Here is a 144,179-nt window from a genome sequence, read left to right as displayed (position 1 = left end):
TAAAGTATATACGTTGTATATATATATATATGTTGTATATGTTGTAAGTTATATATATATAGGTTATATATATAGGTATGGGGTGCATATATAGGTTATATATATATATACATATATATATATATATATATATATATATATATATATATATATATATATATGTATGTATATATATATATATATATATATATATATATATATATATATATATATATATATATATATATACATATACATACATACATACATACATACATACATACATACATACATACATACATACATACATACATACATACATACAATCAGTATTCGAACAAAAAATTCGAGATTTCTTTGCTTCGGATGTCGGACGAAATTCGGTTGTCGAACCTCACGTGCTGGTGCCTCCTGCGACGGGACCACGCCCCCCTGTCAGTGGGATCACCGTCACCTGCCACGGGTTCATGGACAGCGCTATATCAGCGCCGCCAGCGCAGACCCGAGTGCCAGTCTGTCCCTTGATGCTGCTTCGCTCATCAATCCCAGAGAGAACTGACTCGTTTGACTACTCGAAACCCTCGCAGAATCGTTGTCCTCTCCAGCCCGATCGCCGCTCCAGCGCCAGCTGTTCCCATCATCCCCTTCAAATAAAGTCTGTCGTTACGCACTTGGCTGTACTGTCCGATCCTTAACACTCGCGAGATGAGCCGACAGGACCCGCATGCCGACGAACTCCGTTCGTTATTACGTTCTCGTTACTCTGAGGATTGCATCAACTCTAATCATGCCTCCAAACGAAGCATATGGGAGCAGTAAAGCCATCCTAAAACACAAAGATGTTCAAAGCAATGCGACAGTGAGCGCCCGGCGCGCTGCGGTTGCGCGATCGGACCAAATTAAGCTCCCTGCACACTGAGGTCCACTTAAATTTTGGAAAGTCCATTAGGACTTTAAAAATATTTTTTAAATTTTAGCGACCGCTCTGTCACAATATATATATATATATATATATATATATATATATATATATATATATATATATATATATATATATATATATATATATATATATATATATATATATATATATATATATATATATATATATAAATAAATCTGATGGGGTCTCGGGTGTGCCGTAGCCTATCCCAGCAGTCATCGGGCAGTAGGCGGGTGACACCCTGAACTGGTTGCCAGCCAATGGCAGGGCACACAATGACGAACAACCATCTGCACTCGCACTCACACAGGGGCAATTTGGAGTGAATTCTGTGCCGTGCTGTAAATTACACAAAGACATTACCTGCTTGTTCCATTTATTGTGCTACCACTGAAAGCACATAGTGGGTTGGTGTCTTTCATTGTCGTTGGTTTGGTAAGACACCAATGTTTTTCAAAATTAATTGTAATCTCACCTACCTTCAAACCGGATTTGATTGAAGTTGGGAAATTGTGTAAAATGTAAATAAAACCAAAATACAATGATTTGAAAATCCTTTTCAACCTATATTCAATTGAATACACTATAAAGACAACATATTTGATGCTCAAACTCATCAACTTTATTTTATTTTTCAAATAATAATTAACTTGGAATTTCTTTGCTGCAACACGTGCAGTAGAAGTATGGAAAGGGCATGTTTACCACTTCGTTACATCACCTTACCTTTTAATAACACTCAATAAACGTTTTGGAAGAGAGAAGACTAATTCTCTTAGCTTCTCATGTGGAATTCTTTCCAATTCTTGCTTGATGAACCGCTTCAGTTGTTCAACAGTCCGGGGTCTTCCCTGTTGTATTTTACACTTTATAATGCGCCACACATTTTCAATGGGAGACAGGTCTGGACTGCAAGCGGGCCAGGGGAGAACCTGGACTCTTTTACTTCAAAGCTACGCTGTTGTAACACGTGCAGAATGTGGCTTGGCATTATCTTGCTGAAATAAGCAGCGACGTCCATGAAAAAGATGTCGCTTGGATTGCAGCATATGTTGCTCCAAAATTTGTGTGTACTTTTCAGCATTCATGTTGCCATCACAGAAATGTAAGTCACCCATGCCATGGGAACGAATGCACCCCCATACCATCACATATGCTGGCTTTTGAACTTTGCGTTGATAACAGTCCAGATGGTCCGCTTCCTCTTTGGTCCGGAGGACACGACGTCCAGTGTTTCCCAAAACAATTTGAAAAGTGGACTCATCAGACCACAAAACACTTTTCCATTGTGCATCAGTCCATTTTACATGAGCTTGGGCCCAGAGAACCCGGCGGCGTTTTTGGATGTTGTTTATAAACGGCTTTTGCTTTGCATGGAAGAGAGGGGTCGAAGGTCATGGTCAGTCAGTCTTGGTTTCCGGCCGTGGCGCTTACGTGCAGTGATTTCACCATATTCTCTGAACCTTTTGATATTATCGACCGTAGATGTTGAAATCCCTAAATTCCTTGCAATTTTGCTTTGAGAAATGTTGTTCTTAAACTGTACAACTATTTTCTCACGCAGTTGTGGACAAAGTGGTGAACCTCGCCCCGTCCTTGCTTGTGAATGACTGAGCATGTTTGGGGAGGCTGCTTTTACACCCAATCATGGTACCCACCTCTTCCCAATTAGCCTGATCACATGTGGGATGTTCCAAATATGTGTTTGATGAGCTTTTCTCAGCTTCTCAGTATTTTTTGCCACCTTTCCCAACTTCTACCTGACGTGTTGCACCCATGAAATTCTACATTAATTATTATTTGGCAAAAAACAACAATTAAGTTTATCAGTTTGAACATTAAATATGTTGTCTTTGTAGTGTATTCAATTGAATATGGGTTGAGAAGGATTTTCAAATCGTTGTATTTTGTTTTTATTTACGTTTTACACAATTTCCCAACTTCAACCAAATCCGGTTTGTATTTGCAATCCCTATATCATAAACAAAATAGTTGCGAAAACAGAGAACTTTGACGGGCTTGTAACAAAGAACACTCGTCAAATTCATTCACTTTGTGGGTATGAAAGGGGTCCATTTACATGCCCTGTTCTTAACTTTTGGTCACTCAAACAACAATAGGCAACAATGTGAGCAATGTATTATCACACATTGCCAAGGCATTCTGACAAATAAGATTATCACTCAAAATTACAATTTCATTGTTAGGCGCGTTGCGACGTCTCTAATCACGAGAGTCATTGTCGTTCAGAGAGCCTGACAGAATTTATATTGCATCAACACTCACATTGGGTCTTTGTGGTACTTTGTTTTAATAAAAAAAACTGAGTAGGTTATGTTAAAAAAAACTAATGAATGTATGCTTACGATAGATAGTAGGTTATGTTAAAAAAAACTAATGAATGTATGCTTGAATTACTTTTGGCGTTAAAATATAGACAGCTTCTTCCCCCAGGCTGTCGCTCTGATGAACTCACACCACTCTTAGAGTCTCAGAGACATTGCTGTGCAATAACATCCTGCTCTCGACGCTTCCTCTTTTAATTGTCTATAGTATTTGTACCATGTGTCCTCTCTGCATCCATTGCAGCCTGGTCATCCTGGAAGAGGGATCCTCCCATCTGTGGTCTCTTCTCAAAGTTTCTCATTTCCCCTCGTAGGAGTTTTGAGTTTTTCCTTGCCCTCCTAGGTGTTTAAGATCAGGGGATGTTTGAGAATAATTGTCAATTCTTGCACATGTTGCCCTGAATGTTGTTAGCTACCTAAATGTTGTACAGAGAACGAGATGTACCGGAGTCAAATTCCTTGTTTGGCATGCTCAAACTTGGCCAATAAAAATTTATTTGATTTGATTTGATTTGAAAATATGGTTGGCTAAATTTATTTCACACTTGGTCTTTAACCCTTCAGATTACTTGTGACTACCAGCAGAAAAAGTGCACAAAATGGACAGATAGATATTTTTAAAAGATTAATGTATAATTTCGATTGAGTTTATTGATGTATTACAAAAAACAAAGTGTCTCACTCAAACATAAGACATTAGAAAACCCATATTAACTGTAGTGTTGTTTGCAATAATTACTTACATTTATATTATTATTATTATTTTAGATATTTATATTACATTTTCATATACGGTAATCCCTCGCCACTTCGCGCTTCACCTATTGCAGCCTTAGTTCATCGTCACTTGGAGCACAGGGCTTTGTCTGCCCATATGACATGCCGCGCTGATTGGCTTATAGCTGTGAGCAGTTCTCACCACGCTTTATCTCAGCCTCCCGCAGTCACATTACGGATCCACTACCTTCGCGTCAGCAGAATCAGCAGCATCTCTGATTTGCGCTTCATTTTGTCATGAACGAGGGAGGACAACCAAATGCAACTTAGGCTCATTATTTGGGGAAAGGTTAAACGAGACAAAGAGGGTTGGAATGCCTGCAGAGCAGGATGACGTTGCAAGCTGACAAGCCAGTCAGCGAGTGCGCGTCGTGCGTCATCGTAGCAGACAGGCATAGCAAGCTCGTGGTTGGGGACAGACAGAAGGTCGTGCCAAACAGAGTCAAGGGCAGATCATAAAAACATGCTTTCGCTAAACAGCGAATCAGGAAAAAGGCATCGCGCGACACAGCGGATCAGGCAAATGAGAACCAGGCGGCATAGCGGACATGTATCAGACGAACCACCGCAGATTGACGGGTTTACAGGGTTTAAATAAACGCCCTAATCACCTGGTACCAAGTGCACATGTGGCAGCGATCAGTACTGATTAGCGCATTGGATATGTGTGCCCCCGCGGACCAGTGTGAGGGCACATCAGCCAGCCAGCACGGCGAGAGCAGAGCGGAGTCGTGACAACATTTACGGTAGTTTTCTTGGTGACTTTGAGAGTTTTAGTGAAGACCTAAAGAATGTTTCTAAAAGTCGGTTTAACTTTGAAATGTTTAAAAATACAATAAAGTGTTTAAACAAAATGTTTAAAAATACAATTATAAAGGTCTTGTGCGGATATCGTAAAAATCTTGAGTCCACATCATGGATTTTCACTTATCGCTGGGAACCAATTATTAACAATAAATGAGGGATCACTGTACTGAGAATGTCTGGAGAAACTAGAATCACATCAGGTGGAGCTTGCGGTGGGAAACCCCCATGGCAGAGGAGGAGGAGGGTCCAGGCATCAATTCGACGGGGATGACAAAGGAATTTCTTTAATGGCAATGCAACGGAAGATCATCAAAACACGGAACAATTATCCTCATCTGGGAAACTTATGGCTCACGAAGGGAAGACACGACCACTCCTAAATTATCATTGCAGCAGGGCCTTGCTGACCAGCCTCACACACAATCATCTCTATGGCTGCCAGCAACAAAGAACACACATAAACATCAAGGCCCGCCCTTTTGATGAACTATACGGCATAGTGTGGGTCAGGAAAATGTTTGTTACTCTGCTTGCTACATTTGCGGTTAGGGACAGTTGTGACCCGGAGCTGTGTCAAGTGACATGGTGGTTAGGATGGTACAAGCTGGTGTGTGAATGTGTATTGGATTTGGCCCAGATGAATTGGCTCAGATGCAATTCCAAATTTCACCAGAAGATGGTGACAAAACTTGATGTGAGAGACCTATTAGGGGCCGATTAGGGGTTACTTAGAAGTTAGTTCCTCAAAATTAACTATTGTTAAACTGGTAGAGGGAGGGTGACTGGTTGATCTAGTCAACCTCTATTGCAGTTCCAAATTTCACCAGAAGATGGTGCCAAAGTTAGATTGACTTGACATAGGGGTTACCTGACAGGAAACTAGTAGATCAAAAAGTTAAATTGTTAGTGACTATAGAAACACGACCTGTTCTGAATTACGCATAACACACAATTTTGGATTATTTTATATTATTTTGTTTTGCTATAATATACTTTGAAACTTCTTCAGTATTTTAATCTGCTAACTAGGAGAACCTATGATCATAATTACGATTATGTGCTAAGGTGACTATTGTGAACACATGGTTTATTGTTGCAATGTTTAATCGATATCAAACATGTATTTAACATTTATGTCCCATTTACACATGAATGTATAAATGTGAGCAAAGACAGAGAGGAGGCAAGGGTTAATAGTGATACTTTGTGGTGGAAGACTGCAATCCCACGCATGAGCCTTTCCCGGAGGTTACCTCATCCGGTCAAGGATGGGGCTGCAGTCTATTTTAGAATGAGTCATGGAAAAAAAGACAGGTATAGGACCTAGTGGAAAAACTGGTACGTGACTAAGCTGGCGTACGTAGAGCCTAAAAAGGTTCGTTCCGAACGAGAACAGGGCTCTCCCCGTCATGGCTTTGCCCCTGTGGGTTGCCCGTGGGACAAGAACACCGATGAGACGAAGATAGATTTTTTGTTCTTTTTTAGATTAGACCAAAATCTACTAAAATGAATCTCTAGTGTCTTCGAATTGGACTTTGTCAAATTTTAAGCTTAGGGATAGTCGAGGACCAAGGACCTCGGTGCAGCAGAAAGGGAGATGCCATTTTTAGGAAGGAGTCCTCTCCCTCCTTAAGGCCGACTTATCTTTTTAAACAAAATTCAGACTTTTGGACTCGACTTTTCCACCAAACAGCATTTGATACCTCTTGCCTCCTACCCTTTTTTACTATTTGAGAGTTTTAACAATCGAGAGAACTTCGAGTCTGAATACTCTTTGCTCTATTGAGATTGGTGAGTGGAATTATTGTCGTTTGTTCGAACAATCGAGAATTGTAATTATTTTGCTTGTTTATTCATTAAATTTCTTCAGTTATTATTTTGTATTAACTATGTTGAGCATGGTTTTATATGCAATAATTAGAACCTTAGCCCAGTGGCCTAGTGGTAGAGTGTCCACCCTGAGACTGGAAGGTTGTGGGTTCAAACCCCGGCCGGGTCATACCAAAGACTATAAAAATGGGACCTATTGTCTCCCTGTTTGGCACTCAGCATCAAGGGTTGGAATTGGGGGGTTAGATCACCAAATGATTCGTGAGCGCGGCACCGCTGCTGCTCACTGCTCCCCTCTCCCCCAGGGGATGTATCAAAATCACACGGGGATGGGTTAAATGCAGAGGACAAATTTCACCACACCCAGATGTGTGTGTGATGATCATTGGGACTTTAACTTTAAATCTCTTTTGTTTCTCTATCATCATACTGTAAACCGTTCAGTTCTTTTTAAAGTGAGGACAGCTTTTATCCTTGACATCAGGAAGTGTCAGATCTGGTTCGAAATAGTTAACTTAAGACTCAGCTAGTGCGGGAGCGCGTTAGTGTAGATAAACGAATCCCCGCGGTCTTCACAAAGACAGCTAAATATATCCGAGATTTTACAAGTGCAACAAATAGCCGCCAGAAGAAAAAGGGCGCAGTCATTCTGACGCTGTGTCTCAACAGTTACTTTACACGAGCGTCGCTTGACTCTAGAGGGATTGGCGTCCTGAAAAGATTAAATTGATTCCTTCAGAATTAATTTCTTAGAGGCGGTTAGCAACTCGGACGAATATTTTCCGGCTTATTTAACTCTCATCTCCCCATGAGAGCTGCGTTAGAGCAGCGGGGCCAAAGGAGAGTTTTAACCCTTTAAACGGAGAGCCGGTCGCTTACATAAGATGAGTGCGGATTTGACAGCTGCCATACAAATAAATATTTTGTTGTGTCACTGACGCGATAGACGAGTGCGTGTTGATTCCTGCACCCACTCAACGAGCACCTTGGAACTCCATAAAGGTACAAGACTATTTAGAGTGGATTATTTCAGTTGGTGACCCTAATGTGGGGGGGAGAAGAATGGTATTAACATGTCGTTTGCGATCACAAAGGTCGGTTGAGACGCAATCTTCTGAGTCACTGGAGACGCATTGATTGTTCTCTTCACTTTCCATGCCAGGGACGGCTATAATAAGGTAAGCAGAAGCCCATGAAGTTCTACAAATTGTCCATACTTATTTAAGGTGTGATTTGAGGTAGATCAATTGATGTTAGGAGGTTCTGGGTTTGCCTTGCTGCCGTTCACTCGGACGCAGGAGAACATTGTGACGTTTCGCTACACATGAGGGAGTTTTGGGGCCCTCTAAAACCGATTCCTCACTGGATCTGACTCAGCCCTCTGTAAAATTGGTTGACTATGACTAATGTAGAGAAGTTCACAGACATTTTGTCTCAAATCTTGGGTAATCTGAAGGAGAAATATAGAAAAACTACAAGGAACACTTGCAGAAAGAATGGGTTGAGTTGCAAGAAAGAAACAGTAACAAAAAAAGGAGGTAACATGTAAGCAGATAAGTGATGAATTGCGTCATGAAAAGAAGGCAATATGGAAACAGGTAGAGAACATGAGAATAACGATGAAAGAGGGAACTTGGCGAGAGAAAAGAGTAGCAAAGAAACAGGTTGAAAAATCTGAACAAGCCAGACGTTATATGCACACAAACTTAGCAAAAATCCAGGTGGGGCGGAACTCTGTCACCAGTATGAGTATCGCTGTAAATGCAAGAATGCGGGTAAGTGAAAAAACATCATTGTATCCAACTTTGCCAGTTGACAACAAATTAACAGACATTCCTCTCCCTTTGTCTTCTCAGAGGCACCTGATATGACAGCACCAATGATACAAGTTGTGGGACAACTGCACACTGACAATCAGAAAACAACCAACATGGACCAGACAGTAGGGTGCAAACTCATTCATCCCTGCACAACTTGCACAGAGGTAGGTGGTGTGGGGATGAGGCCCTTTCCAACACAACAGAAGTCCACTCCAGGATTCAACAATACAAAAATTGACCAAAAATGGCAGACGAGTGAAAAAGTGTGCGAATGTAACCCATGAGTATAAAGTAAGTTATAAAAAACAGTTTTACAAATGTCTCTGCATAAATTGGTCAGGAGACCTTTGGGGTTCGGGACTCACCATCAATGGTGGACATATGACCTAAATTTCTCATTTTCCCCTGGCAGGGTTTTATTGAGTTTTTCCTTGCCCTTTTGGGAGCTTATGATCAGGGGATGCTTTGAGAATAATTGTCAATTTTTGGCTATGTGAAGCCCTTTGAGACTCTTTGTGATTTAGGGCTATACAAATAAACTTGACTTGACTTGACTTGACGAAATTGAATAAATTCTCATGTTTTGCAGGTCAATCCAACATGGTAGTTCGTAATGACCCCTGTGCTCTGGCAGTATAAGAGCTGGATGGGCAACGTGCAACAACGCCCCGCCCAACCAGGCATGTATCCCCTTGGGGTGGGGTACGGACAATAGGGCTGTCGACGAAAGGCCGAGGAGGTGGAACTGGCAGAACCCCTGCTTATAATTACGGAGGATGGACCCGTGTGCGATTATTCTGGACACTGAGGCAACACATACAATTAACTTCCCATTGCTGTCTTTGTCGTTGACGACAAACACAGTGACCCACATGGACTTCTCTGGGTGCCTCACCATACTGCCATGAATAAAACCGCTTCAAGTCGAGCTGCTGGAACAGATGTTACCACGCTAGTTTGTCCACACAAAACAAACAACAACTGCAAAGAGTGGAGTTGTCCCCTTCTTTCTGATCTAGAAGCCCTGGGTCCAGATGCTCCAACCTTTCACTCCACCTCTCGACCCACTCCACTGCATCCTGATAGAAATCATGATGACAAGTACAAAGGAGTATTTGATGACATTGAAGGTGATTTGTGGACTCCCCAGTGCTCAGCCATTTATATTGGAAAGCAAGGCCTCACTGCTAACGCAGCCTGATTTGCACGCAGCTTCAATGGTATAAAATGAAAAAAGAAGTTTAGGTGTCTCACATTTCATTAGCCTGATGCCCTGGTCAAAAGACCATGTCTTTGAGGCCAATGGTCGCTGAATTACAGGGGAGACTAGACACATTGGTGGAGTGGTGGGAGGCTGGTGTACCGTATTTTTCGGACTATAAGTCGCGTTTTTTTTCATAGTTTGGGTGGGGGGGCGACTTATACTGAGGAGCGAATTATATGTGAATTTTTTCACAAATTTTCAAAATTTAAAAAAAAAAAAAAAAAGTGAAACCGCAATAAACGAACCGCGATGTAGCAAGGGATTACTGTAATTTGAATTTCAAGTGACGCTAGCGACGCGGCGGTTGTTTACATAAAGGACAAAGATTCGATCACAGGATGACACAGATGACGAAGGGCCCCACGTACTACCGGCATCATTAGCGGCTTTGTTTGTAAGTGACACGGAGGACGAAGAGTTTGAAGGATTTGATGATTTGGAGTGACACAGAAGGTTTGAAAAACTATTATGGCTTTTATGCACGCCCGGTCCTACTCTACGGAGCTCTCTTTCACCTCCGTGGATGGAAGATGGGGGTCGGCGCTCGGCCGGGTGGCTGCCAGGGGACGGTGGATGGGGCTCGGACATGGCTTTTACGCACGCCCGGTCCTATTCGATGGAGCTCTCTTCTACCTCCGTAGCTGGAAGTGCCACCTTCGGGGATGGAAGTCCACGCCGCCACACGCCTGGAAGTCGACGGCGGTGCTTGGGGCCGTGTGGCGGTGAACTATTTATGTTATAGTTATTTGATATATTTTATTTCGTGTAGCATCTTGTATGTTTTTATGGTTACAGTTCAGTAGTTGTTGGCTCGTTGAACTCTTGTTTTGTTAAATAAAGAGCCGTTTGCCAAACCCACGTCTTTCCTTGTACTTTGTTAACGCTACAATATAGTTATATTCTAGATCTGTGGAATAACGACGAGGCTGACGTCAGGGTGCACGCGCGGCATTGTTGACAAAGGACGAGGAAATTGATCGATGGATTTAATAATTTGGAGTGACACGTGGTTTGATTATATTGTTGTTTATGTGATAGTTATTATATATATACTTTATTATTGCTTATAAAATGGTTATTTGATATATAATTTATATATCGTTATATGGGCCTGTGGAATATTTTGAGAATTTTAAAGCTGCTGCCCCCGCGACCCGACCCCGGATAAGCGGAAGAAGATGGATGGATGGATGGATGGATGGATGGAATATTTTGAAGTGCAAGCGTCGTCAGCGGCGCGCACCCGGCTGGCATTGTTGACATAAAGGACGATCGATGGATTTAATGAATTGGAGTGACACAGATGGTTTTATAAACGTGTTATTCATGTAATAGTTGTTTGAATAACTCTGAATGTTACGTCAGGCCCGTTCTCAGCTCTTTGTTTGTGTTTATGTCACGTTAGCAATACCTATCGTTTAGCCTGTTGTTGTTCGGCCCCCCGATCAAAATTTAGAACCAAGTTCAGCCCGCCAGTCAAAAAGTTTGCCCACCCCTGGTTTAGGCTGTTGTTGCTCGTTCATGTCTGTTCTTGGTGTTGAATTTTGTCGAATAAATTTCCCCCGAAATGCGATTTATACTGCGGAGCGACTTATATATATTTTTTATCACGTTATTGTGCATTTTATGGCTAATGCGACCTATATTCCGGAGCGACTTTTAGTCCGAAAAATACGGTAGTTGAACCATCAATCTCACCTTTCTACACACATTTGCTACCAGTATTAAAAACTTACAAAAATCTATTACAGAATTGTGCATGACTTACGCACGATCGACGCAATCACCACCGCTACCTGCCTGTCGGTGCCTAACCCACACAGATTGCTGTCTTCCTTACATCCAAGTTATGAATGCTTTATTAGTGATTGATTTGGCAAAACAAATTTTGTCCACCACTGGCCAAGGAGTATCAATAATATCTTGCTTTCACACACAAATACACATTGCAATACACATATTTGCCACAAGGGATCAATCACAGCCCTGGACTTTTCAATAGATCCTGAAAACACATTTGGCTGACCTCAATATACATTGCTAACGTGGTGCAGTGTGTGGAAATAGATTCTGTTGGCCGGAGAGACTTCTGACATTGTCTCACCTTCTCGCGGCTGTCACACACCTTGATTCACCTTACAATGATATCTTTTCATATTGACGTGTCAATCATCGGTCGCAAATGGCATTCTTATCAAAAAATAAGATGTACAATGACAGGTGCTAATGTACACTCGCGTGCCACTCGACGCCATTGATTCCAAACAACCATCAAATAACTGCTACCGCCCCGATCCTGTTGGCCGGACAGACTTCTGACATTGTTTCACCTTCTCGCGGCCGTCTCACACACCTTGATTCATCTGACGATGATACCTTTCCAGCTTGACGTGTCAATCATCGGTCGCAAAAGGCATTCCTATAAAGAAATAAGATGTACAATGACAGATGCTAAAGTACACTAGCGTGTCACTCGACACCATTGATTCCAAACACTTGTCAAATAAGTGCTACCACACCGACCTCACCACGTGCCCCCTGAATCAGGCTCGTAATGCTGTCAGGACAGCCACATGCCACAACCAGGATCGGCTCACTGTAGCCATGCCACTGACCCAGTCAGCATCGCCCGGAGTGTACCTCTCGCACCTTGGCACGTGACCATAGCCCTTTTCCGGTGTGGGTACCAGATCTCCTCGGGTGGTCAGATCGGCTTGTGGACCTTCGACTGTTGATGACATCATGCTACGGCAAATCCAATTGGACAAACTATACTAAACCCATTAAAATAAAGTCAGGATGCGCTCATGTTTTCTGTATACTCGCCATTCACATAAAAATACAGAGAATAACATTACTATAATAACCATCCATCCATTTTCAACACCGCTTATCCTGTTTTGGGTCTCGGTGTACTATAATTTCGACAGCAATATTTATTGATAACTGTAATGTAATATTGTGTCCCAATAAATAAGAGTCTGAATGTGTTTTGGTTTTCTTTATTAGCATGTTCTCATTCAATTCACATTGAGGCTTGAACATAATTGTACATTTGTAATAGAGATTCACCACTGACTGTACTGTAATAATGAGGTAAAACATTTACTTGCTAATAGTTGAAACACATAGTGGAAATATAAATTTATTTTTATCTCAAGTTATTTGAGTGGGGCAGCACAGTGGAGGCACTGGTTAGCACGTCCGCCTCACAGCTCAGAGCATGCGGGTTTGATTCCACCGGCTCCCTGTGTGGAGTTTGCATGTTCTCCTAATGCCTGCGTAGGTTTTCTCTGGGCACTCCGGTTTCCTCCCACATCCCAAAAACACATATGGGAGACTGATTGAGGACTCCAAATTGACCGTGGGTGCGTCTCTGTGTGCCCTGCGATTGGCTGGCAACCAGTTCAGAGTGTACCCCGCCTGCTGCCCGATCACTGCTGGGAGAGGCTCCAGCTTGCCCGTGGGGATGGATGGATGGATGGATGGATGGATGGATGGATGGATGGATGGATGGATGGATGGATGGATGGATGGATGGATGGATGGATGGATGGATGGATGGATGGATGGATGGATGGATGGATGGATGGATGGATGGATGGATGGATGGATTTAATATTGGCCTCAGGTTACAGAAATAAACACTTCACATGGATCAATGGTTGTTTCAAACAAACCATCACAATTTCTGTACATTATGTATACAACTTATAGAATCGTTTTGGGTTTAATATTTCATACTTGATGGATTTGATTTTGTCATCTATTTTAGGTCTATGTGTGGACCTATAATAGATGTCTATTTTACATTATTCTATAGACCTTAAATAGATGTCTAAATTAGGTCTATGTGCAGACCTAAAATAGACGTCTAAATTAGGTCTACACATAGACGTCTATCAGGTTACAGAAATAACCTCAGTTATTGGGCCTCAGTACCTCCCTCTGCAACTGGCTACTGGACTTCCTCTGTCAGAGGCCTCAGGTGGTGCGTGTTGGCGACAAAATCTCCGCCAGCATCACGCTGAGCATGGGGGCCCCCCAGGGCTGCGTGCTCAGTCCATTGCTCTTCACCCTGCTGACGCATGACTGCTCTGCGACCTACAGCGACAACCGCATAGTGAAGTTTGCTGACGACACGACTCTGGTGGGTCTCATCACGAAGGGCGACGAGACTCGGTACAGGTCGGAAGTTGACCTTCTGACCACGTGGTGCAGGGACAACAACCTCCTGCTGAACGTAAATAAGACCAAGGAAATCATTGTTGACTTCCGGAAGGGTCACACAACACACCTGCCGCTGATCATCGACGGTGCTGTGGTGGAGAGGGTGAGCTGCACCAAGTTCCTGGGGGTGCACATCAGTGAGGACCTCTCCTGGTCCGCAAACACCTCGTCACTGGCAAAGAAAGCTCAGCGCCGCCTGTACTTCCTGCGGAAGCTCAGGCGTGCATGTGCTCCTCAGGCAGTCCTGTCTACATTCTACCGTGGCACCATTGAGAGTGTCCTCACCAGTTGCATCGCTGTCTGGGGTGGTAACTGCACTGAACAGAACTTGAAGGCCCTGCAGCGCATAGTGAATACGGCTAGTAAGATTATTGGTGCTTCGCTCCCCTCCCTGAAGGACATTTACACCTCCCATCTCGCCCGCAAGGCAACCTCGATTGCCAGTGAATGTGAGTCACCCGGCTCACTCTTTGTTTGACCTTCTGCCCTCTGGGAAGAGGTACAGGAGCCTGCGCTCCCGCACCACCAGACTCGCCAACAGCTTCTTTCTCCAGGCTGTTAGGGCCCTGAACTCGCTACCCCCTTCTGCGTAGCGTGCGGCACTGTTGCGCTATTTTCGGGAATGTCTGCTGTAAGCGCACTTGCTCCTTTTTTTTCCTGCTCCTCTTATTTATTTATTTATTGTTGTGTTATTTATTCATTATTTATTCAGCACGCTTTTGTTGTACTTGTTTACTTGTTTGTCTGTTGTGAGCCATGTCTTGTCACCATGGGATAGGGGGGAACGAAATTTCAGTTTCTTTGTGTGTCTTTGGCATGTGGAGAAATTGACAATAAAGCTGACTTTCACTTTGACTTTGAAAAACCAGACTTAACCCAGATCAATGGTCGTTTAAAACAAAGCAATGCAACCTCTGTTCATTAGTTATACAACCTACAGCTCTATGGTTTAATATTTCATATTTAATTAATTTAAATTTATCATCTATTTTCATTCTATACGATACCTAATTTAGACGTCTATTCTAGGTCTACACATAGACCTAATTTAAACGTGCATATTAGGTCTATAGAATAGCCTAAAATAAATGGTGACAGAAATAACCACTTCACATGTACGGATCAATATGGTTGTTAAAAACAAAGCCAAACAACTTCTGTACATTATTTATACAACTTACAGCTGGTTGAGACTTTAAAATTTCGATATATGATCATATTTGATGCAGTAGTACGACAACAGCCGCCTTATTTTCGACAGCATTTTGGCGCTACTTTCGTCACATCATTTGCCTACTCATTTGCTTAATTAGCAAACGTTTTAGCCAGTATGGCAAAAGTTTTAGAGAAAAAAGACAAGGATCGTGCCAGGGAAATAGACAAGTCGAACGGGATCAAGAACTGCTTCAGATGGGCATAGCTCCAGAGCAGCGTCATCTTACAACTCGGAACACAAAGACGCTCTTAAAGCAATGCGACAGTGAGCGCCCCGCGCGCTGCGGTTGCGCGATCGGACTAAATTAAGCTCCCTGGGCACTGAGGTCCACTTAAATTTTGGAAAGTACATCAGGACTTTAAAAATATTTTCTAAATTTCAGCGACGGCTCTGTCACAATAATGCGAGCAGCGCGGTGCAGTTGAGCGGTCGGCGACGCGCTATGTTTGCGCGTTCCGTGGTGCGCTGCAGTTGCGCGATCGGACAAAATTAAGCTCCCTGCGCACTTAGGTCCACTTGAATTTTGGAAAGTACATCAGGAGTTTAAAAATATTTTCTAAATTTCAGCGACGGCTCTGTCACAATAATGTAACCAGCGCGGTACAGTTGCGCGGTCGGCGACGTCCATTCGTTGCTGTGCATACAGCGATGAACGAATGAAGTCTCCACCTGCAGGTGTCTAAAAGGACTTACTTGTCTCCCGTGTGGTTCTTGCAAAATAAGTTGGAGTGAGCACAACTCTAACATTTTGGTGCCAAAACCCGGGATCCCTCATACCCGCTATCTGGCTGACGAAGAAGGACGTGCTGCATTGTCGACAAGCCAGCGTCCATTCGGAGGACCTGGAAAAGAAAGTCCTGGGAAGGAAATTCTTCGCTGGGCCAGCATATTAGGTCTGCCTTCGTCTGACAGAGGTGGATTGACGGGATCCGGCAGTGCAACGAACCAGGTGAAGAGTAAGTAAAAGCCCTAAAGTTGTGTGATTGTGTTGTTGTGAAACGCGTAAAAAGCCAAAGGTGCACGAGATATACTGCTTTGATTTGTCCGAGCTATGAAATATACGGCTAAGGTGCACGAGATATACGGCTTTGGTTTGTCCGAGCTATGAGATATACGGCTTTGGTTTGTCCGAGCGATGAGAAAAGTAAAAAAGCGCTGGAGTTTGTGTGGTTGAGAGTGTGACTGGTAGGATAAATTGACTACAAAGCAGTTCTAGCATTGATCCACGGCAATAACACAGGCTAGTAATTTGTTGAAAGGTCAATTTCAATTTCAAAGGAAAAAAAGAAAAAAAAAAAACGACAAAATTTTGGGGAAAAACTAAAACTACTTAAATTAAGATGGGAAATAAAAATGGTAAATCTCTACCTCTTGACGGAGATGAGAAGTACATGGCGAGTAGATTTCTTAATTGTATGCAATACATGCCGAAGTGGAAGAAAAAGTATGGCGTTGAAGGGAAGTTGAAAGTTGAAGTGTGGAAGATAGTGGTTGATGTTTTGGAAGAGAGTGTGGATAGGAAGACAAAGGGACTGAAAAAAGAAAAGAAAAGAGAGAGAATTGAATTGTGCTAGACCAAACCTGGGCAAATTACGGCCCGCGGGCCACATCCGGCCCTTTGTGCGTCCCTGTCCGGCCCGCATGAGGCCAATTGTAATTAAAAAAATAAATAAATATGTGAGCTGTGCGTGAAGGTGAACAGTGCGAAGTAATGCTGCCCGAGAAGCGTGTGCTGACCCTCAGAAAAGAAAAGTTGACAAGGAGCACCGTGTTTTCAACAAGACATGGACTGCCAAGTATTTCTTTACAGAAATGAAAGGTAAAGCAATGTGCCTGATTTGTGGTTACACAGGTCGCTGCGTTCAAAGAATATAATTTGAGTCGCCACTACACGACCAAGCATGAGAAAAAATACATCTGTCTGATAAACAGGGCACATCAGAGGCTGATGCATTGCTAGCAAAACTGCAAGCCCAACAAGGACTTTTTATCAAACTTCACACCCAGAGATGGAGCGGCTTTGTCATTTGAGGAAAAGTTAAAGAGGTTAAGAATAAATTGTACTGATTAATAATTGTTTTTTTATTTGACCTTTACACCACAATTTCACATAGCTTAATATAAATATGAACAGAATAATTGTATTCTTCTAATTACCAGTACCAACTATTTAAAATAAATAATTTAGTGCATTTTACAATGGAAGAAAATTGAGCAGGTTTAAGTTATCGTAGGTGTGGCCCTCTGACACAACTCAGGTTTTTCATGTGGCCCCTTGTAAAAATTAATTGCCCACCCCTGTGCTAGACTGTGGTTGAAAGCTTCACAAGAGAGAAGAGAACAAATCCAAAAGACAAAAGATAGAAAGTTGAAAAGTGATGAGGCTGCGACTATGTTTGTCAGGCCGGAAGACAATGAGGCCACAGTGCGCAGGCGCACTGTCCCGGCCACGGCTCCAGCCGCAACTCAAGCAGAGGAGCAAGAGGGGCTTTCCGCTTGTATGCAAGACTTGTATAAAACAACTATGCAGTGGGCCAGACATGCTAAAAAAGTGATCCAAAAAGGCAAAAGTTCTGATGTATTTCATCTAGGTGATGATGGTAATGATCTAGATGAAGATACAACGGTCTTCTTCCAAAGTTCCCAAAGGGGCAGAAGAAGAGTTAGAGACCAACAACAGGCTGCCATTCAATTCAAACTCGACATCAAATTTGGACTGTTGGAACTGTGGGAAACAGGGACACTTGGCAAGAGTGTGTCGTCGTGTAAAACAAAACCAATCAAAGGGTGGAGGAAGAGGCAGAGGAAAAGTCACATTTTCAGCATGACAAGCTTCCCCCCCTTTGACCCCTCATGCTAATACAGAAAAAGAAAGAATAGATGCCCATATCACAGCAAAACATGTCATTGTCAGATTATTAGAACATTTTTGGGGATTATTGGAGCTCCTGTCCATACAGGGAGTATGACAGTGCTGTTTGTATGCCCAATGACAAATGACCAGAAAGTTCAAATTTGCAAATTAAGTGGTAAAAATATGCAACTTGCTTCTAGAAGATAAATTAAAAAAAAATAGAATGTGCTGTCCTTGTGTGCGACCAACTCATGATCGACCGCAGGAAATGGCCAGCCTGTGACGAATCATTGGTGCTGGGACCTACCTCTCGCACGCGAGAGCTGTGCATGTGTTTGCGTATGTGTTAAAATGATGAAAAGTGGCTAAACCTTTAATGTAAAGAAATTTGCTAGACTGTTGTCTATTCAATTTGCACCGCAGAACAGAAACAATTTTGAAAGATAAAAATCAAAGGAAAAGAGAGAAATCTGTTTGCGAGCAGAAATTGATCCACACTAGTGCATGTTAAGTGTCGAGCCCTCATTAGAAATTCGGAAAAAAAAAAAAAAAACGACAGAACATGCTTTCAGGAATTGGAAGAAGCAAAATTGTGAATTTAAGACATTGCAATGCTACATTTAATAGGAATAATCGATTGGTTGTGTTATAAGATTATACAAAATTCTAAATGCAAGCTAAATCTGAGAGATTGAGTTCTTCAAATTTAAAAACAAAGAAAAAATTCTGATTAATTTGACAGTAGTTTTTTGTGTTGAGTTTTTTTTGGATTGATAATTAACTAGAGAAAAAAATGGAGAACCAGTAATACATGCAGAAGATGTGTGAACCGGAAAATTTAGAAGCATTTTGGAAATAAAGTCAAATGATGATAGAATCATATGTAGTAAAGAACACCCAAAAAGTTTGTCAAGGTATGACACTGCTGTTTGTATGCCCAATGACAAATGACCAGAAAATTAAAATTTGCAAATTAAGTGGTAAAAATATGCAACTTGCCTCTAGAAGATAATTAAAAAAAATTAGAATGTTCTGTCCTTGTGTGCGTGGAAGGGACCAACTCATGATCGACCGCAGGAAATGGCCAGCCTGTGACGAATCAGCATTGCCAAGCCTCAGAAGGAGGGAGTGAGTAGGACAGATAGTGGAAGATAGTAATAATACAACACTTTACGACATTAATTTTTGGTGTTATACTGTGGTAAATTTTTTGTTCTGGTATAATGCAATGTATATCTCACTAGTAAGCCTAAGTGTGACCGGGTCATGTTTCGGGTCATGTTTCGGGTCAGGTTCGTGCGGGATTGTTTGGGCCTTGGTACATGAACGTAGACTAATTGGCACGAGACACATGTGGTTTCCATTAACAACTGACAAGATATGCACCGTGTAGAGTTGGGGAGGCTGACTGTGGGGTCATAGACTGTCCAGCAGCCCCGTGTGCGCGCACCCAAGTGAGGAAAGAAGTGCTGACTCGTAAATAATGAGGAGATTTTGGGAGTAATCTGTTGGTCCTTTCTTTAAGACCCTTTAAATGGTTTTCTGGTGTAGATAGGTTAGCAACACGAGAGATTTAGAGGTTCAAAAGAAAGACAGTTAAAAGAAAACAACATTTTTGATTTGGACAATTGCCGGCTAACAGGATAAGAACTAAGAAGTGGGATCCAATTTGATTGGGGAGATTGAGAATTCACAGCACCATATTCCAAGTCACATTTCTGAGCAAGCATGACTCAGTTAATAACATTTAAGAGGTCAGGATATATATCAGGGCTAGATGTGGAACGCAGACCTCGATGAGTTAATTTTCAATAATGATACTGAGGACAACGTACTGTCCCAATAAATTGGAACTATAGATAAAATGTAGCTCAAAAATAGGATGAGTTGCAGGATTTACAATATAAAAACGAGACCGCTGTTATTAGGAGAATTTGAAGTTTGGCAAACAAACGTTACCAGCAAATTGATGGCAGCAGCTACATTTGGAGAAAGTCTTACTAGTTTGATGTCCCAACCTGTCATTCTCAGTGTCAGGGTCCCTGAAACTCGATCCGAGACTTCGCCTGCAGCCGTGAACAACTACAAAATGGTGCCTGGCTCTGAAGCACCTTTGACCTTTGGCGAAGGACAAGAAAAGACTGCTGTTGTACTTGGAGGGGGACAAGTACACTCTGGAAGAATTACAACATCCTCGGGGACGGAAAAGACAGTGAAAAGCAGAGGAACTCACAATGATGAAAATGAACTCATTTGAACAATGGACTCATTCAAGAGTGATGGATGAGTTTGCTCTGAAGAACTTGAGAGGGTGAAGTGCGGCAAAAAAAAAAAAGGACTTGGAGCGAAGTAAGTGAAGCGTGTGATTTGGCACGCCTTGCTACGGCGTTACCAAACTTGGTGGAGCTTAGTTCAAAGTGGAATGGAGGTTCATTGTGCACTGAGTTTGACAGAACTGAGGAGATTTGATAAAAAATTGAATAATACGTAGAGCTACAGATAAAAGCATAATAATCAGAGATTGAACGGATTTGGATAAAACAAATAGGCTAAAACGGTAGGAAACAAGAGCAAGATCTGAGATTTTGGCTCGTCAGGCTTAAGAAGTAGAGGTCGAGTTATTTAAATTTTAGAACTGAACATTTGGACTAAAGTGAATTCAGTCAGGAGGAAGCTAGGTTGCTCAATGTACCTACTCAATACAATAGTAAGGTTTCTTTGTACCACAGTGGAGGTTGGATGGTCAGGAAGTTAGGTACGTTAAATTTTTGACTTTCACACAATAATGCATAGGAGTCGCACAAGGCGACAGTTAACAAGACAATGACTGAAATAGGGGCCACTTACGACTGCACCTGTTGGGTTGACAACATTTATCTGAAATCAATCTCGGAGACGGTAGGTCTTTCTTGGCTTGGCGTTTTCTCCTGCGCAGAAGGGCGCATCCCAGACACACGCAGCAAGTGTGACTGAGACTCGCGCTTTGCTCTGAGTTTTAGCCGTGCTTTTATTGAGAGAGAAACAAAGGGGCAAGTGTACATGGTCGAGTAGGTTTCCAGACAAGAAAAACATTCCATAGCTATATCCCATTACCACAGAACACAGGGGGTACTCTTATGGACGGGGCAGTATGGACGTCTCATGACCATTAGTTCAACAAAGACGTTGTCTTTAGTGCCTCTGGGAATATTGCTGTGCCGTACTCATGACCTTTGTCTGCTTCAGCCGTCCCATGACAATCACATGATCTGCACATGTCTAGCTAACTGTGGGGCTTATTGTATAGCGCGGCTAATGACTGCCATATGCCCCCAAGTCATTTTCACGAGGCCAGATACTGCGGAGAATCTTGCACACAAAAGTAGTTACATAGAATCCAATGATAAAAAGTATATAATTTCCAACAGCACCGACATGGAAAAGTAGAAGCAAGAGAGCAGAGTATGGGATTGTATGCTAAAAAGTCTGCTATACAGTTACCAATAGGAGATTCTATCAAAAGAGGCTACATGAGAGATGAATTAGAATCCCTTTGTCTGTGTGTTGTGTGTTCTGTGTTCGTGCGTAATCTTTGTAAAGCTGTTGTCGTTCGTGTGAACTTTGTATGCCGTTTTGTGTATGTGTGCGTGCAAGTGTGTATGTGTGTGTGTGTGTGTGTGTGTGTGTGTATGTGCACACCCTGTGTGGGTGCGGGCGTGTGAGGAGAAAGAAGGCATGGATAAGAGACTCTCTTTTAAAACAGGAGGCAATAAATGGGAAAGCCCTTGTCATGAGTAGTCTTTGGTTAGAGGGAATCATTAGGAAATGCTCAAACTCTTTCCGCAAACACTCCTATCTGCCAGTTAAATGGGCACTACAATTGACTACAAGAGTTGCAAAGAACAGATGAAGAACAGTCCTTGGCAGATTATAAGATCAGGACGCTCAAACTGTGTCAAAGACAAATTTACTGCCGCCTGATCTTTCCTCCTCACAGGTCGACAACCCCATCAATCCAGGAAACTGGGTCTACATCAAGGTCATCAAAAGAAAGAACTGGGCCAGCCCACGTTGGGAGGGACCATTCCAAGTCTTACTGACTATCCCCACCGCAGTGAAGATCGTTGAACGGCCCAGCTGGATTCACCTCAGCCACTGCGAGTTGCAGAGAGTGCTGGACCCCTAATTCGGAGTGGTGGGGAAGGCTGACTACAAAGGGGCCTCATCGTTTAGGGCGCGGTGTCTCAATGTTGGTGAAGCAAACAACGATCCCCACTCCGCTAGGTGAGGGGATGTCCCGGTGTCTCTGCCATCCTAGTAGCAACGGGGCTCCATATGCCAGATGGATCCTCTGCTGCGTTGTGGTTGGAGCGTGCTATGGTCTCTGGACTCATCTGAACAGACCAAATGACAATGTTGACCGTGGAAAACGATGGTCACATGATGAGAACTTTGAGGACTGGTCCTGGGACCCCAGAAACCCATACGAAACCAACACTTGGTACCAGTATGTGAAGGTCACTGTGAGAGCTCACACACAGGAGGGACGTTATGTGTGTTCGAAACTCCCCTCTTCCTCCACACAAGGTCACTTGGAGGCCAGAGCAATGAATGTCACTGAAGCGAAATGTATGGCATCCATGGGAGGAGTTGGATATCAACCGAGCTGTCACAATCAGTGATGCCGACCCATCCCACTCTGGACTTGCAGACGGCGCCTATCATGAGGTCTTCTGGGCAAATCTCAATGTGACTGTTAGAGGATGAACAATACCACAAGTGGCCTACACAGAGAGACCAGCTGGAGTGAATTACACGTTACATCCAAGGTAACGAGACCCACAAATGCATTAACGACGACTGCTCTCCAGGAGGAAACTGGATGGGAGCTTTGGACATCACCGCTGTGTGCCAGGATGAGAGAGAGCCGTTTTCAAGGCATGAGGGCTCTCCTACCAACATGGCTGCACCATCGGACAGGACCTACTTCATTCAGAACGGATCGTGGTTTTGTGGTCACAAGAGTTGTCCGATGCTGCCTGCCAACTGGACACGAGCGTGTGCACCAGTGTGAGTGACGGACCACACCTACAGACTAGAACATCATCAGCTGACGATAGAAAAAGTACATATACAACTTCTTAGACATGACAGATGTGATAATGAAACGTGGATTGCGTAGATGCTGTTGTGCTGAGCATGTTTTACAGAAACCTGTTGATTTGACCATCGAAAATGCTTCGCAAGTGATGGATACAATGATGTACTGTTTCTGTGTTTTTCTTTTTCTTTTTTATTGATGGCATTCTGGTCACCTAAGGCAGAGGGACCGTGTGAGACTTTTCCTGCTAATAATATCTGGCCAGCAGGTTTTTCACTTACACAATAAGTTTGATCTGGGTTATTGAGGGAAAACCTCATCTTCACTGGAAATTGTTGCTATCATTGTTTGTTGTTGTTGTTGTTTTTTTTTTTTTACTATTCTTCTTTCTTTGTTATATTTTCTAGCTTGCCTTTGTTGTTTGGGGTGGCATAATCATATGATAAAACAGGAGGGAGATGTCAGGGTTTTCCAGATTATCTTTATCGTATGATTATGTTGGAATGCAACCTGTAATAAATAACTTAGCTTGTCCCATCCTACACAAAGTCATGAAACAAAAACACCCCTTGCTATGTTTTGGCTAGAGGTCAAGGGCTTTCTCTATTCAGTCCACTCTTACCCCCACTCTGTTTTTCTTAATAAATATGCTCTTGCAGGAGGGAGAGTCAGACTTCATTCGTTCATCGCTGTATGCACAGCAACGAATGGACTCTCCACCTGCAGGGGTCTAAAAGGACTTACTTGTCTCCCGTGTGGTTCTTGCAAAATAAGTTGGAGTGAGCACAACTCTAACAGGTTGGCTCCGACGGTGGGGGAAGATGCTGGTCCGACCTGGCAGACCCAAACGCTCTCTGAGGGTCTGCCGGGAACGTCCGGCAGAATCCCCTGTCAGGAAGAGCTTCAACTCCCACCTCCGGCAGAGCTTTTCCCACGTCCCGGGGGAGGCGGGGGACATTGAGTCCGAGTGGACCATGTTCCGTGCCTCCATTGTTGAGGCGGCCGACTGGAGCTGTGGCTGTAAGGTCGTTGGTGCCTGTCGTGGCGGCAATCACCGAACCCGCTGGTGGACACCGATGTAAGGGATGCCGTCAAGCTGAAGAAGGAGTCCTATCGGACCGTTTTGGCCTGCGGGACTACGGAGGCAGCTGACAGGTACCGGATGGCCAAGCGGAACGCGGCTTCGGCGGTTGCTGAGGCAAAAACCCGGGCGTGGGAGGAGTTTTGTTAGGCCATGAAGAATGACTTCCGGACGGCTTTGAGGAAATTCTGGTCCACCATCCGGCGTCTCAGGAAGGGGAAACAGTGCTACGTCAACTCTGTTTACAGTGGGGATGGCGTGCTGCTGACCTCGACTCGGGACGTCGTGAGTCGGTGGGGAGAATACTTCGAAGACCTCCTTGATTCCACATACATGCCTTCCATTGTGGAAGCAGGGCCTGGGGACTCTGAGGCGGACGCTCCAATCTCTGGGGTCGAAGTCACTGAGGTAGTTAAAAAACTCCTCGGTGGATGAGATCTGCCCGGAGTTCTTAAGGGCTCTGGATGTTGTGGGGCTGTCATGGCTGACATGCCTCTACAACATTGCGTGGACATTGGGGACAGTACCTCTGGATTAGCAGACTGGGGTGGTGGTTCCCCTCTTTAAGAAGTGGGACCGGAGGGTGTGTTCCAATTACAGGGGAATCACACTCCTCAGCCTCCCTGGTAAGGTCTATTCAGGGGTGCTGGAGAGGAGAGTCCGTCGGGAGGTCGAACCTCGGATTCAGGAGGAGCAATGTGGCTTTCGTCCTGGCCGTGGAACAGTGGACCAGCTCTACACCCTCGGCAGGATCCATGGGAGTTCGCCCAAGCAGTCCACATGTGTTGTGTGGACTTGGAGAAGGCGTTCGACCGTGTCCCTCGGGAGTTTCTGTGGAGAGTGATTTCGGGAGTACGGGGTGCCGAGCCAACTGAAAAGGGTGGTTTGGTCCCTGTATCACCGATGCCAGAGTTTGGTCCGCATTTCCGGCAGTAAGTCGGATTTGTCCCAGTGAGGGTTGGACTCCGCCAAGACTGCCCTTTGTCACCGATTCTGTTCATATTTTTTATGGACAGAATTTCTAGGCGCAGCCGAGGCGTTGACGGGGTCCGGTTTGGGGACCTCAGCATTGCGTCTCTGCTTTTTGGCTTCTTCAGGCCGTGATCTCCAGCTCTCACTGGAACGGTCCGCAGCCGAGTGGGAAGCGGTCGAGATGAGGGTCAGCACCTCCAAATCTGAGTCCGTGGTCCTCGATCGGAAAAGGGTGGAATGCCCTCTCCGGATCGGGGATGAGATCCTATCCCAAGTAGAGGAGTTCAAGTATCTTGGAGTCTTGTTCACAGTGAGGGCAGGATGGAGCGCGAGATCGACAGGCGGATCGGTGCAGCGTCGGCAGTAATGCGGACCCTGTACCGGTCCGTCGTGGTTAAGAGAGAGCTGAGCCAAAAGGCAAAGCTCTCGATTTACCGGTCGATTTACGCTCCTACCTTCACCTATGGTTCCGAACTATGGGTCGTGACCGAAAGAACGAGATCTCGGATACAAGCGGCCGAAATGAGTTTTCTCCACAGGATGTCCGGGCTCTCCCTTAGAGATAGGGTGAGAAGCTCGGTCATCCGGGAGAGACTCGGAGTAGAGTCGCTGCTCCTCCACGTTGAGAGGACCCAGATGAGGTGGCTCGGGCATCTCATCAGGATGCCTCCTGGGCCCCTCCCTGAGGAGGTGTTCTGGGCATGTCCCACCGGTAGGAGACCCCGGAGATGACCCAGGACGCGCTGGAGAGACTATGTCTCTCAGCTGGTCTGGGAACGCCTTGGGATCCTCCAGGATGAGCTGGATGAAGTGGCTGGGGAGAGGGAAGTCTGGGAGTCCCTCCTGAAGCTGCTGCCCCCGTGACTCGACCCCGGATAAGTGGAAGAAGATGGATGGATATATTTTTTATATTTTTCAAAATAAATTCTTACTCATTTTTGCGGGCTCGACTGGGACAACATATCATGTGACCAGGACGAGCGTCTTGACCAGAATGATTTGATCGTCGATAAATAAAAAATGTTTTGTTTTTTTTCCTGTGCGGCTTGGCGGCCCAGTACCAAGTGACCCACGAACCAGTACCGGTCTATGGACCGGGGGTTGGGTACCCCTGCTTTATATGACAAGATGTACAGTGATCCCTCGCTACTTTGCATTTTGTTTATCACGGCTTGACTGCATCGCAGATTTTTTCTAGCGAAAGGCATGAAAGTTGCCCGTACGCCACAGAAGGCAGGGAGTGCCCACACAATTAAAAATCTAGGTCTCTGATCATCCATCTCACCATTCAATATCGCTCCTGACTTGGGAATCTCGCGAGCTGATTGGCGTAGACGCCACCCCCACCTTCGCTCTTTTCACTTGAGTGCTTGCGCCCTTGAAAATGGCTCCTAAACGTCCTTCATCCTCGAAATCCTCCGGCGAGCCAAAGAAAAAGAGAAAAATGATGACGATAAAAAAAAGTCAATTTATTGGACATGCTTAAGGCGGGCCATAGCTATGCCTCTGTTGCGCGCCATTACGATTTGAACAAATCGACAGTCCGCTATATAAAAAAGGAGCAAAAGAAAATTTGCAAAACTGCCTCGATGTCGTTCGCCGAGGACAGGAAGCGAGTTGTGACATCACAATAAGCAAATTGTGAAAATGGAGAGTGCCTTATCAATGTGGATATGAGACTGTCAGGAAAAGAAGGTTAGTCTCTATACCAATATGATTCGGACCAAAGCCAAAGCCCTGTATGATAACCTCGTTACCGAAGGAGAATTGAGCGAAGATGATGATGATGACAACGACGAAGATGAAACTCAGCCTAGCACCAATGCCTCGAGTGATCCTACCCCACAAGAAAAATGTCGTTTTGTTGCCAGCAAGGGCTGGTTTGAAAAATTCAAGAGGAGATTCAGACTTTGCAGCGCTCCTCTGTATGGGGAGGCTTCCCGGGCAGACCACCAGGCAGCTCTTCATTATGTCAAGGAAGAGTTTCCAAAGATAATTGATGAGGTTGGTTATCTCCCGGAGCAGGTATTAAACATGGATGAGACTGGCCTCTTCTGGAAGAGGATGCCGTCTCGAACGTTCCTTAATAAGGACGAATTGAAGAGGCCAGGGTTCAAGCCCCACAAAGACCGGGTGACTCATCATGTGTGGGAATGATGCGGGCTTTATGCTGAAGCCCGGCTTAATCTACAAGTCCCTAAATTCTCGGGCTTTGGAAAACAAAAACAAAGCCTTGCTGCCCGTCTACTGGATGCACAACAAAAAGGCATGGATAACAAAAGCCCTCACACTCGACTGGTTCATGAACTGCTTTATCCCGCAGGTGAAGCTGTACCTCGCTGAAAAAGGGCTGCCCTTTTAGGCTGTCCTCTTCATGGACTGTGCAGGAGGACATGCATTATTATTATCATTATCACGGGATCTAAGTGGAGTTCCTGCCCCCCAACACCACTTCCCTTATACAACCCATGGATCAGGGGGTCATTCGAGCCTTCAAGGCCCTCTACACGAGGTCCACGATGGAGGGCCTCATCTCCTTCATCGACGAGAACAACGTGGCCTTCAGCCTGAAGAACTGTTGGCGCGAATACAACATTGCAACATGCCTGGTCAACATTCAGAAGGCTCTTAATGAGATGAGAGAGCAGACTGATTGCAAGTTGGAGGAAATTGTGGCCAGAAAATGTCACCCATGACTATGAGGGATTTACGCCTGACGAAGTTCACCACTCCGCCGTAGATAATACTGTGAGGGTGGCTCGGTTGGTAGCCATTGAAGGGTTCTCGGACATGACAACGGAAAACGTGCCCACACTGATCGACTGCCACTTGAAGCCCCTAACTGACGAGGAACTCATCGAAATGACAAGATCAATGAGTAAGGAAGAGGAGGAGGAGGTAGCTGGGGACAGTGACGACAACGAAGCTGAAGAATGTGGCCTCACCTTGGCAAACCTGCAAGAGCTCTGCGATATAGCACAGACTCTGCAACAAAGGGCCCAAGAAATCGATGACAACATGGTCATAGCTGTAGAATTTAGCAACCGTATTGACGGTGTAATGGAGTTGTACAAGAAGATCTTTGCTCTAAAGAAAAAAACAACACTTACAACTCCCCATCACAATGTTCCTTTTACCCCGAAAACGTTGTGCCGCTACGCCATCACCTACAGCTCCAACCGAAGCTTCTTGCGACGATCCACCTGACGATGAGACATCATCTGAGCAGTAAAGCTCTCACTAACTTTAAAAGTTGTCATAATAAAAGTTCTAAAGAGATATTTACCACATGTTCACTTGTTTTAAAAAGTTGTTATAATAAGAGTTGTAAAAATATATTTGCAGTGCTGTACTGTTATAATAGAAGTTTCTATAATAAATAAAAGTTCTAAAAAGGTATTTACCGCATGTTCACTTGTTTTAAAAACGTTGTTATAATAAGAGTTCTAAAAACATATTTGCAGTGTTGTACTGTTATAAAATAAGTTGTTATAATAAAACTTCTGAAAACATATTTACAGTATTGTACCTTGTTATAAAAATTGTTATAATAATAAGAGTCCTAAAATCGTACCTACATAGCGCATAGCGCTGCCATGATAACTTGTTTAACCAAGGTTAACAGCAACATCACACCTACGTTGCACCCACCCACACACGAATATTTATATTTTCAATATTCATACAATATTTTCTGTATGTTATTACACTATTAATATATTATTTACATGTTTGAAACAATTATTTAATGTTCTAGTATTAAAATATGCACTTAAAAGGTTTCATATACATTTATTGACACGAAAAATGTACAGATGAGAGGGTGACCCTACTTCGCGGATTTCACTTATTGTGGGGGTTTTTTGGAACCAATTATCCGCCATAAACGAGGGATGACTGTATATGTATTTTATCTTATGTGTTATGTGTTGGTGTCCCTCAAAATAACAGACGTAGGCATATTGTGTAACAAGGTCACCAAATGGCCCAATGTCTTTGTTTCAGTATCTTTTTATTCATTTCCGTATTTTATTATTGTTTATATTTGTGTGCATCGTGCAATAAACCTATATAGACAGCAAGTAGTCAAATACACATTCTTGACACGTAAAGGGAAATGTGCTTTCGGGAGTTTGCAAACATATTTTTTAAGGTTGTGTTAAACTTATAATCATATTAATATCTAGTATTGGAGTGCTCGTGTGGATTGGTGGGGGGTGAAGAATGTGCAGGCAAACTGCATGAACTTGTTTTCTTCGAAGTGTTGTGGAATAGGCCCGGATAGGGAGTACCGGACGAGAACACCTCAAGGTCGGTGAGGAACGAGAACAACAGCACGTCTATGTGGCCGGGCTTCGAGGGGAAAACCCAACCGCCTGACCTCAGCAGCACCTGGACGGGGAGGAGATGGCCATCGACCAATCATCTCACAATATTTTGCATGCTTTAATATTCATATTGTGAATAATTTGACTTCGGTACATCTCTGTTCAACATTTAGGTGACTAACAACACTCAGGACATGTGCGAAAATTGACAAATATTCTCAAACATCCCCTGATCTTAAACTCCCAAGAGGGCAAGGAAAAACTCAAAACTCCTGCTAGGGGAAATGAGAAACCTTGAGAAGAGACCACAGATGGGAGGATCCCTCTTCCAGGATGACCAGGCTGCAATGGATGCAGAGTGGACCCATAGTGCACATAATATAGACAATTCAAAGATAAAGCGTTGAGAGCAGGATGTTATTGCACAGCAATGTCTCTGAGACTCTAAGAGTGGTGTGAGTTCATCAGAGCGACAGCCTGGGGGAAGAAGCTGTCTCTGTGTCTACACGTTTTGCGTACAGTGCTCTGTAATGCCGTCTGGAGAGGAGTAGTTCAAACAGACTGCAACCTGGGTGAGAAGGGTCTGCAGAGATGTTACTTGCTTTTTTCCTGGTCCTGGACAGGTACAAGTCCTGGATAGATGGGAGGTTGGTTCCGATTATCTTTTCTGCAGTCCTGATTGTCCGTTGCAGTCTGTGCTTGTCTTGTTTGGTGGCCGATCCAAACCAGACAGCGATGGAGGTGCAGAGGATAGACTGGATGATGGCAGTATAGAAGGTCTTCAGCAGCTCCTGTGGCAGGTTGAACTTCCAGAGCTGTCTTAGAAAGTACAGCCTCTGCTGGGCCTTCTTCCGGACAGAGTCTATGTAGCTGGTCTATTTCAGGTCCTGAGAGATTGTGGATCCCAGGAACTTGAAGGTGTCTGTGGAGAGAATAGTATTACTGTGGATAGTGAGGGGTGAAAGTGGTGAAGGGTCTCGCCTGAAGACCACTGTCATCTCCACAGTCTTGAGCGGGTCCAGCTCCAGGTGGTTTTGGCTGCACCAGTGGACCAGCCGCTCCACCTCCTGTCTGCACGCAGTCTCGTCACCGTCCCGGATCAGTCCCATGATATTAGTGTCGTCCGCATACTTCAGTAGCTTCACAGAAGAGTCCCCGAGGAGCAATCATTAGTGTAGAGAGAGAAGAGCAGTGGGGAGAGGACGCACCCCTAGGGGGCGCCAGTATCTGGCTGTCGGATGTGATGGTCCCCAGCCTCACACGCTGTCTCCTGTTGGTCAGGAAGCTGGTGATCCACTGACAGGTGGAGGCAGGCACCGCAAGCTGGATGAGCTTCTGGTGGAGGATGTCAGGAGCAATGGTGTTGAACGCCGAGCTGAAGTCCACAAACAGGATCCTGGCGTACGTTCCTGGGGTGTCCAGGTGGTGCAGGATGTAGTGCATCCCATGTTGACCGCATCGTCCACCGACCTGTTTGCCCAGTAGGCAAACTGCAGGGGGTCGAGCAGGGGGCCCGTGATGTCCTTCAGGTGGTTCAACACTAACCTCTCGAAAGATTTCATGACCACAGATGTCAGGGCGACAGGTCTATAGTCATTCAAACCTGTGATGGTGGGCTTCTTGGCCACCGGTACGATGATGGAGCTCTTGAAGCACGAGGGCACCTCACACAGCTCCAGAGAACGGTTGAAGATCCATGCCAGTTGTTCAGCACAGACTTTTAAGCAGGAAGGGGACACGCCGTCTGGGCCTGGTGCCTTCCTGACCTTTTGTCTCTGGAACATTTGACACACCTCCTCCTCGCAGATCTGAAGTGCATGCGCGGCTTCTGTAAGAGAGAGAGTAGGTGATAACGATGATGGAGGTGTGGACAGAGGGGTTGTGGGGGGAGGTGTGTATGTTGATTGTGCTGCAGGAGGTCCTGTTGTGTGGGTGGACTGTTCAAACCTGCAGTAAAACCTGTTTAGCTGGTTTGCAAACCTTGGGTTCTCCACAGAAACGTTGGTTTCTTGAAGCCCGTGATGCTCTGCAGACCTTTCCACACTGTTGAGGGATCAGGATTGGCAGAGAGGTGTCTCTCCAGGCTCTCCCCGTAACACCTCTTGGATTTCCTGATCTCTCGATTCAGTGTGTTCCTGGTCTGCTTGAACAGGTCCCGGTCACCACTCCTTGGCTTTACGCAGCATCCTGAGATTTGGTGTAAACCAAGGTTTGTCGTTGTTGTACGTGCAGAAGGTCTTAGTCTGCACACACAAATCCTCACAAAAACTGATGTATGATGTGACAGTATCGGTGAGTTCATGCAAGTCTGAAGTTGCAGCTTCAAAAACTCCCCAATCCGTGCAGTCAAAGCAGGGTTGGAGGTCCTGCTTTGACTCCACTGTCCATTTCCACACAGTCCTCACCATAGGCTTAGAAGTTTTTAATTTCTGCCTGTAGGCTGGGATTAGATGAACTAGACAGTGGTCCGAGACTCCTAAAGCTGCATATACTGTCACATTATTTCCGTTCATGTCTCATTCAGTGATGCAACTTCCCGTTCAAGAACGAGTTAGGAGGACGGCTGTCGCTGATGGCGTAATGGTACACTCGCCTGTCTTGTGTGCAGGTACCCTAAATTCGATTCTCGCACATGACGGTGTGTAGGTGTGACTGGGAGAAAAAACAAAACAAAAACCGAGTCAGTGACACGATTTCCCGTTCACGAACGAGTCAGTGATGCAATTTCCTGTTCACCGAGTGCCTTGCTCTTTCCCGTTCAACAACGTATCATTGTGTAAGGAGGCGGGGGCGAACGATTCCGTGAATGATTCTTTTGAGTGAACTGATTCTAAAGATTCAGTTCACGTAAAAGAACTGGAATGCACATCACTATCACAGTTAGGAGGGCGCGGATTCGATTCCACCTCCGGCCCTCCCTGTGTGGAACTTGCATGTTCTTCCCGTGCCCGCGTTTTCTCCGGGCACTCCGGTTTCCTCCCACATCCCAAAAACATGCTAGGTCGGCCGATTGAGGACTCCAAATTGCGCCTAGGTGTGAGTGCGAGTGTGGATGATTCTTCGTCTCTGTGTGCCCTGCGACTGGCTCGCAACCGGTTCAGGGTGTCCCCCGCCTACTGCCTGATGACCGCTGGGATAGGCTCCAGCACGCCCGCGACACCCTCGGGGACGAAACGGTACAGAAAATGGATGTGTGAAACTTTTATTTTTTCAAGTATGAGTTTTGTTTTTTTAAGAACAAAACGTTCGACCCCAATCTATCACCATACATTTTGGCGAGTTTGGCGAGCTTTTCAATAACAATCACATTTTGTGAAAGCATAAAAGACTTAATTGAGCGCCAAATCCTTTCAATTTTTCTGGTAGGTGTTTGATAGTTTCAATCAGTTAATTGATTCAATCAATTTCATAATTCAGGTAACGTAAGCTGACGCCAAATCGCCAAATTCATTCATCTTTTCTGGTAGCTGTTTGATATCTTCAATTAGTTAATTAATCCGATCCATTTCATGACACTGTTCTTGTCTGTATTACGCATATATACAAAAGCGCATTCGGAATCTAATTCAATGGGTTTTAGTGTAGTTTGTCCAATTGGAGTTGCCGTTATTGACGTCATCAAAATGCTCCAGATCCGGCACCAACATCGGATAAAGAGTACGAGTGCGGACATACAATGTTCTCTTCTGATCTGACCCGACAGGCGTTTGATGGAGGAACTGAAGGTTGTTATTTGTTATTTGATTTTTTTTCCCTTTAACAAAGCCTCCCAGTCAGTCAGACAATTTAAGACAATTTCTTCGGTTATACGCTCAGCAATAGTTGCAGTATCTACTGTTTCAGCCTTTTAGTAGTTTCACTAATTTTGTACCTCTTGTACAGGAAATAGGAAGACGCTGTGTCCATTTCACGGCTGTAAACGCGTCTACACGGATGAGAGCGCTTTGGAGAGTCATGTTAGGGACCATGCAATCCCAGCGCAGTCTCTCCCTGGTAAGTGATTCCAATGACGGTAAAGTGGTCAGCATGAAACTTTAAATTAAATTGCATATATTGTCTATCATTGACATCTGGATTTCTTTTTAATAATTCAATGCGGCCACCCGCCGATTTGTAGATTTCGCACTAGTGTCGGGCAAGTTACATCCAAAATGTATTATTACCTATTACTAGTAGTGATGCCTGTGGGGCGTGTTTGGAGAGGCAGAGTGCACTCCGTTCCCATTCATTTTCGAATGCAGCCAGCACTGACGCACTGTGTTTCCAGTTGGCTTTTTATTGATGTAAACGCATTTACAGGCTGCGCTATACACGGACTGGTTTTTGGTGCACTCTGAATTTTGGAATGGAAAAATCAAGCAACGCACTGAATTTCTGAACGGTCACACTTGAACAAGTGCACGCCCTGTGTGAACTTCCGGACGCCCTCGTTCTGATTGTTCTAACAGGCACAGTCTGAAAGTTAAAAACAGCTTCCAGAATTGGCCATTGAATGCAGAGGAATCTCCACCTTGTGTTGTCCAAACTGTAGCGATATCCGGGCTGACTCACAAAGGAGGGGGCAACGAACAGTCTGAGTCAATCTTGATGATGTATGTATACAAATACACATGTCGAGTCTGAAAAAACGATAGTGTCCATCATAAGCCCCTATAGTAATTCTGGTGACAAGACTCCCAATAAGTCAATGTAAAAGTAGTATCAAACTTTTCAAAGTGAAGTTTCATATAATTGCTCCAAAATCAAATTTCCTTGTATCAATATTCTTAAACACTTAATTTGGTTTTATTTTATTTGTTCCCACTAAGTCTTTTTTGTGTTGTGTCTGTATCCCCTACAGGAAAAACTTTTCACTGCTCCAATGCTGGCTGCAGCTGCTCCTTTCCAAACATGCAGAAATTGATGGAACATATGAGACGGCATCATAAACCGAACATATTTTTCTTGTAAGTTTTTCTCCTTTGAAACTCCTTGGTTTATATTTGTTGCCAGCAAAGATTAAAGCACGTGAAGTATGAGTGTTGACAGGTCATTGCAAAACATGGGTGTTGTAACACCCCTGCCTGCATGTGTATGTTATGTGGTACATGACGTGAAAATTTTATTTCTCTTTGGGGCTTAAAAGATGTTTTGTACATGGTATATAATTTAAAACTACTTACATGGAGAGATGGAGTTTTATTCCCCCACCCCCGAGTTTCCGTCCCTGACCCACGTGGGCTGGGCCGGGCCTGTTCCTCGTGGGTGAGAGCCAAGCAGCATTGAGAACATAATTTCCACATCACACGTAGGCACGGAGAAGAAAAAAATAAAAACACACACGGCCACAGCGTGGTAATATTAAAACAATGAAAAACCTGTCATAGTGGTCTGCGGGACCAAAAGGTATACGCCTCTGTTTTCTTTCTTTATTTGGTTGAATGTCAGGTGTGCGGCACTAGTGTGTGACGTGGTACTGGTCAGTCCGTTCTTGATGGCATTTGGCTGACTCGGACCAACTAAATGAGGCTAAAAGAGGAACAAACACTCAGAGACGCTGAGCCTCTTCTTCCAGTTTTCCTGCTATGTCAACATAATTTCACTTGGCATATGTATTTACAAACCAGATTCGGTTGAAGTTGGGAAATTGTGTAAAATGTAAATAAAAACAAAATACAATGATTTAAAATCTTTTTCAACCTATATTCAATTGAATACACTACAAAGACAACATATTTAATGCTCAAACGCATAAACTTAATTTTATTTTTCAAATAATAATTAACTTAGAATTTCATGGCTGCAACACGTGCAGTAGAAGTATGGAAAGGGCATGTTTACCACTTTGTTACATCACCTTTCCTTTTAATAACACTCAGACGTTTTGGAAGAGAGGAGACTAATTCTCTTAGCTTCTCATGTGGAATTCTTTCCCATTCTTGTTTGATGAACTGCTTCAGTTGTTCAACAGTCCGGGGTCTTCATTGTCGTATTTTATGCTTCATAATACGCCACACATTTTCAATGGGAGACAGGTCTGGACTGCAAGCGGGCCAAGGAAGAACCTGGACTCTTTTACTTCAAAGTCACGCTGTTGTAACACGTGCAGAATGTGGCTTGGCATTATCTTGTTGAAATAAGCAGTGGCGTCCATAACGTCGCTTGGATGGCAGCAGATGTTGCTCCAAAATCTGTATGTACTTTTCAGCATTTATGTTGCCTTCACAGAAATGTAAGTCACCCGTGCCATGGGAATTAATATACCCCCATACCATCACAGATGCTGGCTTTTGAACTTTGCGTTGATAACAGTCCGGATGGTCCACTTCCTCTTTGGTCCGGAGGACACGATGTCCAGTGTTTCCAGAAACAATTTGAAAAGTGGACTCATCAGACCACAAAACACTTTTCCATTGTGCATCAGTCCATTTTACATGAGCTCAGGCCCAGAGAACCCGGCGGCGTTTTTGGATGTTGTTCATAAACGTCTTTTGCTTTGCATGGAAGAGAGGGATCGAAGATCATGGTCAGTCAGTCTTGGTTTCCGGCCGTGGCGCTAACGTGCAGTGATTTCACCAGATTCGCTGAACCTTTCGATGATATTATGGACCGTAGATGTTGAAATCCCTAAATTCCTTATAATTTTGCTTTGAGAAATGTTGTTCTTAAACTGTTGAACTATTTTCTCACGCAGTTGTGGACAAAGTGGTGAACCTCACCCCATCCTTGCTTGTGAATGAGCATGTTTGGGGAGGCTCCTTTTATACCTAGTCATGGTACCCACCTCTTCTCAATTACCGTAATTTCCGGACTATAAGCCGCGACTTTTTTCCAAAATTTTGGACCCTGCGGCTTATAGTCAGGTGCGGCTTATATAAAAAAAATCGTGATTTTTGTGATGACTTGATCACTTTTACTCTTAACACTATTATATACAATAAAAGCTACAAAACAAACTGACAAATAACTCGTTTTCAAATCAGACGAGTAAAAACTGGTCAAATATTAAAAAAAAAAAGATATTATTAAAAGTGAAGAAAATTTGCAATTCTAGTAATGACATGAATTTGATGCACAATTTGTCTTCGCGGGCCACATAGAATGATGTAGCGGGCCGTATCTGGCCCCCGGGCCTTGAGTTTGACACCTGTGCTCTAAACCCTTTCTCTTACTCTGCCATGTCACTCAGAGATTACACAAAGCAGTGGCGCTGTTTGGACCATCTGCATTGTATTAAAACCCAATCAATCAGCATTTAAATTCAATTCTTCTGACATTTTGCAAGTTGTAATGAATGTGAACTTTTAATGCATTTTATTCAGAAGGTTACTTTGAACCTTAAACGGCGGCGCGGCGTACTTATGGATTTTTACGGCCTCCGGCCTCCAGGGGGCGCTCTAGCAGGAAGCAAGAGCGAGGCAGACGAAGAAGAGATAATGCGCCGAAGAAGACGTGCTAGTTTGTGTTCTGATCGTCTCGCGCTCACACAAAGACAGGAAGCTTTTATACACAAACCGTCATTATGGGGGACAAAAGAAATGCATATGATGCCGCTTTTAAGCTATACGTGTCGTTCGCTACTTTAATGTAATTTAGCGCTTCGTGCATGAATAAGATTAGCATGAACAGACCCTCTTCACACTCGAAGAAATGCATAAAAGCGACGACGAAAGACAGACTGAGAAAGTGTGAGGCGAATGATATCTAACGCTATTCCAATCGGACACTAAGGAGGAAGACTTCGATGGTTTCAGTGCACAGGAGAAAGATGAAGACGGCTCTTTTTTTACTTTTACTGGTATGTTTTTTTTTTAACCAGCCCTGTTAGTGCTGTGCTACCGTGTTGCTGCTGTGTTACCGCCGCGTCTCAGTGACTTTGCTGTGTTACTTCCGTGTTGCTGCGGTATTACTGCCGCGTCACAGGGAGTGTTTGGAAAGAAATGTTAAGGTATGTTATTAAAACTTTAAAAAAACTTTCTGTGTCCGGTCTTTCTTTGCTAATAACTCGCGTGCACACTTCCGCGTTGCTGCGGTACTACTGCTGCGTCACAGGCAATGTTTAGAAAGACATGTTCAAGTATGTTATTAAAACGTTAAAAAGGCTTTCTATGTACTGTCTTTCTTTGTAAAAAAATCGTGTGCACGTGCGGCTTATAGTCCGGTGCGGCATATTTAAGAAAAAAACTGAAATATCCCTGAATTTTAGCTGGTGCGGCTTATAATCCGGTGCGGTTTATAGTCCGGCAGTTACGGTAGTTTGATCACGTGGGATGTTGCAAATAGGTGTTTGATGAGGTTTTCTCAGCTTTCCCAACTTCTACTGGACGTGTTGCATCCATGAAATTCTACGTTAATTATTATAGTTTATCAGTTTGAACATTAAATATGTAGTCTTTGTAGTGTATTCAATTGAATATGGGTTGAGAAGGATTTTCAAATCGTTGTATTTTGTTTTTATTTACATTTTACACAATTTCCCAACTTCAACCGAATCCGGTATGTAAATCAAAAAGTAATTTTGATTCTTTGTCCGTAGGTGTGAAAATTGCCGTACAAAGTTGCGATCATACCGCGGCCTCCTGACTCACCTTCACACCTGTTCCAAAGTTCCACGAGGGAAAACAAAGTCAACAGAACAGATGCCCCTCAACCAGCTGGTGTGAAAAACCCAAACGCAACTCCTTTGTCTACTGATCTGAACCTGCCTCAGATGGATGTGTTCACCCCACACCTATAGATCCCTAAACCAGACAGTTCTTAAGTATACCTCTTCCCCATCACGTATGTTGATGCATTAAAGCAATGTACAAGTATAATAATAAAGAAAGAAAAACATATACAAGTTGCATTTTTGGGAGAACTGTATTTGACAAAATCCAACACCATGAACAGGCTAAACAGTATGGTATGCTAACGTTACATGAACACAAACAAGGAACTGAGAACGTGCCCGACGTAACATTCACAATTATTCAAATAACTATAACATAAATAACATGTTTTGCCAAACCATCTGTGTCACTCCAAATCATTAAATCCATCAATCTTTTTCCTTTGTGTAAACAATGCCGCTGCTGCATGCGGCGCTGGCGTCGGCCACGTCAGTTGCGGTTCTTGTTATTCCACAGGCCAATATAACTATATACAAACTATATATCAAACAACTATAACATAACAATTTTATTGAACAATCTGTGTCACTCCAAATCATTAAATCCATCGAAATCTTCGTCCTCTGTGTCTGCTGACTCCAGAAGTACATGTGGCGCTGACGTCGACTCGCCGTCAGTTGTGGTTCCAATTATTCTACAGGCCTATATAACTACAGTCGTATGTAAAAGTTTGGGCACCCCTAATCATTTTTATGATTTTCCCTTATAAATCATTGGTTGTTCGGATTAGCAATTTCAGTTAAATATATCATATAGCAGACAGTGATATTTGAGAAGTGAAATGAAGTTTATAGGATTTACAGAAAGTGTGCAATCGTTATTTGAACAAAAGTAGGCAGTTGCATAAATTTGGGCACCCCAACAGAAAAAATGGCATCAATAAGTAGATTCTCCTTTTGCAGAAATAACAGCCTCTAAACACTTTCTACACCTTCCAATGACAGTCTGGATTCTGGTTGAAGGTATTTTTGACCATTCTTGACAAAATATTGCTAGTTCAGTCAGGTTTGATGGTTTCCGAGCATGGACAGCCCACTTTAAAGCACACCACAGATTTTCAATATTATTTAGGTCTGGAGACTGAGATGGCAATTCCTGAACGTTGCACTTGTTCCTCTGGATGAGTGCCTTAGTAGAATTTGAGCACTGTTTGGGGTCGGGGTCTTGTTGAGGTAGCCAGCCCCTCCGGAACTTCAACTTTGTCACTGATTCTTGAACATTGTTTGCAAGAATTTGCTGAATCCATGTGACCTTCAACTTTAACAAGATTGCTAGTACCTGCACTGGTCACACAGCCCCACAGCATGATGGAACCACCACCAAATTTGACAGTGGTAGTAAGTGTTTGTCATGGAAAGTTGTGTTCTTCTTCCTCCATACATACTGCCCCTTGTTATGTCCAAATAACTAAATTTTAGATTCATTAGTCAACAATCACCTTATTCCAAAATGAAGTCGGCTTGTCCAAATGTGCTTTAGCATACCTCAAGCGACTCTGTTTGTGGCATGTGCGCAGAAAAGGCTTCTGCCGCATTATTCTCCCATACAGCATCTCCTTGTACAAAGTGCACTGAATAGTTCAACTATGCACAGTGGCACGGCTTTTGCTTTGCATGGTAGAGTTTTAACCCACACTTACTGATGTAGTGATGAACTGTACTTACTGACAGTGGTTTTCTGAAGTTTTCCTGAGCCCATTTGGTGATATCCTTTACACACATGTTGGTTTTTAAGGCAGTGCCGTCTGAGGGATCGAAGGACATGGTCATTCATTCTTGGTTTCCGGCCGTGGCGCTTACGTGAAGTGACGTTACCAAAGTACCAGGCAAGTCGTGGGTTTTGATAACCGGCTCTATTTCACAAAATAAGAGGTCAACGCAAGAACCAACAACAATCGTCTCCTCCCCCTGCTGCTTTTATGGCCTCCCTAGGCAATCGGAAACTACTGAACTGTACCGATGTACAAGTTGCTACACTGAATAAACTATATATCAAATAACTAAGATAAATAAGAAGTTTATCGAACCATCCGTGTCACTACAAATCATTAAATCCATCAAAATCTTAGTCCTCTGTCAATCTCTGTCCTCTGTGTTATAAACAACTTTGCTGACTCTGGAAGTCAGTGAATGGATTCAGACTCATTGTCAGTTGTGGTTCCAATTATTCCACAGGCCAAGTGCGACCTCATGCAGTTTAGAGTAGAAATAAAATGTGACGTGATCAACTATACTAGTAAGTAATGTGTTAATGATCAAGTAATAATGTGTTAATAAGTCACTCCTGATAAGTCGCACCGCCGTCCAAACTATGAAAAAAACTGCAATTTATAGTCCGGAAAATACAGTAATAAATCCGCACGTCAGGAGCAAGCAGTGCCAGACTGGAAACTCGTGGTTAGAAACAATACATTTTGTTTTGTACTATAACAAATGGTTATTTTTGCATTAACATACCTCTGTGGTATGTATGACATCAGCACATTTTTTAAAAGCGCAGGCTGCATTTAGCCATATGGAAATCAGCACAAGAACACTTTGGTGTAAACATTTTAATTTTAGAGCTATGACTACTGAAGGAATGGGGTCAAAATACAAAAAGTCCTGCCTAGCTACAAAAACAGATATGCTCAAACCTCATTGAATAAAGTACATAAGCAGACAAGTACGTATATTCACATATTAAATAAATAAAACATTTTAAGCATATAATTATACCTACACACCAAATCAATAAAGAAGACATAACTAGACATTTTTGATAAGTGGTGATGAGAAAGCTTTTTATAACTTTATGATCTGATATATATATATATATATATATATATTTCTGAGCACTTTGAAATAACAAATGTCTTTTGATGTATTGCCTAAATAGCTTAAAGAACTGTGTAATGCATGCCTGATGTTTTTCTCTAAATCATGGACACGACCAGAGTCGTCTTGACCATTCACTACTTGATTGTATCTTAGTTTTGACTAATGCTAGACGCCAGTTTTTGATTACTACTGAACGCTCTGCACAGAGGGAAATATTTTGCCTAAAAAAGAAAGAATGAGCTACAACAGTGTATGTCCAAGATTGGAGAAGAATGTTCACAGGTCACGTGGAGATAAAACCAGCAGGTGCCAGAGCGAGCCAGCCAAGGACTCGGCCAAAGATGATCGCCAAGGCCGAAAGACGGGATGGAAGACAACAGCCCCCACACACACCGAATCGCCCATAACCAGCACCCACTCCCATGGCGAACTTGCCCCACCCCAAAGACTCATCACCCATCAATCTTGGCCCACAATGTGCACCTTAATATAAGCTGATCAAAGAACCTTGAACATTGCCTTTTCTGAATGGAGACTTTCCGCTCTTGAAGGGCCCAGCGCTGTATTGTACTTTCCTGAAAACAGAGCTTTTTGAACAAGAATTGTGATTGAACTCAACCAACCTGTGTAAGTCTAATTTCTGCTTCAGTGTCTTAGCATTTTCCTAAATCTGAAGAAATCAAACGAGCACGCACTGAGTAAATTGGATAACAGGTGATTGGCAATGGCTTTTGCCGTGAGGCGCAGATAACGCGCTCCCTAAATTGTGGACAAAATCCAACACTACCATTTTTTAATAAGCTTCATAATTCTGTCAGAATTCCCTTGTTTGTCACGGGAGATGCATTCCAGAATAACCAGAACAGGAAAAAAATATATATATACGTACATATATATTTTTTTTAATCGACGATCAATTCATTCTGGTCAAGACGCTCGTACCAGTCACGTGACATGTTTTCCGAGTCGAGCCCGCAAAGCTAGCAAAAATGAGTAAGAATTTATTTTGAACAACATAAAAAATTTGGCAATTCTCTCCCAATTACAACCGTCGCTGTGTCCCTTGACACAAGACGCTTGTCTCGGTCACGTGACATGTCACCCCAGTCGAGCTCGTGAGGCAAGCAAAAATGAGCAAGAAACAGAGAAGTTTGGAAAGCTTCTTCGGAAAGGGAAAAAAAGCCGAATGAGGAGACTGAAGAAGAGGCTACCACTTCTAAGAAAAGGAAAGCTGCATGTAAAAGAACATTTCTGGAGTCCTACTTAAAATATGGATTTATCACCACAGGTGACTGACACGCCAAGCGCACTCGGCGGCAACAGGTTAGCTAACGAGGCAATGAAGCCTCCAAAACTGCTTCGGCACATGGAGACCAAGCATCCTGCACTAAAAGACAAACCTTAACCATTTCTCGTGTCATTATCTCCGATTGCGCCTGGATGGGACCGGCTCGTTTCTGAGAAACAAGCTCGGTGCTCCAATAATTCAACGTAATGGTGAGTTTTATTTTTGTGGTTTATATTTGTTTTTATGCCAGTCGTATCATTTTATTTCATCGTATTTATATATTTATTATACATGTATTTATTATTTATATACATTGATTATTTATTTATTTATATAAAGGCTGGTCCGCAAAAATATTTCTGACGCGTGACCGGTCCGTGGCGCAAAAAAGGTTGGGAACCACTGATTTACGCCTATGCCTCTGTTGTCTTAGGACCAAAATTATGTATGCCAAGCTCTACAAAAAAATGATATGTGTAACAACTAAAGATCTACAAAAGAGTCTTCGGAGCAAAAACCAACAGGAAGGTTTTGACTTTAGTAAAAGCTGTTGTAACATTACCCATATTATCCTATCTGTCAAAATTGCACCCATTTGATGACAGTCGAGGCTTGAAGACATCTACAAACGTGTGTTTCATCAGTGGTAGCACCACCTACTGGCTACAGGAAATAAACATTTTATTATTTGATGTTTTTCTGTGAGCAGATTAACCTGATCTACTGCATATTTGCTCGGAAGAATGTTTAGGCCTTTATGATGCTAAAGCACGAATGCTGTGAGTTGCCGTGGCAACACAGAGTTCCTCTAAGAAAACAACTCTAGGTTTGAGGGTCTAAACGTGGAAAAAAAAATGCTTGGCAAAATCATCAATATTACATTAGTTCTTTGTGTAAATTTTTTAAAAAAATATGGCGCAGTTTTGCCCCCTACAATTTTTCCAGTTGTATTTTTCGTCTTGCTTTATAAAAATGTTATGGGATATATAACAGCCCTGACCGCCTGCCTCTTAGACTTTTTGTAGGTGAACAAAAAGTCTCTGGGCTAAATTTACTTTAAAATTTGGGGTAGCTTTGATTTTAAAAGCACACAATAACCACTTGATCCGATCTTCTCAAAATTTCGCACATTTGATGATGCCAGTCTTGGCCAGAAGACATCTACAAATTTGCCACCTACTGGCTACCGGAAATAAACATTTTATTCTTTAATGTTGTTTCCTAGAACATTGGTTCTCTAATGGGGGTATGTGGAGGTACTCCAGGGAGTATGTGAGATTTAAAAAAAAATATACCGGTATAAAAAAAAAAAACAGCAAGCCTGATTGTCTTGAGAATTAGTTATAAAAAGTTTGATAAAATACAAATGTATGTTTTATATTCAGTATTCAATTTTAATCCTTAAAAAATGGACTCTCCACAAACCAATAGCAGTTACCTGCGGTTGCCTTGACGACACACTGTAACAAGGAGATGTGGCTAAAGTGTAGCAGCGATGCTGTTGTTGAAAACACGCAGAAACAAGTAAAAAAGAAGACAAAACCAGAGCCGACAAAGTACCGACAGTACATGGAAGACTATTGTTTGATGGGATTTACGTCCACAAGTTGTAACCCACCCAAAGCGCTGTGCTTTTTTTGCGGGGAGAAATTAGCCAACGCTAGCAGGAAGCCGGCATCTCACCACAAAACACGGATGCCATGTAGGTAAGCCACCGGAGTTCTTTAGGAGGAAATTTTCTGACTTCAAGTCATCGCAAGACACAATGCGAAGAGCCTCCACTACATCAGCCAAAGCCCTGGAGGCTTCTTATGCGGTTTCTTTGCTCGTAGCTAAAGCCAAAAAAACGTTCACCATAGCTGAAGAGCTGCTGCTCCCTGCCGCTGTTGTATTGGCTGAAACTATGCTAGACAAAAAAATCTGCGGATACATTAAACACTTTGTCTAATGACAGTTTGTCGCAGAATAGACAAAATGGGTGCAGACATTGTCGAACAAGTTGTGGGAAAACTTGGAGACTCTTTTTCACTCCAGCTGGATGAATCCACAGATGTCAGTGGGAATGCACACATTATTGCTTTTGTGAGATACATTGAGACTGACGACATTTGTGAACACATACTTTTCTGCAAAAGTCTGGAGGGGAGAACAACTGGAGAGGACAGTTTTAATGTCGTTAACGCATTTTTCTCTGAAAATGGTATCAGCTGGAAATCCTGCAGCAGCGTGTGTACAGTTGCGGCTGCATCAATGAAGGGCAGTGCGAAAGGGCTCATTGAGCGGATTAAAAAGGAAAATCCCGACATTAAGTGGACTCACTGTGTGATTCACAAGGAAGCGTCCAAGAAAATGAGCCCTGTGTTGCATGATGTTTTGAACGACAGCATCAAAGTGATCAACTTCATCAAGTCAAGGCCACTTAATGCACGTTTGTTCCGCTGCCTCTGTGAAAATGTGGGAGCTGAACACACGCAACTCCTCCCTCATACAGAAGTGCGGTGGCTCTCTCGAGGGAAGATACTCAACAGGCTGTTGGAGTTACGAGCTGAAGTGCACACCTTTCTGACAGAGCACGGCTCTCCCCATGCCACCTTGTTCGAGAGCACGGACTGGCTTGCAAAGCTTTGCTATCTGGCGGATATATTCAGCAAACTGAACGAACGGAATGTGTCTCTGCAGGGCAAAGACATCAGCATCCTGAACCTGTATGACAAGGTGGGTGGTTTCCTGAAGAAAGCAGAGCTGCGGAAAAGGGCATGTGGTCAGGAGAATTTCACCTGCTTTCCTCAGGTGGATGCTTTTCTCTCCAATGAAGATATGGAGACAGCTCCAGTGAAGTTAGTCATAGTGGGACATTTGGCTAACTTGATAAAGGGCTTTCATTGCTACTTTGCTGACATGGAGGATAAATCTGCACAGCTGAATTGGGTGAGAAACCCATTTCTTTTGTCTGAAGCAAAGAGAACCAAGCTTCCTGTCACTCACCAGGAAAAACTGATGGAAGTGGCATCTGACTAGATGAAGTTTGGTGCATCCACTCTCACACAGTTTTGGGTGTGTGTGAGGCAGAAGCACCCCGAACTGGGACAGAAAGCTTTGGAGCAGTTGCTGCCCTTTGCCTCCACATATTTATGTGAGACCTTCTCTGCAATGACTGTGATCAAAACAAAGCAAAGAAACAGACTGAGCCTGGAGAAGAACTTGATCACAGCAGTTGCCTCCCTGCCACCAAGGATGACAAAGATCCTCAGTGAGGTACAAGCCCATGTTTCTCACTAAAATGTAGTATGAGTGCAAAAGACTCGTTCAAGTTTCAAGACTGTTCAATGCTTGTTCAATGCTTGTCAAATCAAAATCAAATGTTCAACGCAACAATTCAATTTTAAGAGAAAATAAAGTTTCATTTTTTTTATCCCAAAAGAGATAAAGTTGATTATGTTTTATGAGCAAATCTTTATTTATTAAGTTATCAATTTATTTTGTAAACAAGATATTATTTATTTATAATTAAGTTAATTTATTTTGTGAACACATTTTTAGTTATGTATATTTTTATTTCCTTGCAAGAAATTATTACAAGAAACATTAATATAAATTAGCAGTGTTCTGCATACAGTATTTGAGTTTTGAAAGGGTTTATGCCTTCTTGGTGGTCACTGTTTACTGTTTATCTTTTTTGTTTCTATATGCATTGTTTGAAACATAAATGTGTCTGTCAGGTACATTGCTACAAGTTGTTAAACTTTAATAAATCAAACACTGATGGCACAATCCTGTACCTCTTTCTTTTCGACCAGAAATGTGTTGCGCTGGTCAGGGGTACATGGCTGAAAAAATATTTCAAAGGGGGTACATCACTGAAAAAAATTGAGAACCATTGTCCTAGAAGGTCGAGCAGTTCTACCTCATATTCGCTCTTAGGTGTTTAGGACTTCCATGATGCTTAAAACACCAAGTTTGCTAGTTTTCATGAAATACGGTTCCTGTGGCAATGCAGAGTTCCCCAAGAAAACAAGTTGAAATCTAAATGTGCTCAACGGTGTAAACGTGCACAAAAACTCATGAAACTTTACACACACAAAAAATGAAAAATCATCGATTTATTCATTTAGTTTATGATTTTCTAATAATAGCTCAGTAGCGTCTTTTACAAAATTTTAAATAACCAACTCCAGTTCTAAATTTTACTTAGAATTATAAAAAATTGGTGGTCTGTGTAAAAGAGGAAAAGCTTTGCTATGCCGTTTGCTATACATAACAAAACCTACCGTTTTGTAATTTCTTTCAAATTTCCATCATGTTGGACTTTTATAGAGGTCACGTGTGAAATAAGCCCTCCTAGAGCTTCATCAGTGTTGTCGTAGGAACACGCTGTTTGATGGTCTTAACATTTATGAAAACATGACACTTAGCACACTCATCACACCTGGTGTAATAATCATTACATTGATTGACTGTTATTGCACCTTAAAAAAATTGATTAGTTGCACCTTCTACAAATTCTGAACAAAACAGCCCCTGATGAACATTTCACCAACATTTACCCAAAATTGGAGACATACAGCACAAGAGCTACAAAAAAGTCTCTGGAGCTCTTCTTTAAATTTAACAGATGGTCGGCCATTTTCTACTTCCTGTGAGAATTTGCCTCTCGTTTGGCTTGTTTTTGAGTTAATTGTTTTATCAAAGTTGCTTTTAATCTGATGTACTTCCATTTTCCAAAAAACATCCAATTCCAGTGTGCCCCAACGATGCCACTTCATAGCTGCTCGCTGCTCTAGTTTTAATTCATTTAATTAAAATTTGATTTAAATTATTTGTTAATTTTCTGATTGATCTTTTGTACAGCACTTTGTTACACCAGTCATAAGTGCTTTATAAAGAACATTATTTGTGTTTGCTGTTTTCTGTTGTGACCAAGAGGCGGCTCGGTGGGGCACTGGGTAGCACGTCCGCCTCACAGTTAGGAGGGTGCAGGTTCGATTCCACCTCCGGCCCTCCCTGTGTGGAGTTTGCATGTTCTCCCCGGGCCCGCGTGGATTTTCTCCGGGTACTCCGGTTTCCTCCCACATCCCAAAAACATGCTTGATAGGCCGATTGAAGACTCCAAATTGTCCCTAGGTGTGAGTGCGAGTGCAAATGGTTGTTTGGCTCTGTGTGCCCTGCGATTGGCTGGCAACCGGTTTGGGGTGTCCCCCGCCTACTGCCCGATGACGGCTGGGACCCGCGACCCCCGTGGGGACTAAGCGGTTCAGAAAATGGATGGATGGATGTTGTGACCAAGACACATATATTTTGTCATTTTAGTATGGTACTGTTCAAAGTAAAAATCAATAAGCGTTACCCTTTTGTCTCAGACGTTGAGTCTGATATATACTGCATTAAATTTATTAATGTTGCATTGTATCACAATGTATGTATTAAGATACATTATTAGCTCTGTGACAAATCTTAATAGATTTCATTTCACCGCTAAAAACATATGACCAGGGCTGTGGACTCGGACTCTCGGACTCGGTCATTTTTGCCGGACTCGGACTCGGTGCTGATTTTGACAGAGTCCACCGAGTCCGACAATAAAAAAAAATACGTTCAATTTTATTTTCATCATGCTGCTGAGAATGCGCGTAGGAATACTGTCCACAGCCCTGCTTACGATCAATGCGGCCACGTTGAGTTGCACTTAGGCTAATGTTTACATTATGTATCAATGTCAAGGACGATTATGTCACCCAGCTTATATCATTGATGTGTTTCGATAGATGTGGGGTCGTCACTAATTATTTGTGTTTAGATAAATGTCTGAGCTATAATGGTGTAATTAATGATTAAAAAATATTATCTTACATGTCCTGTGTTTCAGAATGGTTATTTAATTGGGCGAGAGTGTGTGTTTTCAAGCGTTTTGCCTTATGCCAATGGCACTCAGGGCTAAGGGTGGGCTTCAATGACTATTTTTGTAAAGCCATGCATTTAATACCATGTCAAATAATATATTAGAGTGTAGGTTATGTTCCAATGTATCCACTTCTATCGGTTAAATTGTCAACCGTACATTTATGACTACGCCATGAGTGATCTACGTTATGAACTAGCACAACTCCGGTAGGGCAGGGAAAATGTTTTCGATCCGACGTCCGATTGGAACGTCGCCTCACTTTTACGTCCGCGGTCTCAGGAAGGGATCCTATATAAGCCGAACCAGCCAGTGTGAAAGCAGTTGCGTTTGTTCTGGTACATTTTGATCTAAATTAGCCTTGAATAAAGACGAAGCAGTCACATGAATTAACAGAAAAAATGGACAGCCGGACTCGGTGGTCAAGAGGCCAGACTCGGACTCGGTGCAAAAATCCGACCGAGTTCACAGCCCTGCATATGGCCATTATCGATGACCGTGGCTCAGGCAGTAGAGCGGGTCGATTAGTAACCGGAGGGGTTGGCAGTTTGACCCTAGCTTTGTCACAGTCACATGTCGTTGTGTCCTTGGGCAAGACACTTCACACACCTTGCCTCCAGGTCATCATTGTAAATGAGAAAATGTTCTCAATTGACCTATCTGGTAAAACATTGAATTAAATTAAAATTATCCTTGGAAATCAGGGCACCTCCATCTCATGCCAAATTATGCATAACTTCTTGGGGGTCAAATTGTTTTCCATGATCATATTTGGCAGATTGCTGGAGCCTTTGCCACATTAAGTCAAAAGACAGACTGCACTTGATGTCTAAACTTGAATAGTAAAAACACCAAAAGGGACAGAACTAACTTTTATTCGATATTATGTGCTTGAGAAGCAGTTGACGACTGTCACAGATTTGTTGAGTTTCATATGCATGTACTGAATGTGATTGGACAATAAGTCTTATACAATAATAATTAGAAGCAGGAAAAAAACAATATTACATACCATACCCATTTGACCATTATCGTGTTAGACATCACATGCAACATGAAGTGTGTTAAAAATTGTGGCTCAAGTATTGAGGAATTATGTATGTAAAGAAAGATATGGGTGGGGGGGGGGCAACTGACCAACCTGTAATAACCTTTTGAGAATTGGTTCAATCAACTGCACTTGGTGTTATCTTCTTACAAACCTGAAAATTTGACCTGAAAAGACTAAATTTTAAAGCACAGAATAGGCTATAAACAGGGACAAGTGCATACAAAAAAAGATGGACAAGCAGTCAGTACCCCAGATGAGTCGTGGTTGTTGTTTGTTGTCGTACAACTGACTCTTATTTTTAATAAAATCTTTTGTAATCAATTGCGTACGTCTTTCCTGCTGGAAGCTTCCGGAAGAATAAACTGTTTCCTCTGCTCATGTTTCCCTGGAGTAACAAACAAACAAACAAACAAACAAACAAACAAACAAACAAACAAACAAACAAACAAACAGAACATTTTAACTGTGGCTGAACTTTAGGAAACACATTACAATTTAAAAAAAAAACATTTGCATTGCCAATAGCGAAGCCTGGCTAATTTGAATACACGCCTAAATTAATACATGGATTTCTCTGTGGTGTGTTCATATTGGTTTCTGTCTCTATGGCTAAAATCCCAACGTGTATGTTTACATAAGGAGTCTTGCATTAGTAAAATGTAATTTAAACATGTGTCTTCTAATTTTGTCTTTGAGTGCTATTCAAGACAAGGATAAAACTGAGGATGGTTAATTTTTCACTAAGTACCCCAATTTTGTATTTTATTAATCATGAAAATGAAGCAAGTTAGCTATTTCTATTTTATGCATTCATTTTGGAGAAATACTGAAACAATTAAAGCCTTTAAAAACGCCCACTTTTAATGACGAATAGGGCCACACAACCCTCCGCTCCATGTCTTGGCTGATGATGTCACAGAAGGAAGAAATCACAATTTATCACATTGGAAATCATTTTAAGACCATCACTTAATATGTACAAAAACAGCTATTAATTGGCACCAATATTTACATGGCCAGTTCTTATTATGACTGCTTCAACATATCACAAGGATTAACCTCTCCGTGGGTGATTTTTTTTTTAGAAATGACCAGCCTCTCTGCAACTGAAGTGCCCTGTCGTTCAAAGACCACTCACACAGTCGGAAAACTCATTCATTGCACCCAAAAGTGTTAAGTTTGTTTGCTTATCTGTTGTGTTTGCGGCATAGATGGGAGTGCACACAGATGATGTGAGTGGTAAGGGATCTGGGCGTGGTTTTTGGCGGTTGTCGCAGTTGCAAAATGTGGAGGGAAGAACTCCATAGTTGTGTTCTATTTTTGGCAATTAACAAAAAGTAATGACAACTGTGTGGGTACATTGTAGGGAGTAAGTGGAAACAAAAAATACAATGCATAATAATTGAATGTGGAAATTAAGGCTAAAAAGTAAAAAGTGCTAATTGAGGAAAGTCACACACTTGCATTTGTTACATCAGCAAAGATTTGTAAGGAAATCACTATTACTATCATTATTATTATTGCGGCCTGGAGGGTGTGGGGTGTGAAGTTTCTCATTTGCATGTAAAGAGACTGAACAAAGTAGCTTGCTCTGAGCTGCACCTCAGAACAAGTATAACAGAGGGACCTGTGATGCTATCAGAACGAGGAATTCAGACAAAATCATTGCTGTTCCACTTTATATAAACCACAACTGAATGAGTAAAACTTAAAACGGAAGAATTTATAAACGTGATACGTAACCTTTAAATAACAAGCTGGAAATTTAGCCGTCACATTTTCCCCTGCATTGTTTTTTCTCCGTACTCTAAATCTCATGTCTAGAAGAAATCTGAGGCTGCTGTTCTGAAAATGAACTACCAAAGCTTTTTATGAATACATTAATAAAGATCCATTTGTGGAACGCTGAGATGAATGCAGTGTTGTCTTTAATTACATTCAATAACACACCACACCACACCACACCACACCACACCACACCACACCACGCACGCACGCACGCACGCACGCACGCACGCACGCACGCACGCACGCACGCACGCACACACACTTCACACAATAATCACACACACAAGAATCACATTCACACACCCAAAGACTCACCCATGTACACTGCACACACCTGCTCTCATATCCTTACGACCAAACATGTGCCTATACCCTTTTGCCAGTTTGCCTTTATGTCCCAATGAGCCACAGTGCCTGTTACTTTTTTACCAATAATTCAGTAAAGCAATCAAAACTGAACCACGTCTTCCCTCCTGTGTTCTGACCGAAACCCGGGGGCGAAAAGAGCATAACCATCCGTTTCATCATTTGTTTCAGGTGTAATCATTATCTGTATAAAAATTTAATTTGGTGTTCCAAAAGTATTTCTTCAAACTTGAGTCTTGAAAGAGAGGGGGTCGTCTTATATTCGGGCCAATACAGTAATTAGAACTGCAACTGACGATGAGTGATGTAAGCGACCTAGAATGGGAAGCACCACATCTACTTCCGGAGTTAGCGGAGTTGTTTAAAAGTGACACAGTGGATGAAGAATTCATTGGATTTAGTGATTTAGAGCAGTGGTTCTTAACCCGGGGTGCTCGCACCCTCTAGGGGTGCGAGAATGCTTCCTAGGGGGTGCGAGGATACCCTGGGGGAAATTTGCAATTTTTCGGAGATAATGGTCGGGTAACCGAAAAAAGTGAAAGATTGTGGAAATCAAGAAGTCATTGTGTTAATTGGCATTAGGGATAATGCTAATTAAGCCTTATAGCTGTAAAGTAAACCGATTATTATAATAATTATTTAATATATATAATATATAATAATTTTTATTTATTATTATTTGTATTTTATGTAGTTTTAATCTATTTTTGTAAGTAATAAAGTTAAATACTGTTAAACAAATAACAATACACAATAAAAACTTGGGAAGCTAACATGATTTTGACAGGTATGCTTCAGAACACAGTTACTCAGAAAACATTGATCACAACGTGTCTAGTACGTGTCACTCATTGCATAAGCCTGCTTCGGCTTCACACCGTTAGTTTCTCTTCAGTCATCAGCCGAGGTAGACCTAAGAAGGTATGTATGTGTACTGTCTCGTGCTGTATATTTAGTAGTAATACTACTTTCATCACTTCTGGAAGGGGGTGCGAGAACTGGTTGGTGAATTGAATGGGGTGCGAACAAGGAAAAAGGTTAAGAACCACTGATTTAGAGTGACACGGATGGTTTGGTAAACTTGTTAGCATGTTATTAGCATGCTATGGTTATTTGAATAACTCTTAATATGTTATGTTAACATACCAGGCACGTTCTCAGCTCGTTGTTTGTGTGTCATGTAACGTAAGCACACTGTACAATTATTTAGCCTGTTGCTGCCTCTATTCTATTTTTATTTTAAATTGCCTTTCAAGATGACATGTCGGTTTTTGGTGTTGGATTTTATCAAATACATTTTCCTCCAAAACGCGGTTAGTGCGACTTACCGTATTTTCTGGACTATAAATCGCTCCGGAGTACAAGCCGCAACAGCCATAAAATGCATAATAAAAAAGAAAAAAAACACAAGTCGCACCGGAGTGCAAGTCGCATATTTGGAAGAACTTAATTTGAGAAAATCCAACACCAAGAACAGACATGAACAGGCAACAGGATAAACGATACGGTATGTTGACATTACATAAACACAAACAAGCAGCTGAGAACGTGCCTGACGTAACATTAACAGTTATTCAAATAACTATAACATAAATAGTATGTTTATCAAACCATCCGTGTCACACAGTGTTTGTTGGCTCACTCTAACATAAATAAATAATTGTATCGAACCATCCGTGTCACTCCGAATCATTAAATCCATCGAAATCTTCGTCCTCTGTGTCAATCTCTGTCCTCAGTGTTATGAACAACTCCTGACTCCGGAAGTCAGTGAATGGATTCTGAGTCATTGTCAGTTGCGGTTCCAATTATTCCACAGGCCTAGTGCGACCTCATGTGGTCTAAAGTGGAAATAACATGTGAAGTGATCAACTATATATAATGTATTAATGATCAAGTAATAATGTTTTAATAATTTCACATATAAGTCGCTCCTGATTATAAGTCGTACCCCTGGCCAAACTTTGGAAAAAACTGCGACTTATAGTCTGGAAAAATCTGGTATATATACGTATGTCTGTTCCTTCTTCATTATGTATTTTATGGCTGGTGCAATTTGTATTCCAGAGCGAGTTATAGTCCGGAAAATACGGTAATTATTTTAATTAGAAATGTTTATGTCAATGTCGGATTTGTTTGAAGGTGGTTGTGCCGGCGTCTTATTAATGGAATGCTAAGTATGAAAAATCAGGACCAGCTTGCTTGACTGTTTTTTTCGAGTGCAGACTGGCTTGACTGCAGTGATGTTTTGGGGGGAGGGGTGGTAGAGCAGGTGCTGTCAGTCTTAAGACTTGATAGGTAGCACAACACAGTAGATTCAGGTTTAGAGACAAGAAAAGAGCTGACCTCTCTGCTTAGATGTTTCCAGCAGTGCACCCATGTCGGATATACTGATGCATAGGGGGGAAGTCCTCCAGTGAGCCTGGGACGATCAGGGAATACAGTGTGTGACAATAACAATAAAAAGGCTGAAAAAGTAAATCCTTCCAGCTAACTCACCCGCAGTTATTGACAGCCATGAGGTTGGACACCAAAACAAAAGGGTATGTGAGCATGCTGGCAAGGAACTGTAAAAAGAAACAAAAAAGCATTATGATGAATGAGTAAATTTAACAAAAATTTTAAACAGCAACTTGAATAAATATAATATGGGTACTATAAGGGAGGGCATACCCCTGTCACGGCCTGAGAGCAGTTCTTAATTTCTCCAGTGTGGCTCATCTTGAGACAGTAAGAGTGAGAGAAACAAAGTTCAAACTTTAAAACCTAGCCAGAATTCCAGTAGAAACGAGACAAAACAGAGCCAAAAGAAAATGTATTTTTGTTTGGTGACAAGCCACCAGAAAGAGTGTGAAAAAAAAAACGTGCATATATACGTGTATATATATATATATATATATACATATACCGAATCATCAATAGCATATGTGTTGATGAAGTGTGCCAGCAGGTTACAAATCCACAGAGCGAAGACATCTCCAAGAAGACGAGGGATCAAGCCACTATGAGAAAAAGTAAAGGTATGAGGTTGTAATTACAAACTGTGACCGAGAGCTGTCTGCATCAGACATGCATAATCATCCCCGTATACATAATACATATATCCGAGTCGAGATCCCACATTCAATGTCCAAGGAATAAATATTAAATGAATAAATCCGCGTCCACGATCAACGGGTGTCTAAGGAATAAATAAAGTCCTCGTTGAACGTATATGTCATCTACACTTGTGAGAGAGAGTGCATCATCGGTGTCAATTGACGAACCTTTCTTCAATATTGAACCTTTTGTCAATATTGACGCCGCAAAATTGAGAGGATCACTCAGATTTGTTAGAATCAAGTAGAGTAGCTGAAGAAATGGGGTCGAAAAACAAAAAGTCCTGCCTAGCTACAAAAACAGATATGTATGCTCACACCTCATTGAACAAAGTACATAAACAGACAAGTATATTTACATATTAAATCAATAAAAGAAACGTTTTAAGCATATAATTATACCTACACACTGAAACAATAAAGAAGACATAACTAGACATTTTTGATATGTGGTAATGACAAATGTTTTTAAAACTTCATGATCTAATATGTATTTCTGTGCATTTTGAAATAAATGTTTTTTGGTATATTGCCTGAATACCTTAATAACCCTTAATGAACTGTTTAATGCATGCCTGATGTTTCTCTAAATCACGGACACTGCCAGAAGCGTCTAAGAATGTTCAGTACTCTATTATGTCTTATGTTTTGATTAATGCTTGATGTGACGTCGTATGTCACCTAATGCTAGACGCCAGTTTTGGATTATTACAGAATGTTCTGGACAGAGGGAAATGTTTTGCCTAACAATGAAAATATATGGTTGGAAGCATGATTAAACTAAGAATGTGACGAAGAAAGTAAGTACATGGAGTGTCAAAAGAACAAACAAACAAATGCATGGTAAGTGAAAAGTGGTAAATGGTAAGAATTTTGCATGGTCAGGGAACATTAACATTAACAAAACATCACACAATTCCGTACAAAATGACAAAATTAGAAGGATGATGAATGGCCGATGTGCGACACTGGGTGAAGTGGATGTATGTGCAAGAATGGAGAATAATGTTTACAGAAAGTACACTTGGAAATAAAACCAGCAGAGGTGCCAGAGGGAGAGCAGCAGGAGGAAAACAGTCAAGAACCCGGCCAAAGGTGATCGCCAAGGCCGAAAGACGGGATGGAAAACAACATCCCCCACCAAGTCAAACCCACACCCACACACACACCGAATCGCCCATAATCAGCACCCACCCCCACGGAACACTCCAAATTGTCCCTAGTTGTGCGAGTGCGAATGGTTGTTCATCTGTGTGCCCTGCGATTGGCTGGCAACCAGTTCAGGGTGTCCTCTGCAAACTGCCCGATGACTGCTGGGATAGGCTCCAGCACGACCTCGTGGGGACAAGCGGTATAGAAGATGGATGGATGGATGGATGGACCACATAGTAAATTTCATTCATAAAAAAAGAGCAGCGATGGCGCTGTCACAATAGCGCTGCAGCCGCTGAAAACCTCCCCTTAATTCCCTCCTCATTGAAAATGCACAAAGTCCGACCGATGAAGCCGAAAAAAAAGTCAAGCCGAATGCGTGAAGGTGCATTCGGGCAACGCGCTGCACACGGAGTTCCACTCAAATTTTGGATCAAAATGACGAAAAATCAGCCTCTCCAGCCTAGAGGTCAGCTCCAATTTTGGAATATTTTCTATTTGTGTCAGCGACAGCGCTGTTACAATGATGTGTCCGAAGCGCTGCGGTTGCGCGGTTGGACGGAGATGAGGAAAAACCAGCCTCTCCAGCCTGGAGGTCAACTCAAATTTTGGAATATTTTCTATTTGTGTCATCAACGGCGGTGTTACAATAATTTGTCCGGCGCACTGCGGTTGCGTGGTAGGACCAAAACGACGACAAACCAGTATCCGACTTGCAGGTGGGCGGCTCAGAGTATAAGGCTAGAAATCCTGGAGGTGGTGGTGAGACCAATTTCACAGAGAAGGCTCCACAGCTGTGTCTCGATCTTTCATTAAATAGTTAAACTGAGAAGGCAGCCTCCTGGATATGAGCATAGCAAGCATTAAAGATAAAGAACTGAGACAAAATATAACAAATTGGGAGACCAAATATTGACCAAACTTCACATTATTTCCTTTCCCCAGCAAGACCTCAATAAGGGAGCTTCGGAGGTATAATATAACTACATATATAGTGTTGAAGCACCATCTATAATCTCTGAGTCTTGCCATGTGCAGAAGTTTGCGAACAACACTGCGATGGTTGGTTGTATCAGGGATGGATGGGAGGAATAGTAGGAAGCTGGTCCAGCGCTTCACCAGTTGGTGTGACTCTAACCACTACCATTTGTAGTGTTTTTTAGCCGAGGTAGCGTTATCCTTTTTTTTTTTTTTTTTTTGTGCTTTAAACGAAGTAGCATTTACTTGGGCTGCAAACTTTTGGATGGTTAAAAGATATAAACGGTAGAAGACTTGCCCATACAACCATACATGACACGTAATAAAATAAACCCCCTCACAATATATGAACGTCTTGTAAACAGGCACTGCAGTCAAGCTACAAAGTAAGCTAATGCTAGCGCTAGCGTTAGCGAGACGGTAACAAATGTATTCAACATATTTAGGGTGACAGGACATGTTTGCATATTCTCCCCATGGCCGCGTGGGTTTTCTCCGGGAACTCCGGTTTCCTCACACAAAAACATGCTTGGTAGGCACTTTGAGCACTCCACATTGCTCCTAGGTGTGAGTGTGAATGCGGAAGCTTGTCCGTTTCTCTGTGCCCTGCTGGCAACCGGTTCAGTGTCCCCCGCCTACTGCCCGATGACTGCTGGGATAGGCTCCAGCACACCCGCAAGCCCCGTGGGGACAAGCGGAATAGAAAATGGATGGATGGATGGAGTTTGAAAGACGGTTAAATTTTGAAATATACTGAACCTACTGAACCTGTATGCCAAGGCCCCATTTCCTGTCTAACACGTATAATTTCTTTAGCTTCATGAAAATACACATGCACCGTCTGGAAAAAATAGTAACCTTGCAGAAGGCTTGTGGTCTCCAGAGACGCGCCACATACATTACATTGACACGTCGACTCCCAATGCTTTCTCTCCCTTGCCTCTCTCCCTCCCTGTGTGGTGAATACTTTTTGGATTCATTGAATTTGGCATTTTGGCTCTTCCTCAGGATACTCAAGCTATTTGTGAAACTCATAGTCTAAAATAGCATTTTCATCATGAGAGTTGATTTGAATCTACTTTGTATGAATGTAAAAAATAAACATACGCAAAGAAGCCCAGCATGCCTTCTTCTCTGTAGATGGTGATAATGGAATCAAAGACTCCGCTGAAAGAGATGAATATTATTCAGAAAATAATCATGTCACTATAGTTTCTCAAGTTACAGTAGTGTTCATAATAATAGTGCTCTCTGACTAAAAAGATTATCCATCTTTTGAGTACAATTTTTAGTTACGTAGGAAAAAAGGTCCAAGGAGATTCTCACAAATCCAGTACGACCAAGCATTCATGATTCAGGGGTGCTGGAGAGGAGGGTCCGTCGGGAACTAAAATGTTAAATTCAGGAGGAGCAATGTGGATTTCATCCTGGCCGTGGACCGGTGGACCAGCTCTACAACCTCAGCAGGGTCAATTCAATAAAACAGCTATCAACTACCAAATAAAACTACCATTCAAAATATCTGGTAGTAAGGCCTGTATTTTTGTTCCAAATTTCCTTTTGGGTGCTTGAAATTATGGCATGAATGTAACAGGCAGAATGGCACAGTCGGGTTTGCTTCCTGCCTTTTTATTTTTTAAAAATCGAAATTATATTGTGTGAAATTACATTGTTCTATTGATATTGACCAGGCGTCTTTTGCGATATACAGTAATCCCTCGCTACATTGCGGTTCATTTATCGCGGCTTCAGTCCATCGCTGAATTTTCATTTCCCCCCCCAAAAAAACCTCAAAAATTCAAAAAATAAATAAATTGTGGAATTATGATACGAAAGTTGCCCACACGCCAGGAGAAGGCAGGGAGTGCCCACACAATTGCAGTACAAAAAAGTTATAAAAAAAGTTGTTAGAATAATAAGAGTTCTAAAAACATATTTTCAGTGTTGTACCTTGTTATAATTTTTTTTTATAATAATAAAAGAGTTCTAAAAACATATTTACAGTATGAACACTTGTACGTTGTTATAAAAAAGTTATAATAATAAAAGAGTTCTAAAAACATTCACAGTATGTATACTTTAGCTACATCTACATGTTACACACACGCACGCACACGTATCATGTTTATTAATATTTAGATTATTTCTATGTGTTAATACAGTATTTACATGTTTGCAACTATTATTTAATGTTGTAATGATGACATATGCACTTATGTGGTTTAATATACACTTATTGACACACAAAAATGTATGTATGTTAAAGAGGGTGACACTACTTTGCGGATTTTCACATATTGCAGGTGGTCTTGGAACCAATTATCCGCGATAAACGAAGTATTACTGCATATTGATATTAGATCATTGCCCAACCCTACTTTAACATCCCATTTTCCTCAGGCTTTAAAGGTGAAAAGCATGTTCAGCAGGTGCTGGCTTCATCCTTAAATAGGGGACACCTGATTCACACCTTTTTTCCCACAAAATTGACCAACTTACTGTCTGAATGCCACATTACTGTTATTGTGAACACCCCAGTTTCTACTTATTTATTTATTTATTTATTTTCACTAATAGCTCACTTTCACCCCCTTAAGTGTGCATAGCATGATTGCTTGGTCTCGTTGGATTTGTACCTACTGGTACCGTTTCCCCTGTAACAATAAAGAAATAGTCAAAACCTGGACTAATCCTTTTAGTTACACATCACTACTATTCTGAACACTATAGTAGTTTGGAGAACATTTTTACCTGTACTTTGCTTCTCTTCCAATAAACTGCACCATACATCGTAATGTAATCACTGAAAGACAAGTCACAGAAAATGAATCACATTAGAATCAACTATCTTGAAACCAACATGTTCAAAAAAATCATGTTGAGATGAATGGCACAAAGTGTTAAACGTAAATGTCAAAAGTAAAATTTTTCTTTGTAATTATACTTTCTATGTGTTGTGATGGTGTTTGGGCTCCTAACTGCCTGTAGGTGTGTGTGAGTGCGAATTGTTGTCTATGAGTGAAAATAGAAATAGAAAATAGATGTATGTATGTTTTGTTCTCTAGCTTGTCACAGGGTTGGATGTTGTCTGGTGTCTTTCAGTATATAGGCTCATTACTCAATCACGCCGTCTAGCATGTCTCTTGCCTATTTGTCAGGCACTCTATAGCCCAGTCCGTTGTTGTCACTTAGTACCGTTAACTGCCTGTTGGGGGATTTTGATTTGAACTTTTGCAGATTTGTAGCATAAAGACTTTCAGTCTGTGTCCTGTCTGGTTCTGGGTTAAGCTTCTGCTTCTCATACCACGTCATATGTCTGTAGATAGGCATTCTGATTCAACTGCATTCACATAGTAATAAGAATTAGCCTTCCATTTACACAAATATTAGGGCATTACCATTTTGTACTGTTCCATTTTATACATGACCATACCCAGAAATAGGAAGGCCCGAAAGTACCATATTTTCCGGAGTATAAGTCACACCGGAGTATAAGTCGCACCAGCCATAAAATGCACAATAAAGGAAAAAAAAAACACATGTCACACCCAAGTATAGGTCGCATTTTGGGGGAATTTTATTTGACAAACTCCAACACCAAGAACAAACATTAATAGGCAACAGGCTGAGCGGGACGGTATGCTAACGTTACATAAACACATAAAAGAGGAACTGAGAACGTGCCTGACGTAACATATTAAGAGTTATTCAATTATCTATAACATAAGTTTATCGAACCATCTGTGTCACTCCAAATCATTAAATCCATCGAAATCTTCGTCCTCTGTGTCACTTATAACCAACTCTGCTGACTCCGGAAGTAAATGCGGCGCTGACGTCAGACTTGTTGTCAGTTGCAGTTTCAATTATTCCACAGGCCTATATAACTATTTATAAACTACCGTATTTTTCGGACTATAAATTGCGTTTTTTTTTCATAGTTTGTGTGGGGGGGCGACTTATACTCAGGATCAACTTACATGTGAAATGATTCACAGATTTTAAAAATTCAAAAATCCACGATGTAGTGAAACCACGATAAACGAACCGCGATGTTCAGTTGCAGTTCAGATTACAGTAATCCCTTGCTACACCACGGTTCGTTTATCGCGGTTTCACTACATTGCGGATTTCATATCGCGCAAATAATTTTCTTTGCTCGTACGCATTATCTTTGGTCTGCTATGTCCAAGCACGTAACATAGACCATGGCGGAGAAGTAGAATAGATAAGACGACACAGTGCAAGTGTGGAAAGTTGGATATACTTTTGATTCAGCAAGGAAGATGATCATTCTGATAAGACAGATGCCGTGTATTGCCTTTGGTATGAATCAGTAGCAACAGTTGCCGTGCGAGGTAGAATGAGCAGACCAGACCAAAAAGATTTTGCTGCCTAATTTATTCAAAAAGTCAATAAAAAATCTTTGTGCTAAGAGAATTACATTTTATATGGATCGATGAATGCATACAAACATTTTGTGCCCAGATAGCTACATTCATGCAGTTCGCACGAGTACTAGTCAAGCCTTTGGCAAAATTGTTTACTGTTATATACAACATTCCATTACACAGAACAATGGCAGCACAAGTCAATTTAATGTGAATGAATGAATAAATAAATTAATTTAATAAATAAATACTTGCATGTATTTTTTGTCCCACAAAAGTGAATGCTGGTCAGATATATAAAACTATAAAAAGGGTTTGTTTTGAATTTGTAATGCAAATTAAAACAGCTGATTCCAAAATGGGAATTTAGTAGTATATGAAAAGAACTATGCTATTCTGTTGCACTTTGTTGCAGTCAATATTCGGCTTCAGGTCAGCAGTCCAGCATCTGGGTTTCTAAAACAATTGGAAAAATGTGTACATGCCTCAACTACTTTAAATATCCCAATTGACCTTGTGACAACATCGACATCAAGGCGCAAATAAACGTCATTTTTGCTTGTTACTTTTTACCGTCAACAAAACAATATTTTCATCTCACTAATCACAGGAATGAAGTACCGTATTTTCGGGACTTTAAGTTGCAGATTTTTTCATAGTTTGGTGACATTTATAATCAGGAGTGGTTTATATATGAAATTATTAACACATTATTACTTGACTACAAACCAGATTCGGTTGAAGTTGGGAAATAGTGTAAAATGTAAATAAAAACAAAATACAACAATTTGAAAACCCTTCTCAACCCATATCCAATTGAATACACTACAAAGACAACATATTTAATGTTCAAACTGATAAACTTAATTGTTTTTTGCCAAATAATAATTAACTTAGAATTTCATGGTTGCAACACATCCAGTAGAAGTAGGGAAAGGTGGCAAGAAATACTGAGAAAGCTGAGAAAAGCTCATCAAACACCTATTTGGAACATCCCACATGTGATCAGGCTAATTGGGAACAGGTGGGTACCATTATTGGGTATAAAAAGAGCCTTCCCAAACATGCTCAGTCATTCACAAGCAAGGATGGGGCGAAGTTCACCACTTTGTCCACAACTGTGTGAGAAAATAGTTGAACAGTTTAAAAACAACATTTCTCAAAGCAAAATTACAAGGAATTTAGGGATTTCAACATCTACGGTCCATAATATCATCAAAAGGTTCAGCGAATCTGGTGAAATCACTGCACGTAAGCGCCACGGCCGGAAAACAAGACTAAATGACCGTGACCTTCGATCCCTCAGACGACACTGCCTTAAAAAACGACATGAATGTTAAAGGATATCACCAAATGGGCTCAGGAAAACTTCAGAAAACCACTGCCAGTAAATACAGTTCGTCACTCATCACTAAGTGCGGGTTAAAACTCTGCCATGCAAAGCAAAAGCCGTTTATAAACAACATCCTGAAACGCCGCTGGGTTCTCTGGGCCCAAACTCATGTAAAATGGACTGATGCACAATGGAAAAGTGTTTTGTGGTCTGATGAGTCCACTTTTCAAATTGTTTTTGGAAACACTGGACGTCGTGTCCTCCGGACCAAAGAAAAAGCGGACCATCCGGACTGTTATCAATGCAAAGTTCAAAAGCCAGCATCTGTGATGGTATGGGGTGCATTAGTTCCCATGGCATGGGTGACTTACATTTCTGTGAAGGCAACATATATGCTGAAAAGTACATACAGATTTTGGAGCAACATATGCTGCCATCCAAGCGACGTCTTTTTCAGGGACGCCACTGTTTATTTGTGCAAGATAATGCCAAGCCACATTCTGCACATGTTACAACAGCGTGGCTTTGAAGTAAAAGAGTGCAGGTTCTCCCCTGGTCCACTTGCACTCCAGACGTGTCTCCCATTGAAAATGTGTGGCACATTATGAAGCGTAAAATACGACAGGGAAGACCCTGGACTGTTGAACTGAAGCGGTTTATCAAGCAAGAAAGGAAAAGAATTCCACATGAGAAAATACGAGTCTCCTCTCTTCCAAAACGTTTATTGAGTGTTATTAAAAGGAAAGGTGATGTAATGAAGTGGTAAACATGCCCTTTCCCAACTTCTACTGCACGTGTTGCAGCCATGAAATTCTGTTCATTATTATTTGAAAAATTACATAAAGTTTATGAGTTTGAGCATTAAATATGTTGTCTTTGTAGTGTATTCATTTGAATATAGGTTGAAAAGGATTTTCAAATCATTGCATTTTGTTTTTATTTACATTTTACACAATTTCCCAACTTCAACCGAATCCGGTTTGTAGTATAGTTGATCACTTCACATGTTATTTCCACTTTAAACCGCATGAGGTCGCACTAGGCCTGTTGAATAACCGCAACTGAAAATGAGTCTGAATCCCTTCACTGACTTCCGGAGTTAGGAGTTGTTTATAACACAGAGGACAGATATTGACACGGAGGACGAAGATTTTGATGGATTTAATGATTTGGAGTGACACAGATGGTTCGATAAACTTGTTATTTATATTACAGTTATTTGATCTATAGTTTATTTAGTGTAGCAACTTGTATTTTTTTTGGAGTTAAGTAGTTTCCGATTGCCTAAAGAGGCCCCGAAGGCAGCAGTGGGGAGGAGACGGGAAGAGGGATCCGTCTTTGTTAGAGTGAGGCTACACACACTGTGTGTTGGCTCGTATGTTGAACTCTTGTTTTGTGAAATAAAGAGCTGGTTACCAAACCCACGACTTGCCTGTTACTTTGGTAACGCTACAACATACCATAATTTCCGAACTATTAGCCGCACCTGATTGATTATAAGCTGCACCAGCAATAAATTTTGTTTTTTTTCATAAATGAGCCGTACCGTTCTAAAAGCCACATGTGCACGCGAGTTATTTATAAAGAACGACGGTACACAGAAAGCCTTTTTAAAGTTTTAATAACATACTTTAAAATGGCTTTCTAAACGCTGCCTGTACGCAGCAGTAATACCGCAGCAACAAGTGTGCACGCGAGTTATTTACAAAGGAACATGGTACACAGCCTTTTAAAGTTTTAATAACATACCTTAACACTTCTTTCCAAGCACTGCCTGTGACGCGGCAGTAATACCGCAGCACTAATAGGGCTGGATTAAAAAAAAAACATACCGATAAAAGTCACTGAGACGCGGCGGTAACAGCAGCAACACGGTAGCACAGCACTAACAGGGCTGGTTAAAGCAAACATACCAGCAAAGCAAAAAAAAGAGCCAGTAAAAGTGCCGTCTCCATCTTCCTCCTCTGCACTGAAACCATCGAAGTCTTCCTCCTCAGTGTCCGATTGGAACGGCATTTGACGTCTCAGTCTCTTTTGTTGTCGTTTTAAGCATTTCTTCTAGCATTTTCCAGGGTCTGTGCGTGCAAATTTTATTCATGCACAAAGCACTAAGTTACATTAAACTAGCGAGCTACACGTATGGGTCCAGAGTAGACGTGACTGGGAAATAAATAAAGAAAAGGGTGACGCAACACGATGTCAACAATGGCCCAAATCGAGTGCCTTTAACTTAAAAGCGGCATCATATGCATTTCTTTTGTCCCCCATAATGACGGTTTGTGTATAAAAGCTTCCTTTCTTCAGTAATGTCTGTCTTGATCTCGTTCTGTCTCTTCTTTGTGTGAATTATACAGCACTATTTGCCTGGCGGATGGATATGCGATCAACACCACTTTTCTCCCCAGTGACCGTGTCACATATCCCTCCGCCCAGCAAAGCGGGTCCGCACAACAGCGGTCCACAGCCTTTTTACGAGTGTATAAAAGTGATCAAGTCATTATAAAAATCACGGAAAAAAACCCATAGATAAGCTGCACCTGACTATAAACCGCAGAGTTCAAAATTTGAGAAAAAAGTCGCGGCTTATTGTCCAAAAATTACGGTAGTTATATAGATCTGTGGAATAATTGCAGCCGCAACTGACGACGATTCTGTCGTCTGATGTACTTCCGGAGTAAGCAGCAATGTTTTTTTTAAAGTGACACAGAGGACGAAGATTTTGATGGATTCAAGTATTTGGAGCGACACGAATGGTTTGATAAAATTATTTGTTATAGTTATTTGATACATAGTATATATATAGTTATATGGGCCTGTGGAATAATTTGAACTGCAGCCGACAACGAGTCCGACATCAGCGCCGCATGCACTTCCGGGGTCCAAAGCGGTGTTGTGTACACAAAAGACGAAGATTTCGATGGATTTGATGATTTGAAGAGATGCAGATAGTTTGATGAACGTGTTATTTATGTTATAATTATTTGAATAACTGGTAATGTCACGTCAGGCACGTTCTCAGCTCCACGTTTGTCCTGTTGTTGCCTGTTCATGTCTGTTCTTGGTGTTAGATTTTGTCAAAGTTCTCCCAAAAATGTGACTTGTACTCCGTACAAGTATGTCCGGTGTGACATATATGGTTTTTTTCTTCTTTACTATGCATTTTATGGCTGGTGCGACATGTACTCCGGAGCAATGTGGAATCCGGAAAATACGGTACATCACTCACAGGCAGAACTCAACTCAAAACACTCCCATGGGCCCACATTCCCCCTACAATGCATTACACAGGAAGTTAACACGGCATACATGTTTTCTAATTTTCCATGTTCCTTCACTATGGTTAGGCTGACGTAGTAAAAAATGCTTTGGGTGGCTTCAGAATGCCAAAGTGACCTAGGCACAAAGAATTTACCACCTACAACGCTTGTTTGAGGTGTAACACTCACTTTCATTTTTTATTGCTTTAAACACATTTTCAATCTCCGCTATACGTACGCATTTTCAAATTGTCGACCTCTCTTCATTATAGTTAGGTTGAGATAGGAAAAAATGCTTTTGGATGCTTCAGGATGCCAAATTAACCTTGGCACATTTAGAATTTACCAGGACGTGGAAATTGAAGCTCAGCCATTTACTTACCAAACGTTTGTTCAACTGTCAAGATTTTATGAACTATTGTCAAATAAAAAACTACTGCATTGCATTTCAAGTGTCGGAATTGAAGGTAAATGTCACGGGCCACATCGTAGTCTAATTTGGCCCTCGGGCTAGAGTTTGACACCCCTGCTGTAAGTAGACGTCAAAAGTTCTGTCCCTTTGAAATGCATCTTTCAACTTTTGGGTTTGGGTTGTGTGCAGTAAAAAGCTAAAAATTAAGCAATTCAGGCATTTTACCTCATTACCTGGCAAATGCTGAAAATAGATAGTACTAAAAAAAAAAAGAAAAAAACGTGGCATAAAAAAGTGGGGGCAAGGACCCCTCTTATCATCTAGACTAGTTGTGATGACGTTTTGATTGAATCTCTGCTGAAGATATTGTGGTAGGCTTGTGACATGCGTTCTGTCTGTGGCACAGTAAAATCTATTGAAAGAAAAATAAATACTTATTTACCTTTCATGAGTGTAAGTTTATTTTTAAAAAGCCCCTGGTGCTTTATTGAAATATATATGTTTTTTTTTTTGGTATGTAAATATTTTATTTTATAGTTTTTTGGTATAAACTTGTACAAAAAAAGCAATATATTGCTTTGTGTCAAAAAGTTAGGCAGTATATCTATATGTATCGTATTCGTCAAAAAACGTACGTCACACCCCTAATTAATAACGCTCAAAAGAAATGTTTACATACCATGAAAGGGATGTGTGACTACGGTGGCAAAGGAACGAGCTATCATCTCTTTGGTTGTCTGTGGAGACAGAAATTTACAAAACACACATTTGAAACCTGAAATGCATTAATGAAAATCACGTCATCAATTCTGTCTCTGAACTCTTCAGGAAGCTTCTTTTACCTCCTGGTTCATGGTTATTTGTGCTGACAATCACTGTGAGCTACAAAGTCTTGTATCGACAGGTTTGAGTCTTCCCCAATCAAACCTAATAATTCCGTCTGTCACGTACTTAGCTCATCCAAGCACACGTCCCATTTTGTTGATCAAGTGCCGTGCGACTGTTTGTGGCCAGGGGAGCCAAATAATTTTGGCACACCTAATTAAGCCACTTTACAGTGCAGTGAGTTTTATTTTGAAGTCTAGGAAGAAAAAACCTGGCACCTATGAAACAAAAATGAACTGCCCTTTAAAATTGGCCCCACCCAGAATGAGCGCATTCACAAAAACGTTCACAAACCTACAATGCGCGACGTTCAGTTCAAGTTCGTGAATATGAACAAGTTCATGAATTTATGTTCATTGAATGTGTACAGGTACAACACTGCATATTAAATAATTATATATATATATATATAAACTTTTCCTCACCCCCCGTGGGTGGTCTCTTTTTCCCTTCAAGCTCGGGTCCTCTACCAGAGGCCTGGGAGCTTGAGGGTTCTACGCAGTATCTTTGCTGTTCCTAGTACTGCACTTTTCTGGACTGAGATGTCAGATGTTTTTCCTGGGATCTGTTTCAGCCACTCCTCCAGTTTGGGGGTTACTGCCCCTAAGTGCTCCAATGACCACAGGTACCACTGAAGTCTTAACTCTCCAGGTCTTCTCCAGCTCTTCTCTGAGCCCTTGATATTTCTCAAGTTTCTCATGTTCCTTTTTCCTAATGTTACCATCATTTGGGATGGCTATGTCAACCACAACGGCTTTCCTCTGCTCTTTGTCCACCACCACAATGTCCGGTTGGTTCGCCATTACCATTCTGTCTGTCTGGATCTGGAAGTCCCAGAGGATCTTGGCTTGGTCATTCTCTACCACCTTTGGAGGTGTTTCCCACTTGGATCTTGGGACTTCCAGTCCATACTCTGCACAGATGTTCCTGTACACGATTCCAGCTACTTGGTTATGGCGCTCCATGTATGCTTTACCTGCCAGCATCTTACACCCTGCAGTTATGTGCTGGATTGTCTCAGGACCTTCTTTGCACAATCTACACCTGGGGTCTTGTCTGGTGTGGTAGATTTGGGCCTCTATTGCTCTGGTGCTCAAGGCCTGTTCTTGTGCAGCCAGGATCAGTGCCTCTGTGCTGTCCTTCAGACCAGCTCTTTCTAGCCATTGGTAGGATTTCTGGATATCAGCTACTTCAGCTATGTTTCGGTGGTACATCCCATGTAGGGGCTTGTCCTCCCATGATGGTCCCTCCAGCACCTCATCTTCCTTTGATGCCCATTGTCTGAGACATTCACTGAGCACGTGATCCGTTGAGGCCTTATCCCTGATGTACTTATGGATCTTGGATGTTTCATCTTGGATAGTGGCTCTCACGCTCGCTAGTCCTCGGCCTCCTTCTTTACGGCTAGTGTACAGTCTCAGGGTGCTAGACTTGGGATGGAACCCTCCATGCATGGTTAGGAGCTTCCGTGTCTTGATATCTGTGGTCTGTATATCTTCCTTTGGCCACCGTATGATTCCTGCAGGGTATCTGATTACTGGTAGGGCGTAGCTGTTAATGGCTAGGGACTTGTTCTTGCCATTGAGCTGACTTCTTAGGACTTGCCTTACTCGATGGAGGTATTTGGCTGTGGCTGCTTTCCTTGTTTCCTCGTCAAGGTTGCCATTTGCCTGTGGAATTCCAAGGTATTTGTAGCTGTCCTCAATGCCTGCTATTGTTCCTTCTGGGAGTGAGACCCCCTCTGTGTGGATTACCTTTCCTCTTTTAGTCACCATGCGGCCACATTTCTCAAGTCCGAATGACATTCCGATGTCAGAGCTGTAGATCCTGGTAGTGTGGATCAGGGAGTCAATGTCCCGCTCGTTCTTAGCGTACAGCTTTATGTCATCCATGTAGAGGAGGTGGCTGATGGTGGCCCCATTCCTGAGTTGGTATCCATAGCCCGTCTTGTTGATTATTTGGCTGATGGGGGTTCAGTCCTATACAGAACAGCATTGGGGACAGAGCGTCTCCTTGGTATATACCACATTTGATGGTCACGTGTGCAAGTGGCTTGCCATTGGCTTCAAGTGTGGTTTTCCACTGTTTCATCGAGTTGGCGATGAAGGTTCTCAGAGTCCCATTGATGTTGTACAGCCTCAAGCATTCAGTGATCCAAGTATGTGGCATTGAGTCATATGCTTTCTTGTAATCAATCCAGGCAGTGCTCAGGTTGGTACGTCTAGTTCTGCAGTCTTGGGTGACTGTTCTATCCACCAGGAGTTGATGTTTTGCTCCTCTGGTATTTTTACCAATCCCTTTCTGAGCAGTGCTCATGTATTGATCCATGTGCCGGCTGATCTTATCTGATATTATGCCCGACATCAGCTTCCATGTTGTGGAGAGGCAGGTGATTGGCCGGTAGTTGGATGGGACTGTACCCTTTGATGGATCCTTCTGGATCAGGATCGTACGCCCTTGGGTTAGCCATTCAGGGTGAGTCCCATCCCTTAGCAGCTGGTTCATTTGTGCTGCCAGGCGCTCATGGAGAGTTGTAAGTTTCTTGAGCCAGTAGCTGTGGATCATGTCAGGGCCTGGTGCTGTCCAGTTTTTCATTCCTGAGACTCTTCTCTGGATGTCTGCCACTGTGATGGTTACTGGGTTCTGTTCAGGGAGCTTGCTGTGGTCCTTTCTCAGAGCCACCAGCCACTGTGCATCCTTCTTATGTGATGCCTCCCGCTCCCATATATCCTTCCAGTACTGTTCAGTTTCCAGCCTTGGTGGGTCTGCTCTGCTATTATTCCCCTGCCACTGAGCGTACACTTTCGCTGGTTGTGTTGTGAACAACCTGTTTATTCGTCTGGCTTCATTCTCTTTTGTGTACCTCTTTAGGCGGCTGGCCAAGGCTTGGAGTCTTTGTTTGGCAGTTTCGAGTGCTTCAGGTATGGGCATCTGGCTGTATTTCTTGGGAACTTGCTTTTTCATTGCACCTTTCTGGGCCTCTGTCATTTGGCTCACTTCTCTCCGTGCTATCTTGATTTTGGCCTCCAGCCTTCTCTTCCATGGTGGGCACTGTTGTGGTCGCATATGGTCATTCTTCTTGTAGCCAAGCATTTCTAGGATCACTGCTGCTGAGGTGTATATCAGCTCATTGGTTTCAGTGATGGTAGCCGTAGGAATTGTTGTCAATGCTGCATTCACATCTTCTAGGAGACTTTCTGAGGGTACTTCACTTAGCCTCTGCAGTGTGTATCTAGGTTCCCGAGCATTCATTCTCACCGTGATCTTGTTCTTCAGGTCAGTTGCTGCCTCGTTCGGCTTGATTATGCTTATTGGGGTTTCGTACCCAACCTCTGGACTTTTACATGGATTTAACTCGTCTCTGACCTGGTGCTCTGGTTGGCCTTCGTTATGGCATTTGTGTTGTATCTCATCAATCTCGAGGTGTGATAGCAGGTGCCGTTTATGGATATTGGAACATTGAGCTACTAGTTGCTTGGCCGATAGTGTTGACTGTGGGTATTGAAGTTGCCATTGTTCCCGCATTCTCCGCATGTAACCCCTCTCGCTCGGGTTGCTGGAGTAGTAGCATTCCAACAGATCCTTATTCTCGCATCTCGCCCATTTGTGTCTTGTTCCAGTAGCCCATTTTTCATCAGGGTGCTCTGGTTCCCCAGCACCTGATGCAGACCTTGTTTGTCCGGGCGACGTCTGAGCCGGCATGTCTTTCGTTTCTTGTACTCTCATTATCTCTGAGGTAGGCGGTATCGTTAAGGGTCTTGCCTAAGGACCCACACTGACTGTTGGTAAGGTAATCGCTCATTGCTCATATTGTGCCCCTGCCGGGCCAACATATACATATATATATATATATACATATATATATATATATATATATATATGTATATGTATGTATGTATGTATGTATGTATGTATGTATGTATGTATGTATGTATGTATGTATGTATGTTCGTACATACGTAGGTACGTACGTACGTACCAGAGATGGGACCAAGTCACACATGGGCAAGTCTCAAGTAAGTCTCAAGTCTTAACCTTAAAGTCTCAAGTAAGTCCCAAGTAATTTTTTTCTTGGGCAAGTCAAGTCACAGATTATGTCAAGTCAAGTCAAGCCAAGTCCTTAAATAGGTCAAGTCAAGTCACCTTATTATTGCAATTTTACCTGCAGAACCTTAGTAACGTGAAAAGACAAGATATAAGTTACTTTAAGTAACCATCATTGTCCAATGTGTCTAACCTGTTTAAAAAATATGACAATACTTTTGATTTAGATTGAGCCTCAATCTAAACAAATTAACATCTGCCGTCTGTTGCATATCTTGCACTGTGCTGTCCGTCTTTTGCCGTCATTAAGGTAATAACGATAGCCGAAGGTGATGACTCGCGGTACCGCTACCGCTGACATGTTTGTGCATGTCTGATATAAAGGGGTGTGATTCTCCAATAAACACGTTCGGTACGTAGAGAGGGCACGACTGATTGATTGACAGGGTAGTGATCCAATCATGACAACTCCATTCTCAGCCTGCGCTCCTACCGTGTTAGATATTATTTTTTTAAATGTATTATTAATTTTATATTCAAACTGAAAACAAACTAAATAACACTGAAGTCATTCAAGTCATTGTGTCAAGTCCCGAGTCTTTAACTTTCAAGTCCAAGTTGAGTCTCAAGTTTTTTTATTTTTTGTCAATTCAAGTCACAAGTCATCAAAACAGCGACTCGAGTCCAAGTCACAGTGACTCGAGTCCTCATCTCTGGTACGTACGTACGCACGCACGCACAAACTTTGGGCACCCTCTGATCATTTTCAAGATTTTCTTTTATAAATCATTGGTTGTTCGGATCAGCAATTCCAGTTGAATATATCATATAGCAGACAAAAACAGTGATATTTGAGAAGTGAAATGAAGTTTATAGGATTTACAGAAAGTGTGCAATCATTACACAAAAGTAGGCATGTGCACAAATTTGGGCACCCCAATAGAAAAATGACATCAATAGATCAGTAGATCCTCCATTTGCAGAAATAACAGCCTCTAAACACTTCCTATAGCTTCTAATGAGAGTCTGGATTCTGATTGATTATTTTTGACCATTCTTCTTGACAAACTATCTCCAGTTCAGTCAGGTTTGATGGTTTCTGAGCATGGACGGTCCCAATGATCGTCACACAAATATCTGGGTGTAGTGAAATTTGTCCTCTGCATTTAACCCATCCCCGTGTGATTTTGATCCATCCCCTGGGGGAGAGGGGAGCAGTGAGCAGCAGCGGTGCCGCGCTCGGGAATCATTTGGTGAGCTAACTCCCCAATTCCAACCTTTAATGCTGAGTGCCAAGCAGGGAGGCAATGGGTCCCATTTTTATAGTCTTTGGTATGACCCGGTCGGGGTTTGAACCCACAACCTACCAGTCTCAGGGTGGACACTCTACCACTAGGCCACTGAGCTGGTTAAGGCCAGGTTGAATCTATCTATCTATCTATCTATCTATCTATCTATCTATCTATCTATCTATCTATCTATCTATCTATCTATCTATCTATCTATCTATCTATCTGGGACGGCAACCTGCAATTAGAACGTGATGTTGCCTTGGAGGTGAAGCAACATGAAAAACATTTTCATTCTCATATTATAACAGTTGTCTGTTGCTCTTGTTCCCTGCACATTAGTTTTATTGTGGTCATCGCTGAGATTTATGCATGTTTGTATGTTTGCAGAGCTCCTTCATCTCTGTCAATAAATGTTAAGTCAAATCAAGTTTATTTATATAGCCCTTAATCACAGACAAGTCTCATAATGGGTTCACATGGGCAATACTGACAATTATTCTTAACATCTCCTGATCTTAACTTCCAGGAGGGCAAGGAAAAACTCAAAACCCCAACTGGGGATAATGAGAAACTTTGAGAAGAGACCACAGATGCGAGGATCCCCCCCAGGATGACCAGGCTGCAATGGATGCAGAGAGGGCGACATTGAACACACAATATAAAACAATCATAAGAAAAAGTAGATGTCCTTATTCAAAGTGAAGAGCTGCAGGAAGGTGCCCTTAATTGTCATGGCAATTTCTGCGACAATTGTAATCTGCCTCAGATCCTTGTCACCATGGAATCCAGAGCGTCATTTTCAGTTTGGGTGTCACCTAATCCCCTCCCCAGCCGGGGGAGCCATGCAACGTTTTATAGGTCAGTAAGAGAACCTTGAAGTTGCATCTTAAATGGATCGGGAGCCAATGCAAGTTGGCTAGTATCGAGGTAATGATCAAACTTTCTAACTTTCTCGTCCTTGTGAGCAGTCTCGCCGCAGCATTTGTACCAACTGTAGATTTTTAATACTAGACTTAGGAAGACCAGAGAACAATACGTAATAATAATCAAAGCGCAACGTAAAAAATGCATACGTATATAATAATTTTCGCATCACGAGATGAAAGAATGGGACGAATCTTAGCAATATTACAGAGGTGAAAAACATTGGTTACTTCAGTAAGAGCTGGCTCAGTAGAGTGGTTAGCTCTAAAACCAGACTGAAACGGTTTAAATCGATTGTTACCAACCATGTAATCGTTAAGCTGTTATGCTATGACTTTTTCAAGAATCTTTGCTCTGAATGGGAGATTTGAAACCAGCCTATAATTACCAAGACGGTCTGGGTCGAGATTTGGTCGCTTGACTAATGGTTGAATAGAATAATAGCAGTCTTAAAGGGTGTTGGCACATTACCAGAGGAGACGGACAGATTAATTATAGTTAAGACGGACGGTCCTAAAATCTCGGCGGCTCGGTGGCGCACTGGGTAGCACGTCCGCCTCACAGTTCGGAGGGTGCGGGTTCGATTCCACCTCCAGTTTGCAAGTTCTCCCCGGGCCCGCGTGGGTTTTCTCCGGGCACTCCGGTTTCCTCCCACATTCCAAAAAACATGCTTCGTAGGCCGATTGAAGACTCCAAATTGTCCCTAGGTGTGAGTGTGAGTGCGATTGGTTGTCTGTCTCTGTGTGCCCTGCGATTGGCTGGCAACCAGTTCAGGGTGTCCCCCGCCTACTGCCCGATGGCGGCTGGGATAGGCTCCAGCACGCCCGCGACCCCCGTGGGGACTAAGCGGTTCAGAAAATGGAAAATGGTCCTAAAATCTGAAATAATTCTGGACGTGAATCGAGTAAGCAAGTTGTTTATTAAACCGCGCTAACCAATTGTGTAAGTGTTAGAAAAATTGTATATATATGTTATCATGCGTTCTCTAATGAGTACTTATTCATAATGTTACTGCTCAGTATGCTTACTGCTTTGCCTTGCTTATTCTTATCTTGTGTAACAGAACAGAAGGATAACAGCTGAGTCAGGGGCAAGATGACGGTTGTGTCAAACAAGATACTGCTGACATCTCAGCAGAAAAATGACATCTACCAGAACAGATCACATCAAACGATGCGTCATGAACCTTCTGATCCTCCTTAAAGAACATCACTTTCTCTTTTTATCTCTCGGAATATTGCTGTCCCGAGGCATCAAAGAAGCGAAGAAGGCGTTCTCGTGCAAGGTCTCCACCCACTTCAAGGACAGCAAGGACGCACGTAGCCTTTGGCGGGGCATTCAGACCATCACGGACTACAAGCCCGCGCCGAGGAGCTGTGAGGGCGATGTCCGTCTGCTGAACGATCTGAACCGCTTCTTTGCTCGCTTCGACGCCCAGAACAGCACTTGCCCGCTGAAGGACCACTCCCCCCCCACACGAGCAGCCCCTGCGCCTCTCTGCCGACGGTGTGAGGGGGGCGCTTGCCGCAATTGACACCCGTAAGGCGGCGGGCCCTGACAACATCTCGGGTCGAGCGCTGAAGGACTGCGCTGGGGAGCTGTCGGGTGTCTTCACGGACATCTTTAACGTTTCCCTGCAGCAGGCCATCGTCCCCTCGTGTTTCAAGGCTGCCACCATCGTTCCTGTGCCGAAGAAACCTGCACCGTCCTGCTTCAATGACTACCGCCCTGTGGCACTGACGCCCATCATCATGAAGTGCTTTGAGCGGCTGGTCATGGAGCACATCAAGTCCGTTCTCCCCCACACCATTGACCCTTTCCAGTTTGCGTACCGTGCCAAGCGGTCCTCTGAGGATGCCATCTGCTCTGCCCTCCACTCGGCCCTCACCCACCTGGAGAGAAAGGACTCATATGTGAGGTTGCTGTTTGTGGACTTCAGCTCTGCCTTCAACACCATTGTGCCGCAGCGACTCATCTCCAAACTCGACGAGCTGGGCCTCAGTACCTCCCTCTGCAACTGGCTACTGGACTTCCTCTGTCGGAGGCCTCAGGTGGTGCGTGTTGGCGACAAAATCTCCGCCAGCATCACGCTGAGCACGGGGGCCCCCCAGGGCTGCGTGCTCAGTCCATTGCTCTTCACCCTGCTGACGCATGACTGCTCTGCGACCTACAGCGACAACCGCATAGTGAAGTTAGCTGACGACACGACTCTGGTGGGTCTCATCACGAAGGGCGACGAGACTCGGTACAGATTGGAAGTTGACCTTCTGACCACGTGGTGCAGGGACAACAACCTCCTGCTGAACGTCAACAAGACCAAGGAAATCATTGTTGACTTCCGGAAGGGTCACACAACACACCTGCCGCTGATCATCGACGGTGCTGTGGTGGAGAGGGTGAGCTGCACCAAGTTCCTGGGGGTGCACATCAGTGAGGACCTCTCCTGGTCCGCAAACACCTCGTCACTGGCAAAGAAAGCTCAGCGCCGCCTGTACTTCCTGCGGAAGCTCAGGCGTGCATGTGCTCCTCAGGCAGTCCTGTCTACATTCTACCGTGGCACCATTGAGAGCGTCCTCACCAGTTGCATCGCTGTCTGGGGTGGTAACTGCACTGAACAGAACTTGAAGGCCCTGCAGCGCATAGTGAATACGGCTAGTAAGATTATTGGTGCTTCGCTCCCCTCCCTGAAGGACATTTACACCTCCCATCTCGCCCGCAAGGCAACCTCGATTGCCAGTGAATGTGAGTCACCCGGCTCACTCTTTGTTTGACCTTCTGCCCTCTGGGAAGAGGTACAGGAGCCTGCGCTCCCGCACCACCAGACTCGCCAACAGCTTCTTTCTCCAGGCTGTTAGGGCCCTGAACTCGCTACCCCCTTATAGAATCGTTTTGGGTTTAATATTTCATACTTGATGGATTTGATTTTGTCATCTATTTTAGGTCTATGTGTGGACCTATAATAGATGTCTATTTTACATTATTCTATAGACCTTAAATAGATGTCTAAATTAGGTCTATGTGCAGACCTAAAATAGACGTCTAAATTAGGTCTACACATAGACGTCTATCAGGTTACAGAAATAACCTCAGTTATTGGGCCTCAGTACCTCCCTCTGCAACTGGCTACTGGACTTCCTCTGTCAGAGGCCTCAGGTGGTGCGTGTTGGCGACAAAATCTCCGCCAGCATCACGCTGAGCATGGGGGCCCCCCAGGGCTGCGTGCTCAGTCCATTGCTCTTCACCCTGCTGACGCATGACTGCTCTGCGACCTACAGCGACAACCGCATAGTGAAGTTTGCTGACGACACGACTCTGGTGGGTCTCATCACGAAGGGCGACGAGACTCGGTACAGGTCGGAAGTTGACCTTCTGACCACGTGGTGCAGGGACAACAACCTCCTGCTGAACGTAAATAAGACCAAGGAAATCATTGTTGACTTCCGGAAGGGTCACACAACACACCTGCCGCTGATCATCGACGGTGCTGTGGTGGAGAGGGTGAGCTGCACCAAGTTCCTGGGGGTGCACATCAGTGAGGACCTCTCCTGGTCCGCAAACACCTCGTCACTGGCAAAGAAAGCTCAGCGCCGCCTGTACTTCCTGCGGAAGCTCAGGCGTGCATGTGCTCCTCAGGCAGTCCTGTCTACATTCTACCGTGGCACCATTGAGAGTGTCCTCACCAGTTGCATCGCTGTCTGGGGTGGTAACTGCACTGAACAGAACTTGAAGGCCCTGCAGCGCATAGTGAATACGGCTAGTAAGATTATTGGTGCTTCGCTCCCCTCCCTGAAGGACATTTACACCTCCCATCTCGCCCGCAAGGCAACCTCGATTGCCAGTGAATGTGAGTCACCCGGCTCACTCTTTGTTTGACCTTCTGCCCTCTGGGAAGAGGTACAGGAGCCTGCGCTCCCGCACCACCAGACTCGCCAACAGCTTCTTTCTCCAGGCTGTTAGGGCCCTGAACTCGCTACCCCCTTCTGCGTAGCGTGCGGCACTGTTGCGCTATTTTCGGGAATGTCTGCTGTACGCGCACTTGCTCCTTTTTTTTCTGCTCCTCTTATTTATTTATTTATTGTTGTGTTATTTATTCATTATTTATTCAGCACACTTTTGTTGTACTTGTTTACTTGTTTGTCTGTTGTGAGCCATGTCTTGTCACCGTGGGATAGGGGGGAACGAAATTTCGGTTTCTTTGTGTGTCTCTGGCATGTGGAGAAATTGACAATAAAGCTGACTTTGACTTTTGACTTTTTTTTAAACAGTTTTGCTGATATAGCCATATCTGCACGCAACACTTTGTGCATTACTTTTTGTTTCTTTTCTTACGAGACGAAGCCCACAATCTTTTTTCTCCTCACCCTCAGGGGCTAATCGTCTCACACTGTGGGTAGGGCATTCCAAATAAAAAGAGCGAGAGTGTAAACAGATTTTATAGTATAGTCAGATTGTAGAAAGCAATCTGTATCGCACTCCTCGCGAGAAAAATCAATATTCTGCCTCACTTGTTTTTTGTCTGCTGATCCTTTTCTCTTATTCAGATATTCAGTTAGCACTTTGAACCTGACAGTAAGGCTTTCAAGGGACACATTTTTAAAATTTGGGAGGGATATCACATGATTGACAGCTTTCGTAATCGCCAGTCTTGACTGAATGTTTGGAACGGTCACCGTGATCTCATCCCTAATGGATTGAATCTTTCGAGCGAAAAATGTCATGAACTTGTCAGCTGAGTGGGGTTTGCTATCAGAGGTCGGCTGCCGTTGCGTTAGCTATGCCACCATAGTATTTAGGATTGTTTTTATTGAGACCAATAATTCGAAAGAAGTAATTAGTTTTTGCTGAAACAAGAGCTTCTTTGTATTTCAGGAGGCTGCCACACCATGCCTAACAGAAAACCTCAAGCATTGTTACAAATAAAAGGTATGCGTTCCCAAGGAACCATCTTTTTCTTGACAATTGTCCTTGCGTATATTCTCTTACAAATGATAATTAAATATTAAAACACCTGCGGCTTATAGTCCGGTGTTGTTTTATAGTCCAAAAATTACGGTGATATACGTACTATATTCACACTTAAAATTTGAGTTCGTAATATATGTCCACACATCATGTCCTGACAAAAACTTCATTAGGCGTCAGTCACATAGGTGACTGGACCACTGTCGGCAAGACTTCTGACCCACCCAGATTTATTTCTGATTGGCTAACACCATGGCTCTGGCGAACTTTATTGGTTAAGAGTAGCATCAGTTCAACACCTGATGATTTAATTGGACAGCCTCAACAAGACCGCAACAAATACAAGTGTAGCCTTTTTAAATTATTCTCTCGCCCTCATTTTTCTCATTGACGGAAATCCATCGTAGCAACGGAGAACTTTAATCATGTTGGTCTGTCAGACTTGGGCTGGTCAAAAACATCTCCAGGCTCTTCAAATCTTTTTTTTAATTTTTTGTCCATCTGCCTCTGCAATGGATCTGGTTTTCAGTCTTTTGATAATCAAGACCACTTCAAGGTTCTCTTACTAATCTATAAAACATTGCATGGTTTAGCACCTTCCTATCTCGTCGACCTAGTGCATCCCAAAACCTCCGTTAAGGGCCAAAAACAAGTCCCCAGGGTCAAGAGCATTCTCTATTCCAGCTCCAGAGCTTTGGAATATATCAGAACTGCTACCTCAGTAGAAAAAAATTAAGACACAAATAAACATACAATTTTATGCTATGGCCTTAAATTAACTTGTGTTGGCCAATTCAGCTGCAGTTTGTGCTCTAGTAGCAATGTACCGTTGATCAATTGTTATGCGCTGTGTCATGTCAAAATGATAACAGCATGATGGAAAGGACTGAATAAATACAGCTAGCTAATTGAACCAGGAAACTGTTGGTTCACTTATAATTACAGTACCATATTTCTCATACCATAAGGCGGACTTGAAAGACAATAATTTTCTCAAAAACTGAAAGAACACCTTTTAAAAAGGTGCTCCTTTTGTGTGGACCGAATTCCAAAATCTGTAAATGTTGTCTGGCTGTCACCACAGGGACGTAATATGTCAACATTATATGTAGACCCGATGAAACAATCAGAAGAGGACAATTACTCTTTATGTAGATTGGGACTGGTAAAACAATCAAAGGACTGTACATAATACGTAGAGAATGTACCTCTGCTGCCACTGATAAATAAATACTGCGGGTTTGTTCAATTAAAACAGCAGTAGGACCCTTTAAAATGGCGTCGACAAAGAGACATGCTTACGAGGCACAATTCAAGCTTTCTGGAAAGACGGAATCATTTCCGAAGAGCAACGTGACAATGACAAGACAATGATGAGAGGGAAGTGAAATGACGACATTGCCCAACTGTATTTGGAACACAGAATATGAGGACTTTGATGGAGCTTCATATAACTACTGACATGGTTCAATAGTAGAATAAAGTACAACCAAACACATACAAACAAATTCACTGTTGCTTCCGTGCCGTTTTTTCTAATTTATCTTAAATCATGGCATGCATATACCCTATGTATGGATGAAGTACAGAAATGTCCCCGCAATTCAGTCCACGGCTTTTAACCCAAGCGCCTTATGATGCAGAAAACACAGTACATAAGTTTTAAAATTGCTGTTTAATGTGCATGGCATTGTGATAGTGATGGTATAACTACTCTTGTAATATTATGTAGTGCTGTACCTCATTAACAACATGAGGTAAGGAGCCATCAAAAGCCTTCTGCTGGCCTCCCAGAATCTGCAAAAGACAAAAAATGTCTTAATGACTTAAAAAAAACATTTAGTAAATAGAAATATTCAAAAGTCCGTACAGAAACCCACTCCAATGCACATCTTGGATAGTGCCTCAGGACTCTAACAACAGAATACAGGCACAACATGATAAATATTGCCTTATTCTGTTCCACTCACTTCTCTCACTGACTGACGAGTAAACAAAAACTTTTTCATATTTTTTATTGACTTCAAAAACTTGTCAAACAGAAACAACTGAAACAAAAATATAAGTAAAATATTACTGAAATCTGCACACCTAAATCTCGATTTTACACGGACTTTGGGATCCAGAATTTGTGAATCGTATTAATCCCGAAAGCACATTGTATAGAAAGTCTAGAAAGGCATGTTTTTAGGTCACCGAATGGGTCCTTTGTTACGTTAATTTACGCCAGGCATGTTGTTGGGCAGCTATAGGGGCCCGTTTGCCATCCGTCACGCACACACATCGAAGTCTGTTGACATTTTATTAAAAGAGAAGCAATATGCAAATATCAATATCGGGCAGATTGAAGAAGTCATTTTGATGTTAATTGGATGGAAGAGAGAATAAATGAATAAACTTGTTCTACCACTGGTAGTCACTCAAGTCAAAGTCACACTTTGACTTGAGTGGTGACTTTATGGATGAGATGCTTCAGCGAACTCCCCCCTTTCTGAATCAAAAACGATCCTAGCAGTCAAAGAGTCAAACAGTGCAACTTATTATCAAATGCCTTTAAATTGCTCCTGTAAATTCATCAAATCACTAGTGTTAAGGTTTATGCGCTAGTCATTTTGCTTTGTACAGTCCTTATATTTTTCAATTTATCATCACTGACATTCATTGCACTACTTAAAAATGTATTTATCAGGGATGAGAACGGCAAATGAAAAAAACACAGAAAAGTAGCCGGGGTCTGGGGGCCGCATGCCCACTGGGGGGGGCATGTGCCCCCCCCCACTTGCCGCAGGGGGCCAGAGGCCACAGGCCCCCCAATGGGGGCCGCAGTGGGCTAGGGGCCACAGGCCCCCATTGGGGGCTGCAGGGCCCACAGGCCCCCATTGGGGGTCAGGGGCAAAGCCCCAGAGGGGACTCAGGGGGAAAAGCTTCCTGGAGACTCCTGGATTTTGGCAGTATAGCGACCCCAAAACCATTAATTTCATGACTCAGTTTCAACAGTTTTGTTAAAAAATTATTCCTGCTTGGTGGGCTACCAAGGTGAATACAATACAGTCAAGCCTCGGTTTTCGACCTCAATCCGTTCCAGAAGGCGGTTCGAGAAGCGAATTGGTCGAATTCCGAATCGATTTTTCCCCATTACAAATAATGGAAATATAAAAACAATTTTCTCAACGGATCTACACGATTCATGAAAATGATACTCCCGACGGAAAAAAACACGGAAATCCGCGGAAGATTCTCATTCTTGATTTATGGGGAAAAAAAATGGGTTCCATGACTAAACCACGTTAGACAAAGTTGCATAGGATCGAAGCGAGTAAAATCGAGATTTAGGTGTACTAAACCAAAACAAATATTGTTTGCCAGAATAGCAGATATCTGTTGTTTACAACCCATTATTATTTGGTACACACACATGGTTTCACTTTATTGAAATTAAATGTTATTGTGCATGTAGAATAGCTGAAAGCTGTTTTGTGCACATAAATAACAATATTTAGTGGTTCAGCGAAAAAAAAACCTCAATGACAATTTAGGCCACGACTCGTTACCTTTGACATAATTTAGACCTTACTGATAATTGTGAAACCTTGGTTTGAGGCTTTGGCGCCAAGAGTCTTATGGCCCCTTAATATGAGGGCGCTTAGGGGCATAAATGCCAAACTATTCAGAAGTGCCTTTTGTTTCGAGGGATGGGCGCTCTCTCAATCAGTCCGAGTCAGTCAAACACTGATGAGAACGGACTTACCATCACACGCAGGTGCCGCACATCTGACATTCAGTCAAATAAATAAATCATTAAAAATAAGAATTGTATACCTTTTGGGTCCACAGACCGCAATAACATGAGTCCCATATTATTATTCAATTAATTATTTGACCCGAAGGGCAAGGATAAATGTCAATGGGGGTCTTTCACAACCATTTCTTTTAGGAGGTAGGTGACAGATAACGGATGGCCATACTAAACACGGCTTTGGTGGTTGCTGAAGCACTGTTAGCGCTGTGTATGTTGGCGATTGGGTGTTGCTGACCATGACTCTGGACATCGTGAGTTGGTCGGGAGATAGGGTTGCTGTCTGTGCTGGCTCGAAGCCCCACCCCAAAGCTCCCCTCTCAATGACAGTCAAGTCAAATGGCAGCCTTTGTAATTAGCATATTGTGTTTTACGCCTTTGTAATTAGCATATTGTGTTTTAACAAATAGCAGTTCAGCCTTAAACTGAAAGTATTGAATAATTAGTACAGTAATTTCTTACCTCAAGTGTCCCTTGTTCGTGACATTTCTGCACCAAAAGAGAAAAAGCATCACAGTAAATTTAAATAAATGTGTCAGTTAAAAAGTATGCCCATTTGACCAAATTTTCTCGGGGGTGTGTTTAAAAAAAACACATCTTGTTTGGTGTTGTTTTCTCCTTTCTATTGAGAGCACAGATATGAATGTCAGCCAGGTTTAATAACAGTTTCCCATTATTTTTTCAGATGAGCCCAATTACAGAAAAAAACTTTTCATGGAAATTGTTCGAAATTATTAGGGAAGTCAAAGATGAAAGACAAAAGATAGAACCTTCTGGTAATGAAACAATGCTTTGCATGTATTTTGAGTTTGTGTAGTCAATGTTTGTTCCAATAAAGGCATTGATCATATTTAAGGCTCTTTGTCATTGTTTTTCCACATTTCTTGGACGGGCTGTGCCAAGACAATTATATTGCTCAGCAGTTTGTGCAGGGTTGATGCAGGTTGAGGGTGATGACAATAAAGATTAATTCATTCATTTGTTCTTTCATTCATACTGTACATACACATGTCTCTGTGGTTCTTTTTTTCACAACTGTCTTAGTGTTTGTTTCTGTTTTTATTTTCAATATGAATTGTAAAACACAAAATCTGAGTTTTGATCCACAAACAGCTCAGCAAAACAACTTGTTTCGAGTCTTGGATTATAATGTGTAATATTTCAATGTTTATCATTACAGTAGCGCTCTTGCATGAATTAAAGCAAAAAAAAAGAATTGACAAAGAATATTCAGGCCAAATCATATTCTCCAGTTCATTTAAGTGCTATGAAACACATGGACAGCAGTTCTTTTTTTAGCCACACAGTTGCTACTCATACATTTTCATGTAAAAACAAGTACAGTGTGTTCATGCCCTTAGCCCATTCGTGCTCAAACAGTGGGGGGCACGGTGCGATACCAAGGGGGAGCGTGTATGACACCAGGGAACATGCTTTTCTTTTGGCTGTACTCGATTAAAGGGTAATTAGACATCCACTGCAGTAGGTGGGAGTGGCGGTATCACTGTAAGAGTGTGCGTAAGGAGTATTCGCTCTACAGTGTAGAGCGCACAGAACATACGCACACACAGCACAGAGCAGGCGATAAAAAATGCAGTGGGACATAAGAAAAATATTTAACAGGGTTGAAAAGAACGGCGGAGAGAGACGGAGATAAGAGAATTGAGTCACACAAAAGCTAAGACAAGGAAATATGACGAAGCGTACGTAGCGCTCGGCTTCAGTGTAACGACGATTGGAGACGAGGGAAGACCGGTGTGTTTACTGTGCCTTACAATGCTGGCAGCGGACAGTATGAAGCCAAATAAATTAAGCCGGCACTTAAAGTGATTGCACCCCAATCACGCTGATAAGATGCTTAAGGTTTTTAAGCGAAAACGGGCTGAATATTGCCAACAACCATCCCACTTTGTGAATGCTACTTCAGTTAATCAGCAAGCACTGTTCGCATCATATAAAGTAGCGTACCAAATTGCTCAGTGCAAAAAAAAAAACCAAAAAAAACACCATTGTAGAAGAATTGATACTGCCTGCAGCCGTGGATATGATCTCCGTCATGCTGCCTCATTTTGATAAAAAATTTTTTTTATTCATTTTTGTTTTGTAGGTTAAAATGTTTTATATATTGTGCTCCTGAGTTAATGTTGCTGATTACTTTGAATTGAATATTATTTATTGCTATTTAATTTAATATTATGCATGTTTATTATTTTATTGTATTTGGCAGTTGGTCAAGAATGTTTATAGTTTAAATAATTATAATTTATTTTTTAATTTCAGACAAAGTGATGCACATTAAATCTGTTCTGTTACAGACTGGCAGAGCCTTCGTTCATAAACAGCGCGTCTATCTCGAAACGTTTTCTTTTAACCACCCGAGCTTGCTGTACCACGCTTTTTTTTTTTTGTGGAAAAACAAACCCCCCAAAAAAATGCGGTCAAGTCACGAGGAGATACGCATATGCAGCATAGTGTTAGCTCTATGCCCTCAGCATTATCTGATGGTAACGTTAATAAGCAGTGACAAGACATAGGTGAATCGTATCAGCATCCATTTTGAGTTAGTAATTCACAAACAATGGCTGAATTAGTCATATTTCCACACTTAAAGTCTGAGTTCGCAATACACTGCTGTTCAAAGGTTTGGGGTCACACAAGTTTGTGTTTTCCATGAAAACCAAAATAAATGCACAAGTGTTTTCTAATATTATTAATATTATATAACACAATTAGAAAACAAAATGGACCATTAGAATACCGGGGGAATGGTTGCTGGATATAGGCCTTTAAACACCCATGTAAATATTGCATTAAAAACCAGGCGTTTGCAGCTAGAATATTCATTTACCACATTAACAATGTTTATTCCTTATTACCGTATTTTCTGCACTACAAGGCACATTTTAAAACTTAAAATTTACTCAAAAAACCACAGTGCACCTTATAATGCAGAGCGCCTTATAAATGGCTCAGTTGATGAATTTGTTGAGCCATACTGGTTGTATACAGTGCTCTGCCAAAACATTTCAGTACGTTTTAGTACGACTAGTAAATTACAAGGTCGCATCGCTTTAAGCATTACGGCAACCGTGGTCAGGGGCATCACCGAAGTAAACTATTACTGGTCGATCGCAAAACATTTAAAAATAAATTTGTTTTCTATAGGCTAGAATCGCTTGATTAAGCCTATCGGAAGGCAGTCACACTGAACCACCCATTACAAATCAACTGAAATATTGCAAGCCTTTCGTTATTTTAATATTGCTGATTATGGCATACAGCTTAAGAAAACCCAAATATCCTATCTCATAATATTAGAATATCATGAAAAAGTATACTAGTTGGATATTCAACTAATCACTTAAATTGTCTAACTCGAAACACCTCCAAGGGTTTCCTGAACCTTGAAAAACACTCAGCTTGGTTCAGTAAACTAAATCACTGATCTGACTGGACCATCATTGACACCCTCCCAGGAGGGTAAGACACAAAAACAAATTTCTCAAAGAGCAAGCTGTTCACAGAGTGCAGTTTCAAAGCACATCCCCAAAAAGTCTGTTGGAAGGGGGAAATGTGGCAGGAAACGCTGCACAACCAAGAGAGATGACCGCAGTCTTAACAGCATTGTGAAGAAGAGTCGCTTCCAGAATTTGGGGGCGCTCCAAAGACAGTGGACTGAAGCTGGAGTCCAGGTATCAAAAGCCACTGTTCACAGACGTGTCCGGGAAATGGGCTACAATAGCCGTATTCCCATGGTCAAGCCACTTCTGAACTCAAGACAACGGAAGAAGCGGCTGACTTGGGCTATGGAAAAGAAGCACTAGACAGTTGCAGAGTGGTTCAAAGACCTCTTTTCAGACGAAAGCAAGTTTTGTATTTCATTTGGAAGTCAAGGCGCCAGAGCCTGGAGAAAGGCTGGAGAGGAGCAAAATCCAAATTGCTTGAAATCCAGTGTGAAGTTCCCACAGTCAGCGATGGTTTGGGGAGCCATGTCAGCTGCTGGTGTTGGTCCACTGTGTTTCATCAAGTCCAGAGTAAATGCAGATTTTAGAGCACTACATGCTTCCGTCTGCTGAAAAGCTCTATGGAGATGATTTCATTTTCCAGCATGATCTGGCACCTGCCCACAGTGCCAAAACCACCAGTAAATGGTGTACTGACCATGGCATTACTGTCCTCGATTGGCCTGCCAATTCCACTGACCTGAACCCCATAGAGAATTTGGGGGGTATTGTGACAAAGCTGAAAGACACCAGACCAAACAATGCAAATGAGCTAAAAGCTGCTATTGAAGCATCCTGGGCATCCATAACACCTCAGCAATGCCACAGGCTGATTGCCTCCATGCCACGCCGCATTGATGCAGTAATCCGTGCAAAAGGATCCCCAAGCAAGTACTGAGTGCATTAATGGACATTTTCAAATGTTTGATTTTGTTTTACTGTTATAAATCTTTTTTATTTACCTGGTCTGAGGAAATATTCAAATTTTTTGAGATAGGATTTTTGAGTTTCCTTAAACTGTAAGCCATAATCAGCAATATTAAAATAATAAAAGGCTTGCAATATTTCAGTTGATTTGTAATGAATCCAGAATGTATGAAATTTTTTGTTTTTTAAATTTCATTACAGAAAATAAAGAACTTTTTCACAATATTCAAATTTTCTGAGACAGTCCTGTATATATGAAATAATTTCTAAAATAAAAAATTCAATGGAGGTGGACCTTATAAGCCAGTGTGCCTTGTAGTGCAGAAAATACGGCAGTTTAATGTTATCCTCATTGAGAAAAACAGCGGTTTTATTTTAAAAATAAGGACATTTCTACATTACCCCAAACTTTTGAACCGTAGTGTCCACACATAATGTCAGACCATCCGGATAAAAACTTCACCGTCGGCAAGACTCCTGACCCACCCTGATTTACTTCTGATTGGCTAACACCATGTCTCTGGCTAGCTTTATTGGCTGAGAGTAGCATCAGTTCAATACTTAATGATCTAATTGGATAGCTTGAGTTTACACACACAGCTCAGTGGCCTAGTAGTAGAGTGTCCGCCCTGAGACTGGAAGGTTGTGGGTTCAAACCCCGGCCGGGTCATACCAAAGACTATAAAAATGGGACCCATTGCCTCCTTGCTTGGCACTCAGCATTAAGGGTTGGAATTGGGGGGTTAGATCACCAAATGATTCCCGAGCGCGGCACCGCTGCTGCTCACTGCTCCCCTCTCCCCCAGGGGATGGATCAAAATGACATGGGGATGGGTTAAATGCAGAGGACAAATTTCACCACACCCAGATGTGTGTGTGACGATGATCATTGGGACTTTAACTTTAGCTTTTGAGTCAAACCCTGCGGGTTGGTCTTTGCATCTGTTCTTCACAGGAGACTGCTTCCACCTACTTTGCCCCTATTTATGGGATTAGCGACCCCACAAACGGAACAGGAAAGATGAGGTACTGACGCTGACAACGGGATAAATCTAATTATGTTGCGTGAGTTTGTCGTCACAAAATATTTGCAGTCAGTCTATCGATTACTTATTCCAACAATATACTGAAATATTGAATTTTCCCTACCCCTAATATAAATTATAATCCATCCATCCATTTTCTGAACCGCTTAGTCCCCACGGGGGTCGCGGGCGTGCTGGAGCCTATCCCAGCCGTCATCGGGCAGTAGGCGGGGGACACCCTGAACTGGTTGCCAGCCAATCGCAGGGCACACAGAGACAGACAACCAATCGCACTCACACTCACACCTAGGGACAATCTGGAGTCTTCAATCGGCCTACCAAGCATGTTTTTTTTGGAATGTGGGAGGAAACCGGAGTGCCCGGAGAAAACCCACACGGGCCCGGGGAGAACATGCAAACTCCACACAGGGAGGGCCGGAGGTGGAATCGAACCCGCACCCTCCTAACTGTGAGGCGGACGTGCTACCCAGTGCGCCACCGAGCCACAAATTATAATATTGAATAAAAAATTTTTTTATATAGAAACATGTCATGTTGACTAATTCATGAAAAATTATATTTAAAAGACTACACAAATTACAAATGTCTCAAAGCTATTAAACTTTTTTTTTAGTAGAGCTGATCAGATTTATTTCTCAATTGTATAATGTCTTGTCGTTTCGCTAGTCGTCACTAGATTGAAATGTCAGTTGTAGGAATGTACATTGAAAGGATTTACTTTTATTGCCGTTTGCAATCAATCATCACTTTTCATTTACGGATAAGGGTGAGTGGGATCGTGAGAATGTCTAGAAAAACAAAAAGGTGATTGCAGATGGTGTCAATTTCAAATGGCAGGGACAAAATGCACAGCTAAGAGAAAAGGTGAAGATGAACACAGGACGTTTTTAACAGAGTGGAAAAGTTTATATTTTTTGTTGAACGCAATGGCAAGCCATTCTGCCTGATATGTCAGACGTCATTAGCGCATTTCAAAGCGTCAAATCTTCAGCGCCACTTCAGCTCACATCATGTTAATATCGATAAGGACTTTCCAAAAGGGACTGAATTTTGTAAGCCCAAGTTGGACACTTTGAAAAGTCAGGCAGAAAAACAGGTACAGTTTTCCCCAAAAATTACGAAGCACTCAGAAACTGTCACGCTTGAATCGTATCAACTGGCTTGGAACATTGCATGGGCTAAAAAGACATACAATGAAGGGGAGTTTGTTAAAAATTGCCTCAGTGACCGTGTTGAAATCTTGTCTCCTGAAAACGACAAACTAAAATGAATGGTATCAGACATCCAACAAAAATGATTGCTTCGAGTAGCAACAACGGAACACAAGCCAGATTTGAAGAGGATTGTTCAAGTTGTACTAAGCAACATGCATAGTAAGTGAAAAAAACACTATTGTAAATTATGTTTTTGTTTGTTGACTTTATTGAACTGAGAGTTTGTGTGAGTGAGACAGTCCACACAATGTTTATTGTTGAAAATGACTGGCCTGTGGTCTTAGTACTGTAGGAGTCATTATCATGTTAGTGCGTAACATGATAATGTCACACAATACATTTGGCTGAGCAGAGGTGTGTGCGTGTGCGTGCGCGCTCGTTGCGGTAACACAGTAAAAAATATGGCTCTTAGTCTCTGACTGGTTGGCCAACCCTGATCTACCTGTACTGTGAATACTGTATTGGCCCGAACATAAGACGATGTTTTTTGCATTGAAATAAGACTGAAAAAGTGGGGGTCGTCTTACATTCAGGGTCTAAACATTATACCCATTTTCACTTGTGCGCAGCGGTAAGTTAAAGGTTGCTGGTCAGGGCGCACGCGCGGCGATGTTGATACAGGACGAGGAACTTGATCGATGGATTTGATGGATTTAAAGTGCACGGATGGTTTGATAATACTATTGGCTTATACTATAGTTATTTGAAATATAGTTTATCTATTGTTATATGAGCCTGTGGAATATTTTGAAGTGCAAGCGCCCTCAGCCGCGCGCACCCATTGTTGACAAAGAACGATCGATGGATTTAATGAATTGGAGTGACAACGATGATTTTATAAACGTGTTATTCATGTAATCGTTTTCTTTAATAACTATGTTACGTCAGGCCCATTCTCAGCTCTTCGTTTGTGTTTGTCACGTTAGCATAACTATCGTTTAGCCCAGTGGTTCCCAAACTTTTTCAGACTAGCAAGCGCACGCGCCAAGTGGCCGAAAATAGCCCCTGCCGAGCGGATCGGCTGTTTATAAGCACCGCGGAGGAGATCGCGGAGCCTCATTCGACTTCCAGCGGCCGGCGAGCTCGCGCACCCGCCCGGCACATCCGGGAGGCCGTGTGCGCACGCGCCAAGTGGCCGAAAATAGCCCCCGCCGAGCGGATCGGCTGTTTATAAGCACCGCGGAGGAGATCACGGAGCCTCATTCGACTTCCAGCGGGCCGCGCACTCGCGCACGCCGCCCGGTTCAAATTTTCTAAGTGCAACGCACAATGAGATGCATGAGAAACGCCCTTGGTTACCATCACATTTGAAGCGATGAATACGAAGTTAAATTTTATGACTCGATGTATAAGTCGAGGTCGATTTTTTTCGGTCGATTTTGGATCGAAAAAGGTCGACCAATACACCGGCAAATACGGTATGTTTTTTTTTACTTTTTGGGGCATTTTATGGCTGATGCGACTTATACTCCGGAGCGACTTATAGTCCGGAAAATACAGTATACATTTATTAAATGGCTGCAGTGCAGACTGACAAGAACATACTCTGAGGATGCACATTGAGTATGCAGTAGGTCAAACATTGCTTCAGCCGTAAAAACAGTGAAACAAGCAATCAGGGTATAGTTTGGATTTTTATTTTTTAATTAAGTAAATCCACATTGTTGCTGCAAGTCAAAAGCAGTTAAGGTTTGGAGAAAAAAAGCTGCCTTCATACGCTGTTTTTATTCATTTATTCTCAAATTCTTAATTCTTTCCTTACCCTCCTAGGAGTTAAGATCAGGGGATGTCGAGAATTCTTACAAAATATGGGGGTGTGTAATTACATTCACTTGTTTGTGTATGTTCTTTTGTGTGGTTTTTAGTTTGCATAGTCTTTTAGCTTTTATTTTTTAATTTTAGCAGATGCACTGATCGGTTGGCACTTTTAATTTTAATGTGACACTGACAATAAAGATCTATTCTATTCTATTCTAAATTGAGCATTAGATTGTGGCTGGTTGATGTGCTAGTTGTTATCTGAATAATAATCTTTAGGTATAACGCTCAAAACAAGCATACCTGCGCAATTTTACTATGCACAACGGTGCCGATGGTGCCCGCACAAAGCCTTGGACAGAGCCCTTTGAAGAGACCCGCTTTTCCATCAATCTTGATGATGTGTTTTGCTGAAACATGAAAGAAACAATCAAAAATTAAGCCAAGATTGAAAAGGGTACATTCATAAAAAAAAAAAAAAATCAAAGCATGAAAAATGCAATTTGTATTTACAATGAAAAAAAAAGGGGTTTACCGTAATTTTAGAGACTATAAGTCGCGTTTTTTTTTCATAGTTTGGGTGATTTATACTCAGGAGCGACTTATATGTGAATTTTTTCACAAATTTTTACTTGATCATTATAACATTACTTACTTACTGGTATAGTTGATCACTTCACATGTTATTTTCCCTTTAAACTGCATGAGGGCGCACTATGGCTGTGGAATAATTGGAACCTCACTGACAATGAGTTCCATTCACTGACTTCCGAAGTCAGGAGATTTTATAATTTGGAGTGACACAGATGATTCGATAAATTAGTTATTTATGTCATAGTTATTTGACGTATAGTATATTTAGAGGAGCAACGTGTATGTTGTTAGACTTCAGTAATTTCCGATTGTCTAGGGAGGCCGTGAAGGGGAGGGGGTGGGGGGGCGGAAGAGCGATCCAGGGCGCTTGCGTGTGTTGGCTTATATGTTGAGCTCTTGATTTGTGAAATAAAGAGCCGGTTACCAAACCCGCATCTTGACTGGTACTTTGGTAAAGCTACAATAAAATTACATACTAGATCTGTGGAATAATTGGGGCCGCAGCTGATGACGAGCCTGACGTCAGCGGCACACGTAGGTCAGGAATCGACAGCTGTTTTTTGTTTTTTTTGACACAGAGAATAATATTCCGGTGGATTTAATGATTTGGAGTGACACGGATGGTTCGTTAAAATTCTTGTTTATATTACATTTAATTGATATATCTAGTCTGACGTCAGCAGCCCACGTAGTCCGGCGTCAAAAGCTGTGTATTTTTTTATTATTATATATATATTTTTCTTGCCTGGTACTTTGGTAAAGCTACAATAAAGTTATATACTAGATCTGTGGAATAATTGGGGCCGCAGCTGATGACGAGGCTGACGTCAGCGGCACACGTAGGTCCGGAATCGACAGCTGTTTTTTGGTTTTTTTGACACAGAGGATAAATATTCCGATGGATTTAATGATTTAGAGTGTCACGGATGGTTTGTTAATTTTTTTCTTTATATTACATTTATTTGATATATCTAGTCTGACGTCAGCAGCTCACATAGTCTTTCCGGTGTCAACAGCCGTGTGTGCGTGCGTTGTTTTTTTTCTTTTAAGTGACAAGACGAAGATTTTGTTGGATTTAAAGATTTGGAGTGACACGGATAGTTTGATAAAATTGTTGTTTATATTGTTATTTCATACATACCGTATTGAATCTAATTATCGCCCATATTCTAATAATCGCCCAGTGTGTGTTAGCAATGACAAATAAAAAACATTGATACCTCTAATTATCGCCCATGCTGCTAAAAATTCCCCCCAAAACGTACGTTTTCCTCCGCGACCACAGTCCGACGTCATTGCGCAAGTTTAAATATGACTGATTTGGCAGCACGTCGAATGTCCCTTTTAAATTGTTTTTCTCCATAAACTATGATACAATTGCACTCGTCACTCCGCTACAATATCCTCACACAATTACGTTATCGGGGAGTGTGCTTGAAAAAGACGTTCGCGATAACATGACGTGCGCAACATGTGATGTGCGACGGTAACGTATCGCATCGATGGAGCATCAATTGACGCACCCCGCTGTTAGAGGTAGATCAAAACAGCTGCTGTTCCAGTCTTAAGAATACCAGTGAGATGCAGGTATTTCATACTACATAAGGAAAATATACATATCGCCCATTTTAGTCACCCCTGGCGATCGAACAAAAAGTGTTCTCTATTAATCGCCCCCCCCACCGTTGGACATAAACCTCCTTTAATTATCGCCCTGGGCGATAATTAGAATACAGAAATACGGTAGTTTATACATTGTTATATGGGCCTGTAGAAAAATTTGATCTGCAACGCGCCGCTGACGTCAGACTTGTTTACATAAAGGAGGACAACTCAATCGATGGCTTTAATGATTTGGAGTGACACAGATGGTTTGATAAAGGTGTTATTTATCTTATAGATTCAAGATTCAAGATTCAAGAGTTTTTTATTCGCCATGTTTGAGCGTGCCAAACAAGGAATTTGACTTCGGTAAATCACAGCCTCTGTTCAACATTTAGGTGACTAACAACAACACTCAGGACATGTGAAGAACGAAAGATATTCTCAAACATCCCCTGATCTTAAACTCCCAAGAGGGCAAGGAAAAACTCAAAACTCCAGCTAGGGGAAATGAGAAACCTTGAGAAAAGAACCAGATGGGAGGGTCCCTCTTCTAGGAGACCAGGCTGCAATGGATGCAGAGAGGACACATAGTACAAACAGTGTAGACAAAAAAGGTGTGGAAAGCAGGATGTTATTGCACAGTAATGACTCTGAGACTCTAAGAGTGGTGTGAGTTCATCAGAGCGACAGCCTGGGGGAAGAAGCTGTCTCTGTGTCTGCTGGTTTTAGTGTACAGAGCTCTACAACGGCGTCCGGAGGGGAGTAGTTCAAACAGGCTGCAACCTGGGTGCGAAGGGTCTGTTGAGATGTTACTTGCACGTTTCCTGGTCCTGGACAGGTACAAGTCTTGGATAGATGGGAGGTTGATTCCAATTATCTTTTCTGCAGTCCTAATTGTCCGTTGCAGTCTGTGCTTGTCTTGTTTGGAGGCCGATCCAAACCAGACAGTGATGGAGGTGCAGAGGACAGACTGGATGATGGCAGTGTAGAAGGTGTTCGGCAGCTCCCGCGGCAGGTTGAACTTCTTGAGCTGTCTCAGGAAGTATAGCCTCTGCTGGGCCTTCTTCCGGACAGAGTCTATGTGGCCGGTCCATTTCAGGTCCCGAGAGATTGTGGTTCCCAGGAACTTGAAGGTGTCTGATGAGAGAATAGTATTACTGCGGATAGTGAGGGGTGAAAGTGGTGAAGGGCCTCGCCTGAAGTCCACTGTCATCTCCACGGTCTTGAGCGGGTTCAGGTCCCGGTGGTTTTGGCTGCAGTCCAGGTGGTTTTGGCTCTCGTGCAAGGTCTCCACCCACTTCAAGGACAGCAAGGACGCACGTAGCCTTTGGCGGGGCATTCAGACCATCACGGACTACAAGCCCGCGCCGAGGAGCTGTGAGGGCGACGTCCGTCTGCTGAACGATCTGAACCGCTTCTTTGCTCGCTTCGACGCCCAGAACAGCACTTGCCCGCTGAAGACCACTCCCCCCCCACACGAGCAGCCCCTGCGCCTCTCTGCCGACGGTGTGAGGAGGGCGCTTGCCGCAATTGACACCCGTAAGGCGGCGGGCCCTGACAACATCCCGGGTCGAGCGCTGAAGGACTGCGCTGGGGAGCTGTCGGGTGTCTTCACGGACATCTTTAACGTTTCCCTGCAGCAGGCCATCGTCCCCTCGTGTTTCAAGGCTGCCACCATCGTTCCTGTGCCGAAGAAACCTGCACTGTCCTGCTTCAATGACTACCGCCCTGTGGCACTGACGCCCATCATCATGAAGTGCTTTGAGCGGCTGGTCATGGAGCACATCAAGTCCGTTCTCCCCCCCACCATTGACCCTTTCCAGTTTGCGTACCGTGCCAAGCGGTCCTCTGAGGATGCCATCTGCTCTGCCCTCCACTCGGCCCTCACCCACCTGGAGAGAAAGGACTCATATGTGAGGTTGCTGTTTGTGGACTTCAGCTCTGCCTTCAACACCATTGTGCCGCAGCGACTCATCTCCAAACTCGACGAGCTGGGCCTCAGTACCTCCCTCTGCAACTGGCTACTGGACTTCCTCTGTCGGAGACCTCAGGTGGTGCGTGTTGGCGACAAAATCTCCGCCAGCATCACGCTGAGCACGGGGGCCACCCAGGGCTGCGTGCTCAGTCCATTGCTCTTCACCCTGCTGACGCATGACTGCTCTGCGACCTACAGCGACAACCGCATAGTGAAGTTTGCTGACGACACGACTCTGGTGGGTCTCATCACGAAGGGCGACGAGACTCGGTACAGGTCGGAAGTTGACCTTCTGACCACGTGATGCAGGGACAACAACCTCCTGCTGAACGTCAATAAGACCAAGGAAATCATTGTCGACTTTCGGAAGGGTCACACAACCCACCTGCCGCTGATCATCGACGGTGCTGTGGTGGAGAGGGTGAGCTGCACCAAGTTCCTGGGGGTGCAAATCAGTGAGGACCTCTCCTGGTCAGCAAACACCTCGTCACTGGCAAAGAAAGCTCAGCGCCGCCTGTACTTCCTGCGGAAGCTCAGGCGTGCATGTGCTCCTCAGGCAGTCCTGTCTACTTGACCTTCTGCCCTCTGGGAAGAGGTACAGGAGCCTGCGCTCCCGCACCACCAGACTCGCCAACAGCTTCTTTCTCCAGGCTGTTAGGGCCCTGAACTCGCTACCCCCTTCTGCGTAGCGTGCGGCACTGTTGCGCTATTTTCGGGAATGTCTGCTGTACGCGCACTTGCTCCTTTTTTTTCTGCTCCTCTTATTTATTTATTTATTGTTGTGTTATTTATTCATTATTTATTCGGCACGCTTTTGTTGTACTTGTTTGTCTGTTGTGAGCCATGTCTTGTCACCGTGGGATAGGGGGGAACGAAATTTCGGTTTCTTTGTGTGTCTTTGGCATGTGGAGAAATTGACAATAAAGCTGACTTTGACTTTGACTTTGATATAATTATTTGAATAAGTGTTAATCTTACATCAGGCCCGTTCTCAGCTTCTCATTTGTGTTTATGTCACGTTAGCATACCGTAGCTTTAGCCTGTTGCTTATCGCACTATTCTGCCCTAACTGGCGGACACGTCCCTCTAGCAGTGGCTACCTCTCTAAGAGAAGGGTGCAGTTGGTGCACGGAGTCGTACAAACCTCTTGATCCACAGCCATACTTTGTGTCCGATGATCGACGGTAGACAAACGGCCACGAAGCCTCTGCTCTCTCGCATTATAAGTCGCATTTTAAGGGGAAATTTATTCAACAAAATCCAAAACCAAAAACAGACATGAACCACAGTAGACATGGTGGACACAGACGTGTACTGTAGTCAACCTGCTAGCCCAGTTAGCATTAGCCCCAAGCGGCTTGCTAATCGCGATCAGCCAGGTAAGACGCACAGCCGTCCAAAGTCATTTCGGTCTACTGGCCCTCGCACTCCATTACCCGAAGTATTACGCTTAAAAATCCAGCCACGGTAATGTGTATTCCTGGGGGCAGAACACCCGACATAGAAGCTAATCTTAGGGAGCTGACTCGCAATAGGCCTAGTCAACAGCGTAGTTCCAACAACACTAGCTACTCGGACATAGTGATACACGTCGGCTCCAATGATGTTAGGATGAGGCAATCAGAGATCACAAAGAAAAACATAGCGAGGACTTGTGATCTCGCCGGAAAGATGAGTCGGCATCGAGTATTTGTCTCTGGCCCCCTGCCTGGGAGAGGCACTTATGAGAATTTTAGTAGATTATTCTCCCTTAATCGATGGATGGCTGGGTTCTGTAAAAAGCAGGGACTGTATTTTATAGATAACTGGTCCTCCTTCTGGGGCCGCCCCGACCTGCTGAGGAAGGACGGCCTTCACCCTAACCGTGGAAGCGCCTTCACTCTTTCTCGGAATATAGATTACTGTTTGAGCCACTCATGACAGGTCACTTTAGAGCAGGCCGGGGCACACGTGATTAGACGACCTGTTAGGATGGGTTTGGAGTCTGTTAAGTTAAAGTTAACTAGCGCTAGGCTAGACTTCCAGCATGCACATAGCTCCTCGTGTAGACTAGAGCGTGACAGTTTGAATAGTGCTACAGTACACATAAACACACTTTCTACTGGGGTAGTAGACAAATCCAATCACTCCACCCCGACCGGTTTTGCTGATGAAACAGTGCCTGTTTCAGATCATTTTACATGTGTAACAAATATTTACTATCAAATCCCCACGGTCGTATCGTCCCACCGCGCTAATAAACATTTCAGAGGTGATGTCAGGCCTAGAGAACACAATCTTACTCGCATCTCGTTTAAAAATCCTTCGATAGATACACACCCTGATCGAGCATTTACACTTAAACTCGGTTTTGTGAATATTAGATCGCTACATATGAAAGCAGTTCTTGTTAATGACCTCATCACGGAACATAATCGAAACGTTTTTGGTCTTTGCGAGACCTGGTTAAAACCTAATGAACTGGTGCCGCTTAACGAGGCCTGTGATCTTGAGGCGTGCCTTGCGGAGATCAAGCAATGGATGTCTCTCAACTTCCTTCGTCTTAACCCAGATAAAACTGAGATGTTGATAATTTGTCTAACTCGTTATCAACACTTATTTAAGGAAACCACTATAACTATAGATAACCGTACTATCACTCAGAGTGATACTGTAACTAATCTCGGGGTAATATTTGACCAAACGCTCTCCTTTCAAAAGCACATTAAGAATATAACCAGAATTGCGTTTTTTCACCTTCGTAATATTGATTTGTCCGATCCTCTCGACTGGTGATGCGGAAACTATTATACATGCGTTCATCACGTCGCGGCTGGACTACTGTAATGTATATGTAAGTCCCGCATCAAAAGTCTACAGTTAGTACAAAATGCTGCTGCAAGGCTGCTCTCACGAACAAGAAAATTTGATCACATTACCCCAATATTAGCCAACTTACATTGGCTCCTGGTCCATTTAAGATGTGACTTCAAAGTTCTTCTCTTAACCTATAAATCACTGCATGGCTTAACGCCTTCATATCTTGTCGACCTAGTTGTTCCCTATGTTCCGTCTCGTTACCTTCGTTCGCAAAACGCTAGTCTTTCAGTGACACAGAGGGCCAAGAAAATGTCTGCAGGGTCTAGAGCATTTTCTATTCGGGCTCCAGAGCTCTGGAATGCCCTACACCAATGGATATTAGAACTGCTACCTCAGTAGAAACATTCAAGACACGTTTAAAAACACATTTCTATGATATGGCCTTTAATTAACCTGTAGTGGTCGATTCGGCTGGAGTTTGTTTTCGCTCCCTCTCCCCACCACCCTCCCCCCACCCCTCACCACCCACCTCCCCCCATCCCTCCCCGGCTGGGGAGATGGTTAGATGGCACCCAAGCTGACAGTGGCTATCTGGATTCTCGTGGACCAATTCAGGATGAGGGAACTGCAGCTCAACCTCCTCGAAGACACTGCCAGGACAATCGAGGGCACCTCCGGCAGCTCTTCGCTTTGACTTGGACATCCACTTTTTCATTGATTTTCATATTATGTATTATTTGTGCCCTCTCTGCATCCATTGCAGCCTGGTGATCCTAAAAGGGGGATCCTTCCATCTGTGGTCCCTTCTCAAGGTTTCTCATTTTTCCCTGGTAGGGTTTTTTGGAGTTTTTCCTTGCCATTTTGGGAGCTTAAGATCAGGGGATGCTTTGAGAATAATTGTCAATTTTTGTCAATGTGAAGCCCTTTGAGACTGCTTGTGATTTAGGGCTATACAAATAAACTTGACTTGATACTCCGGTGCGACTTATGTGTTTTTTTCCTCCATATTGTTCATTTTATGGCTGATGTGACTTGTATTCCGGAGCTACTTTTAGTCCGAAAAATACGGTAGTAGCCTACTCACAGTCATTAAGTGAATTTCTGAGGCAACTCTAAGCAAATACAGCCAAACCTCGGTTTTCGAACGTCACGGTTCTCGAACAAATCGGAACTCGAACGCAAAATTCGCAATTTTTTTGCTTCGGTTGTCGAACAAAATTCGGAGGTCGAACCTCGCGAGGTGAGCCAAAAGGACCCGAGAAAACCCACCCGCGCGGCCCGGATAACGACTGACTCCATTTGTTATTTTATTTTCGTTACTTTGAGGAATGTATTAACCCTTAGTCATGCCTCCAAAGAAAGCAAGTGGGCGCAGTAAAGCCATTCGAAAACACAAAGACGCTCTTAAAGCAATGCGACAGTGAGCGCCCGGCGCGCTGCGGTTGCGCGATCGGACCAAATTCTGCTCCCTGCGCACTGAGGTCCACTTAAATTTTGAAAAGTACATCAGGACTTTAAAAATATTTTCTAAATTTCAGCGACGGCTCTGCCACAATAATGCGACCAGCGCGGTGCAATTGCATGGTCGGCGGCACGCTACGATTGCGCGTTCGGCGATGTGCTGCAGTTGCGCGATCAGATAAAAAATGCGCAAATGAAAAAATGCTTAAAAAAGGCAATTTTTTTTTAAGTCTTGGAACGGATTACAATTTTTTCCATTATTTGTAATGGGAAAAATAGATTCAAAGTTCGAACGATTCACTTCTCGAACCGCCTTCTGGAACGGATTGCGGTCGAAAACCGAGATTTGACTGTACCGAAATTAACCAATCAGTGAATAAAGAGATATAACGTGGGAGAAAAAACAGGTCCTTTGAAATAAATGCTGCCAGCTGCTTGGGTTTTAATAACGCTTGTGTTTCTGGTTATTTAAAAGTGATTTAATGCTGAATGATGTTAAAGTATGATCTCTCCTGCGTGTCATTTTGAATGAGGATAGACTTCTGCCGCCGAAGAATGTTTATCACCAAGAATAGAAAATTAAGTATTTTTTTTGCATGGTTCATTTTGAACTGGGGCTGAGCGGCATCTTCAACATCCACCACACACGCACCATCCACCACAGGTGACAATAGGAGGAAGCAATCTGAAGGAAGTGGAAGACCTGGGCTCATGGATAAACTCGACAGAACATGACCTAAGAGTGGGGAAGGCACTAGCATGGAAGTCTCTAAATGTCATGGCAAGTGTGTGGAAATTCAAACGTCCCCGGAATATCAAGATCCGTTTTTTTTAGGCAACAGTGGAATCCGTTCTCCTATATGGCTGTGAAAGCTGTACCCTGACACCCGCCCTGCAGAAATCTCTGGATGGGTGCTAAACCAGCTGGAGCGTACATGTTACCAACATACATCTGTATGGAGGGCTACTGAGGCTGAGTAATAAAATAGTCAGGAAAATGAGGCTACCTGATCACTGTCTCAGGGACAGGCACAGGGAACTCCCAGCCAGTAAGCTGGTTCTGTGGGAGCAAACACACAGGCATTGATCAAGAGGGCGTCCCACACCAACATACATATGTGGATATACTGAAGAGAGATGTGGACGCGGAAACTGCTGACGAGCTTGCGGGATGCATGAAGGATCAGGTGAACTGGAGGCTCCGATGGAAGGCCCATCTGAGGACGACTTAATGATGATGAGGATGCTGAGTGGCGGTGGAGGGCGGATATTCCAGATCCACTCTTTTTAGTGCTAGGCTTGTAACATAGTTTACCATCACTAGAGTGTGAATATGTGAGTCTATGAATAATGACTCTACTGTGAGCGCTCTGAGTATAGAGAGCTATAAATCCAATGGATTATTATGATTTACGTACCCCCAGCTACTTGATCTTTGTGTACCTACCCAGAACCTTTGAGATGTTGGATTGTGCTAAAGTACGCGAATTGGTTGGGTGAATTTAGGTGTGTGCCATTTTCGCATTGGTGGCCTTCATAAGTTAATTGCTAACTTTACTATTCACTTTACTAGCTGTGCTGCCTTCATTCGTCACCACATTTAAGAATGGACGAAAAGTGGATGCACAGGTATTCACAAAAAGAGGTGCAGTCTCTTCTGGCCATATTTGGGGGATGAAGTTTGAATCACCGACCAGGAACAACCAAGTTCACCAGCATTGCCGGGTTACCGACAAAACTGCAAAGTTAGTGGGTGAACGTCGAGCGAACAATCGGTGCGACCTACTCGATGGCCAGCAGAGTGAAGATGAAGGTAAATATGAAGTGAAATACTCGGAAATAATTGTAATATTTTCATTTAGTTCATTATCTGTCGTTCTTATGACGACACTACGTCTACTTGGTTTAAGTCCATCCATCCATCCATCCATCCATCCATCCATCCATTTTCTTCCACCTATCCAGGGTCGGGTCGCGGGAACAGCAGCTTCAGGAGGGACTCCCAGACTTCCCTCTCTCCAGCCACTTTATCCAGCTCATCCCGGGGTATCCCAAGGCGTTCCCAGGCCAGCAGGGAGACATAGTCCAGGCGCGTCCTAGCGCGTCCACGGGGTCTACTACCGGTGGGACATGCCCAGAACACCTCCCCATGGAGGGGTCCAGGAGGCATCCTGATGAGATGCCCGAGCCACCTCATCAGGCTCCTCTCAACGTGGAGGAGCAGCGACTCTACTCCGAGTCTCTCCCAGATGACCGAGCTTCTCACCCTATCCCTATGAAAGAGCCCGGACACCCTGCGGAGGAAACTCATTTCGGCCGCTTGTATCCGGGATCTCGTTCTTTCAGTCACGACTCATAGCTCGTGACCATAGGTGAGGGTAAGAGCGTAGATCGACCGGTAAATTGAGAGCTTTGCCTTTTGGCTCAGCTCTCTTTACCACGACGGACCGGTACAGAGTCCGCATTACTGCCGACGCTGCACCAATCCGCCTGTCGATCTCGCGCTCCATCCTGCCCTCACTCGTGAACAAGACCCCAAGATACTTGAACTCCTCCACTTGGGGCAGGATCTCATCCCCGATCCGGAGAGGGCATTCCACCCTTTTCCGACCGAGGACCATGGACTCAGATTTGGAGGTGCTGACCCTCATTCCGACCACTTCATACTCGGCTGCGAACTGCTCCAGTGAGAGCTGGAGATCACGGCTTGAGGAAGCCAACAGCACCATGTTGTCTTCAAAAAGCAGAGACGCGATGATGAGGTCCCCAAACCGGACACCCTCAACGCCTCGGCTGCGCCTAGAAATTCTGTGCATAAAAATTATGAACAGAATCGGTGACAAAGGGCAGCCTTGGCGGAGTCCAACCCTCACTGGGAACGAATCTGACTTACTGCCGGAAATGCGGACCAAACTCTGGCATCGGTGATACAGGGACCGAACCGCCCTAATCAGTTGGCTCGGCACCCTGTACTCCCGAAGCACCCTCCACAGAACTTCCCGAGGGACACGGTCGAACGCCTTCTCCAAGTCCACAAAACACATGTGGACTGCTTGGGCGAACTCCCATGGATCCTGCCGAGGGTGTAGAGCTGGTCCACTGTTCCACGGCCAGGACGAAAGCCACACTGCTCCTTCTGAATCCGAGGTTCGACCTCCTGACAGACCCTCCTCTCCAGCACCCCTGAATAGACCTTACCAGGGAGGCTGAGGAGTGTTATTCCCCTGTCATAGGAACACACCTTACGGTTCCCCTTCCTAAAGAGGGGAACCACCACCCCAGTCTGCCAATCTAGAGGCACCGTACCGTCCCTGATGTCCACGCAAAGTTGCAGAGGCGTGTCAGCCAGGACAGCCCCACAACATCCAGGCCTTCCCCCCGCGGAGTTTTTTAACTGCCTCAGTGACTTCGACCCTGGAGATTGGAAAGTCTACCTCAGAATATATATAAGCAATCATATTATCATCAAACCATCTGTGTCACTATGAATCATTAAAGGCCCAGAGACACCGGTATATGTATAAATCGGTTTTAGTTAGCTTATGGGCTTATAAATATAAATTGACGAAACAACGAAAAGGAAGCTGTTGCTCTGAAAAATTTAATTTAAATTTGCCGCGCAGACGACTTTGACTGCACCGAGTCGCCAGCCGGAAGTGACGTCTCATGAAGTCTCAAGTTGTACGCGTTTAGCTTCAGTGAATGTAAACAAAAAGAGAAGAGGGGCCAGCGCGGAGAGGTCGGGCCAGGCTTGCGGCCAACCCAGCTCGCCCAGCCGTGCCTTCCATTCTCCTGCTGTACGTTTGTTCGCGGGACGTCAAGATGGGTTGCGTTAGCCTGATAGGATCCACGAACCGGACAGTGCGTGCCTGCTGTGTGCTCGTGTTCACAGTGGCCTGGTTGACTGCCATCTTTCCGGACTCTGCTGTGCATCGGGAGCAGCTAGCGTGCTATCCCTCTTATTGTTCATCTTCTTGTTTTATTTTTCCTGTGTTGTTTACTTGTATGAGCGTTGTGAACTCTGTCTCGTCACCCTGGGATAGTGAGAAACGTAATTTCGATCTCTTTGTATGTCTTGACATGCGAAGGAATTGACAATAAATGAGACTTTGACTTTGAGACTTTGACTTTGAAAAGTATGTCGAAGCGTGACGGGAGGGGCACAATTCAGAAAACGTGCTCAGCTCGTCGAAAAAATGCGATTTAAGCAATAAAATTAAAAATGCGCCTAAAACCTAAACCAAACGCTGCAGATGTTCATTTCTTCATGCGCAGTGGTCAACTCGGCACTCTAAAGCCCCCTGAGAACTTTTTACTATGCCAAACTAACCACAGTGACGGGAGAGGCACAATTCAGAAAACGTGCTCAGCTCAGCCAAAGTGAACTGCTAGATTCATCATATTCTGCGTCAAAAGAGGTTTCTGAATCGGATAATATGATGCTAATATTGCCACTAGAAACGAAGCTGTCGCTATCATCTGCCATGTTGTTTGGGTTTGTTGAGATCCGGATGTACAACTTGTGACGTCACAGTAATGGCGCCACCAGTGTGGCTGCGTGCGGAACCCGATCGATAAACTGGCATTTAATTTTAGCTTTATTCTTAGTAATCGGTGTCCATTTTTAATTTCCAATGCGGCAAATGAGTTCTCTTTATACATTCTATCAAATTCCGTTCTAATTGAAAAAAAAAAGGGATGTCTCTCGGCCTTTAAATCCATCGATCGTCCTTTATGTCAACAATGTTGCATGCGCGCCGCGCCACTGACGGCAGTTGCACTTCAAATTATTCCACATGCCTATATAACCATATATAAATTATACATAAAATAACTATTATATAAGCAATAATGTTATCAGACCATTTGTGTCACACCAAATCATTAAATCCATCGATCGTCCTTTATGTCAACAATGCCGGGTGCGCGCCGCTGACAGCAGTTGCACTTCAAATTATTCCACAGGCCTATATAACGATATATAAATTATATATAAAATAACTATCATATAAGCAATATTATTATCAAACCATCTGTGTTACTTCAAATCATTAAATCCATCAATCGTCCTTTATGTCAACGATGCCGGGTGTGGGCCGCTGACGGCGGTTGCACTTCAAAATATTCCACAGGGCCATATAATTATAAACAATTTTATCAAACAATCTCTGCCACTCCAAGTCATTAAATCCCGTGATCGAATCATTTGTCCTTTATGTAAAACACCGCCGCGTATGCGCCGCGCCGCAGTTGCAGTTCAGATTACAATAATCCCTTCCTACATCACAGTTCGTTTATCGCGGTTTCACTACATCGCGGATTTTTTAATTTTGAAAATTTGTGAATTATTTCACATATAAGTCTCTCCTGAGTATAAGTTCCCCCCCCACCTAAACTATGAAAAAAAAAACCAGTTTATAGTCCGAAAAATACAGTAATCACATTTTTTATTAATTCATTTAATCACGCATTTTATTTTTATTTATTGGAAAAAAATCCCCTCTTTTTTTTTCTTGAGTCATGTTTTTAGGAAATTTTTATAACCTTATCATGAAGAGAATTGATTTTCTATGCAGACATTTTTTATTGAATTGGATTCAATTTATAAAAAGTCACACAAACAGACACTCAACCATCCATTCTAAGAATTAAAAATTTGGGCATTATAAAAAATAACAACAACAATAACATGCATACATGTAAACAAAGACTCAACCAATAGTGCAACAAACCATTTATCAAAGTTTATTTTTAACTTTCTAAAAATGGATGAAATCCCTAAAAAATAAGCCAAGACAAGTGTCACCAATGTGGTGCGCTTGATGTTTATTTCCAGTCTCGCAAAATCTGGCGATGTATTGTATTGTAGTACAGTACGTGAAAAGAAAACTAATTTTATTAGGTCAAAATGAGCCTTAATCACGTGATTAAAAAAATGTATGACATTAAAAGGGATTAATTGCGTATCTGACACCACTAATAACCGGAACAATTTCCTGACATTTTGCGTTGAAAATTGAATATGTTGAGGACCAAGGTGGTTGACTGTGTGTGTGTGTGTGTGTGTGTGCGTGTGTGTGTGTGTGTGTGTGCGTGCGTGTGCGCGCACTCTTTGCAGTAACACAGTAAAAAATGTGGCTCTTTGTCTCTGACTGGTTCACCAACCCTGATCTAGAGAATCTAAGAGGATCAAAACGAAACAAGAATCTCAACAAGCAAAATGCAACCTTTACATGGAGACCTCACGAACTGAAAAAGAAGGAAAAAATACAAAGCTCTTGGACAGCAAATTACAAAATCTACATAAAGCCGAATGGCTCATCCCCAGAAAGTACCAAACCAGTGCCGATCAAAGCGACGGAAGAGCTGGAGAAGTATGCAAGTTAAGGTTTGTCAAGCTTAACTTCATTCTATTAAGTCACAACAAAAATGTTAAACAAATTGCAAGAATAGACTTGGCTGCGAGATATGAGAGAATTCAATTGGAAATTAAAAATCATCAATGATCCAAATGATCGTCATGACTATGGAAATGGATTAGACAAATGTATATACTACTGCATAAATATGAAACAACTCCAACTCTTGACATTGATTCAATTGTTACTGTTGTATTCAAATAAAATAGTCATAATCTGTACAACTGAGTTAACTTGTCATTGCTATAGTCACATCAAATATTATCCTGTGTAAATGTTCTGATTCTTTGTGTCTTCCTCTTCTTGGTTATGGTGGTACTAAAGGAAATGCTGTACATATGCAGACCGTGTGTCTGGCAATGTAAACCCTTGGTTGAAATTGGGACGGGACCAGAACTGCGCTTTAAATGGACCTCTGAGACTATCAAGAAGCATGTGCATTTACACCAGGGGTCTCAAACGCACGGCCTGCGGGCAGTAGTTTGTGGGCCTTGCCTTAATATGAAAGTTAAATGTTAGTGTGGCCCGCGATTTTGATATGAATTGTGTTCGATGCTGATTCGAATGCGTCTTTCTGGGAGAACATACAGTGGTAGTTACGAACGCCTATACTTACAAAGTTTTCGAGATACGAAGCAGAGCCTCGTGATTTTCTTTGCATCTACTTACGAACCAATTTTCGACTTCTGTGTAGAAAACAGGTTCCTCCCTCCCCAAGCAAAGTTAGGAGGTCAAGAATAAAGTGACGTTTATATTTTGTTCAAAAGGTTTGAAAATGAGAAAATAAAACTGTTGTCTTGATTTTCTGTGTGTTTTACACAGAATAATAGGACCAAAAATGTGACTTTTGAGATAGACCGGCTCGCAATATTTCCTTTTACATTGATTCCTATAGAACAGTGTTTCCCAACCGTTTTTCATCCACACCTTTTCATTGGAAAAAGTCTCAGGGCACACCACCAACAAAAATCTGTTAGGCTTTACATCAGTCTCTATATTAAAATTTGTTATATTACAACGAAAGACGTTGTGAACTTGCTATATAGTAAGAGTCAGAGAGAGCGAGAGAAAGAGAGAGAGAGAAAGAGAGAAAAAGAGTGAGAGTGAGTGAGTGAGTGAGTGAGTGAGTGAGTGAGTGAGTGAGTGAGTGAGTGAGTGAGTGAGTGAGTGAGTGAGTGAGTGAGAGCGAGAGAGCGAGAGAGAGAGTTGCAGGTTTCGCAAAAAAATATTATAAAAATAAATAAAAATAGTTTCAAGCTATACATTTATATTTTGACCAATTTTGGTGGTCTACACAATTGAGCTGGTATACCATGACATGAATATTATTTCATAAGCATATAGCCATATTTGAACCTTCAGATAATAAACCCCGATTATCTTTGCGGGTGTATGTACAAGGCTTTTCAGAGTGAGACTTACCATAAGCAAACAGTCCTGGTAACTGGTAGACCTGTCTCCCCAATAGGTTCCTGCCGAGGGTGGGAGGGAGTGGCTCATGTCCAACCTACAAACAATAATAAATATTATACAAATATATAATGGGCTGATATTTGCCATTTTTTAATTACAGGGATGAAAATGGCAAATGTGAAAAAGCACGGAAAAGTAGCGGGGGGATATATATATATATATATATATATATATACCGTCGGGCGGGGGAATGCTCGCGAGTCGCTGAGGCTAACGTTGCCCGGCCGGCTGGCCAGCCGCTCCCCCCATATATAAAAAAATTATTTTGTCAACGGATTTACACGATTCACGAAAATACTTTCGACGGGAAAAAAAAACGGACATCCGCGGATCCGCAGAAAATTCTCATCCCTGTAATTAATCGTCGCTGGCGATATTTGTGTTTAGTCGATTTAAAGTTAGGCATGTCCGCTGGCAGCCCCGTGTAAATGGTGCAGTGGAACATGCTGTTGCTGGTTGCCTTACTGAAGAACCCCAAACCAAAATGTTTGGAATACGTACTCAACAACAGAACTGCGAGAAAGGTCAGTCTTACATTCTGATATCTGATTCTGAAGTCCTATGGTCATACATTTACATTTACCGTAATTTTCAGACTATAAGTCACGGTTTTCTTCATACCGTATTTGCCGGTGTATTGGTCGACCTTTTTCGATCCAAAATCGACCGAAAAAAATCGACCTCGACTTATACACCGAGTCATAAAATTTAACTTCGTATTCATCACTTCAAATGTGATGGTAACCAAGGCTGTTTCTCATGCATCTCATTGTGCGTTGGCACTTAGAAAATTTGAACCGGGCGGCGTGCGCGAGTGCGCGGCCCGCTGAAAGTCGAATGAGGCTCCGCGATTTCATCCGCGGTGCTTATAAACAGCCGATCCGCGCGGCGGGAGCTATTTTCGGCCACTTGGCGCGTGCGCACGGCCTCCCGGATGTGCCGGGCGGCGTGCGCGAGCTCGCCGGCCGCTGGAAGTCGAATGAGGCTCCGCGATCTACTCCGCGGTGCTTATAAACAGCCGATCCGCGCGGCGGGAGCTATTTTCGGCCACTTGACGCGTGCGCACGGCCTCCCGGATGTGCCGGGCGGCGTGCGCGAGCTCGCCGGCCGCTGGAAGTCGAATGAGGCTCCGCGATCTCCTCCGCGGTGCTTATAAACAGCCGATCCGCGCGGCGGAAGCTATTTTCGGCCACTTGACGCGTGCGCACGGCCTCCCGGATGTGCCAGGCGGCGTGCGCGAGTGCGCTGGCCGCTGGAAGTCAAATGAGGCTCCGCGATCTCCTCCGCGGTGCTTATAAAGTGCCGATCCACTCGGCTTGGAGCTATTTCCGGCCTCCCGGTGGTGCCGGGCGGCGTGCGCGAGCTCGCCGGCCGCTGCAAGTCGAATGAGGCTCCGCGATCTCCTCCGCGGTGCTTATAAACAGCCGATCCGCTCGGCTGGAGCTATTTCCGGCCACTGCGCATGCGCACGGCCTCCCGGAATTTGAACACATTTCGTCAATAAATTTCGCATATTTCTGATTGAATTTTGACGTTTAATATAATGCAACAATTGAGCTCGACTTATACAAAGGATATATCATAAAATCGTAAATTTCCGTCGAATTTTAGGGGGTCGACTTATACACCGAGTCGACTTATACACCGGCAAATACGGTAGTTTAGGTGGGGGGGGGGTGACTTATAATGAGGAGCGACTTATATGTGAATTTTTTCAAAAATTAAAAAAAAAAAATTAAAAAAAGTGAAACTGCAATAAACAAACCGCGATGTAGCAAGGGATTACTGTAATTTGAATTTCAAGTGATGTCAGCAGCGTGGTGCGGCGTGGCGGTTGTTTACAAAAAGGACAAAGATTGATCACGGGATGACGAAGATGAGGAAGGGCCCCACGTACTACCGGCATCATTAGCGGCTTTGTTTCTAAGTGACACGGAGGACGAAGAGTTTGAAGGATTTAAGGATTTGGAGTGACAGAGAAGGTTTGAAAAACTTTTATTGCTTTTACGCACGCCCGGTCCTACTCTACGGAGCTCTCTTTCACCTCCGTGGATAGAAGTCGGGGGCCGGCGCTCGGCCGGGTGGCTGTCCGGAGACGGTGGATGGGGCTCGGTCATGGCTTTTACGCACACCCGGTCCTATTCTATGGATCTCTCTTCAACCTCCGTGGCTGGAAGTCCACGCCGCCACACGCCTGGAAGTTTGTTTTGTTAAATAAAGAGCCATTTACCAAACCAACGTCTTTCCTGGTACTTTGTTAACGCTACAATATAGTTATATTCTAGATCTGTGGAATAACGACGAGGTTGACGTCAGGGCGCACGTGCGGCGTTGTTGACAAAGGAAGAGTAATTTGATCAATGGATTTAATGATTTAGAGTGCACAGATTGTTTGATAATATTATTGCTTATATAATAGTGATTTGACATAATTTATATATCGTTCTATGGACCTGTGGAATATTTTGAAGTGCAAGCGCCGTCAGCAGCGCGCACCCATTGTTAACAAAGGACGATCAATGGATTTAATGAATTGGAGTGACAGATGGTTGTATAAACGTGTTATTTATGTAATAGTTTTTTTAATAACTCTGAATGTTACGTCAGGCCCGTTCTCAGCTCTTTGTTTGTGTTTATGTCACGTTAGCATACCTATCGTTTAGCCTGTTGTTGCTCGTTCATGTTTGTTCTTGGTGTTGGATTTTGTCGAATACATTTCCCCCCAAAATGCGATTTATACTCCGGAGCGACTTATATATGTTTTTTTCACGTTATTGTGCATTTTATGGCTAATGCGACCTATATTCCGGAGCGACTTTTAGTCCAAAGATTACGGTAGTATATGTTACGAGTAAACAATTAAGTGGTCAGTTACTGATCAGTTTGAAAAAACGAATGGCATAAAACAGTCTGGAACTGGCAGCTACAGCTGACTGAAGGTTCACTAACTTGCAGTTAACTTGAAGGACTGCAGTTGAAAGCTATCAGGAGTTAGCGTTACATAGCGTTATTAGCCCCAATGTTATAAGTTGTGTTTTATTCTTCCACGAGTCTGAGAATTATAGGCTGTGCATGGGGTAGAATAGGCATAGCCCTTGCAAATGCTGCAGTCGCTCCCGCTCACACACACAGCACTGTGCTCAGAGACACAGAAGCTCCCCTGGACCAGAACTGTAGGCTATGATATTTTTTTGAAATCATGGTAGTTGATGCAAACACGAGCCAGGTTTCCATCCTATTTACCATTTTTTCTGGACTTGAATCGCAGTTTTTTTCAGTTTGGCCGGGGGGTGCAATTTATAATCTGGAGCGATTTGTATGTGAAATTATTAAGACTATTACGTCATCATTTACACATTACGTACCAGTAGTTTTCACTTCGCATGTTATTTTCACTTTAAACCGCATTAGGGTGCTCTAAGCCTGCAAAATAATTGGAACAGCAACTGACGATGGGTCTGACATCCACCGACTTCCACCATCTACTGACTTCCGGAGTCAGCATAGTTGTTTATAACAGTGGTCCCCAACCACTGGGCCGCGGACCGGTACCGGTCCGTGGTTCACTTGGTACCGGGCCGCCAAGCCACATAGGAGGAAAAAAATAGATATATTTTTTTTTAACCGACGATCAATTAATTCAGGTCAAGACACTCGTCCCGGTCACGTGACATGTTTCCCCAGTCGAGTTCGCAAAGCTAGAAGAAATGAGTAAGAATTTATTTTGAAAAATATAAAAAAATTGGCGATTCTCTCCCAATTACATCTGTCTGTTCAGGTCAAGACGCTCGTCTCGGTCACGTGACATGTCACATCAGTCGAGCCCGTGAAGCACGCAAAAATGAGCAAGAAACAGATTTGTTTGGAAAGCTTCTTCGGAAAGGGAAAAAAGCCCAATGAGGAGACGGAAGAAGAAGAGGCTACGACTTCTAAGAAAAGGAAAGCTGCATTCAAAAGAACATTTCTGGAGACCTACTTAAAATATGGATTTATTGCCACAGGTGACTCTGACGTGCCAAGCTTACTCTGCATAATATGTGGCGACAGGCTAGCTAACGAGGCAATGAAGCCTTCAAAACTGCTTCAGCAAATGGAGACAAAGCATCCTGCATTTAAAGACAAACCTTAACCACTTCGGGTGTCATTGTCTCTGATTACGCCTAGATGGGACCAGCTCGTTTCTGAGAAACAAGCTGAGTGCTCCCACTAATTCACCGTAACGGTGAGTTTTATTTTTTTGTCATTTATACTTGTTTTTATGCCAGTCGTATCATTTTACCCCTCCGTGAGTCATCACCTTATTGTGGAGGAGGGGTTTACGTGCCCCTATGATCCTAGGAGCCATGTTGTCGGGGGCTTCATGCCCCTGGTAGGGTCACCCATGGCAAACGGGTCCTAGGTGAGGGGACAGACAAAGCACGGCTCACAGAAGCCCCTTATGATGAGAAAAATAAATGGACTTCGTTTTCCCTCGCCCGGACGCGGGTCACCGGGGCCCCCCTCTGGAGCCAGGCCTGGAGGCGGGGCTCGAAGGTGAGCGTCTGGTGGCCGGGCCTTCGCCCATGGGGCCCGGCCGGGCACAGCCCGAAAAGGAAACATAGGTCCCCCTTTCCATGGGCTCACCACCTGTGGGAGGGGCCAAAGGGGTCGGGTGCAGTGTGAGCTGGGCGGCAGCCAAAGGCAGGGACCTTGGCGGTCTGATCCCCGGCTGCAGAAGCCGGCTCTTAGGACATGGAATGTCAACTCTCTGGCTGGAAAGGAGCCTGAGCTGGTGTGCGTGGCAGAAAAATTCCGACTAGATATAGTCGGACTAGCCTCCACGCACAGTTTGGGTTCCGGTACAAGCCCTCTCGAGAGGGGCTGGTCTCTCTTCCACTCTGGAGTTGCCCACGGTGAGAGGCGTCGAGCAGGTGTGGGTATACTTATTGCCCCCCGGCTGGGCACCTGCACATTGGGGTTAACCCCGGTGAACGAGAGGGTAGCCTCCCTCCGCCTTCTGGTGGGGGAACGGGTTCTGACTGTTGTTTGTGTCTATGCACCAAACGGCAGCTCAGAGTACCCACCTTTCTTGGAGTCCCTGGAGGAAGTGCTGGAGAGTGCTCCTTCTGGGGACTCCATCGTTCTACTGGGTGACTTCAATGCTCACGTGGGCAATGACAGTGAGACCTGGAAGGGCGTGATTGGGAGGAACGCCCACCCCGATCTGAACCCGAGCGATGTTCTATTATTGGACTTCTGTGCTCGACACGGATTTTCAATAATGAACACCATGTTCAAACATAAGGGTGTCATGTGTGCACTTGGCACCAGGACACCCTAGGCCACCGTTCAATGATCGACTTTGTAGTCGTGTCATCGGATTTGCGTCCGCATGTTTTGGACACTGTTTTGGAGCAGTGTGGCTTTCGTGCTGGCCGTGGAACAGTGGACCAACTCTACACCCTCGGCAGGATCCTCGAGGGTGCATGGGAGTTCGCCCAACCAGTCCACAAGTGTTTTGTGGACTTGGAGAAGGCGTTCGACCATGTCCCTCGGGAGGTTCTGTGGAGGGTGCTTCGGGAGTACGGGGTGCCGAGCCAAGTGATAAGGGCGGTTCGGTCCCTGTATCACCGATGCCAGAGTCTGGTCCGCATTTTCGGCAGTAAGTCGGATTCGTTCCCAGTGTGGGTTGGACTCCGCCACGGCTGCCCTTTGCCACCGATTCTGTTCATAAATTTTCAGGACAGAATTTCTAGGCGCAGCCGAGGCGTTGAGGGGGTCCGGTTTGGGGACCTCAGCATCGCGTCTCTGCTTTTTGCAGATGACGTGGTGCTGTTGGCTTCTTCAGGCCGTGATCTCCAGCTTTCGCTGGAACGGTTCGCAGCCGAGTGTGAATCGGTCGGGATGAGGGTCAGCACCTCAAAATCCGAATCCATGGTCCTCGATCGGAAAAAGGTGGAATGCCCTTTCGCGGATGAGATCCTGCCCCAAGTCGAGGAATTCAAGTATCTTGGAGTCTTGTTCACGAGTGAGGGGAGGATGGAGCGCGAGATCAACAGGCGGATCGGTGCAGCGTCGGCAGTAATGCGGACCCTGTACCGGTCTGTTGTGGTGAAGAGAGAGCTGAGCCAAAAGGCAAAGCTCTCAATTTACCGTCGATTTACGCTCCTAACCTCACCTATGGTCACGAGCTATGGGTCGTGACCGAAAGAACGAGATCCTGGATACAAGCGGCCGAAATGAGTTTTCTCCGCAGGATGTCCGGGCTCTTCCTTAGAGATAGGGTGAGAAGCTCGGTCATCCGGGAGAGACTCGGAGTAGAGTCGCTACTCCTCCACGTTGAGAGGAGCCAGAGGAGGTGGCTCGGGCATCTTATCCGGATGCCTCCTGGACGCCTCCCTGGGGAGGTGTTCTGGGCATGTCCCACCGGTAGGAGACCTCGGGGACGACCCAGGACGCGTTGGAGAGACTATGTCTCTCAGCTGGCCTGGGAACGCCTTGGGATGCCCCGGGATGAGCTGGATGAAGTGGCTGGGGAGAGGGAAGTCCGGGAGTCCCTCCTAAAGCTGGTGCCCCCGCGACCCGACCCCGGATAAGCGGAAGAAGATGGATGGATGGATGGATGGATGGATGGACGTATCATTTTATTTCATCGTAGTTATATATTTATTATAAATGTATTATTTAATTATATAAATGCATTATTTATTTATATAAAGGCCGGTCCGTGAAAATATTTCTGACACGTAACCGGTCCGTGGCGCAAAAAAGGTTGGGGACCACTGGTTTATTAGACACAGAGGACAACGATTTCGATGGATTTAATGATTTGGAGTGACACGGATGGTTCGATAAACTTGTTGTTTATGTTATAGTTGTTTGATATATAGTTTATATATCCATGGTTATATAGGCCTGTGGAATAATTGGAACCGTAACTGACAATGACGCCGACGTCAGCACCACTTGTACTTCTGGAGTCAGCAGCGGCGTTGTTTATAAGCAACACAAAGGACGAAGATTTTGATGGATTTAATGGTTTGGAGTGACACGGATGGTTTGCTAAAATTGTTGTTTATGTTATAGTTATTTGGTAAATAGTTTATATTTAGTTATATAGGCCTGTGGAATAATTGAAACCGCAACTGACGAGACTGACGTCAGCGCCGCATTTACTTCTGGAGTCACCAGTGGCGTTGTTTACACAGAGGACGAAGATTTCAATGGATTTAATGATTTGGAGTGAATCGGACGGTTCGATCAACTTCTTATTTATGTCATAGTTATTTGATATATAGTTAAGTAGGCCAGTGGAATAATTGGAACCACAACTGACGAGTCTGACATCACCGTCGCATGTACTTCCGGAGTCAGCAGCGGCGTTGTTTACGCAGAGGATGAAGATTTCGATGAATTTAAGTCTTTGGAGTGACACGGATGGTTTGATAAACTTGTTATTTATGTTATAGATATTTGAATAACCGTTAATATGTTACGTCAAGCACATTCTCAGTTCCTGGTTTGTGTTTATGTAACGTGAGCATACCGCATCGTTTAGCCTGTTGTAGCCTATTCATGTCTGTTCTTGGTGTTGAATTTTGTCAAATAAACTTCCCCCAACAATGCGACTTGTACTCCGGTGCGAGTTTCTGTATGGTTTTTTTTCCTGTATTATGCATTTTATGGCTGGTGCAATTTGTACTCCGAAGCGACTTATAGTGCGGAAAATAAGGTATTTGCATTAATGAAAATTCAGCTCAAGTATCTATTGTGTATTGGGAGTAAAAGTGGACTTAATTACTGGAACAAAGTGATGTGTTTGAGCGATGACGTTGCAGTTATTTTCCTTATTAAACCTCTCTAACTTTGACAGTCAAGATCCGAAAATCACTAAGGTTTTGCACACAAGGCTGAGAAACATGACAGTTTTTTTTTTTTTTATTGATTCTTGGTATGTAACGTGTAAGCAATTTGTTAAACAACAGTGAATATTTTGGATCATTTACACTTCATTTTGAAAATATTCTAGATCGTAATTGTATTTAAAAAAATACATTCTACTATATTAGATTGTAAATGACACAATTGACAATTCACGCCAGGCAGTGCGAATTGTCAAAGTCCATTAAAGAGCTTTAATTAACCTAGATATTTACACTTAATTAGCGCTGGGTAAAATTGATACGATTAAAATGTTATATAATTGATTCATAGGACATTAAATCTATAATTGTAATACACCTTACAAGATGGACGACGGGATTGTGGGATAATACCTTTTTAGCACAAAGAGCAGTAAATTGTTGTTTTCTGTTTCTGTAGTTACAGAGCCGTATTATTTAGTAAAAGTAGTAAATCCAACTAATTGTGAAAGGCGAATTGGATGTTGTTGGGTTGGGAACTTCCTTTTTAACGTCATACAGGGAAGCTATGAGTCCAAGTTTTTGAGGCGAGCACAGCCTGAACATTTGTGAGTAGTGTTGCCACCTTTCATGGTCTGTCCCAGAAAAAAAAAAAAAATCCAGGACACTGAGATGTCCCAGATTTTTGGATATGTTGTGCAAAATGTGTATTTCAGTTTAATTGTAGCGCCTATGTCCATAAACTTGTGCACGGCCTTATTAGCTCTAGAAAAATGATGTAGCATATTCTAAAGATGAGAATAGGAGAAATACACTATGTGGCTAAGACCATGCCCAGACGATCCATTTTATTCTAGCTGCTCCCTGTGCCCAGCAAAAATTATCTTCAAATATTAGGGTAAGATCGCATTAAATGATCACGCCAAGTCTAAAAAACATCAAAATCGAACCCAGCCAAAAGCAGCAAGCAGCAGAGGCACAGGCAAGCACAAGCAAAGCACTCACCACACTCTAAACAATCACATAAGTTTGACATTACACTTTACATTGTTACATTTGGTTATTATTAGAGACTGTGAATAATAACATAACCTGTTTTTCTTCCACATAAGCAAACAGAACATAATTATTTATTCCCCCTTTTCCCCCTCAATACTGCCCCCAGGTGCCCACAACAAAACACTGTTGAAAAATGAACCAAAATAATAAAGGCCTGCTATTAAATGAAGCAAATAAATAAACAACTAGTAAGTGTCATTTTTACTAAATAGAACTGCAGCGTAGAAGGGTGATTTTTATCTTGGGTTTGATGTGCAAAGGGTGCTGTTTCTTACGAACAAAACTGGCTGGTCGAAATTTACAGTATTTTTGTCAGACCCAGGTGGCAACCCTATGTGTGAGAAATATAACGCAATATGTCAGTATTAATTAGTGGGATGTTCACACAAAATTTATGTTCTGAAATACGACAGAACGGCACAAAACAAAATTTCCTCAATTCCATACTTGTCCAAATCCGTTTGATTTCTAACTTCTCTAAAGAAGCAGGGTGATCCTGCTAAGAAGTTAATTAAAGAATGCGTTCACATACATAAACGTCGACTGGTTCTACGACCATTTATTGCTAATCTTTTGACCCATATTAATGGAAGAATAACGATTTCGTTTTCCGTAATCCCGAGCTGGTGACCAACAATAACAATCGTGTTTACAACTGCTCACGACTTAAAATTCAGCGTATCAACAGGACGTGCATTGCAGTTCAATATTGCATATTCAAAATAAAGCCGGTTAACATACGTCGCTTCAACCTGATTTCGCAATCGCAGGATTAGAGAAGGTCAAGGGGACAGTTCACGAACTGTTAAGATTAGTCGTGGAGGTCAGGCATCAACAATTGCGGTGGCGTTGTATTAAATATGCTTTTATCATGTCGTAAACATTAATATATTCTATTTGTCACCTAAATGGAAAAGAAGAGTGTAATTAAAATACGCTATTTCGATGTGTAAGCCGTTCTCTAAGCTAATAAAGTCAGCTATTATAGTTTAAACATTCGCGCTAATAAATATTATTTAGCATATAAAAGACAACGCCACAGCAGCCATCATCCGAATCAAATGCAATCGTTTTACCTGAACCAACACTTTTATGTACATCAAAGGATGAGATAGGACAGTAAGCCCAGATCCCAATATTACTTGGCCGCACGTGTCCGCCATTTTTAGTACTGCAGCTTCACCGGAAGATATTTTTTGCACTTTCTTTACGGAGAACTCGAACACATTACTCTTATCGTACCGCCATCTAGTGTTGAATTCCGCCATGTCAGGCTACAAAGAAAATCAAACGCGTGACAGACGCCATTCATGACTCTCATTCGTTCCTTCCATTTTCAGTTATCAATCAATAATCAATAAGTGAAACGTGTCAGACTATGTTCAAATTGGAAATCGAACAAAAAATTCTCAACTCAAATCACGTGAAGTTGATTTGCATAGCCCTTAATCAAACTTAATCAAACTATATATATATATATATATATATATATATATATATATATATATATATATATATATATATATATATATATATATATATATATATATATATATATATATATATATATATATATATATATATATATATATATATATATAAAAGGTGGTAGAGAATGACCAAGCCAAGATCCTCTGGGACTTCCAGATCCAGACAGACAGAATGGTAATGGCGAACCAACCGGACATTGTGGTGGTGGACAAAGAGCAGAGGAAAGCCGTTGTGGTTTACATAGCCATCCCAAATGATGGTAACATTAGGAAAAAGGAACATGAGAAACTTGAGAAATATCAAGGGCTCAGAGAAGAGCTGGAGAAGACCTGGAGAGTTAAGACTTCAGTGGTACCTGTGGTCATTGGAGCACTAGGGGCAGTAACCCCCAAACTGGAGGAGTGGCTGAAACAGATCCCAGGAAAAACATCTGACATCTCAGTCCAGAAAAGTGCAGTACTAGGAACAGCAAAGATACTGCGTAGAACCCTCAAGCTCCCAGGCCTCTGGTAGAGGACCCGAGCTTGAAGGGAAAAAGAGACCACCCACGGGGGGTGAGGAAAAGTTTTTTTTTTTTTTTTTATATATATATATATATATATATATACATATATATATATATATATATATATATATATATATATATACATATATATATATATATATATATATATATATATATATATATATATATATATATATATATATATATATATATATATACATATATATATATATATACATATATATACATATATATATATGTGTGTATATATATATATATATATATATATATATATATATATATATATATATATATATATACATAAGATATAGTTAATAGTTTATCTCGGTGCAGTAGAGATATAGCAATTATCACAAGCAGTCTCAAAAGGCTTCACATAGACAAAAATGGACAATTATTCTCAAAGCATCCCCTGATCTTAAGTTCCCAAAAGGGCAAGGAAAAACTAAAAAAAAAAAAACTACCAGGGAAAAAATGAGAAACCTTGAGAAGGGACCACAGATGGAAGGACCCTTTCAGGATCACCAGGCTGCAATGGATGCAGAGAGGACACAAATAATACATATTATGAAAATCAATGAAAGAGTGGATGTCCAAGTCAAAGCGAAGAGCTGCCGGAAGTGCCCTCGATTGTCCTGGCTGTGCCTTCGAGGAGGGTGAGCTGAGTAGTTGAGTAGTAACAATACCGATGAAGTGTTTGAATCCATAGCTATGAGGAGATCATTAACCACTTTAGCAAGTGCTGTCTCAGTGGAATGATTAGCTCTAAAACCAGACTGAAAAGATTCACATCGATTATTGGCGACTATGTAATCAATAAGCTGCTGCGCTACTACTTTTTCAAGAAGTTTTGGTATGAATGGGAGGTTTGAAACTGGCCTATAATTACTGAGACAGTCCGGGTCAAGATTTAGTAACGGTTTAATGATAGCGGTTTTAAAGGCTGTTGGCACTATCCCAGAGGAGACAGACAGATTAATTATATTTAAGACGGACGGTCCTATAATTTGAAATAATTCTTTAAGTAGTTTGGCTGGAAGCGGGTCGTGTAAACATGTTGTTTGTTTAGCCGCACTAACCAATTGTGTAAGCCTTTCAAGGAACACGCTTTCAAAATTTAAGAGGGTTATTGCATGATCATCAGCGCCGGTAATCGGTGGTCTCGGCTGAGCGATTGGAATGGTATTCTTGATCTCATCCCTAATGGATTCAATCTTTCGAGCAAAAAATGTCATGAACTCGTCAGCTGAGTGGAAGGAGGCATCGGGGGTCGGCTGACTTAGTGTTAGCTTTGCCACTGTATCAAATAGGTATTTAGGATTGTTTTTATTGAGATTAATGACTTGCGAAAAATAAAGAGTTTTTGCTAAGATAAGCGCATCTTTATATTTCAGGAGGCTGTCCTGCCAAGCCTGATGGAAAACCTCAAGTTTGGTTAAACGCCATCTGCGCTCATGCTTTCTATATAATTGCTTAAGCGTACGTGTTTCATCTGTGAACCACAGAGTAGGGAATCCACGGCGTGTTTTCAGACGTAGCGGCGCCACAGAGTCGATGTCATTTAACAATGTCGCATTGAATTCATTTGTAAGATTACCAATAGATATATGCGGGAAATATGGCAGTTACTGGCGACAGTAATTCATATAGCGCAGTTGCAGTCATGGAGTTAATATTACAGCTGCTATAATTCTGATTGCTCTCTTGTCTTTGACAAAGAACTAAAATTTCAAATTTTATTAAGTAATGATCAGACAAAACAGTAGTGTATGGCAGTACTGTTATATTGGAGGTTGCAAGTCCTCGGGATAATACCAGATCTAAGGTATTTCCATTCTTATGTGTTGCTGCCTGTACGGCTTGCGTAAAACCAAACGTATCAGTTAAAGTCTGAAACGTCGAAATAAGTGGCTCTGACGGTAAATTCATGTGGATATTGAAATCGCTCATGATTGTTATATTATCTGCATTTGTCACCAGATAAGCCACGAATTCTGAAAATTCATCCAGGAAGCCAGAGTAAGCCCCAGGTGGATGGTAAATAACAGCAAGATAAAATGACGGTAAAGCGGTGGATCAGACAGTGAGAACTTCAAATGTTTTAAATACGTTAATTGAACGAGGCCTAAATCTAAGCTCGGAATTTGAGATGAGGGCGACACCCCCACCCTTTTTTCGAGGACGCGCCACACGCGAGCTCACAAAATTTGGAGGCGATGCCTCGTTAAGCGGCAGCAGTTCATTAGGTTTTAACCAGGTCTCGCAAAGACCAAAAACGTTTAGATTATGTTCCATGATGAGGTCATTAACGAGAACTGCTTTCGTATGAAGCGATCTAATATTCATAAAACCGAATTTAAGTCTAATCGGTCGATCAGGGTGCGTATCTATCGAAGGATTTTTAAACGAAATGCGAGTAAGATTGTGTTCTCTAGGCCTGACATCACCTCTCAAATCTTTATTACCGCGGTGGATCGACACGACCGTGGGAATTTGATAGTAAATATTTGTTACACATGTAAAATTGTCTGAAACAGGCACCGTTTCATCAGCGATACCGGTCGGGGTGGAGTGATTGGATTTGTCTACTACCCCAGTAGAAAGTGTGTTCACTTGTACTGTAGCACTATTCAAACTGTGACGCTCTTGTCTACACAAGGAGCTATGTGCATGCTGGAAGTCTAGCCAAGCGCTGGTTAACTTGAACTTAACAGACTCCAAACCCATCCTAACAGGTGGTCCAATCACTTGTGCCCCAGCTTGCTCTAAAGTGACCTGTCATGAGTGTCTCAAACAGTAATCTATATTCCTAGAAGGCGCCTTCACGGTTAGGGTGAAGGCCGTCCTTCCTCAGGAGGTCGGGGCGGCCCCAGAAGGAAGACCAGTTATCTATAAAATACAGTCCCTGCTTTTTACAGAACCCAGCCATCCATCGATTAAGGGAGACTAATCTACTAAACCTCTCATCAGTGCCTCTCCCAGGCAAGATAAGGCAGGGGACCGGAGACAAATACTCGATGCCGACTCATCTTTCTGGCGAGATCGCAAGTCCTCGCTGTGTTTTTCTTTGTGATCTCTGATTGCCTCATCCTAACATCATTGGCGCCGACGTGTATCACTATGTCCGAGTAGCTAGTGTTGTTGGAACTACACTGTTGACTAGGCCTATTGAGAGTCAGCTCCCTAAGATTAGCTTCTATGTCGGGTGCTCTGCCCCCAGGAATACACATTATCGTGGTTGGATTTTTAAGCGTAATATTTCGGGTAATGGAGTCACCTATGACCAAAGTGCGAGGGCCAGTAGACCGAGATGACTTTGGACAGCTATGCGTCTTACCTGGTTCATCGTGATTAGCAAGCTGCTTGGGGCTAATGCTAACTGGGCTAGTGGGCTGACTACAGTCCGCGTCTGTGTCCGCCACATCTACTGTTATCGCACTATCCTGCTCTAACTGGCGGACACGTCCCTCTAGCAGAGACAACCTCTCTAAGAGAAGGGTGCAGTTGGCGCACAAAGCCGTACAAACCTCTTGATCCGCAGCCATACTTTGTGTCCGATGATCGCCGGTAGACGAACAGCCACGAAGCCTCCACTCTCTTTGACAGGAATATCCAAGCAAAATTACTTTTTAATTCTGACATGCCAGCTAACACAAGGATGAAATAAAATCTAGCTGAAAAGTGGCAAGTGTTGTAAATTGGGCGATGAGACATTCACTTTAAAGTACTATCCTTGACTGATCATCCGTGAGGACGCTGGGGCACCTGGCTGCCGCTTCTCGCTTTACCTCAATCTCAAACCGGATTACCCGCTAAAAAACCTCCACCTATCTAGGCTACAGATTCAGAAACCCCTGCGTGATCTGCGTGTGTTGGCTGGACTTGCCGGTGTCGTGGGGCTCGGCATGGGAGCCATCGACACTACCTGGACGCGGGTGGGTGGCTTGGCGGCCCTGCATCCCGGCGCTGCAGCGGCTGCCTGCCCCCAGGGCCAGGCCTGGCGCGCCGCCGTCGGGGCCCCCGCTGTTGCTGCTCACCCTTCTTCACCGTCTGCCACTTCTCAGCGTCCGTCATGGTTCTCCATTACACGCCGGCCGAGCTTCGCCGGTTCGTTCCTGCGCTTCCTCCTTCTGGCGAGCTGGTCAACGCACTGCAAGACTTTGCCCTTTTACGCCGATCCCCCTACATCCATCGCGGATTCTTGCTGAAAAGTCATTTACAATTTTAACACTGAAAACTGTATTCCAACACTATGCACTGACCGCAGCTCACACACCGGCTTCCACACTTCTGCCCTACGTCATCGCAACAACCCACATCATCAGATTTCGTCCTAGGTGAAACTTTTCAACATCCTGACAATCCCATCCACCTGCCCAACGGCTTCAAAACAAAAGCCCCTGAAAATTGTCCTCTTCAACATACGATCCCTCACCAATAAAAGCCTCATCCTAAATGAATTCATTACAGACAACAAACTTGATCTGCTCTGCCTAAACGAAACATGGCAAAAACTCCTGGACTATTTCTCACTCAATCAAACCACCCATACAGGATACTCTTATCAGCCCACGCACTGATGGCATCGCTGCTATTTTCAAGCAAAACCTCAAAGCCCGTGCACTGGCCCTCCCCTCTGCCCCATCATTCGAACATCTGGCTTTTAAACTTCCAGTACCTAAACCCCTCATCGATGTTATTATTTTCCGCCCCCCAAACCAAACCCATCTTTCTTGTCTGACCTCTCAGAATTCATCACTGCACTTTTATCAGTTTCATCATCTCTCATGCTTCTTGGTGATTTCAACCTGCACCTCGATTCCCCAGACTGTAAACATTCGCTGGACTTCCTGGATTTCCTCAACTGCTCCGGCTTCACTCAACACATCACCTTCCCTACCCACAACCACGGACACACCGTAGACCTGGTCTGCTCCACTACCCCACTTGTCTGACCTCCTGCACTGCTACACGCCCACCCGCTCTGCTGACGCCAAACTCCTCACCCCCACCACCTCGACCAAATACCAGACCATTGGAGATAGAGCCTTTACCATTGCTGCCCCCACTCTCTGGAACTCTCTCCCCCTGACCATTCGTAACGCTGACTTCTTGCACTCCTTTAAACACCATATCAAGACTCACCTCTTCAACTCTGCATATGACACCTAACTCATCGTGTGTGTGTGTGTGTGTGTGTGTGTGTGTGTGTGTGTGTGTGTGTGTGTGTGTGTGAGTGTGTGTGTGTGCACGTGTGTGTGTGTGTGTGTGCGTGATTATGCGTAAATTTTTCTATGTAAAGCGGCTTTGAGTACTTAGAAAAGCACTATACAAAACTGATATTATTATTATTATTATTATTATTATCCATACGCGCTGCTGACAACTATAACTTATGAGAGCTTCACATGCCCAGAGTTGACAAATATAAGACATCCTTTCAAATTTAAATTTTAAAATGCTACAAATAAATACAAATATAAATAAATACAACTATTTACAGAGCGCATTTCACAACACCTGCAGCTGTAACATTAAAAATTTAAAAAAAAATATATATATATACATATATATATATATATATATATATATATATATATATATATATATATATATATATATATATATATATATAGTTGTTGTTGTTATTGTTATTGTTTGTTTTTTAAAGATATAGTTAATAGTTTATCTCGGTGCAGTAGGGATATAGCAATTTTGAGAGACTTAGAATTAAAAGCAAAATTACATTTTAATTCTGACATATGCCAGCTAACGTGAGGATGAAAAAAAATACTAGCTGAAAAGTGGCAAGTGTTGTAAACTGGGCGATGAGACAGTCACTTTAAAGTACTATCCTTAAGCGCTGCTGACAACAATAACTTATGAGATGTAAAATCAAGGAGGAGTGTCATATTTAGAACACAGGCGCTTTATGACCTATAGATCGAACAACAACATTTGTCGCATATACAACCTTGTTGGTAGAATGTAAAATTACATTACAGTTTATTACAAAGGATTTTTAAATTTTATCTGATGATAAATGCTGGAAGTCCGAAAAAAGAAGAATGAGGAATGTGAGTTGACAATGGGGTGTGAATGACGTGTGAAGTGAGAGATTGGAAGAGGAGAAGAAATGATTTACGTGAGACCAGTAGGTGATCGAAGGAAAAAGGAATCGAAGATTGGAGTCAGGATAAAGGGAAAATGCAGGGTTTTTTGAATATTTGAATGTAGGAAAAAATTATTGAAAAGTTGTGAAACATTTTTGAAGAAAGAGGATTATAGCCATGTTAATAGGTAGGCTGGATGGATTACTCAGAAGGAAAAAGAGAAAGCATTTGATAAGGGCGGCTTGAGTGAGCGCAACTGATGGTATACAAAATGTTAATAGGAGGATTTGGGGTGTAATAAACAAAAGCTACACAGGAAGTAATGACTGATAACACAAAGATAGTTTTGTAAAGTTTCTGTCCCAGTGTGTTCTGCCCTAGCACATGGCACGATTCCTGAATTGGGTCATTTTACTCTTTTTTTGGCAGCATTTAGTGTGACTACTGCTGTAGGGTAAAAACTGTTGGCGAATCTGCTGGTCCTTGATTTAATTGATCTGTAGCGTCTCCCTGATGGCAACAGTTCGAAAAGGGAGTGGCCAGGGTGGGAAGTGTCCTTTAGAATGTTCTGTGTTTTTCTGAGACGGGTTCTGTGTAGAGCTCCCAGTGTGGGGAGAGGGCAGCCAACGATCTTCTGTGCTGTTTTGATGACCCCTTGGAGCTTTTTCCTCTAAGCTACAGTGCAGCTGGTGTACCAAACACATATACAGTATGTTAAAATGCTCTCTATGGAGCACCGATAGAAGGACACCAGCAGTCTCTATATGATGCTGTACCTCCTAAGCACCCATAGGAAGTAGAGTCTCTGCTGGGCCTTTTTTAGCAGCTCAGAGGTGTTCACGCTCCAGGTGAAGTCCTCCTCAATGTGGACTCCCAGGAAGCGGAAGGAGGACACCCTCTCCACACAGACCCCGTTGATGATTAGTGGTGGAATGTTCGTTTTTTTTCCTCCTAAAGTCAACGACCAGTTCTTGGGTTTTAGCCGTGTTTAGGAGCAGATTGTTTTCTCCACACCACTCCAACAGCTGCACCACCTCGTCCCTGTAGACAGACTCATCTCCCTTGGAGATGAGCCCCACCACGGTTGTGTCATCCGCAAACTTTACAATGGTGTTGCTAAGGTGGGCGGGGGTGCATGTGTGTGTGTTGAGCGTGTAGAGCAGTGGGCTCAGTGTGCAGCCCTGTGGGGAGCCGGTACCAAGGCTGAGAGGTGTGGATGTATGACGGCCCACTCTCACCCTCTGGCTGTGACCTGTCAAGAAGCTCTTAATCCACATGCAGGTGTTGTGTGGGAGTTCCTGGTCCCCCAGTATATCCTCCAGTCTGTGGGGGAGGATGGTGTTAAATGCAGGCCTGAAGTCCACGAAGAGCATCTGCACATATACATCTCAGAAAATTAGAATATTGTGATAAAGTTCTTTATTTTCTGTAATGCAATTAAAAAAAAAGTCATACATGCTGGATTCATTACAAATCAACTGAAATATTGCAAGCCTTTTATTATTTTAATATTGCTGATTATGGTATACAGCTAAAGAAAACTCAAATATCCTATCTCAAAATATTAGAATATCATGAAAAAGTATACTAGTAGGGTATTCAATGAATCACTTGAATCGTCTAATTAACTCGAAACACCTGCAAGGGTTATCTGAGCCTTGAAAAACACTCAGCTTGTTTCAGTAAACTAAATCACAAGTATGGGGAAGACTGCTGATCTGACTGCTGTCCAGACGACCATCATTGACACCCTCCATCAGGAGGGTAAGACACAAAAATAAATTTCTCAAAGAGCAGGCTGTTCAGAGTGCAGTTTCAAAGCACATCCACAAAAAGTCTGTTGTAAGGGGGAAATGTGGCAGGAAACACTGCACAACCAAGAGAGATGACCACAGCCTTAGCAGCACTGTGAAGAAGAGTCGCTTCCAGAATTTGGGCGAGATTCAGACAGTGGACTGAAGCTGGAGTCCAGATATCAAAAGCCACTGTTCACAGACGTATCCGGGAACTGGGCTACAATAGCCTTATTATATTATATTATTGTATTCCCATGGTCAAGCCACTTCTGAACTCAAGACAACGGAAGAAGCGTCTGACTTGGGCTATGGACAAGAAGCACTGGATAGTTCCAGAGTGGTCCAAAGTCTTCTTTTCAGACGAAATCAAGTGTTTCATCAAGTCCAGAGTAAATGCAGCTGTGTACCAAGAGATTTTAGAGCGCTACATTCCGTCTGCTGAAAAGCTCTATGGAGATGATGATTTAATTTTCCAGCATGGTCTGGCATCTGCCCACAGTGCCAAAACCACCAGTAAATGGTGTACTGACCATGGCATTACTGTCCTCGATTGGCCTGCCAATTCGCCTGACCTGAACCCCACAGAGAATTTGTGGGGTATTGTGAAGAAGAAGCTGAAAGACACCAGACCCAACAATGCAAATGAGCTAAAGGCCGCTATTGAAGCATCCTGGGTATCCATAACACCTCAGCAATGCCACAGGCTGATTGCCTCCATGCTACGCCGCATTGGTTGCAGTAATCCGTGCAAAAGGATTCCCAACCAAGTACTGAGTGCATTAATGGACATTTTCAAATGTTTGATTTTGTTTTGTTGTCATAAATCATTTTTTTTACTTGGTCTGAGGAAATATTCTAATATTTTGAGATAGGATATTTGAGTTTTCTTAAGATGTATGCCATAATCAGCAATATCAAAATAATAAAAGGCTTGCAATACTTCAGTTGATTTGTAATGAATCCAGAATGTATGACATTTTTGTTTTTTAATTGCATTACAAAAAATAAAGAACTTTATCACAATATTCTAATTTTCTGAGACAGTCCTGTAGCTCCCCGGCTGCTCCAGGTGGGACAGTGCAGCATGGAGGGCTGTAGCTAATGCGTCCTCTGTGGATCTATTAGCCCTGTAGGCAAACTGGTGGGGGTCAAAACCTCGGAGCAGGAGTGATATGATGTGACCTTGGACGAGCTTTTCAAAGCACTTCATTATGCGACTGGCCGGTAGTCATTAAGGCTGGTGATATGGCATTTCTTGGGCAGGGGGACTATAGTGGAGGATTTTAAACAGGATGGGACAGTGGACTGGGTAAGGGACTGGTTGAAGATCTTGGTGAAGACCCTAGCCAGCTGATCTGCGCAGTCCTTCAGGACACGCCCAGTGACGCCGTCAGGACCCGCAGCCTTCCTCGGGTTGATGGTCCGCAGCGTGTGCCTCACCTTGTGCTCCTCCACTGTGAGGGTGAAGCTGCTGTGGACTGTGGGATGTGATGTTGCCACTTCAGGTGGCTCGGACTCGAACCAGGCAAAGAAGGTGTTAAGGTCCTCTGCCAGTGAGGCCTCCCCTTCAGCAGCTCCAATGGTGGTCCTGTAGTTCGTAGGATGCTGGACTCCCTGCCACACCTCCCTGTTGTTGATGCTGTCTAGGTGATCCTCAATCCTCCTCTTTTAGTCCAGCTGGGCCTCTCTGATGCCTCTCCTCAGGTTGGCTCTGGCTGCGCTGTAGAGAGCCCTGTCCTCAGACCTGAGGGACAGGGTGGTGTCCCTCTCCTCCAGCAGCCGAAGGACCCCCCGGGTCATCCAGGGCTTCTGGTTGGGGTATATCCGTATACGTTTGTCCACCGTGACAGTGTCTGTGCAGTGCTTGATATAACACAGAACACTGTCTGTGAACACGTTGAGGTCCCGGTGTTCGAAGATGTCCCAGTTAGTCCTGTCAAAGCAGTCCTGCAACTGCTGAGAGGCGTCATCAGGCCATTTTTTAACAGTTTTAGTGATGCAGGGGACAAGCACAGCTCTTCACAGGACAAGAGCCATACGGTTGGTGTAGTATACACAGTTGCAGAGCCTAAAAAAATAAAAAATAAAAATTTGGGATTGAAAGAACAAAGACAAGATGGACGCATTTGAGAGTGGCGGTTGGTCCAGCCCTGAATCATCATCATGAGAATCTAAGAGGAGAGGCTGCGAAAGAGTCACATGAAGTCAAACTGGACACCTTGCTAAAGACTGCTGAAGCATTACAAAGGTGGAGTTTGGGACAAAGGTGGAGTTTGGGACAAAAGGGATGGAAGCATGTTTGGGTGCTGGGGCCGACATAACTGAGGAGTTTTGATAAAAAAAGGGAATAATAAGGCTGCCAATTGACACTGAAACGGGGATAAAAACCAAATACATTGATATGGACAGTGAGGATACACAAATAATAACAAATCATATGACATTAATGGATAGAAATTTAATCATTTGAATCATGGAATTTTATAATTGGACCAGTGAACATTTGGATTCGGGCAACAGGAGTCTGAATTGCTAAACTTAATACACCTTTACCAAAATGACATTGAAAATGCTGAAGCATTACAAAGTTGGTGGAGTTTGGGACAAAAGGGATGGAAGCATGTTTGGGTGCTGGGGCCGACATAACTGAGGAGTTTTGATAAAAAAAGGAAATAATAAGGCTGCCAATTGACACTGAAATGGGGATAAAAACCAAATACATTGATATGGACAGTGAGGATACACAAATAATAACAAATCATATGACATTGATGGATAGAAATTTAATCATTTGAATCATGGAATTTTATAATTGGACCAGTAAACATTTGGATTTGGGCAACAGGAGTTTGAATTGCTAAACTTAATATACCTTTACCAAAATGACAGAAATTGATTACACATCACTTGCGACCTGCCTGCTCGTGTTACCTGCCTATTTAAACCCTGCCCGAGCGTCGTTCATTGTCGGTGTCTACTGTTGCGTCCTGTCTGTGTCTGCACCTGTTGTTACTGTCCTGCTCATCCATTCCCCCGGTCCCGTGTGGAGGCTCAAGGTCAGAACCCTGTTTCTGAATCTGTTCTGAGTGGACTTCTGTTACCTGCTCACTGTCCGTGAGCCTCTTTCCCACCTGTGTCTGTGTTTACCTGCCCCCCTTCTCTTCCATAAACCCTGGTCCAAGCAGCATTTGGTCACCCTGCTCCACTCATTCCTGACAGAAGACATCGACCGGGAGAAACACACGAGCAGGGTTTAAATAAACAATGTAACATGAGGGAGCAGGTGACAGTCATTACGGTGATGAAAGGCGTGTGGCTGAGACAAGTTGCCAGCTGAGCGTCCTGTGGCTCGGCACGTGACAAATGGTTAAAGTGATTTGAAGTTGGGGTTATGTGATCACAGCAGAGGATAACATTCCTCTCACCTGAAAATATTTAGATACTATAGCAGCAAGATTGATCAAGGCTAATTTTAGACTAAAGGCCCATTTCAAGATTGTGACCAGACGTGCCGGTACCAGCATTGACCATCAAGACTTTGAACCAAAACTGTGTATGACAACAACTCTGGACTGACCTCACAGTGTGACGAAATTCATGTGATGGAATGTGTAACGACTTACCCTGTTTTAATGTTTTACCTGATTGTATTACAGCCCGTAACCGCAACCCAGGGAGCAGATAGTGCTTTATTTGATCAAGCGAGCGTGGACAGAGGTGTAATTTCCCTTCCTGGTTCCTTACAATACCGGCAAGACGAAGGAGATGATTGTGAGCTTCGGGAGGGCAGCACCCCACTTCACTCCGGTGAACATCCAGAGATCGGACATTGAGGTAGTGGAGAACTACAAATTCCTGAGTGTTCACCTTAACAAAAAACTGGACTGGACTGATTACACCCACGCCCTGTACAAGAAGGGCCAGAGTCGCCTCCACCTGCTGAGGAGACTGAGGTCCTTTGATCTGTGCAGAGCTCTCCTCAGGACCTTCTATGCCTCTGTGGTGGCCTCTGCCATCCTCTATGCCAGTGGTTCTCAACCTGGGTTTGATCGAACCCTAGGGGTTCGGTGAGTCGGTCTCAGTGGTTCGGCAGAGCCTCCACTGAGGAGGTCCGAACAAACCTGATTTATTGTGTAAATTCTGATTTGCTAGTATGTAATTTGTTGTGAGTTCATGCATTGTGTTGATTTTGTTATTTGAACAAGGGGATGTTCATGCACGGCTTATTTTGTGGATCAGTAAAAAACATCGATGTCTTGAATTTCAAAAAAAAAAAAATATTTTTCACTAAAGAGGGGTTCGGTGAATGCACATATGAAACTGGTGGGGTTCGGTACCTCCAACAAGGTTAAGAACCACTGCTCTACACTGTGGCCCGCTGGGGTGGGGACAGTAAAGACCGGGACAGGGGGAAACTGAATAAGATGGTCAGGAGAGCGAGCTCTGTCCTGGGCTGTCCCCTGGACTCCATTGAGGTTGTGGATGACAGGAGGACGTTGATTAAGCTGAAATCCATCGTGGACAACACCTTTCACCCCCTCCATGACATTGTGCGGTCCCTGAGCAGATCCTTTAGCAGCAGACAATTACACCCACGGAGTAGGAAGATATGGTCCCGCAGGTCCTTCATTCCCTCTGCTGTCAGACTTTACAACAGGGGTCACCAACCTTTCTTAAACCGAGAGCTACTTCCTGGGTACTGATTAAGGCAAAGGGCTACCAGTCTGACACACATTTCTGAAATAGCCAATTTGCTCAATCTGGCTTTCACTGTGTGTTACTATTGTCATTTCCAGTTCACATGTAAGTGTGATTTTAACAAGAATAGCGAAAATACAGTCAAACCTTGGTTTTCGACCACAATTCGTTCCAGAAGGCAGTTCAAGAAGCGAATCAATCGAATTCCGAATCTATTTTTCCCATTACAAATAATGGAAACATTTTTAATTCGTTTCAAGACAAAAAAACCCCGCCTTTTTTAAAGCAATTTTCATTTGCACATATTTGTCCGATCGCACAACTGCAGCGCACCGCCGAACGCGCAACCGTGGCGCGTCGCCGTCCGCGCAACTGCACCGCGCTGCTCGCATTATTGTGACAGAGCCGTCGCTGAAATTTAGAAAATGTTTTTTAAAGTCCTGATGTACTTTACAAAATTTAAGTGGACCTCAGTGCGCAGGGAGCTTAATTTGGTCCGATCGCGCAACTGCAGCGCGCCGGGCGCTCACTGTCGCATTGCTTTAAGAGCGTCTTTGTGTTTTAGGATGGCTTTACTGCTCCCACTTGCTTTCTTTGGAGGAATGATTAGGGGTTAATACAATCCTCAAAGTAACGAAAATACAATAACTACGGATCCGGGTCGTGCGGTCGGGTTTTCTTGGCTCCTCCCGGCTCATCTCGCGAGGTTCGACCTCCGAATTTTGTTTGACAACCAAAGCAAAAAAATCTTGAATTTTTTGTTCGAATTCCGATTTGTTCGAGAACCGGGACGTTCGAAAACCGAGGTTTGACTGTAAAATAAATAGATGCAGCTCACTGACAAGTGCCGCTATTTGAACTAATTTTAGAAAAGTCCTGCGGGCGACTCATGCGGTCCTCACCGGCGACCTGGTGCCCGCGGGCACCGTGTTGGTGACCCCTGCTTTACAACATGTGTGGCACCTGATAACAATTGTGTTTCGTCTCTACTAGCGGCACTTGTCTTTATCTTTGTCTGTAATTTATCCTTTTTGATATTTTGGCACTTGTTTTCTTGCACTCGTATGCGCTGCTGTGACAAGTAAATTTCCCCGCTGTGGGATGAATAAAGTTCTATCATCATCATCATCATCATCATCATCATCATCATCATCATCATCATCATCATTATCTTCGCCAAACACACAAATCAAGCGGGACGCCATGCCACCAAAAAAGAACACGGCACAGATGGGGGAGATTGATGATATTAAAAGATTGCTGGATATGCTGATGGAGGAAGTTTCTGCTCTTAGACGACAACAGAAAATCACCATGAGCCTGGTGGAGGAAGTAAAAGCCTTGAGACTATAAATCACCAAGAAGGACAAGCGGATTAACTTGCTGGAGAATCGGGTGGCCGATCTGGAGCAATACACCAGAATGAACGACATTATTATCACCGGCTTGGAAACAAAACCTCGTTCATATGCACGAGCAGTGATGACGCGGAACCAAGAGGAGCTGAGTGAGGAGGACGCAACATCCGTTGAACTCCAGGTGATCGACTTTTTCAGCTCAAAAGGAATTGAGTTAGACAGGGGCACCATCGAGGCCTGTCATCCGCTTGCAAGAAGAAATATTAAAACAAAACCAGCAATTATAGTGCGGTTTGCAAGCAGGCAACACAAATACGAGCTATTTAAACCTGGGAGACGGCTGAAGGGATCAGACGTATACCTTAACGAGAATCTGATAAAGAAAAATGCAGATATTGCAAGAATGAAAGAATCAGTTAAGGAAACAGAAGAAAATACAATCTAAATGGACTTCAAACTGCAAAGTATATATCAAACTAATCGGAACACCAGAACAAGCCAAAGTACTAGTCATCAAGGAGCTGGAGGAGCTGAGCAAATACCAATAAAACACACAACACTAAGGTAAACACAAACCACATTCATGACAACCCCTGATAACAAAAACCCCTTAGGACTAGAAATCTTTGTATATACAGAACATAAATCACAGGACATGGAATATGATATTGATCCAGATAACAACCTAGTCAATGATATAGTGAACAGCCGCATTTACTACACAGATGAGCACTACAATTCAACTTTCCAATCAAAGCATAACATATCAATCATCCACTAGAAGCTTGTATGCCAACTTCCATAACATTAAAGAGTATCTGAAACTGTTTAAGAACCCATCCAACATCATAGCAATCTCAGAGACACGGCTAAACACTGACAGAGGTATGGATTTTGAGATGGAGGGTTATGAACTAAATCATATCAATAGAGAGAGAATAAGAGTGGAGGTGTGGCAATAAAAGTGGACAAAGGACTGAAGTATAAGGTGGTGGAGAGTATGACATCAGATGTTGATAATCTGGTGGAATGTATCACAGTGGAAATTTGTATGGAAAGAACAAAAAATAGAATTGTGAGCTGTGTATACAGAACTCCAGCAACAAGTATTGATATTTTTGAAAACTGGATGGAAAACATGGTATCAATGTCATTGCAGAAGACTTTGTTTACCTGTGGGGATTATAATATAGATCTATTAAATCTAAAAATGTGTGGACTTTTTGTATTTTTGCTTCGGCGGTACACCACTACAGCCGACAGGACCTCGTAGACATCGGCTATCGACACAAGACTGCTGTCTCGAGGGACTTTCAATACAGCCACAACATCCTGGATGAACTAGCAAGACCGCCGGACTCCCCGTGGATTGTTGTCGGGACTGGAAACCGGCGCAGGCGAAGGAGGGAGAGGAAGCACAAGCGAGGCCACAGGTTCGGCCTCTTGCTAAAGCTAAAGAACCGACCGACCGCAGAAGCCACCCCTCCTGAGCCTGTATCTCACCAACGCCAGATCCCTCACCCACATGACGGAAGATCTGGGACTACACCTTGCGGGAAATTGCTACGTTCGTGACTGCTGCCCCCTCATCATCATGGAGACCTGGCTGAACCCGAAGATCCCTGATGCTAGCATGCAGCTAGCAGGCTGTTCTCTGTACTGCTGGGATTGGACTAAGGACTCCGGCAAAATTAGAGGTGGGGGGCTCTGTATCTACGTGCATGAGGACTGGTGCAACAACAGCGGCATCATAAAGAAGCACTGCCCCACCAACATTGAGTACATGTCTGTTAGATGCCGGCCTTATTTTCTACCGAGAGAGATAACAGTGGCGATCATCACTGCTGTTTACATCCCACCAAATGCTAACGCTAGCGCGGCGCTCTCTCTCCTGCTGAACACCATCAATGAACAGCAGCGGGCTCACCCCGATGGGCCAATCTGAAGACTGTACTGCCGCAGTTTCACAAGCACGCTAAGTGCCCAACAAGAGGGGAAAGGACTTTAGACCACGTGTACTCCAACATCAAGCACGAGTACAGAGCCATGCCCTGCCCCCACCTCGGTCAGTCAGACCATCTCTCCCTGCTACTCATCCCCGCATACACCCCTCTCAGACGCAGATCCAGGCCCACCATAAGGACTGGAACAACTTGGCCGGGAAATGCACTCAGCCAACTCCAGGACTGCCTTCAAAACATGGACTGGGACATATTTCACCACCAAGACCTGGCTATGTTCACAGGGACAGTTTTGGACTACATCAGGTTTTTTATGGGAACTGTATCCGTGGACAAAACCATCCGGGTCTTTCCCAACCAGAAACCCTGGATGACAAGCCAGGTCCGCTCACTACTCAGGGCCCGCGACTCTGCCTTCAGGTCAAGCGACAGAGCCCTTTACAGCTCAACTTGTGCTGACCCGAAGAAAGAGATTTAAAAAGCCAAAGCGGACTACATGAGGAAGATGGAGTCCCACCTCGCCAGCAACAGACCACGAGAGGTGTGGCAGGGCATCCAGACCATTACAAACTTCAGGGGCTGTGATGTGACGTCAGACCCAAGTGAGTCGCTGGGAGAGGAGCTTAATTGCTTCTTTGCCCGCTTTGAATCACCACAAACTCACTCACCTGCTCTAGCCCTGCCCCCACCCCATCCACATCAGATCCCAGTACCCTTCCACACTGTAGAGGAGCACACTGTGAGGCTTGAGCTCCAGGCAGTAAATCCCAGGAAGGCTCCCGGTCCAGACGGAGTACCTGGCAAAGTGCTCAGAGCCTGCGCACACCAGCTGTCCCAGATATTCTGCAGGATCTTCAACCTCTCGCTGGCCCAAGCAGTTATCCCCACCTGCCTGAAGTCAGCCACAATAATGCCCATACTGAAAAAGTTACCCACAACCAGCCTCAACGACTACCGCCCTGTTGCCCTCACCCCGGTAATAATGAAGTGTTTTGAGAGACTGGCTCTTCAGCACATCAAGGACTGCCTCCCCCCCACACACTCGACCCCCACCAGTTTGCATACCGGGCGAACAGATCCACGGAGGACGCCATCACCACCTGGAACAGCAGCAGAACTATGCGAAAATGCTCTTTGTGGACTACAGCTTGGCTTTCAACACAATCATCCCGGACATTCTGGTCACAAACCTGGACACTCTGGGCCTCCCCCCTCTCACATGCACCTGGATTAAGGATATCTTGACCAACAGGCCCCAGACTGTGAGACTTGGCCCCCACCTTTCCTCTACACACACACTGAGCACTGGTTCACCACAGAGCTGCGTGCTGAGCCCCCTCATATACTGCCTCTATACCTACGACTGCAGTCCGGCCCACTGCGACATGATTGTCACATTTGCTGATGACACCACAGTAGTCGGGCTGATCTCGAATGGTCACGAGACAGCCTATAGCAGCCATGTCCAAAGTCTGGCCCCTGGGCCAAATCCGGCCCCCGGTCAGATTTCATTACGCCCACAGCTTCGGTCTTATAATATATTATTTATGGCCTGCCTGCACTGTCAAACTGAATTAAAAAATCATGAAACTTGAAACTGTAATTCCTCCTATTGTGGCAGCACCACCCCTCTCTGCTCATTTCTGCCATAGCGACTGCAAAAAATACGAGGAAAGTTGACATTGAGGGCCGTCGCTTTCAAGAGAAATGGGAATTACGATACTTCACTGAAAATCAAGGCAATTGTGTTCATTTGTAATTTGTAAGAAATTTGTCTTGTTTAATGATTTCAACCGAAAGAGACACTATCAGACTAAACATGCTGACACATACGACAAGCTAACAGGGAGTGACCGCGCTGATAAAGTGAAGCAGCTCCAAGTTGAAGTGGCATCACAACAGTGATTCTTCACGCAGGGCTGCGAGTCAAAAATAATTATTATTAAAGCAAGCTACGAATTGGCCATGTTAATACTGTTGATGTTATGAATTTGTAGACATGACACAAACTATTATTTTCTGAAAGATATTGTAAATGACAAGACCAAAATTCACTTGTTTTAAGTTTTAATAATAAGACAACTTTGCATTACTTATAACTCCCGTTTAAAATGTTCATGAGGCAAAATTCATTTTAAACTCATGTAAATTTAAGGTATTTAATACAGTTTGTTCAATGTTATCTGACTCTTCAGATATGAATGAAAGGCAGAATTCTTGTTTTTAGAGTTGTTCACATCTGTCTGAGTGGCTTATATTTGGTTATTTTGTCATTTAAAAAAAAAAGACCAGGGCTGTGGACTCGGTCGGATTTTTGCACCGAGTCCGAGTCTGAGTCCGGCCTCTTGACCACCGAGTCCGAGTCAGTGTCTGAGTCCGAGTCCCGTTGTCCATTTTTTCTGTTAATTCATCTGACTGCTTAATCTTTATTCAAGGCTAATTTAGATCAAAATCAAAGTAATGATATAAGCTAGGTGACATAATCATCCTTGACATTGGTACATAATGTAATAATTAGCCTAAGTGCAACTCAACGTGGCCGCATTGATCGTAAGCAGGGCTGTGGACAGTATTCCTACGCGCATTCTCAGCAGCATGATGAAAATAAAATTGAACGTATTTTTTTTTATTGTCGGACTCAGTGGACTCGGTCAAAATCAGCACCGAGTCCGGCAAAAATGACCGAGTCCGTCCGAGTCCCCGAGTCCGAGTCCGAGTCCACAGCCCTGAAAAAGACAATTGGGACAATGAAATTAGTTTCATAACAGTGTGTATTTGCATGAAATCTTTGAAGTTAAAAAATGTCCTGAAAAAATTATTGGCCCCGGGCCCCTTCACTTTATCAAATCTGGCCCTCCTTGCAAAACGTTTGGACACCGCTGGCCTATAGGGAGGAGGTCCAGAAGCTCACGACCTGGTGCTCGGTAAATAACCTGGCTCTGAACACCACGAAGACAAGGGAGAAAAGGGATCCCCTCCCCTCTACATCAAGAGCGAGAGTGTGGAGAGGGTCCACGACATCAGATTCCTGGGAGTCAAGATCTCCGATGACCTCTCCTGGACACACAACACCTCAGCTGTCATCAAGAAGGCTCAGCAGTATCTACACTTCCTGAGAGTCCTCAGGGAGAACAGTATGGACCGGAAGCTTCTGCTGGCCTTTTACCGCTCCTCCATTGAGAGCCTGCTGACGTACTACCTGACCACCTGGTACGGGAGGTGCACTGCTGCAGATAGAGGGAGGCTACAGAGGACAGTCAAAGCAGCGCAGAGGATCGTCAGCTGCCTTCTCCCCTGCCTGGCGGACATATACAACACCTGGTGCGTCAGCAGAGCTTGCAATATCATCAAGGGCAACACATATCCAGCCTCACAGCTATTTGAGCTGCTTCCTTCTGGCAGGCGCTACAGATGCATCAGCACAAGGACTACCAGACTGAAAAACATTTTCTTCCCGAAAGCCATCACCACACTGAACTCTGAGAGGAAACAACACCAGCTATAATACGTTACCAATGCACCTTTATACTAATACTGTCACTGCTGCTGTCAACACTAAGTGCAATAACTATTTATTATTTACTTCCTGTACATACCTCATTCATGTTTATATAAATAGCCACATGGTATGTACTGTAAATAAGATTCTTTCACTTTTATTCTCTATGCTCCCTTTATACCTCTTAATTTTTGTAATGTTAATTTTTTGCGATTTCTTTTTTTATTCTTATAGCACTGGAAAGGGAGAAGCTCTCCAATTTCGTTGTACAATTGCAATGTAAAATGACCATAAAGGGCATTCTATTCTATTCTATTCTATTCTATTCTATTCTATTCTATTCTATTCTATTCTATTCTATTCTATTCTATTCTATTCTATTCTAAAAAAAGCATAAAATGACAGAAAATATCTTATATGCAATGTACAGTATGGACTTATACCCCAAAATCACCAAACCTAGTAGAATTACTTCTCATTGTGCTACATTAATAGATAACATATTTACAAATAGTATGGAAAACAATACAGAAAGTGGGCTTTTATATAATGACATCAGTGACCATTTGCCTGTAATTATTGTATTTCACTGTAACCACCCAAGGACATAAATCAGTTGAAATACAAATGTATAAGAACGGACGAAAACATACAAATATTTAAGAGTGAATTGTTGAAACAGGACTGGAATGGACTTTATGAGGAAGGAGATATTGACATAGCATACAGTAGATTTATAAATATCTTGAAAACATTATATGATAGAACCTGTCCTGTACAGAAATACAGGGTTGGACAAAAAGTGGCAAACAGCCCATGGGTCACTAAAGGATTAAAAAATGCTTGCAAAAAAAAAAGTACACGCTGTATAAACAATTCATAAAAAAATGAACTATAGGGGAAGAAATTAAATCTAAAAAATATAAAAATAAATTAACCAGCATTATGAATAAATTAACCAGCATTATGAGGACATGTAGGAAGGAATATTGTAATAAAACATTAGATAGTAATAAACAATAATATGAAGGGGATGTGGAAGGTACTAAACAGTGTTATTAGGAATAGAGCTAAAAACAAAAACACAAGCTACCCTTATTATTATATCGAAAATGACCGATCAATAAACAATATGAAAGAGGTGGTAAATGGATTTAATATTTTTTTTTGTAAATGTAGGACCAGAGCTGGCAGGAAAAATACAGGATCCAGACAGACTCGGGGGAATGGAGGCTGCTCAATGGGAGAGAAATGCTAAATCTATATTTCTTGGTGCAGTTAGCACAAAAGAAGTAATAGAGATTGTAATGAGAAGTGAAAGCAAAACTGTTAGAGTGGTGCTCACTCTAACTTATTTGCAAGAATCACACGGGAGACAGTATGCCCTTTGAGCACTTGCAAGTGGAGAATTCGTTCGTCACAGTGCATACAGCGATGTTCGAACAAAGTCTGACTTTGGATTCTTGCAAGAGCATATTTATCTAGAGAAGCAGGGTGGGGGTGAGAGTGGACAAGTTTGATGAACCCCTGGCCTCTGATCAAATCAGAGCAGGGGGTGTTTTACGATGTTGTGTAAACAGAACAACTTACATTGCTTCCTCTGCAGCTGATCAATCAGTAAAGAGGATGCAAGCACTATTATACAAGGTTGTGGAAACAGAAACTAATGGAGCATTATAGATAACTAACTAAGCAAGAATGTTTCCACACCATTTGGAAAGTTTCAACAACTGAATGGTTAAACTTTCCAGAGTCAAGGAAAAGTGAAAGGTTTAAACAAAGTTTATAATTCTAGTCTACATTCCAACATAATTGTACGATCAAAATAATCTATCAATCCTAACATTTCCCTCCTGTTTATCATATGATTATGCCACCCCGATCGACAAAAATAAGCAAGAAAATATAATAAAGATAGAAAAATAAAAATAAAATAAACACAGAAACAATACACCATTGTATCCATCACGTGGGAGGCATTTTCAACGGTCAAATCAACAAGTTTCTGTAAAACACGTTCAGCTAATCAGCATTATCGCAATCTTCTTTCTGTAGCGCACTAAAATCATCACATTCGACATGCCTGAGATGTTGTATTCGCAGTTCAGCTACGGTAGGAGACACAGATCTTGATACAGCTGACTTCAAACATGAGATAACACAGGTTGTAAATGAGCACGACAATCACAGAAGTCACAAGTTTCAACAGCAGTTGCCACCAGGCGCCAGAGAATAGCCATGAATGAAATCCCATTGATGTGGGACTTTGTCCTTTGACATGGCCCGATGTAAATTCTTCTGTGAGTTCATGGCGTTGTTAATGTGAGTGTCATTATCTCCTGGAATGTATGTGCAACAGGAAGTCCGTATAATGTGGCACACACCACTTGCGCTGCAGTCATTAAGTCCAGAACCATCCTGTTTTGAAAGACCATTAGTCCAATAGCCTGAATCTCTCTGTTTTGTCCATCAGCGAGAGATTCACAAAAGATTGTAAATAGTTCAGAGTCTCTTTTAGGAGTGATTTTTTTTCTCCACTTCCTGATCCAAGGAAAAAGCGCATGAACCATTTTGTCATACTTTATGGCTGTCGGGGACATTAGTACCCCAGACGGGGCCACGTGGTTCAAAGGTTGCAACAGCCTTGCGTCGACGTCCAGAAGTTGTGTGCCGTCGTCAGTTGATGATGTTGTATCTTGTGGTGTGGTCTGTTACCCACACTGGTGCACACACTCCTGTCCAGTTGGCAGGCAGCATCGCATAAACCTTCTGACCACAAAGCCACCAGCCATTCTGAATGAAGTAGGTCCTGTTCGATGGTGCAGCCATGTTGGTAGGAGAGCCCTATCCTGGCACTCAGCCGTGATGGCCAAAGCTCCCATCCAGTTTCCTCCTGGAGAGAAGTCATTACAGCATTCGTGGGTTTCATTTTCTTGGATGAAACACGTGCAGTTCACTCCAGGTAGCCTTTTAGTTTAGGCAACTTGTGGCATCTTTCGTCCTTCAACAGTCACATTGAGATTGATCCAAAAGAGTTTGATCACAGGTTTCTATCTGTGAGTCCAGGGCGGTAGGAGTAGCATCATTGACTGTGACAGCACGGTGTTGAAATCCAACTCCTCCCTTAGAGGCCATGCATTTCGCTTCAGTGACAGTCATTGCTCTGGCCTCCAGGTTAACTTGCGTGGAGGTAGGGGGGGAGTTTGGAACACACATAGCATCCCTCCTGTGTGTGGGATCTCACAGTGAACTTTACACACCGGTACCAAGTGTTGGTTTCGTATGGGTTTTCTGGGGTCCCATGACCAGTTCTCAAAGTTCTCATCATGTGACCATCTTTTTCCTCGGTTGACATTGTCAATCGGTCTATTCAGATGAGCCCATAGACCATAGCACGCTCCAACCACAATGCAGCAGAGGATCCACCTGGCATGTGGAGTCCCCCTTGCTACTAAGTTGGCAGAGACACCGGTATATCCCATTGCCTGTCAGAGTGGGGATCGTTGAATTCTTCACCAATATTGAGACGCCCCACCCTAAACGATGAGGCCCCTTTGTAGTCAGGCTTTCCCACCACTCCAAAAATGGGGTCCAGCACGCTCTGTAACTTGCAGTGGCTGAGGTGAATCCAGCTGGGCCTTTCAGCAATTTTCAGTGCAGTGGGGGTAGTCAGCAATACTTGGAATGGTCCCTCACACCGTGGCTGGCCCAGTTTGTCCTTTTTGACGACCCTTATGTCGTCCCAGTCTCCTGGCTTGGCGCGGTTGTTGACCTGTGGGGAAGAAAGATCAGGCGTCAGTAAATTTGCATTTGACACATCTTTCAGTTTGAGTGCTCTGATCCTGCTATCTGCCAATGACTGTTCTTGTCTGCTTTTTGCAAATCTTGTATCATTCACCAGTCAATTTTATTGCCCTTTTGAACTGTTTGCAAGAAGAGTCTGAGCACTTCTTAATGATTCCTCCTCACAAAGACCATTTATGACAGGGGCTATCCCATCTATTGCCAAATGTTTTAAAGGAGATTCTCTGATCTTGGTTGGATTTGGACAGGGGGAATGGACATTAAGTCCTGTAGCAGATGGTTCCTTTGCCCACCTCCTTATCAGTCAAACAAATGTTGAAATTGAAACAAATGCATAAGCGCGTTCCCTTCCAACAGCTACACCACTTCCTCATAGCTTCTTTAGTCACTTTTCAAGCATCTTCCAATTGCTTACAGCAAAAGTTTAAAAGTTTGATAAAACTTTAACTGAACGGTATTGAAGGAATGGGGTCGAAATACAAAAAGTCCTGCCTAGCTACAAAAACAGATATGCTCAAACCTCATTGAATAAAGTAAATAAGCAGACAAGTATATTCACATATTAAATAAATAAAAGAAACATTTTAAGCATATAATTATACCTACACACCAAATCAATAAAGACATAACTAGACATTTTTGATAAGTGGTAATGAGAAAGGTTTTTATAACTTTATGATCTGATTTATATTTCTGAGCACTTTGAAATAACAAATGATTTTGGATATATTGCCTGAATAGCTTAATGACCCATAAGGAACTGTGTAATGCATGCCTGATGTTTTTTCTCTAAATCATGGACACGGCCAGAGTCGTCTTGACCGTTCAGTACTTGATTATATCTTGTGTTAATGCTAGACGCCAGTTTTTGATTACTACTGAACGCCCTGCACAGAGGGAAATATTTTGCCTAACAAAGAAAAGATATGGTTGAAAGCATGATTAAACTAAGAATATGATGACGTAAGCAAGTACATGGAGATCAAAAGAACAAACTTTGTATAGTCAGGGAACAGTAATAGATTAATGATGTCACAGCCAAAAGCTCACATAATTTCGTACAAAATGACAAAATTGAAAGAATGATGAAAGAATTAGGTGAGACAGTGTATGTGCAAGAATGGAGGAGAATGTTTACAGGAAGGTCACTTGGAGATAAAACCAGCAGGTACCAGAGGGAGACAGCCCAGCCAAAGATGATCGTCAAGGCTGAAAGACGAAAAGGAAAACAACAGCCCCCACACATCCAATCGCCCATAATCAGCACCCAACCCCACGGAACCAGCTCTCACCGAACCAGCACCCACTCCCATGGAATCAGACTCTCCTGCGAACTTGCCCCGCCCCAAAGACTCATCACCCATCAAACTCGGCCTACACTGGCATGTGCAACTGAATATAAGCTAACCAAAGAACCTTGAACATTGCCTTTTCTGAATGGAGACTTTCCGCTCTTGAAAGGCCCAGCGCTGTATTGTACTTTCCTGAAAACAGAGCTTTCTTGACAAGAATTGTGATTGAAATCAACCAACCTGTGTAAGTCTAATTTCTGCTTCAGTGTCTTAGCATTTTCCTAAATCTGAAGAAATCAAACGAGCACGCAGTGAGTAAACTGGATAACAGGTGATTGGCAATGGCTTTTGCCGTGAGGCACAGATAGCGCACTCCCTAAATTGTGGACAAAATCCAACAGTATGACGCCAAATCTATTAGAGAATCCATATGTCGTAATGTGTTGTATTATTACTATCTCTCACTATCTGTCCTACTCCCTCCCTCCTTCTGAGGCTTGGCGACGCCCATGCCTCACACCTTGACCAACTTTTTGGGAGGATGTGTTCTTTACTACATATGATTCCATCATCATTTAATTTGACTTTCTTTCCAAAACGCTTTTCAGTTTCCCAGTTCACACATCTTCTGCATGTGTTACTGGTTCTCCAGGTTTTTTTCCCTATTATTTCTCTCTAGTTAATTATCAATCCAAAAGCAACTTTTTTTTTCTTAGCATTTAACTTGCTCAAAATCACTCTTCCTTCAAAGTTGTTCTAATAATTTTCCATGGTAGCCTCCAACAACTTCAACCATTAAATCTGTATTTTTCTTTCATCCAGTCAATCATTCATCCTTGCTCATTTGCATCTCACACACAATCTCCAAAAGCAGTCTTTCCATCACATTGGTCTCAATTTATCCAAGCTCTCCACACAACATTCATATATTCTCAACTCACATTCCTTATCCTAATATTTTCCTTTTATTTCTCTTAAATGTAGCATTACAATGTCTCAAATTCATAATTTTGCTTCATCCAATTCCTGAAAGCATGTTCTCTCTTTCTTTTGAATTTGTCATCTGGGCGAGACACTAATGGGCACTAGTGTGAACCAGTTTCTGCCCACTTTTTTATTTTATCTTTGCACACATGATTAGCCAATTTCATCACTTTAACACATAGGCACACACATGCACAGCTCTCTCGCGTGAGGGCAGGGGCCCGGCACCAATGATTCGTCACAGGCTGGCCATTTCCTGCAGTCGACCATGAAGCCAATTCCCACCCACACATGCGAGGACAGCACATTCCAATTCTCTATTTATCTTTTAGAAGCAATTTGCATTTCTTTACCACTTGATTTGCAAATTTTAACTTTAGTGTGCACACAATTTGATTCCTGGTCATTTGTCATTCTATATTCTGATATTGAATCTAAACCAAAAGTAACATGTTTTTCTTTTAATGCGCTCAGAATATCTCATGCTGTATGGACATCTACTATTTCTTCCTCTGTAGGAAAATGAGAGGTCAAAGGGAAGGAAGCTAGTAATGCTGAAAATTTGGCAATTCCTCTGCCTCTTCCTCTACCCTTTGATTGGTTTTGTTTTTTTCTATAACACTATTTTGACCAGTGTCCACGGTTCCCACAACTCCAACAGTTGTCTGAATCTGATGGGGGTTTTGAATTGAATGGTGGCCTGCGACCTTGTTGGCCTCTACCTCTTCCTCTGCCCCGTTGGGAACTTTGGAAGAAGACTGTTGTATCTTCAGCTAGATCATTATCATCATCATCTAGATGAAATACATCAGAAATTTTGCCTGTCTTGATCACTTTGATCTTTCTTTGATCACTTTGTCAGCGGCCCACTGCATGGTTGGTGTAACACTAGCAGTGTCCACTTCCACCAAGTGTTTCCTCACCCAGTTGCCTATTTCAGGGCGGAAACCAGTGAGGAGCGCTTTTTTAAGTTGTTGCTGATGAGCACTCTCAGCTGCATCATTAAATGGGAATGCACTGTGCACCCTGAATTATTTTTCAAAGCTTAATTGTATGGCGGCCTCATCACTTTTT

General features: G+C 43.1%; 3 protein-coding genes, 3 long non-coding RNA genes and 1 pseudogene across 10 annotated transcripts in view; 4 read left to right on the top strand and 3 right to left on the bottom strand.

The window, feature by feature from the left end:
* plekho2 (pleckstrin homology domain containing O2) overlaps nucleotides 1–26 on the top strand; it is a 30,692-nt gene extending 30,666 nt beyond the window's left edge. For all 3 annotated transcript variants that reach the window (XM_088371740.1, XM_088371739.1, XM_088371738.1), the window contains one exon: nucleotides 1–26. This exon is cut by the window's left edge and continues 2,857 nt beyond it. The gene's annotated coding sequence lies outside the window, so the exon portion shown is untranslated.
* Nucleotides 27–1,058: 1,032 nt separating this feature from the next.
* Nucleotides 1,059–12,749, top strand: LOC148400067 (uncharacterized). The gene is made up of 3 exons (XR_015857678.1): nucleotides 1,059–6,642; nucleotides 7,628–8,665; nucleotides 9,091–12,749. It is a non-coding gene; the product is annotated as an uncharacterized LOC148400067 (long non-coding RNA).
* LOC148400066 (uncharacterized) lies at nucleotides 11,598–14,901 on the bottom strand. The gene is made up of 2 exons (XR_015857679.1): nucleotides 12,289–14,901; nucleotides 11,598–12,184 (listed from the first exon to the last, which is right to left on the bottom strand). It is a non-coding gene; the product is annotated as an uncharacterized LOC148400066 (long non-coding RNA).
* An 18,196-nt stretch (nucleotides 14,902–33,097) lies between these two features.
* Nucleotides 33,098–38,347, top strand: LOC148400065 (uncharacterized). The gene is made up of 4 exons (XM_088371386.1): nucleotides 33,098–33,251; nucleotides 33,409–33,519; nucleotides 34,367–34,472; nucleotides 38,042–38,347. Exons 1-4 carry the CDS (start codon nucleotides 33,203–33,205, stop codon nucleotides 38,166–38,168), a joined length of 393 nt encoding a protein of 130 aa, XP_088227512.1. The 5' UTR covers nucleotides 33,098–33,202; the 3' UTR covers nucleotides 38,169–38,347.
* Nucleotides 38,348–49,039: 10,692 nt separating this feature from the next.
* mtch2 (mitochondrial carrier homolog 2) lies at nucleotides 49,040–116,801 on the bottom strand. 3 transcript variants are annotated; one of them, XM_088371385.1, is made up of 14 exons: nucleotides 116,660–116,795; nucleotides 106,633–106,717; nucleotides 90,661–90,767; nucleotides 82,372–82,398; nucleotides 79,984–80,026; nucleotides 79,854–79,910; nucleotides 66,686–66,743; nucleotides 59,365–59,416; nucleotides 57,721–57,780; nucleotides 54,294–54,387; nucleotides 54,059–54,106; nucleotides 53,885–53,952; nucleotides 53,732–53,807; nucleotides 49,040–49,616 (listed from the first exon to the last, which is right to left on the bottom strand). In XM_088371385.1, exons 2-14 carry the CDS (start codon nucleotides 106,708–106,710, stop codon nucleotides 49,530–49,532), a joined length of 855 nt encoding a protein of 284 aa, XP_088227511.1. In that variant the 5' UTR covers nucleotides 106,711–106,717; nucleotides 116,660–116,795; the 3' UTR covers nucleotides 49,040–49,529. The 3 variants fall into 3 exon arrangements, with proteins under 3 accessions (XP_088227511.1, XP_088227509.1, XP_088227510.1); XM_088371383.1 differs by lacking the exon at nucleotides 79,984–80,026 and having other exon boundaries at nucleotides 116,660–116,801; XM_088371384.1 differs by lacking the exons at nucleotides 79,984–80,026; nucleotides 82,372–82,398 and having other exon boundaries at nucleotides 116,660–116,801.
* LOC148400064 (uncharacterized) lies at nucleotides 61,446–66,678 on the bottom strand. Its single transcript, XR_015857569.1, has 3 exons — nucleotides 64,251–66,678; nucleotides 64,087–64,147; nucleotides 61,446–61,460 (listed from the first exon to the last, which is right to left on the bottom strand). It is a non-coding gene; the product is annotated as an uncharacterized LOC148400064 (long non-coding RNA).
* A 15,069-nt stretch (nucleotides 116,802–131,870) lies between the features above and the next one.
* LOC148400062 (uncharacterized) lies at nucleotides 131,871–137,908 on the top strand (annotated as a pseudogene).
* Nucleotides 137,909–144,179: the final 6,271 nt, after the last annotated feature.

This window comes from Syngnathus floridae, chromosome 3, assembly GCF_059516105.1.
Source record: "Syngnathus floridae isolate MCC-2025c chromosome 3, RoL_Sflo_1.0, whole genome shotgun sequence".
In the NCBI taxonomy this organism is placed as follows: domain Eukaryota; kingdom Metazoa; phylum Chordata; class Actinopteri; order Syngnathiformes; family Syngnathidae; genus Syngnathus; species Syngnathus floridae.
Note: the sequence above shows the minus strand (reverse complement) of the source record. Positions and strands in the feature narration are given on the sequence as shown.

Bases quoted from the DNA above. Each gene is read 5' to 3' on its own strand.
- mtch2 (XM_088371383.1), bottom strand. From the start codon at position 116,746: ATGGCGGACACGTGCGGCCAAGTAATATTGGGATCTGGGCTTACTGTC. The intron at 79,911-82,371 runs GTAAGAAATTAC...TGTCTTTTGCAG, and splicing joins ACGAACAAGGGACACTTGAG to ATTCTGGGAGGCCAGCAGAA. The intron at 53,953-54,058 runs GTATGCCCTCCC...TTCTTTTTACAG, and splicing joins GCTCTCAGGCCGTGACAGGG to TTCCTTGCCAGCATGCTCAC.
- LOC148400065 (XM_088371386.1), top strand. From the start codon at position 33,203: ATGTTCTCTTCTGATCTGACCCGACAGGCGTTTGATGGAGGAACTGAA. The intron at 33,520-34,366 runs GTAAGTGATTCC...TATCCCCTACAG, and splicing joins CCCAGCGCAGTCTCTCCCTG to GAAAAACTTTTCACTGCTCC. The intron at 34,473-38,041 runs GTAAGTTTTTCT...CTTTGTCCGTAG, and splicing joins AAACCGAACATATTTTTCTT to GTGTGAAAATTGCCGTACAA.